Source organism: Oncorhynchus kisutch, linkage group LG4 (assembly GCF_002021735.2).
Source record: "Oncorhynchus kisutch isolate 150728-3 linkage group LG4, Okis_V2, whole genome shotgun sequence".
Classification (NCBI taxonomy): Eukaryota; Metazoa; Chordata; class Actinopteri; order Salmoniformes; family Salmonidae; genus Oncorhynchus; species Oncorhynchus kisutch.
Genome location: NC_034177.2, coordinates 41,414,282 through 41,558,460, shown reverse-complemented (window position 1 = coordinate 41,558,460; position 144,179 = coordinate 41,414,282). Strand labels below are relative to the sequence as shown.

At 42.5% G+C, this 144,179-nt stretch overlaps 5 protein-coding genes across 7 annotated transcripts in view; 2 read left to right on the top strand and 3 right to left on the bottom strand.

Annotated features, from left to right (window-relative positions):
* The window catches only part of LOC109889539 (SLIT-ROBO Rho GTPase-activating protein 1), a 158,798-nt gene extending 127,321 nt beyond the window's left edge, over positions 1-31,477 (bottom strand). For both annotated transcript variants that reach the window (XM_020481031.2, XM_031822956.1), the window contains exon 1: positions 30,960-31,477. In XM_020481031.2, the coding sequence (XP_020336620.2) occupies positions 30,960-31,023 (64 nt within the window). In that variant the 5' untranslated portion in view covers positions 31,024-31,477. The remainder of the gene's footprint in view (positions 1-30,959) is intronic.
* Positions 31,478-39,863: 8,386 nt separating this feature from the next.
* On the bottom strand, positions 39,864-44,225 carry rxylt1 (ribitol xylosyltransferase 1). The gene is made up of 6 exons (XM_031822955.1): positions 43,516-44,225; positions 43,129-43,308; positions 42,868-42,970; positions 42,428-42,742; positions 41,423-41,593; positions 39,864-41,064 (listed from the first exon to the last, which is right to left on the bottom strand). The coding sequence occupies exons 1-6, from the start codon at positions 43,661-43,663 to the stop codon at positions 40,662-40,664; spliced, it is 1,320 nt and encodes a 439-aa protein (XP_031678815.1). The 5' UTR covers positions 43,664-44,225; the 3' UTR covers positions 39,864-40,661.
* A 20,170-nt stretch (positions 44,226-64,395) lies between these two features.
* zgc:112052 (protein C19orf12 homolog) lies at positions 64,396-72,995 on the bottom strand. The gene is made up of 3 exons (XM_020481030.2): positions 72,849-72,995; positions 71,915-72,075; positions 64,396-64,958 (listed from the first exon to the last, which is right to left on the bottom strand). Exons 2-3 carry the CDS (start codon positions 72,072-72,074, stop codon positions 64,693-64,695), a joined length of 426 nt encoding a protein of 141 aa, XP_020336619.1. The 5' UTR covers position 72,075; positions 72,849-72,995; the 3' UTR covers positions 64,396-64,692.
* A 1,592-nt stretch (positions 72,996-74,587) lies between these two features.
* uri1 (URI1 prefoldin like chaperone) lies at positions 74,588-89,690 on the top strand. Of its 2 annotated transcripts, none has more exons than XM_020481027.2 (10): positions 74,588-74,971; positions 76,094-76,128; positions 76,366-76,444; positions 76,846-76,981; positions 78,162-78,253; positions 87,143-87,393; positions 87,533-87,788; positions 87,916-88,067; positions 88,283-88,523; positions 88,795-89,690. In XM_020481027.2, exons 1-10 carry the CDS (start codon positions 74,900-74,902, stop codon positions 88,975-88,977), a joined length of 1,497 nt encoding a protein of 498 aa, XP_020336616.1. In that variant the 5' UTR covers positions 74,588-74,899; the 3' UTR covers positions 88,978-89,690. The 2 variants fall into 2 exon arrangements, with proteins under 2 accessions (XP_020336616.1, XP_031678814.1); XM_031822954.1 differs by having other exon boundaries at positions 75,249-76,128.
* A 7,552-nt stretch (positions 89,691-97,242) lies between these two features.
* Positions 97,243-138,420, top strand: LOC109888893 (zinc finger protein 536-like). Its single transcript, XM_031821525.1, is given in 8 exon segments — positions 97,243-97,309; positions 115,701-115,755; positions 115,844-115,859; positions 115,862-115,898; positions 115,901-117,544; positions 121,616-121,684; positions 123,565-124,797; positions 137,928-138,420. Coding segments are annotated over 8 exon segments (3,396 nt in total). The 3' UTR covers positions 138,203-138,420.
* The last annotated feature ends 5,759 nt before the right edge of the window (positions 138,421-144,179 follow it).

Genomic DNA, 144,179 nt, shown 5'->3' with positions numbered 1-144,179 from the left:
CATATATAATTTTGATCATTATCGTCGCTAGCATAGCCAACGTTCACTAGATACTGTAGCTACCAACTAACTGGCTGGCTGGCTAGCTATCATTAGAATACCTCAATGCAATGTGGATTTGGCTTGGAAAGACAACATTTCAAATGAAAGTAAATAATTCGTAGGAAAACCTTTTGTCCTGATTGTGATGTCGCCAGATTGACTTTAGATGCAGTATAACTTTAGCCATCTAACTAAGATTGAGGGGACCACACTGCTTGCTATTTTTGACAAACTTTGCTAGTAACAGCTAATGCCATCTCTCTAAATAAATTTGACAACAACCTAATATGGCAAAGTTGTTTACTACTAATTATTTTGGTTGTGAAGTGCAATTTACCACTTGGCTGTCTATTATATCACCCTGTCACAGGCCCTACCAGTCAACACCAGCTCATAAGATTGCCTGCTACAGTTGCTCGAGATGCTGCATGTTCGGCTTCAAACTGGGCATAGAGATGGCCAGCAAGAGGGCCCTCATCATCATTATGCAGACATGCCCTTGCTGTGAGCATTCCTATGAATGGAACATATTGAAAAGTATCTGGCCAGCAACCCACACCTGTCAACGGCAACAGCTTTAACAGGCTCATCATTTGTACAAATACAGATGGTAACCCACTTCATTGCTTCTTCGTTCCACGTCATTGCTCTGCCTGTGTGCACACCAGTATCTTTGATGAGAGGCCAGGAGCTGATCTATACTGCTATGCTCATCAAGCGGACTCTGGCAAAGACCTCCCCACCAGCCTCACCTCTTGCCTACTCACCAATGGTCGTCGATGAGAACAGAATTAGGTAGGTTTAGTCTGACTTGTTCAAACTTCAACATAGGTGGATTCTGACACACAAACATATACTATCCCGAACTGCTATTGGCAATAGAACCGTGACTGTGTGTATGTGTTCACAGATACATGAGACGCAGAGATACCTGGCACTCAACACATCCACCATGAAGTGATTAATAATAATAAGGTACAGCATAAATATCCAATAATAACAACACCCTTTTCATTCCATGTGTTGCTGATGAACTCTGCCTCAACTCTGCCTATTTCTACTGATGGACTGGAGATGCTATTTCCAGACGGCAGCCTCCGTGGTTTGATGGGGAGACCATAATTGGGTAGGTTTTTACCTGACCTGTTCAAACTTCAACAAAAAAAATAATCTTGGTCGACCGAGAGTCCTCCTGTTCTTTAGACCAATGGACAGGTCGAAATGTTTAAACTTATTTTCCATACAGATACACCCCATGTGTTTGAATAAAATCAACAACATATGCACCGAGCTTGTCTGATGCTTTAAGCCCACTGTTTGATTAAATAATTAAGACACACACACACACGACTCAAGAAAGAGCCCGATGGTCACACTGTTAAAAAAAGACAGCGAGTGCCTGTGTGACTGGCACACATTGTCTCGCTCTCCTCCCTACTGCAAAGAAAAGGCACCACAGCACAGCAAATGTTTATTGCGCTGTCCATGCTGATGCTGCAACATAATTTCAGCCATTTAGTTTCTTGTTTCTGACTGGAAATAATTATATATACACACACTACCGTTCAAAAGTTTGGGGTCACTTAGGAATGTCCTTGTTTTTGGAAGCAAAGCAACAACAAAAAATCCATTAAAATAACATCAAATTGATCAGAAATACAGTGTAGACATTGTTAACGTTGTAAATGACTAGTGTAGCTGGGAACAGCAGATTGTTTATGGGATATCTACATAGGCGTACAGAGGCCCATTATCAGCAACCATCAGGCCTGTGTTCCAATGGCACGTTGTGTTAGCTAATCCAAGTGTATCATTTTAAAAAGGCTAATTGATCATTAGAAAACCCTTTTACAATTATGTTAGCACAGCTGAATACTGTTGTTCTGATTAAAGAAGCAATAAAACTATAAAATCTTTCTTTAGACTAGTTGAGTATCTGGAGCATCAGCATTTGTGGGTTCGATTAAAAGCTCAAAATGGCCAGAAACAAAGACTTTCTTCTGAAACTCAGTCTATTCTTGTTCTGAGAAATGAATGCTATTCCATGCGAGAAATTGCTAAGAAACTGAAGATCTCGTACAACGCTGTGTACTACTCCTTTCACAGAACTGCGCACACTGGCTCTAACCAGAATAGAAAGAGTGGGAGGTCCCGGTGCACAACTGAGCAAGAGGACAAGTACACTAGTGTCTAGTTTGAGATACAGAGGCCTTAAAATTAGCAATGTCTAGACTGTATTTCGGATCAATTTGATGCTACTTTAAAATTGACAAAGCTCATTTTGTTATTTTAGTTTAAAACTTAAATGCTGGATTGCATTTCAAAAGCATGAATGTCTACTGCGCTGTGTGATGTCATGAACAAATGAATGATTGATTGATTCAGTAGCCTATATATTGAAATATTGGCATAAGTAAGTTACGGTATTAAGACTAAACAGGACACGCTCTTAGGCCTTCAGCTCGATGGTGGTGAGCACTTGAGTATGAAAGAAATGACCCTGATAACCACATTGTTTAAAAAGTTTAAATCACTGGAGTGCACTATAAATGTAATAACTCCATATCATAGGCTGTAACATAAAACTGTTTAGGAATGCTCACTGCTCATCTCAGAACAACAGCATGAGCATCTAGACAGACTTACTAACAGTCTGCAGTCTCTCTAACTAGACAGGCAGCAGATAAACACATTTACTATCCTGAGAGCCGAGGCAGAAAGAGATCCTCATGCTCCCAAAGTGCTCATCACCCTGCTCAGTTCATCTATCCCCAACCATCCCAAGGAAAAACACCAGCCACAGGCAAGTGGACAAAAACATCAACTTCAACAGCGTAGAGCATCTTCACTGCAGCCAGACAGCCCTCCGACGTGTGTACTGCTTGAAGACGGTTCTCTTGACAGTCTTAACAGCCAGTGAGCTCTTCTGAGGAAGAGCAGCCATCTTTTCCCGCCTCGTGCCTGGAGTTGTGACAGCTGAGATAACTTGTATGTCAGTAGATGGAAGCTTTAGCCCCGTGTATACATCTTGACTGCAAAGAACGTGAAGCAGCAGCATCTCTATTCAGAGGCTTGGAGGAGTGTGTCGGCAGCCAGGACCTGTTTCACCACAGAAACACCTTAGGATGCCACCCTTATACAATGAGTTTCAGACCAATCTTATATCTGGTTTCCTGAGTTATTCCTTTGTGCTATATGTAATAGCCTTGTTCATTATTGTGCTATATCCATGCAAGCCAATGTGTGCCTGCGCCAGACAAGTCAGAAAATCGAGAGACCAACGGTTCCATTCCTTCCTGGAATTCCCACAGGGAGAATTGACAAGTTAACCCATAATCACGGTACTTCTGGGAACTCGTCACAAAGCACTCGACAGACCAGACCGTGTTTGGCAAGCAAATGGGAGAAGTGAAAAATGTGTCCTTAGGTTGTTAAAGGCAAACCTAGATTTGAGCCAATGCCTTAAGTAGCTGAACCTGCCATTACTACAACCTTGTGAAAGTGACATTTTCATTTGTCAAAAACATCCAATATATCGAAGGAGAGCCTTTCATTTAACGGCCTGCACATGCGCAGTTCAGCGCGACACAACTGTTTGACCCAATGACGTGTTTCTGCTCACGAGTATGCCAGCCAACATGACCATGCCATCACCTAAAAGTGTGATCAGGGATTTTTATTGGAGAAGCAGTTTCTTCACATCGTACTGCCATTAGTACAGTAGTACATTCTTATTTCATGCTGCTAGCATGCATTGGCTTGCACGGATGTAGTGCAGAAATCGGTAAATAGCTATTGTCACCATCAAACAAACTCCCTTCTAAGCACAGCCAATGACCACAACTCCCTACAATAGAGGACAAAGTGGAGGCAGCAGAGCAAGTTATATCTGGACAGCTGGTCAGTCACAAGGAGAATGTGAGAATGGGTCTGAGCCAAGGCCCCGAGACACAGTGGGTCAGCAGAATGAAGACAGGCTCTGGCTGGGGCTTACGGGCCAGCGATATCTCAATACATAGCAAGTAGGGTCGTGTACGGTTATTACACAAGTATTCGAATACTAACGTCCATTCGGATATTTGAATATTCTGAGTATTCACTTTTGCGAGAGAAAAACAATTAGTCCCATTTTAACACAAAAGGCTTTTCCTACATTAAAATAACCATGTGACATTGTTACATACAAGATTTACCATGACATTTCAAATGAAGTTAATAAAACAAACGTTTAAAAAGGCCGGTAGACAAGCGGTAGCCTTCACGCTTGTTGTTTATGATGGCCAATCAAAGCGGCAGAGGCTCAATGTGTAGCAAGTGGAGTGAGAGTCCACCAATGCAATGCAATGCAACGCAACATGGAATATAATTATGAAATAAAAGTTAGCGAAATGAGGAGTAGGCTACAACATGCAACCAACAGGTAGGCTGTTATTTTATCTGAATGTGGTTGGGGAGAAAGCATAGCATGTAGCCTCAAATGAGCTATATCTGGCTAGATTAGGCTACTCCAGTCAAGACCGGCACTGTTACTTGGAATGATAAATAACATTATGGATGCTACAAGTTAGCGAGACTTGGCTGTAGTCGGGTTGCGTTGCCTTCTTGCCCTCTCACTCAGTCTGCACAATTCTCGCTCATACAAACCGTTCCCTCCGCAGCTTCAGCAGTAGAACGCCAGCCTCTCTCCCTCGCACAGCAATGCTCAGGTTAAAATAATAAAACACGTATTTAGAATATCCGGATATCTGACAAACATTCATGCTACTATTCGAATAGTGAAATGATTTCAAACCCCCATCCTTAATAGCAACATGCTCTCACAGGAACCTAGAGAGAAGGATATATCCTACAAAGGATGACTCTCCACAACGGGGTTGAACTGTTACCTCACTGACTCGAGATCAGTTTGTGGATGGTGATCGTAAAAGGTAAATGAAAATATGCTATGAAACTGGAGAATGAGGCAACGTAGGATGTCCGAACGCATCAGGCAATGCCCAATTCAATTGCATCACTTCCTTCTTGCCGAAAACCATTGTAGGCGCACAACACTTCCACAATTCCCCTTATTATCGTCAACACTTCAGACACTTGTGGAGCATGTGTTCATGACGTTTTGCCAAGAGCCCGTCTTCAAAGCGACAGCCTAATCCCAACTGAAAAGAGACATAATTATGCAGATAGGCACACACTTTAGAGTTTCTGACCAGAGATGCACATGTCTTTTTAATGGCTGTTTTTCAGGCCTATCTGCTAATGACTCAGGCTGTTGGGATTCGTCAGCATTCTGACACTGCAGAGAGAGAGAGAGGGAGAGAGTGATGTACACACCCTCCCATCATTACGCATGCAGGCTGCAGCAGCCTCAGCGGCCCCCACCCAGACTGGTGCAACACGAGTCTATACTGACAATATACTAAGTACGAGAACTCCACCTCACCAAACTAAACTGACACCTCAAAAAGAAAAAAAGAAAAAGAGTGCAGCACTATTAAATCAGGAGGACTTCACATTCCCAGGGCTCAAAAACATTGTGTCAACAATATACTGGCGATGACATGCTATCGCTATTTGGGCGCGAAGATATCCCCTGTTTGAAGAACGCTGATGGTGATTGGTTGCATTTGTGGTTTTACCCTGCGGCATCATGGATAAACATTTCCTCACACATCCCTCATACCCAAATCTATTGAGTGATGGCAGAATGACATTGGGCTTGGAGACGAGGCGGGAGTGTGGGAGGATCCTGTACCTGACAATGGAGGGGTTGGGCGGTTTAGGGAAGAGGTAGGTTAATTACATGTTTACTGGGTGCTGAGGAGAGTGACAACGCTGTAGAGGGTCACTGCCTTTAGCAAAACCTCCACTGTAGTCACTCTTGCCATGAGGTAAATCGATCTATCAATGCTTTGCTTGTTCAAATTAGGTAACAAGAATCTGGGCCCTAACTCCTGTTAAAAAAATAAATACAATTTAAAAAAATAATCTGTGTAGTTTACATTTTTGCTCCTGAAAGTCAAACTGTGACTCAAGTCTTTATAGGTTTGGTCCACATGATATTGCTTTCCCCTTCACTCAGGTTTCAACCATTTTAGGAGGGCCCCAACCCCACCTTGCAGCCTGCGGCTAGCTCAGTCTCACTCCCCCCCCTCAGTCTCCCAGCATGTATTGATTTTTCAGCGGGCATCTGTAGTGAAAGCTAAGCTGTAGAGAATGAGAAAGTGTACAAATACGAAATACCCTGTTCCCACAGGGCACCAGAGGCCATGGGAGGCTAATGAGATCACCCCCCCCACCCCAATCGCAGAGCATTAATCTGGGGCCAGATCTGAGGAGGACTCCTCAAAGCCCACGTTCCCAGGTAATTACAGCGGAAAACAATATGGAGGTAGTGACAGAGGGTCACATCCTGTTGTCCCCTCCTGTGACTGGCCCTTAGGGGCTGTTCAGCACACCGGTCCTACCCTCTTTTTCAAAGCAAATGTCTCAATTCAATGGGCTTTATTGGCATGAGAAATATATGTTTACTTTGCTAAAGCAAGTGAAATAAACAGTAAACATAACGCATAACACTCACTGTTGCCCTTTTCTTGTGGCAACGTGTCTTGCTGCTGTGATTGCACACCGTGGTATTTCAACCAATAGACATGAGAGTTCATCAAAATTGGATTTGTTTTCGAATTCTTTGTGATCTGAAGGAAATATGTCTCTAATATGGTCATACATTTGGCAGGAGGTTAGGAAGTGCAGCTCAGTTCCCACCTTGTGTGGGCAGTGTGTACATAGCCTGTCTTCTCGAGAGCCAGGCGGCTTTCTCAATAGCAAGGCTATGCTCACGGAGTCTGTACATAGTCAAAGGTATTCAGGTAGGTATTCTGCCACTGTGTACTCTCTGTTTAGGGCCAAAAAGCATTCTAGTTTGCTCAGTTTCTTTGTTAAATACTTGACACATTGGGAAGAATTATCTTTTTATTTTCTCATATTTGTTTGGGTCTAATTGTGTTGCTGTCCTGGGGCTCTGTGGGGTCTGTTGGTGAACAGAGCTCCAGGACGAGCTTGCTTAGGGGACTCTTCTCCAGGTTCATCTCGCTGTAGGTGACGGCTTTGTTATGAAAGTTTGGGAATCGCTTCCTTTTAGGTGGTTGTAGAATTTAACGGCTCTTTTTTGGATTTTGATAATTAGCGGGTATTTGCCTAATTCGGCTCTGCATGAATTATTTGGTGTTATACGTTGTATACGGAGGATATTTTAGCTGAATTCTGCATGCAGTCTCAATTTGACCCCAGACCTCACAACCATAAAGTGCAATGGGTTCTATAACTAATTTAAGTATTTTTAGCCAGATCCTAAATTGTAAATTGAATTTTAATGTTCCTTTTGATGGCGTAGAAGGCCCTTCTTGCCTTGTCTCTAAGATCTTCCACAAGGCTGTGAATTTTACCTGTGGCGCTGATGTTTAGGCAGAGGTACATATAGTGCAGAAGATCTATGTGCTCTGTAGGACCTCCTTGGTTGGGGACAGAAGCACCAGATCGTCAGCAATCAGACATTTGACTTCAGATTCTAGTAAGGTGAGGCTGGGTGCTGCAGACTGTTCTAGTGCCTTCGTCAATTCGTTGATATATACGTTGAAGAGGGTGGGACTTAAGCTGCATCCCTGTCTCACCCCACGGCCCAGTGGAAAGAAGTGTTTGACTATTTTAACCACACACCTGTTGTTTGTATACATGGATTTTCTAATGTTATACGTCTCCCCCATCCCCACTTTCCATCAATTTGTATAGAAGACCCTCTTGACAAATTGAGTCAAAAGATTATTTGAAATCAATAAAGCATAAGACTTTGCCTTCTCTCTCTGGGTCTTCAATCCTGTGTCTCAATACTCAAACTGTTAAGTTTCTCGTCTTTTTTCCTTTGATTACTCAGTAGGCCTGTAGGTGAAACCGAATGCTAGTTTTGGCTATTCACATTATTGCGTTGACATATCCAGGCATTTGAGTAGAATCAACAGTTGCCCCAAAGCGCTTAACAGTAAGCCGGATCACAAGTCATGCAGGATATGATAAAGAGAAGAAGCCATTTATGAATATTTGGGCCACAGCAGTAGAGAACCACAAGGCATCTGCCCACATCGTGTATGAGTGAGAGAGAGGAGGAAGGGAGGATATCAGATTTCAGATCCAGCCCTTTGTTTCTCCCCACTATAGAGAGCAGGTCTGTCTAGGCCTTTCTCTGTGGGTCAGCTCTCTCCTATGCACTGAGGGTGTCTACATGTATGTGTCTGAAGCCTCAGACCTCTCCACTCCCCTCATGCCTACGCCACACGTCCAGGTGACCATACATCACCTCTCCTGTGACACGTCGTTAAACAGAACAAATCACAGCACCCCAGGGAAGACCGCAGCTTCCTCCACGCACACAAGTAAGATATACAAGTGAGGCGTCTATCTCAGGACTCACACACGCAACTTCCCAGTATTTATTCAGTTTGTCCATACAGCCAGGAAACAATTTTCACCAAAACATGGATACAAATGTCTTTGGTGTTGGTGAGAATAAAGTGTTATGCTTTCAGACTTCCTCCACATCCTGATATATTGCATTTATTTGATGTAAATCCAAGCCATCATTTTGATTACACAACTGATTGTGTTTTTAGAATCATGCTTAAAATGTAGCATTATAATGAGCATTATTATAGCCTATGATTCAAAGACTTTGAAAACACAATAGCCCTTTTCCATTCTTCATGGGTGTCCACTTTGGCTAAAAGTGTATTTGCTCTACTTGGGACAGTGACTCATGACTAAAAGAACTGAACAAAACAGTGTCAGGCAGTCTATTTCTAGACCAACCTGAGCTCAATAGACGAACTTTGGATTGCTGCAGACTCCAGACTCAACCATTATAAAAATGAGTTGCCTAGGCCTACAGAGACTTGCACTATGCTCCATTTCATTCTAACCCAAAAAACTAAAACAACGCCCCCTCAAAAATGTGGATGACAAAAACAAAACAAAATCATAACCGCATTGCAGCCATATCTGTCAGGGCCGGAGGCTCCACACTACACCCACCAGTAAGGAAGCCATATGGGACAGGAGGAGCAGGGGCCGAGGATCAGGGGGGAGTCAGTGTGCTCTGGACAGAGGGGGGACAGCAGGGGGTCAGGAAGTGGACAAAGGAGATTAAATGGGGGGGGGGGGGCCTTCACTTGACCCGTCAGGCCTCTACGCTTTCAAGATGCACGACTCTAGCACAGACTGTGTGGGTATGCGCGTGTGTGTATTCTCAAGTGTGTGTGCGTGAGAGAAATGAACTGTATTTCATTATCACATTGCACTGTATTTCCTGAAATGCTGTACCCCTATACTGCTTTGGCAATATCTACACATTGTATTTCATGCCAATAAAGCAATCAATCTGAGCGAGAGAAAAATGTGTGGGTGCCTGTCTAACTCAGCATTTCCTGCAGCAGAGGTGGTGACTCAGTGGGGATCTTTCACAGATATTTTTTGTTCTTGTTTGTATGCCCCAGCCTACCGGGTGATACAGTAGAAACCAAGCTTTCAGGTTGGGCATCCCTTAAGAGATATGGTGCATCCATTCTGGAAACAGTCTGAATAGTGCAGCCACTAACAAACATAACACATGTATGGAGAGCCAGAGGGGTCATTACATTGACATCTAAGCACATTTATGCCCAATGACCTTAGACATTTGAGGAAAGCCAAAGGGGTAATAATGCTAACTTCTTCTGTGGTTATCATAGGGACATCATTTCAGACAGAGGACAAATCCTCTCCAAGAAACCCTAAAATAGACTGCAGGCAGAGCCAAGGACAGAGAGGTTTTTCTTTAAACTCAGTGAAGACCAAAGGAGGACCGTGTCTTTCTAACCACTTCTCCATGTGTGGACCGCTGGCGGCAGGCACACAATGAGGAACATGGCGCACAGATCTCGATCTCCTGAATGGGCCTTTCTTTCTCAAAAAGAACATCCGTGTCTGGAACCGAACCCATATCTCCAGTTTCCTCCTCCAGGGAGGGTCCAGTGGAGTTCAGGCCTGCCCGCTGCTCACAAGACCAGCCTGGAGCTCCCGGATCAGACAGCCAAGCCCTCCTCCAGACAGGCCTCGGCCCTCTCCTCAGTCTCATGCTTCCTACAAAAGTCCCTTTATTGTGTGGGTGATAAGCCATGGAAGATCAAGGGAAACTACTCGTCCCTCTTTCCGCCACTACTTCTCCCAGATTGGGTACAGAGTTCATGAAAAAGGTGGCAGTGGCCACATAAACCAGTGGAGACATTAAGGGTTTCCACAATGGTGAAACGGCATTGATTTTTTACATAAGGACAGAGGGTAGCTTATTTTGCCTCCCAGCTCTAATTCAAATCAGACTTAGAGGATACAATGGAGACAAGGTCTTTGGCTGACATTTTATTGAGCATGGTGTTTTAAAAAGAGGCAGCTTCCCCCTCGTCTCCCCCTCATTGTGGTCCTGGACATCTGTTTGAGGCTGCCTGGCCGAAGGGGTGGCCTTTGGCTATTTATTTGGCAGGTCAAGAGGTCAAGGTAGAAGAAAGGGGGATGTGGGTCAAAAGATCAGCAGATTAATCTTCTCTCCATCAGGACAAAGAGCAAATGCAACCTGTGTGTTGTCCATTGTCTTTCACTCCAGGTGACAAAAACTTTTCTAACCGCTGTGAAAATAAATCAAATGGAGCATCTTGGTATAACCACACAGACACACACAGGAGAACTGGTGACAGTACCCCCCTATCCAGAAACACTAGTAAATGGCAGCAACAATTAACTAGCATCACTAGAATATTAAGATGGGTGATTGTTTCAACTACTTCAGACATGAAGAGGAGCATTTATATGCTAATCCCAAAGAACATTAGCACTACAACCACTAACTAAGTTCACCATGAGGTGGAAAAATCACATACTGTAAAACTAAAAATAAACTGTTTAACTAAACACATCTATTGTTACCCAGCGGTCTTTGTCAATTCCAGGAAATATGACTGACCGCCTATTTTATGAAGGAGGGAGACATGGCTTGTCAGCACAATAAAGACTGTCTCATCGCTGTCTCTGCCAAACATTGGATTGTTTCAAATTCCATTAAATTAGCTGTTGAACCACGTAGCGAGACGGTTTGAGCAATGGGAAGTAAGAATAGCAGAGATGGGCTGCGTCCAAGATAGCACCATATTCATTACGTAGTGCAGTGCTTTTGGCCGGGGCACTATATAGGGAATATGGTGCCACTGGGCTCGAGTGGCGCAGCGCTCTAAGGCACTGCATCTCAGTGCAAGAGACGTCACCACAGTCCCTAGTTCGAATCCAAGCTGTGTCACATCCGGCTGTAATTGGGAGTCCCATAGGGCGGCGCATAATTGGCCCAGCATCGTCCGGGTTTGGCCAAGGTAGGCTGTCATTGTAAATAGGAATTTGTTCTTTAACTGACTTCCCTAGTTAAATAAAGGTTAAATAAAATAAATTAATAAATACAAATTGGGATTCAGCCAGGGAGGCCATGCTGCTTGGGAACACCCAAAACCAGAGCTTAGCTTTGGGATGTATCTATGCAGTGGAAGAGAGAACAGACCTAAAGCCACACAAAATGAGTCTCACATAATGCCATGGATAACACTGTACAGTAACAAATGACAGTAAGGACAAAGTTTGGCCAAACAACGATGATATCCACAAGAAAATATTGAGAGAAATAATCATCATAAAAGATCGGCCACCAGGTTTGGTCAGACATTGAAGTGGAGAGAAAGACATTCGTTTCTCCAATTTGGGACTGAGCCAACCCCATATGCCAACAAGAAGGCCTAATCATATCATCGCTGTGACACATCCACTTAAGAGAGTCTCTTCTCTGAACGCATCAATAATGGATGAGATGACTTCCTGACTCAATAGTTTACATGTCTTGGTAATGAAGTGGTTTCAGTACAGGGTCATCACGTTACCTTATGCACTTAGAGTACCAGCAATGCATCTCGTGATCTTCTGCATCTAGGGGCAGTTTCCCAGACAAAGACTAAGACTAATCCAGGACGAAGAGATATTCAATAGAGATTCTACATTGAAATAGCTTCTTAGCCCAGGACTAGGATAAATCATTGTCCAGGAAGTAAGTCCAAGGCCTGAAAATGTTGTGGCTTTTTAAAAAGGGAAGAAGTGGAGGCTTTAGCCTGACTTCTTCCCAGGGGGTTGTTACAGGACAAACCATGTACCTGAGCCTAGCAGCAACAGCTTGTGGACAAATGGCTTTAAAAATAGAAAGGAGGAAGTGAAGTGGCAGATGTCACATTGTTTAAGAAAATCGTGGAAATAGGGGGAGGGGGGGGGCGCGACTGACTCAGCCTGCCTTCTAGGATGTTTACACTCGTCTTAAGAGATCCCTTCACTGCAAAATGCATCAACAGCTTACCTCCACACACCAGAGGAGTTGGCTAAACATGCACACACATTAAAATGACTTGTCAACCGTGAAACTGAGAGGTGATGACCTGAACCCTGTCTGATTCCTAGTCTGAACACATATAGACACACACACTGAGTGTACAAAATAGGCCTAGGATTGAGCCTTGGGGTACTCCCTTGGTGACAGGCAGTGGCTGAGACAGCAGATGTTCTGACTTTATACACTGCACTCGAGGTAGTTAGCAAACTATACCAAAGACACCAATACTCTTTATTGTTGGCCCACAATAATGAAAAGGTCTACTGTATCAAAAGCTTTGGCCAAGTCTACAAAAGTAGCAGCACAACAATGCTTAGAATCAAGGGCAATGATGACGTCATTGAGGACCTTTAAGGTTGCAACTTGACACAACTGTGGGAAGCATTGGAGTCAACATGGGCCAGCATCCCTGTGGAATGCAGTTCTTGAGACAAACCGGCGCACCTGGCACCTACGAACATACTTAGTTCAACAGCACTTCTTTCCCCCGTCTTGCCCATTCACCCTCTGAATGGCACACGTACACAATCCTGTCTCCTCCCCTTCATCTACACTGATTGAAGTGGATTTAACAAGTGACATCAACAAAGGATCATAGCTTTCACCTGGTTCTTAATGTTCTGTATACTCAGTGTAGATGTATTGTCACATACACCACCCCCCTAAGGGAAGCATGTATTTTTGATCGGTGGTGTGGTTCTCAAAAGGTCAAGAATCTTGAGGACATAAAGACACTCAGAGTGGATGGGGTCGAAGGAATTGTCCGTAGAGCTCTGAGACAGGATTCTGTCGCACAGATCTGGGGAAGGGTAACAAAACATTTCTGCATTATTTAAGATCCCCAAGAACACAGTGGCCTCCATCATTCTTAAATGGAGGAAGTTTGGAACCACCAAGACTCTTCCTAGAGCTGGCCACCTAGCCAAAAATGTTGTTTTGCTTTGCCATTATGGGGGTATTGTGTGTAGATTGATGAGAAAAAAAACAATTTAATCCATTTTAAAATAAGGCTGTAACGTAATAAAATGTGGAAAAAGTGAAAAGGTCCGAATACTTATGTCCATTTGCTGATCCTTCCCAAAGATTGATACCCAACTCAGCCCTACTCAGTGGCAGGCGGCAGCCTCGCACAATGGACAGTCTAGGGGTCTGTCTGTCCGTCTGTCCATCCGTTGGTCCTCTCAGGAGGTTCAAAGGAATGGATTGGCTGCCAGGCAGGGTGGGTGAAATCCCAGCAGCCTCGATCCAGTGTGGTCCAATTTCATTAACACCGCATATCAGCACTGATGCAGTGCAGCTCTACGCAGCTATATCCTGATTCCCCATCCAGCTCATTACCGGCTCTTCAGTCAGGTCCTGTCCCACCCAGAGATCCCACTCTGTGACTAACACCACAAGCAGACAGAGACGGGGGGTGGGGTGGATGAGGGAAGTGTAGTGCATATATAATGTGGCTTGCATTTTGCAGGGTTAAGAGAATGGAATTCAATTAACCAGTATCAGTTACAGCATGTGACAAAAGCCTGGTCTCTTTTTCGTTAAATCGGTTCCCCCTGCAACAGTGCAACTTGAAGGCTCGTACACATTGCACTGAATGGATCTAGCGTTTGTATGCTGATCGTTCAACTCGCTGTGTTTTAGGGACCACCCGCTGTAGACATCTGACAGCAGGCATTTTTCACATGATTCTACATGTAAAGTAGGTGCGCACTCAGTTCGCAAATTATGTTCAGAGGTGCTAAGTACTCTCAGTCAGTAAACGCTATTGGTGTGTCTGAGCCCTTAGTGTCTGGCATGGGCTGGGGCCTGACATGGGATGGGGATTGGCATGGGATGGGGCCGCACTGTTGTCCCAATGGCTTGTGTGGCCTGAGTGAAAAGCACAGCAGGGGTGGCCCCTGTGTTTGTGCTCAGTTGAGTTTATTAAATAGCAACAAGGGTGATTGCACACAGATGGTGCTGTCAATCACCTACCTCCCACACCAACACCCATCGCCATACCACCAGGGGTGAAGACAGAAAGGCGTATCCGCAAGGCGGCAAACCTCGGCACAAAGCGGAGGGGGTTGTGGAAAACAGATGGTAGGTGTGTGTGAATGGATGTGTGTGGTGCTTTTAAAGACAACGTTCTGTAGAAAGTGTCTGAATCCCATTAGCTTCTCTGAAGCCCGATCTTTATTAAACACCCCTGTGCCCTGGGGCATTAGTGAGCTTAACAGGAGCAGGGGCTGAGCTCTGTTAACAGATTCCCTGTTACTCTGTTAGAATCTCAGCTGACACAGAGGACTTGACTCGTTGGAGTCAAAAATATGTCGCGATTTGGATCCGATTTAAGATTCATGCATTGGCCTGCATGGCAAGTTAACGAGGCGACGTCTGTATAGTACGAATCAATTCCAAGAGAATATATAACAACGGAGTTCATCAATCATTTCACATTTTGAGAAGAGGAACTTGCATTTTATTACTGTATTTCCGGCTCCGAAGTGGCGCAGAGGTCTAAGGCACTGCATCTCAGTGCAAGAGGTGCCACTACAGTCCCTGGTTTGAATCCAGGCTGTATCACATCCGGCCGTGATTGGAAGTCCCATAGGGCGGCGCACAATTGGCCCAGCATCGTCCGGGTTTGGCGGGGGTAGGGCGTCATTGTAAAAAAAGAATTTGTTCTTAACTGACTTGCCTAGTTAAATAAAAGGTTAAATAAAATGATGTCGCCATTCACCCCTGCATAGCATGGGGGAACTGTGTTCATTAACACATCTCCAGTATAATTAGCTACGCCCAGGAGTCAGCAGCATGGATCCATGCGACCCGAGATGTTAACGAGATGATGAGATGCCACCCCAAATAAGGCGGTGACGCTGACAGCCGGCTTCAGATTAACTCACACTTCACACACCTTTTATGGATGTTTACCAAGAGAGGATGAACGGTGACAAGGCACAGCCATTGTGAGACAGACTTCTTTCATAGCGTCAACAGAGCATGACCATGCACAAAACGTTTAATCTCGCACCATTGTATGCCACCTCAAACCGAATGCAAATCACACAGACCACAGAGTTTGAATGTGGCTCATAACCTGGCACATGACACATTTTAGTCTGTTCCAGAATGAAGATGCTGAGGAAAAACGGCTGCCTGCCCATAAACTGCTCACTGGTGTCAGCCAGCATCCTCCTGGGAACAGTTTGACTATATTGCTAATCAAAGTCCTGGTATTACATGCTCCGAGGCACCGCCATAAAAATCGGCTGTGTGATCATAGGAAAGCCGACACGTGATGCGGATTGGGATCTCTACGCTACGGTCACAAGACGCAGGCCTCCTAATTGTCCCTAGAATTTCTAAGCAAACAGCTGGAGGCAGGGCTTTCTCCTATAGAGCTCCATTTTTATGGAACGGTCTGCCTACCCATGTCAGAGACGCAAACTCGGTCTCAACCTTTAAGTCTTTACTGAAGACTCATCTCTTCAGTGGGTCATATGATTGAGTGTAGTCTGGCCCAGGAGTGGGAAGGTGAACGGAAAGGCTCTGGAGCAACGAACCGCCCTTGCTGTCTCTGCCTGGCCGGTTCCCCTCTTTCCACTGGGATTCTCTGCCTCTAACACTATTACAGGGGCTGAGTCACTGGCTTGCTGGGGCTCTCTCATGCCGTCCCTGGAGGGGGTGCGTCACCTGAGTGGGTTGATTCACTGTTGTGGTCATCCTGTCTGGGTTGGCGCCCCCCCCCTTGGGTTGTGCCGTGGCGGAGATCTTTGTGGGCTATACTCAGCCTTGTCTCAGGATGGTAAGTTGGTGGTTGAAGATATCGCTCTAGTGGTGTGGGGGCTGTGCTTTGGCAAAGTGGGTGGGGTTATATCCTTCCTGTTTGGCCCTGTCCTGGGGTGTCCTCGGATGGGGCCAGTGTCTCCTGACCCCTCCTGTCTCAGCCTCCAGTATTTATGCTGCAGTAGTTTGTGTCGGGGGGCTGGGGTCAGTTTGTTATATCTGGAGTACTTCTCCTGTCCTATTCGGTGTCCTGTGTGAATCTAAGTGTGCGTTCTCTAATTCTCTCCTCTCTTTCTTTCTCTCTCTCAGAGGACCTGAGCCCTAGGACCATGCCCCAGGACTACCTGACATGATGACTCCTTGCTGTCCCCAGTCCACCTGGCCATGCTGCTGCTCCAGTTTCAACTTCCACCTGACTGTGCTGCTGCTCCAGTTTCAACTGTTCTGCCTTATTATTATTCGACCATGCTGGTCATTTATGAACATTTGAACATCTTGGCCATGTTCTGTTATAATCTCCACCCGGCACAGCCAGAAGAGGACTGGCCACCCCACATAGCCTGGTTCCTCTCTAGGTTTCTTCCTAGGTATTGGCCTTTCTAGGGAGTTTTTCCTAGCCACCGTGATTCTACACCTGCATTGCTTGCTGTTTGGGGTTTTAGGCTGGGTTTCTGTACAGCACTTTGAGATATCAGCTGATGTACGAAGGGCTATATAAATAAATTTGATTTGATTTGATCTTAGTGTCATCAACATCTCTGTAGAGGACATTGAGTCCATTGCATACTGTAGGAAACAGCTGGTAACTAGGAAGTCCATCCAGATTGGCCATTTGAAAAAAGTCCTGACAGTGTATTTTTTTGTTATTTGATATGGACAGTAAACAAAAGTCATGAAAAACAGGATATCCTTGACAAGAGTCAAGACTTTAGGAAACTAGTATGCCGAGCAGCGAGACAGACAGCAGAAAACGCCCCACATGGTCAACATTCTGAGCAGACTTTCTAAGAGCTGCTCTTGTTCGTGCGTCTTCCCTCTATAGGACTATTTGGTAATGACCTATAAAGAGAAGGTCTGAATGTTTTAGCAATCCAAAATGGTGGTGTCAGCACAGCTGCATGATGAGCCACAGGTACAGCTGGGAATCATGTCTAAATAAAGAGCAGGCAGCTTTAGTGTACACGGCTCTCTGGAGTACCACCACACATTTGGATTCACAGACTACCGTCTCTGTGCCTCACCCACCAGCCAATCACAGTACTGGCAGCGCTGGGCTTGTTTTGATTACTCATAGAACTAGAAGTCCACTTATGTTTAGTTATGAGCTATTAAATCATGTACACCATCTATTTTGTTCCAGTATACTCACACGACAGTTTTTGCTCAAGTAAACAAAATATGAATCTACTGTATGTAGTCAAGCTAAACAACATGAACATCCTTTACCCCAATACAAATCCATTCTATTAAAACATAACTAGAACAACATGGGCTATGATGTGTGCCCCCACCCATTGCCTTGCAAATATATGAATACTCCCAGCCATTCTTATCGGCAATGTAGAGGGGCGAGCATCTCATTTCGAAAGCTGTGGGGCAGACCACATGGGGCACCCTTTATGATGGTTCAGGACAGGATCCCTGTCAGCAGCTCGTGGGGACTGGCCGACAGAGTCACGACCCGGGGCCACAGACGGCAATGCCGTCACCAGACATGAAACCAACAAGAGGGTCCTCTGGGGTTAAGAAAAAACAGACAGGGGAAGGTTGTCGTCCTCGGTTCAGAACGACAGATGTAGTCCCATTTCACACAAACCCCTCACCTGGCTTAAATAATGAGCTATCCAATGTACCATGATAAAACATGATGTATAAGCCTAAATCAGTGAATAGAACACATGGACGTCTTGATGAAGTTTAAAACCTGGATGTTCATTTCCGAGTCGCAGACTTTCCAAGATGGCGTAGCAGTAAGTCGTCCTGTCATGTCGTGTCCCTGTATATTTGGTTTATATTTGGTTTTTTACATATTTTTCGTTTTTTACATAGCTATCCCTTTAAAAACATTTTGCTAAACCTAAGCTTCCAAATAAGCTGGATCTTCACAACTAGCTATCTAGCTAAACCGCAACCCCGGATCATTACCCCTGGCTAGCGTTTCCACCCACTTAGCTTGAAGCTAGCCCGGCCTGCGCTACCACCGTAGCATACTCCTGAGCTACAATACCCGGGCCCACGACCGGTCTATCGATGTCACCGCATGAAGAGGAATAAACAGACTCACCCCATCGCGACGTCCCCCAAAGGCTAACTCTCCAGCCCTCGCTATCTCCCTGCTTGCTAATTCGGCCTGCTAACTGCTAGCTTGTCCAGCTCCGGTCCGCTAACTGCTACCTTGTCTAGCCCGGGCCTACAAACTGTTAGCTTGTTAGCACAGGCCTGCTAACCGCCTGAATCGCCGCGTCCCAAACGCCCACCGGACCCATATTTACTTTCTATCTCTTTTGACTTTTAATTTGTTTATACCTTCCGGAAACCTGCCTCACCCAATGTGATACGGAATCGCTATTATTTTTTATTTATTTTTAGAACACACTCAAGAACCTCCAGAAGCTAACCAGCTAACTAGCTACAAGCTATTTAGTCATTGTTCGTTTTTTTAAACCTGGATAACACTCGCCAGTCCAGCTTCCCTTCCCCATCCACCGCTGCCCCCTGGACACTGATCTCTTGGCTACATAGCTGATGCACGCTGGACTGTCCATAAAACAAACAAGCAGAATGGAGTACCGTGATTTATCTGTTGGCCCCGTTGCCTAGTCTACGCCATTTTACCTGCTGTTGTGCTAGCTGATTAGCTGTTGTCTCACCTACTGTTTTAGCTAGCTTTCCCAATTCAACACCTGTGATTAGTGTATGCCTCGCTGTATGTCTCTCTCAAATGTCAATATGCCTTGTATACTGTTGTTCAGGTTAGTTATCATTGTTTTAGTTCACAATGGAGCCCCTAGTTCCACTCTTCATACCCCTGATAACTCCTTTGTCCCACCTCCCACACATGCGGTGACCTCACCCATTACTACCAGCATGTCCAGAGATACAACCTCTCTCATCATCACCCAGTGCCTGGGCTTACCTCCGCTGTACCCGCACCCCACCATACCCCTGTCTGCGCATTATGCCCTGAATATATTCTACCATGCCCAGAAACCTGCTCCTCTTATTCTCTGTCCCCAACGCTCTAGGCGACCAGTTTTGATAGCCTTTAGCCGCACCCTCATACTACTCCTTCTCTGTTCCGCGGGTGATGTGGAGGTAAACCCAGGCCCTGCATGTCCCCAGGCACCCTCATTTGTTGACTTCTGTGTTCGAAAAAGCCTTGGTTTCATGCATGTCAACATCAGAAGCCTCCTCCCTAAGTTTGTCTTACTCACTGCTTTAGCACACTCTGCTAACCCTGATGTCCTTGCTGTGTCTGAATCCTGGCTCAGGAAGGCCACCAAAAATTCAGAGATTTCCATACCCAACTATAACATCTTCCGTCAAGATAGAACTGCCAAAGGGGGAGGAGTTGCAGTTTACTGCAGAGATAGCCTGCAAAGTAATGTCATACTTTCCAGGTCCATACCCAAACAGTTCGAACTACTAATTTTGAAAATTACTCTCTCCAGAAACAAGTCTCTCACGGTTGCCGCCTGCTACCGACCCCCCTCAGCTCCCAGCTGTGCCCTGGACACCATTTGTGAATTGATCGCCCCCCATCTAGCTTCAGAGTTTGTTCTGTTAGGTGACCTAAACTGGGATATGCTTAACACCCCGCCAGTCCTACAATCTAAGCTAGATGCCCTCAATCTCACACAAATCATCAAGGAACCCACCAGGTACAACCCTAACTCTGTAAACAAGGGCACCCTCATAGACGTCATCCTGACCAACTGGCCCTCCAAATACACCTCCGCTGTCTTCAACCAGGATCTCAGCGATCACTGCCTCATTGCCTGTATCCGCTACGGAGCCGCAGTCAAACGACCACCCCTCATCACTGTCAAACGCTCCCTAAAACACTTCTGTGAGCAGGCCTTTCTAATCGACCTGGCCCGGGTATTCTGGAAGGACATTGACCTCATCCCGTCAGTTGAGGATGCCTGGTCATTCTTTAAAAGTAACTTCCTCACCATTTTAGATAAGCATGCTCCGTTCAAAAAATGCAGAACTAAGAACAGATACAGCCCTTGGTTCACCCCAGACCTGACTGCCCTCGACCAGCACAAAAACATCCTGTGGCGGACTGCAATAGCATCGAATAGTCCCCGTGATATGCAACTGTTCAGGGAAGTCCGGAACCAATACACGCAGTCAGTCAGGAAAGCTAAGGCCAGCTTCTTCAGGCAGAAGTTTGCATCCTGTAGCTCCAACTCCAAAAAGTTCTGGGACACTGAAGTCCATGGAGAACAAGAGCACCTCCTCCCAGCTGCCCACTGCACTGAGGCTAGGTAACACGGTCACCACTGATAAATCCATGATTATCGAAAACTTCAATAAGCATTTCTCAACGGCTGGCCATGCCTTCCGCCTGGCTACTTCAACCTCGGCCAACAGCTCCGCCCCCCCCGCAGCTCCTCGCCCAAGCCTCTCCAGGTTCTCCTTTACCCAAATCCAGATAGCAGATGTTCTGAAAGAGCTGCAAAACCTGGACCCGTACAAATCAGCTGGGCTTGACAATCTGGACCCTCTATTTCTGAAACTATCTGCCACCATTGTCGCAACCCCTATTACCAGCCTGTTCAACCTCTCTTTCATCTCGTCTGAGATCCCCAAGGATTGGAAAGCTGCCGCAGTCATCCCCCTCTTCAAAGGGGGAGACACCCTGGACCCAAACTGCTACAGACCTATATCCATCCTGCCCTGCCTATCTAAGGTCTTCGAAAGCCAAGTCAACAAACAGGTCACTGACCATCTCGAATCCCACCGTACCTTCTCCGCTGTGCAATCTGGTTTCCGAGCCGGTCATGGGTGCACCTCAGCCACACTCAAGGTACTAAACGACATCATAACCGCCATCGATAAAAGACAGTACTGTGCAGCCGTCTTCATCGACCTTGCCAAGGCTTTCGACTCTGTCAATCACCATATTCTTATCGGCAGACTCAGTAGCCTCGGTTTTTCGGATGACTGCCTTGCCTGGTTCACCAATTACTTTGCAGACAGAGTTCAGTGTGTCAAATCGGAGGGCATGCTGTCCGGTCCTCTGGCAGTCTCTATGGGGGTGCCACAGGGTTCAATTCTCGGGCCGACTCTTTTCTCTGTGTATATCAATGATGTTGCTCTTGCTGCGGGCGATTCCCTGATCCACCTCTACGCAGACGACACCATTCTATATACTTTCGGCCCGTCTTTGGACACTGTGCTATCTAACCTCCAAACAAGCTTCAATGCCATACAACGCTCCTTCCGTGGCCTCCAACTGCTCTTAAACGCTAGTAAAACCAAATGCATGCTTTTCAACCGGTCGCTGCCTGCACCTGCATGCCCGACTAGCATCACCACCCTGGATGGTTCCGACCTAGAATATGTGGACGTCTATAAGTACCTAGGTGTCTGGCTAGACTGCAAACTCTCCTTCCAGACTCATATCAAACATCTCCAATCGAAAATCAAATCAAGAGTCGGCTTTCTATTCCGCAACAAAGCCTCCTTCACTCAAGCCGCCAAGCTTACCCTAGTAAAACTGACTATCCTACCGATCCTCGACTTCGGCGATGTCATCTACAAAATGGCTTCCAACACTCTACTCAGCAAACTGGATGCAGTCTATCACAGTGCCATCCGTTTTGTCACTAAAGCACCTTATACCACCCACCACTGCGACTTGTATGCTCTAGTCGGCTGGCCCTCGCTACATATTCGTCGCCAGACCCACTGGCTCCAGGTCATCTACAAGTCTATGCTAGGTAAAGCTCCGCCTTATCTCAGCTCACTGGTCACGATGGCAACACCCATCCGTAGCACGCGCTCCAGCAGGTGTATCTCACTGATCATCCCTAAAGCCAACACCTCATTTGGCCGCCTTTCGTTCCAGTACTCTGCTGCCTGTGACTGGAACGAATTGCAAAAATCGCTGAAGTTGGAGACTTTTATCTCCCTCACCAACTTCAAACATCAGCTATCTGAGCAGCTAACCGATCGCTGCAGCTGTACATAGTCTATTGGTAAATAGCCCACCCTTTTCACCTACCTCATCCCCATACTGTTTTTATTTATTTACTTTTCTGCTCTTCTGCACACCAATATCTCTACCTGTACATGACCATCTGATCTTTTATCACTCCAGTGTTAATCTGCAAAATTGTAATTATTTGCCTACCTCCTCATGCCTTTTGCACACATTGTATATAGACCCCCCCCTTTGTTTTCTACTGTGTTATTGACTTGTTAATTGTTTACTCCATGTGTAACTCTTTGTTGTATGCTCACACTGCTATGCTTTATCTTGGCCAGGTCGCAGTTGCAAATGAGAACTTGTTCTCAACTAGCCCACCTGGTTAAATAAAGGTGAAATAAAAAAAATAAAAAATAAAATATAACCAATTAATCATTTCCTTTAATGTATTATTTGGTGGGGAAGCTTTTTTTTTTTTTAACTGTCCCTGGAAGATGCTTAAGAAATGAATGTCAGTTGAATGACAGATTAGGCCTTGATTGAAAACACTGCCAGCCTGTCAAGAGAGACTGCCAAAGCCAGACAGCAAAGAACTCCAGAGGATTAAATAAGAGGATAAACTATTGACTTAATAATAATCACTCTTAGCTTTTCTCCATGAAGCTCTCAGAAGTTGTCAGTAGAGAGTGCCAAATGCTTTAGATTTCTTTGCAAAGTAGAATCACTGGGGTTGATGTCGGCATATCTGTCAGGCGGACAATGTTTGACTACTAGTCGGATAAAAGACCAATACTCATGTAAAAACAAAAAATAATAATACATTAGGCTGGAAAGTAGCACATCAAACAGACTCTCCTTTTCTTTGTGGTTGCTTGTTGTTCTGCTCCTTGAGGAATCATTGTCTGTATAAAAGTCGCCTCCGGCGTCAGAAATAGGCTTTGGCTAAAAGGTCATTTGCATGTAAAAGGACCCATGAGCACCAACATGTGAAGTTCATAGAAGCATGTCAAATTGGTTGTCCAATGAAAGCGAAGAGTCTATACAGTTTCAAACTTAAGACATACTGTGTATACAGATTTCAACAATTTTCCATCCTAAACATTAGGAATAAGCAAAGGATATGATATATTGTCAAACAGATTGAAAGGGGTCTTTGAAAACATCTACCAGAAAACGTCTTAAGGGTATTAGAAATACATCAAAACACCATTTTGAAGTCAATACCCCTGCAAACTAATATCAACACATATTTCATTTCAGAAAAAAATGTCTGCCTTCTCTAAGTTTCAGAAACATTGCCTTGTAACTCAGTTACCAAAATCCCACATATCTTAAAGATATATTCTAATTTCTCTCCCTCACGAGGGAGAATAATGAAAGCTAACAGAAGTAACAAGGTAGGCCTATCAATTAGTTACGGTGTTTTTACTGATCATAATTCATAAAACGCTAAATCCTGTTACCTAATTGGTAACAGAATTTCTGAAAAATCAGTAATGGAATTGGTTGCAATCGGAAATCAAAGTAGTCACAAAACACAGTTGGGTCACCTACTACGGTCCTCCTTTCCACTGGCATACTGTTATGTTCAGCTCAATACTATTTTCTTTCTCTTTCTGTCTGGTGGTCAAAGCAAGATGTGAAAACAGTCTGTACTCTTCCCCTCTCCAATTAACTTCTCTAGGGTAGGGGGCAGCATTTGGAATTTTGGATGAAAAGCGTGCCCAAATTAAACTGCCTTATACTCAGGCCCAGAAGATCGGATATGCATATAATTGGTAGATTTGGATAGAAAACACTAAAATTTCCAAAATTGTTAAAATAGTGTCTGTGAGTATAACAGAACTGATTTGGTAGGTGAAAACCTGAGAAAAAACCATTCAGGAAGCAGAATTTTTTTTGTGTGTAGTTTTCTATTCAATGCCATTACAGTATCCATTGACTTAAGACTCAAATTGCAGTTCCTATGCCTTCCACTAGATGTCAACTGTCTTTAGAAATTGTTTCAGGCTTATATTCTGAAAAATTAGGGAGTAAGAGGAGTCTGAATGAGTGGACACTGCCACTTTTTCATGCGCGCAACCGAGAGAGTGCCTTTCTTGTTTAACTTTTATATTGACAACGTTATTGTCCGGATGAAATTTTATCGATTATTTGGGCTAAAACCAACCTGAGGATTGATTATGAACATCGTTTGAAATGTTTCTACGAACTTTACGGATACTATTCAGATGTTTTGTCTGCCTGTTGTGACTGCGTTTGAGCCTGTGGACTACTGAAGAAAACGCGCAAACAAAACAGAGGTTTTTGGATGTAAAGAGACTATCGAACAAAAGGAACATTTATTGAATAAATGAATGTCTTCTGAGTGCAAACATATGAAGACCATCAAAGGTAAGGGATTAATTTTCTCTATTTCTGACTTGTGTAACTCTTCTACTTGGCTGGTTACTGTTGTAATGGTTTGTCTGCTGGGCTATGTTCTCAAATAATCGTAAGATATGCTTTCACCGTAAAGCATTTTTGAAATCTGACAGTGGTTGGATTCACAAGAAGTTAATCTTTAAACCTATGTAAAATAGTTGTATCTTTTCTGAATTATTATAATGAGTATTTCTGTATTTGAATTTGGCACTCTGCAATCTCACTGGATGTTGGTCAGGTGGGCCACATATCCTAGAGAGGTTAATGTCACCTCTCCTAGCTCTTACTGACACCTACCCATGAGCCACCTCTTTATATTTACTGTAAGCAACATCCAAGAACGTTGAAGGTAGTTGAAATTTGGTCAGTTGGCCCTGGCCTTGATTTAAATGTCCACATATGTCATTCTTTGGTCCAGTCCGGACCAGCCTTGCTTTCAATGTTCACAGATGTCCGGACCGGCCTTAATTTTGCCCAAACAGACATCCGTCATTGGACCAAATCTGAACCATCCTCGATATCTATTTTTCACATGTTTGGACAGCACAGTACAGTAGAACACAGTAGAGTACAGTAGAGTTCAGTATACTAATGTACTGTGCTATACTGTTCTGTACTCTACCTTGCTGTACTATGATGTCCAAATGTGTGATTGGTTCAGATTTGGTCTAGACCGGACCAACCAAATGTGGTCTTGATTGGTGGCGGAGCTCATTAAAATATTAGCCAGTATGTAGAAAACCCAAATATTCAAAAAAGGAGGATATTGCATATTTCAACCTTTGTGTACCTATTTAGGATAAGTCACCATGAAAAGAACATTCATATCCAATATTATGCATGTATGTAGTACAGATCAGGGACCCACGATGTTACCGGGTGTAAATCCACTTCACCTACTGTAGTTCAATAACCTAAATAGATTTTTTTCAAACTCAAGGTGTCATGGTCATAGCTGACAACCCATTCTTTCTGCAGACATGTTGAATTTTAATGTGGAGCAGATATTTAACAGAGTTCTTGGAAAATGTGGTCAAACTGAGGGAGATTTAACTGAAATTCTGTTACCAAACTCTGCATCTGTACAGTACTTCCAGTAAAATGTGTTTGTAAAATGTTTAACGTAAACCGGTAAAAACAGTCCTTGTGCATAGAGTTGTATGGTTTGACATACATTTTTAAGTGACAAATCGATGATGTCGCCGTTAACATTAGGGCAATCCCAAGCTAACTTACATATCTAAACTCTTAGAGACTCCCTATCAAAGCTGCTACAAAACTGGGATGCCATAAGGATTTCACAACCTACTGTTTACAGTGAATGGAGAACGTTGTTTTTAGTAAGTAGCCTATTTTACAAGTATAACTCATGTCCTTGATTTCAGTAACACCAAATGTCTTCATTTTGAGCCAGTTGGAGCATAGCAGGACTGGGACGATACCAGTAGTGATATTTTCTCTTTTTGGTCCTTCAAAAACCTGCTATATGTAAAATGTTGTGTACTATAGCTTGGGAAATAAATAAATGTTACTCTGAATGACAACATAATTGTTTCCTAAAGGAGTTAAATCCGCTTTACTTGCCGTGATACTAACGAGTACTGGTATCGTCCCAGCCCTTGAATCTAGTAAATTCCTGTAAAAAAATATGTACCCAATTTTTTTTTAAACAAAATGATAGTGACAGCTTTAGCTGAGTATGAACATTTGAAACACCTTTCCTGGAAAGGGTCAGGATTATGGTGAATAAAAGAGCCAAGGAATTTGTATACAAATCAAGATGCTGGAAGTAGAGACTGGTGGCAATCTACCTTAGAAAAAGGATTCCATCTTAATATGTTAAGTATAGCCACTCATTCAAACTTATCACACAGACTGGTCTATAGCCAATGTGTAAGGGAGATATCACTCCATTGTTTACAAATGTCGCTGAAATCATATTAGTCCATGCACCCTACCAGTACTGATGAAAAACTGGATGGCTATATAGGATGAATGTAGAACACATTTAAGGTAAATCATCTTGAACAGACACTTCTCACACTGAGTAAACAGAAGTTAGAGATTTACAATGCAAAGCAGACAGCAAAGTATGCAAATAATAGGACAATGCAATCTTGGAACACTCCCCTTAACCGAATCATGGGGTAAACTCAATCTTTCTCAAAATGTAATATGTGGCAAACTACATTGAGTAGTTTCCACATATTATGTAAAACCAACAGCCAGATCAAGGCTGATTGGCCATAGAGTAACACGTTGTCTGTCTGTGTGCTCTACTCAGACCTCCGTTCTCCATGAGGAATGCTAGTTTTTCTCAGTTGAATCAGCCGTGTATCATTACCCCTTTGCATTACAAACGGAAGGTCCCGCACCCAGTGTCCCTTATGACTGTGCATCACCCTTCTATTACAGGCTGAATGGCCTTAGTCATCACAGGCGAAGGTGCTGCACACATTCCTCGCAAATGATAGCTTCTCACACGCATACACAATCTGGTAATTCCTCAAGTGACATGGCTCCCCCCACCCACCATCACCAGCCCTCTCTCTGGGTTGAAGGTTTGCTATGGAGATGTGAATAGGTGGCATTTCAGAGCTCCTAACAGCTCTGGAGAACAGCAGATCCTTGGCTGGGGGCCAAGTCCTCATGGTTACCACAGAGCAGGTGCAACTGCCTCTTTCCTGTGCACTTGTGTCTGGAAAAAAAGCCTTCTGTCTGTTTGCAGGGGGCTTGGAGGCGACTGAAGAAGTTGGAAAATACATAAATGTCAGCAAGCTAAGTATCAAGAGAAGCACCTGTATAAACACCAGGTTTTATTTCTAGTGTTGTTATTTTTAGATCCAGGCTAGGTTGAGGAGACAAGAACACTCCAAGCCAAAGTGGAGCTATTTAAATCAGTACCTTCGGTTGAGAAGGATTAGGACACGCCTGAAATAAGATTTGGGCTAGACTACTTTTACTGACCTGTGTTGCAGACAGTGACCGATGATGGAAGGCAAAACAAGTGAACCCAAAATAGGGGATAGAGCATTTGAGAACAGTGAGGATAAAAGGGAACACAGACTGACAAATGCTAATCTTTCAATCTACCTAAATAGGTTTCAATCTCTCGCTCAATATTCAGCCAGACTTGTATATAATATTGGATACTAAACCAGAATAGAACCGTTTGTTCAATTATTTTTACGTGGGCCAAACATCTTTTTGATCTCTCATCAGTGACTGAAGCTTGACAAAAGCTTTAGTGAGTTAACTAAGCTATACGAGTAATTCCACCTTAAAGAGTACAAGAGGGTTGACACTCAACATCTCAGATTGTTCTGAAATAGTTTCTGCAGTTAGAAACAGATCAGATTAGCATTCCTGAAACATTATTTTGTTGAAATATAATTTAATCACTGAGAAATTAAGCTAATTTATTGAACCCAAATTGGCCATTTTATTTTATAGGCAGATAGCCTAGTGGTTAGAGTGTTGGACTAGTAACCGAAAGGTTGCAAGATCGAATCCGCGAGCTGACAAGGTAAAAACAAATCTGTCGTTCTGCCCCTGAACAAGGCAGTTAACCCACTGTTCCTAGGCCATCATTGAAAATAAGATTGTTCTTAACCGACTTGCCTAGTTAAGGTAAAATATATATATTTTTAAATATAATCTTCAGAAAATATAGAATATAGAACCCAACATCCAATTTGCACCATAATCTTTCATAACAATGAGTAAGACATGAGGAATCCATGAATCCCACACACACACACCACACCAATCCAACAACAAATATACAGTATCAGTTCTCTATGTCTAACAAGTAGTATGGAGCTGCTGCTTGGAGTATTGCTTCTTCATCTTTTTTTTACGTATTTTGTAAAAGAAAAAATACCTTTATTTAACTAGGCAAGTCATGTTAAGAACAAATTATTTTCAATGACGGCTTAGTGGGTGACTGAGAAAATTAAAGTGGGTTAACTGCCTGTTCAGGGGCAGAACGACAGATTTGTACCTTGTCAACTCGGGGATTTGAACTTGCAACCTTCCGGTTACTAGTCCAACGCTCTAACCACTAGGCTACCCTGCCGCCCCGTGAATGTGAATGTGGTGATGTTTTTCCCTGTTCAGATAAAATGGCCATTGAAGTCACTTGCATTATTTACCATAAATTAGTGATTAAGAACAAAGTTTTACCCAATAGATGCCGCTGTTCCTGCTACTGCCACCACACCCTTAAATAAATTTAGCTGGATTCTTGTGTTTATTAAATGGATCACATCTTCTTTGCAGCTTTGGGTAGAAAGCCAATAACTTTTGCTCATGATGAAAATAAATGGTGTGGTCATCCTCACAATTCAAACCAGTCCTCTTGGAAAGCAATTCAGTTAGTCTTTTTTCGTAAGATGACATTTTTTAAACAATACAAAAACATATATACAAAGGACAGCATACAGATGCACACAAACATCAATGACATAACACCTGCCCAGACACACCAGCTCACACCCATCTCCAGCGCTCGCATCACTCTTCCCCACATGGCCTCAAACTACACCATTTTAATTATCTCAGTCACCCACGCACATTCAACATTAAGATAAAGCATTTGACCTTTCCATTAGGTTAAGGATGGAGGATTTGTTGATTTCCAGTTATGTATAGTTTTTTTTCCCAAGATGATTGACAAGAAAAATATCGTCCAACCCACCGGGTATCTCACTGCACCCTCATATGCCATGTCTTGAAATATACAGACAGACTGATTAAAAGTTTGTTTACATTGTAATACTTCTGAATGACAACTTTCTAGCTCCACCCATAACTTTTGGACTTCATGGCATTGTTTGTCCTGCTCTTAGGCTTAATTTGTGTCCAGAAAACAGCGCCCCTGTGTTTGGTTTATTGCCTTCAAAAAAGGTCTGGATTAGTTAGAACATTCCTGTTGAACAAGTGAACCATTAGGCAACAGCAATTCTAATGGTTTCAACGTTATGGTCTCTAATGGTCTTCGATGGTAAAAGTCCCAAACAAACACTGTATAGTGTTTTGTAATGGGTTGAATGGTAAATGTCACTGTTCACACTACATATAGAGATGTCTTTTTAAATATTTTTTTTGAAAACCATTTGAGTGCTATGCAATGGTTTAGAATTGTATTATTTTATTAGGGTTGTCACATTTTAGTCACTAGCTAATTTCTCATTCAAAAGTTTGGGACTTGTAGGAAAGGTCTTCATATGGGAACTGCACCATACCAATAGCCATCTCAGAGAGCTGCCATTTGTTGGACTATTCAAGGAGAGTTTGGTTGAGAAGGACAAACGAAATTGCTTTCGTGGAGGACTGGCTTGACCACATAATTCATTTTCATAATAAGCCAGAGCTATTGGATTTCTACCCAAAGTTGCAAAGAAAATGTTGTGATCCATTTAATGAACACAAGAGACAATTAAAATGGATTAAAGGGTGTGGTGGCAGTAGCAGGAACAGCGTCATGAACAGCAGCAGCCCCCCCACCCCCAAGATAGCGTGTTAATCAGTGGAGGCTGGTGGGAGGAGCTATAGGAGGACGGGCTCATTGTAATGGCTGGAATAGAATAGAGCCAAACATGTGTTTTTCATATGTTTGATACCGTTCCATTTCAACCATTTCAATGAGCCCGTCCTCCTATCGCTCATCCCACCAGCCTCCACTGATATGAACATAAACCATGGCAACACACAAAATGTGTATAATAGCAGGAAATTCACTTTTTTTTAAAATAATTTCTCAGCCTCATTGCAAAAATGTGTAGAATAGCTATACAACTCTGTTCCATGGCAATTGGAGGAAATTAACTAAAATATAAACATTTTATCGTAACCTCATGGCAAAATCTGTACAATAGTATGAGATTAGTTATGGAACTGCAATTCTTGCTCAGACCTTGAAACTGCAGTATGCCACTGACCCATACATCTTATGGTCTGAGTTGACATTGGACACACGGATTTGGTTTGTCATTGAATAGAAGTTAGCCTCCTGGGGATAAAATAAAATGAACATAAATTATGTTCATACAACATTATAAACAAACGTACCTTTAACTTGACTCTCGTAATCAGCAATGATTTCTTTATCCTTTTTGAACTTTGTATTAGACATTTTCAGGTCGATTCAGAGTAGTTCGGAAGTTAAACTATTAGTCAACACAAAAAAAGTTCCTTTTCAAGAAAACGTTCAGTCCATTGTCCTACGCGAGTAGACTATTGCTGGAAAAGACAAGGCCAACACGAAATCCTGATATCAATCAATGAAATCACTGATAACCGCTGGCTATGCCGCGTCAGGCAGAGCGAAGATGTCGAGTCGGTGCAACAGCATAACCTTTGATAATCAGATCAAACAAGCAGTAAAGTACAACATTACAATTTTCAACGCAGGTAGAGAAGGCGCGAGGTTTTACTGCACGCTGAGTAAAACCAATATATAGTATGTAGACTTTAATCGTATACTTCCTTTGGTGCTCTAGTTTCCCCGGTCCCACACTTCACATTTGCCTCGTTGTTTTTCACAGACAAGACTGACTGCAGCTCAGCTGCGGGAGAGTCACTGTGGAAATGGGAGGGATCGAAGAGGCATAACGGAAACAAGACATGGATTGACATGTTTTTTGTCTAACCAGTAGGGCCGATTACAGGGGCGGACTTGGCCAAGAATTCGGGCCTGGCATTTTATCCACACCAGCCCACATCACTGCGATCCGCCAACAACCCTATACCAGCCCATGATTTGGTCGGACCCCCCCCCCCCCCACCTCCCCAAAAAAGGAACCTTGTCTGGTCTCAACTTAAAATTGAGTTAAAATTGAGTTAAAATTGTAGAAAAACTGCCATTTCTAAATTTGGTTGAGCATCAGCAGTTTTTCTCTTATGTCAGTCACTGACAGTCACTCAATTATCCATGTCAGCTAACAATGTTCAGATTGGTAGTTAGTCTAACCAGCTATCTAAACTTAGCTTTAAAATTGCACATTTCTCTCAGCCTCATTGCAAAATGTGTAGAATAGCATGAGATTAGTTAAGTATACAACTTCTACATTTTCTATTAGCCTAATGAAAAAATGTAGAATAGCAGGACATTTGCTTTAAAAACACTCGATTATCTCAAGCTCTTTGCAAAATGTGTAGAATAGCATGAGATTAGCTTTAGAACTTGGTTGTGCATCAGCAGTTCTTCTCTTTTTATGTCAGTCACTGACAGTCACTCAATTAGCCATGTCAGCTACAATGTTTAGATTGCTGGTTCGTCTAGCCAGCTATCTAAACTTGTCTTAATCATGGCCGAATACCAACCGGGCACGTGCCCAGGGGCCCTGACCTCCAGGGGGACCCTCGATGACTTTGTTAGTCTTTCCCACTCAGATATCATATTAACATGACATAGCATAAGTCCTTACAAAATGTGTAGAATTGCACAAAATTAGCTTTAAAACTGAATTTTAAAAATGCTATCTTCACCCCGCAATATGGGTAGAATTGCAGGAAATAAGCTATAAAACTGCAATGTTTTCTCTCCGCCCCATGGCAAAATGTTTAGAATTGCAGGAAATGTTTTTTTAATTTTTATTCTCTCCACTGTTAAGAGGGAGGACAATAAAATGTTTTGCTACGAGAAGGGGTGCCCCCCCAACTAAACCTTGCTTCGGGCCCCCAAAAGTCTAGAGCCGGCCCTGCAAGGCTCCCAGTACCAGAGGCAGCAAAGCAACCCCACAACATTATCAAACCTCCCCATAATTGATTGTAGTGAGGATGTTATTTCCTTTGAATGCTTCCTTTGGTTTTTGGTAAACATAGGAAGCAGGGGCGGATCCAGGAGAAGTCCCCCCCCCCCACACACAATTACGGTGGCACCGTAATTGTGGAGGACAGGTTTGTGGTAATGGCTGGAGCAGAATGGGTGGAATGGTATCAAACACATGGTTTCCACCTATTTGATGCCATTCCATTTGCGGCGTTAATGACATTATTATGAGCCGTCCTCCCTTCAGCAGCCTCCACTAGTGTCTTTCCCGCAATTGCATTTTCAAACGTTATATGACCAGGACACATTTCTCTCTCAAGTGCATGGGGGAGAGGAGAGAGGCTCACTCATTACAGCAGCAGGCCCCAGCAAAACAGACACGGGGGGCACAGCACACACTTTCATTACAGGACTCATGAGGATAATGCACTACTGTTTGACCGAGTCATGGCTTTAGCCACCTGAAAATAGAACGTTTAGAGTGAGAGGACAATGTAGAATGTGCTCTTTCTATGTTTACAGGCACCCTTTCCATGTTTAACCATCCATGATCTTGGCTCTCTAACTGATGACAGAGTCGGAACAGGTCTATGCCGATGCTGCGTTTTCACTTTGAATGTGAGTTCGCGTGACCTCAGCTCAGCCTATCATTAAACCGGGCCTGACAATCTTGGTAGGGGTACCGGTCATTGCTCAATGACCAGCCAAAGGCTCATCATAGATTAGTATAACAGAGAAATTGTGAGTAAAAAAATATATATTTTAAATATCACCTTAACAGGCCAATGGGCCACCGGCCTTGTCACCTACCATTTATTTATTTTTGTATATATATACAAATATTTTTGTGTGTCAGTTTTGTGTGTACAGCCCATCTGGAATTTGCCAGAATTGCTAGATGGCCGATTATGTATTCTGATAATATCGGGGAAATCCCTGCTAGAAGTTCCCCAGGTATGTACAGGGTGTGATCCACATATACATACTCCCCAAGGCAGTGTTGACATTATAAACACGGCTGTTCATTGCATCAAAGTGGCACCAGGGAATTATTATACAAATTAGGCCTCACCTGCTACCAGTGTAACAATATTTCCATTGGTGAAATAGCTTTGGCGGTTTCTACACTTCAAAATGGTTTTGTAAAAATAAAATATATTCCATACAATATTACAAGTCACCCATCCATCCACTAATCTGTGGTGTGTGACATAAACCTCAAATTAGGTGCGTCTACTGTATGAGACTAGAACCAACAGATCAGTGAAAATATATGTATGAAATGATCTTATGTAAAAAGTGACATCAACTTACATCAGTTGTTTTCTTTAACAGGATCAACATCCCTGATAAGGCCCCTATGAGAATATAGAGCATATTTGGTGTTCAACATGCTTTTTGAAAAGAGACCTTTTAATATTTTCAACTATTCCCATTGTAACTGAGTAACAATTGTGTACATTATGGGGTTTTCTCGTTTGGGCAAAAGACCGTTTTCCGTCCTCCGTGACCTGGAAAACGATAAGTGGTAGAGGAGTGCCAATTCGTTAGTAGACAAATGGAAGTGTCCTCCCTTCCTTGATTGCCAACTTTCATTGAGGATACTCATGTGTATCCTACCACGGAAGAGTTTTGAAATCTGCCACACCACTTTTGAATCACCTTTTGTTGTGTCAGAAGATAAAAACATGTTTAAAAACAACATGTTACTTTATTGCAATATGTCCGTTTACACAGTTCTTTTGGAATCCACCCCTGTAAACATAATTTGCCTAATGACGCGAGCGGAGAAGGACCGTCTCATTTCAAGCAAACCACTTTCCATCCATCACCAACTCTCCTCGATTAACTTGGACCCTTTTCAAAAGGAGGCGAGAGAGGACGGAGGAGAGGACGCAAGAGGTGAGAGAAGACGGAGGAGAGAGGACGCAGCAGATGAGCAAATCTAATTGAGAAAAGGTCCATCTATACCTACATTGAACAAAAATATAAACGCAACATGTAAAGTGTTGGTCCCATGTTTCATGAGCTGAAATAAAAGATCCCCGAAATTTGCCATATGCATAAAAAGCGTATTTGTCTCAAATTTGGTGAGCATTTCTCCTTTTCCAAGGTAATCCAAACACCTGACAGAAGTGGCATAGCAAGAAGCTGATTAAACAGCATGATCATTACACAGGTGCACCTTGTGCTGGGGACAATAAAAGGGCACTCTAAACCAACCGGACAGCTGATGAAACTGTGGGTTTGGACAACTGAAGAATTTCTGCACAAACTGTCAGAAACCATCTCAGGGAGGCTTATCTGCATGCTAACCATCCTCAACACGGTCGTAAACGACTTCAGTGGGCAAGTGCTCACCATCAATGGCCACTGGAGATGTGTGCTGGATGGATTCATCCCGGTTTCAACTGTTCCCGGGCAGCGGGAATTATATCCTGTGGGCGAGTGGTTTGCTTATGTCGACGTTGTGAACAGAATGCCCCATGGTGGTGGTGGGGTTATGGAATGGGTGGGCATAAGCTACAGACAACAAACACAATTACATTTTATCTATGGCAATTTGAATGCACAGAGATACCGTGACGAGATCCTGAGGCCCATTGTCATGCTATTCATCTGCCGCCATCAACTCATGTTTCAGCATAATAATGCACGGCCCCATGTTGCAAGGATTTGTACACAATTCCAGGAAGCTGAAAATGTCCCAGTTATTCCATGGCCTGCATACTCACCAGACATGTCACCCGTTGAGAATTTTTGGGGTACTCTAGATTGACGTGTACGACAACATGTTCCAGTTCCCATCAATATCCAGCAACTTCGCACAGCCATTGAAGGGGAGTGGGACAACATTCCATAAGCCACAATCAACAGCTCAATCAACTCTATGTGAAGGAGATGTGTCACACTGTATGAGGCAAATGGTGACCAACAGATGCATATCTATATTCCCAGTCACAGACTAGGACCTAGTGAATTCATTTAAATTGACTGATTTCCTCATATGAACTATAACTCAGTCAAATCTTTGAAATTGTTTCATGTTGCGTTTATATTTGCTCAGTATATATATATATACTCCCCAAATATACAGTACCAGTCAAAAGTTTGGACACACCTACTTTACAAATTTTTTTTGTGAAGAAATCAAAACTATGAAATAACACATTTGGAATCATGTAGTAACCAAAAAACTTTATATTTGAGATTCTCCAAAGTAGCCACCGTTTGCCTTGATGACAGCTTTGCACACTCTTGGCATTCTCTCAAACAGCTTCATGAGGTAGTCACCTGGACGACATTTCAATTAACAGGTGTCCCATGTTAAAAGTTCCTATTGTGAAATGTCTTTCCCTCTTAATGCTTTTGAGCCAATCAGTTGTGTTGTGACAAGGTAGGGGTGGTATACAGAAGATAGCCCTATTTCCCCCTCAGGAAACTAAAAAGATTTGGCATGGGGTCCTGAGATCCTCAAAAGGCTCTACAGCTGCAACATCGAGAGCACTGGTTGCATCACTGCCTGGTACGGCAATTGCTCGGCCTCTGACCGCAAGGCACTACAGAAGGTATTTTGAATGGCCCAGTACATCACTGGGGCTAAGCAGTCTGCCATCCAGGACCTCTACACCAGGTGGTGTCAGAGGAAGGCCCTAAAAATTGTCAAAGACCCCAGCCACCCCAGTCATAGACTGTTCTCTCGACTACCCATGACTCCTGAACAGGTAATCAAATGGCTACCCGGACTATTTGCATTGTGTGCCCCCCCAACCCCTTTTTATGCTGCTGCTACTCTCTGTTTATCATATATGCATAGTCACTTTAACTATACATTCATGTACATACTACCTCAATTGGGCCGACCAACCAGTGCTCCCGCACATTGGCTAACCGGGCTATCTGCATTGTGTCCCGCCACCCACCAACCCCTCTTTTACGCTACTGCTACTCTCTGTTCATCATATATGCATAGTCACTTTAACCATATCTACATGTACATAATACATCAACCAGACTGACTAACCGGTTCCTGTATGTAGCCTCGCTACTTTTATAGCCTTGCTACTGAATATAGCCTGTCTTTTTACTGTTTTATTTCTTTACTTACCTATTGTTCACCTAATACCTTTTTTGCACTATTGGTTAGAACCTGTAAGTAAGCATTTCACTGTAAGAACTACACTTGTTGTATTTGGCGCACTTGACAAATAAACTTTGATTTGGTAGAAAACCAAGCTCAAATAAGCAAAGGGAAACAACAGTCCATCATTACTTTAAGACATGAAGGTCAGTCAATCCGGAAAGTTTCAAGAACTTTGAAAGTTTCTTCAAGTGCAAAACCATCAAGCGCTATGATGAAACTGCCTCTCATGAGGACCGCCTCAGGAAAGGAAGACCCAGAGTTACCTCTGCTGCAGAGGATAAGTTCATTAGAGCTACCGGCCTCAGAACTTGCAGCCCAAATAAATTCTTCAAGTAACAGACACATCGCAACATCAACTGTTCAGAGGAGACTGGATGAATTAGGCTTTCATGGTTGAATTGCTGCAAAGAAACCACTACTAAAAAACACCAATAAGAAGAGACTTTCAATGGTGGAAATCTGTCCTTTGGTCTGATCAGTCCAAATTTGCAATTTTTGGTTCCAACCGCCATGTCTTTGTGAGACGCAGAGTAGGTAAACGGATGATCTCCGCATGTGTGGTTCCCACCGTGAAGCATGTAGGAGATGTGATGGTGTGGGGATGCTTTGCTGGTGACAGTGTCTATGACTTATTAGAATTCAAGGCACACTTAACCAGCATGGCTACCACAGCATTCTGCATCGATACACCATCCCATCTGGTTAGCGCTTAGTGGGACTATCAATTGTTTTCAACAGGACAATGACCCAACATACCTCCAGGCTGGTAGGTTTGAACAAGGAGAGTGATGGTGCTGCATCAGATGACCTGCCCTCCACAATCACCTGACCTCAACCTAATTGAAATGGTTTGGGATGAGTTGGACCGCAGAGTGAAGGAAAAGCAGCCAACAAGTGCTCAGCATATGTGTGAACTCCTTCGACACTGTTGGAAAAGCATTACAGGTGAAGCTGGTTGAGAGAATGTAAAGAGTGTGCAAAGCTGTCATCAAGGCAAAGGGTGGCTACTTTGAATAATCTTAAATATAAAATATAGATTTTGATTTGTTTAACACTTTGTTTATTACATGATTCCATAGTGTTGATGTCTTCACTATTCTTCTATGTAAACTTTTCACTGGTACTATATATTCAGCATACAATGTGTACTGAAATTAATGTGGTTCTTTTGCTCCATCTGCTGGTGATCATGTTATGGTACAGATACATTTTCTCTCGTCTCATGAAATTAATAAAACATTTACAACTTGACTAATATTACACGTTTTAATAGCAAAACAAACAGTTTACAACATTTCACAGAAAACAAGATGCAACAGGAACAGTGTTAATCATTTTTCAAGCTCTAATACATGAACCTCTCTTTCGTGTCATCTGAGCGTCCCAAAGATTGGAAAGCAGCTGCGGTCATCCCCCTCTTCAAAGGGGGGACACTCTTGACCCAAACTGCTAGAGACCTAGATCTATCCTACCCTGCCTTTCTATGGTCTTCGAAAGCCAAGTCAACAAACAGATTACCGACCATTTTGAATCCCACCATACCTTCTCCATTATGCAATCTGGTTTCAGAGCTGCTCATGGGTGCACCTCAGCCACGCTCAAGGTCCTAAACGATATCTTAACCGCCATCAATAAAAAACATTACTGTGCAGCTGTATTAATTGACATGGCTAAGGCTTTCAATTCTGTCAATCACCACATCCTCATCGGCAGACCCGATGAGGATCTCAAATGATTGCCTCGTCTGGTTCACCAACTACTTCTCTGATAGAGTTCAGTGTGTCAAATCGGAGGGCCTATTGTCCGGGCCTCTGGCAGTCTCTATGGAGGTGCCACAGAGTTCAATTATTGGGCCGACTCTCTTCTCTGTATACATCAATGAGGTCGCTCTTGCTGCTGGTGAGTCTCTGATCCACCTCTACGCAGACGACACCATTCTGTATACTTCTGGCCCTTCTTTTGACAGTGTTAACAACCCTCCAGACGAGCTTCAATGCCATACAACTCTCCTTCCGTGGCCTCCAACTGCTCTTAAATACAAGTAAAACTAAATGCATGCTCTTCAACCGATTGCTGCCTGCACCTGCCCGCCCGTCCAACATCACTACTCTGGACGGTTCTGACTTAGAATATGTGGACAACTGCAAATACCTAGGTGTCTGGTTAGACTGTAAACTCTCCTTCTAGACCCACATTAAGCATCTCCAATCCAAAACTAAAACTAGAATTGGCTTCCTATTTCGCAACAAAGCATCCTTCACTCATGCTGCCAAACATACCCTTGTAAAATTGACCATCCTACCAATCCTCGACTTCGGCGATGTAATTTACAAAATAGCCTCCAATACCCTACTCACCACTGTGACCTATACGCTCTCGTTGGCTGGACCTCGCGTCATACTCGTCGCCAAACCCACTGGCTCCAGGTCATCTACAAGACCCTGCTAGGTAAAGTCCCCCTTATCTCAGCTCGCTGGTCACCATAGCAGCACCCACCTGTAGCACGCGCTCCAGCAGGTATATCTCTCTGGTCACCCCCAAAACCAATTCTTCCTTTGGCCGCCTCTCCTTCCAGTTCTCTGCTGCCAATGACTGGAACGAACTACAAACATCTCTGATACTGGAAACACTTATCTCCCTCACGAGCTTTAAGCACCAGCTGTCAGAGAAAGCTCACAGATTACTGCACCTGTACATAGCCCATCTATAATTTAGCCCAAACAACTACCTCTCCCCCTACTGTATGTATTCATTTTGCTCCTTTGCACCCCATTATTTCTACTCTACTCTCTACTTTGCACATTCTTCCACTGCAAATCTACCATTCCAGTGTTTTACTTGCTATATTGTATTTACTTCGCCAACATGGCCTTTTTTTTGCCTTTACCTCCCTTATCTCACCTCATTTGCTCACATCGTATATAGACTTGTTTATACTGTATTATTGACTGCATGTTTGTTTTACTCCATGTGTAACTCTGTGTTGTTGTATGTGTCGAACTGCTTTGCTTTATCTTGGCCAGGTCGCAATTGTAAATGAGTACTTATTCTCAACTTGCTTACCTGGTTAAAAAAATGTGAAATAAATCAATTTAAATAAAAAAACAGCATGAAAAGATGAGGTTATGGTTTACCACAGGATATGGTTTGCTGCAATTGCACTGGAGATAGACCTACTCCTGTCACAATAACAAGCCCTACACAGTTCAAGGACAGGTCAATGATAAACGTAAAGGAAAAGGAGATAGCCACCCGACAAATTTCTAGATGGAAAAAATATCAGAGGAGGCTGGTGGGAAGAGCTATAGGAGGAAGGGCTTATTGTAATGGAATAAATGGAATGTCAAACGTGGTTTCCATATGTTTACTGTGTTAGATACAGTTCCATTAATTTCATTCCATTCCAGCCATTACAATGAGCCTGTCCTCCTATAGTGCCACCCTCCTCGGGTAAAAATACAATAACTGGGCCTTACTGAAAGGTTGAATACAATGTTGCTTTGGAGTGTGCATTTAGCAAGTAGTTCAAGAGCAACTGAAATCCCTAATCTTTTAAGTTACAACATAAATACATGTAAATCTTGAACTATGTCAAATAAATTATGGAGAACAACAAGATTTACAGCCACCTCATTCTAATATAATTCACCCATAGCCTGAAATCAATGTTTTGTTTGAACATTATCTTGTGAGAGACAGTTGTCAGCTACTAGTGGAAACCTTACAAAATGGAGCCATAAGCCCACAAAATCCACAAAAATGTGGCTTTTCTCCCTTAAACACACTGCCAATGAGATCCACAGAGTACCTCGTAATTATGTGCCATTTTGTGTTTTACTCTGAGCTTTAAAAAGATTTAGCTGTTTTTGAAGAAGGTCTCCTCTAAGACCTCGGTGAACCTGTCCTTCATCTGCTGGCGGAAACTGCTATACCACTCCAGCAGTTTCCTCCTCCTCTCAGTCCTTTCCTCCTGGCTCATCATCTTCTCCTTTTCCAGGAGGCCTGGAAGCTCCTTCCAGTCTTTGAGAAAGATGAAGGGGGCTCCTGCAGCTTTGAGGAGACGCAGTGGGGAGCTGCGTGCAGCAGAGCACCCACCTGGGGTCACCATGTCTTCCACCACGGGTACGGAGCCGTAGGCACAGGCCTCGTAGATGCGGTAGCACTCCGTGTTGATTCCCACGGGGCAGAGGGTGAGCTCGCTTTGGGCCAGGGCTGTCTGGTACCGTCTCAGACTCTCCACTGTCTCCTGAGGAAGCCACCTGATGCAGAAGAGGAGGAATATTAACGTCTAGTGAGCAGGGAGTTTGTTTAATGTATTACGTATTTAAACAGTGCTTCTGTATATATATATATATATATAGTACTTGTAAATTCCCCTTTGCGCTTCATGAATTTTTAAATGCAAAGATCAAAAAAGGGTTGAACTTCTATTTGAGCGTGCTGACTCAATTGATATTTCACTGGTAAACAAAGCCTACCAACAAAAGTAATTCCACTGAAGTGAGCTACTAGAGGTCCAAACCTCATTGAGAAAGACAGGATGCAAAAATTGGACTTAAACCCATTATTGTGAATTGATACAGTGCTTGACAGTGACAGCATAGCATAGTGAAATACTTCTCTCTGCCAGTAGTGATGCACTCTTTGTCCAGTCCGGTTTGTTTCAAGATCCCCATGAGTGTTTCCCTCGAGGAGTTCTTGTAGACAGTTCCCAGGAAGTTACAGAGGAAGGGCCTTGTGGAGCTCACCATATGGGAGTTTGGCATGACCACAGGAAACTGCCTGTATCTGAACAGAGCGGGCATACAAGTCCACTTTTAAAATGTGCTCCTTTCTGGTGCAATGCTTTACCTAAAATGTTAAAATGTACTATTATGTAGCCTACAATGGAAACACGAGTGAAAGAAGGGAAAAGTGGCCTCCCGGGTGGCGCATTGGTCTAGGGCACTGCATCGCAGCGCTAGCTGTGCCACCAGAGACTCTGGGTTCGCGCCCAGGCTCTGTCGCAGCCGGCCGCGACCGGGAGGTCCATGGGGCGATGCACAATTGGCCTAGCGTCGTCCGGATTAGGGTGGGCTTGGCCGGTAGGAATATCCTTGTCTCATTGCGCACCAGCGACTCCTGTGGCGGGCCGGGCGCAGAGCACGCTAACCAAGGTCGCCTGGTGCATGGTGTTTCCTCCGACACGTTGGTGCGGCTGGCTTCTGGGTTGGATGCGCGCTGTGTTAAGAAGCAGTGTGGCTTGGTTGGGTTGTGTTTCGGAGGCTTTCGACCTTCGTCTCTCCCGAGCCCGACTGGGAGTTGTAGCGATGAGACAAGATAGTAATTACTAACAATTGGATACCACGAATGTGGGGAGAAAAAGAGGGTAAAAAAATATTTTAAAAGTACATGGTGAGGGAAGAAAGACAAACAAGAAATGCAGAATTCTGAAACATGAGAAACAATCTCAGAGAAACCTTCAAACTAAATCAGGGCCTGTATTAACAAACCATTTCAGAGTAGGAGTGCTGATCTAAGATCAGGTCCTCTTTCCATATAATTATGATCTCAAAGATAAAACTGCTCCTAGATCAGCACTCCTTCTCTGACACTTTATGAATAAGGGTTCAGATAACCTACGTGGCAACTCCGAGGGGCCACTGGAAGACATCCTTGTTGTTAACCCAGGGGCTGTCATAGACCAGGAAGAGCAGGTCCACAAAGCCCCCGTGCCTCCTCAGGTAGGGGCTGATCCAGTCATTGGTGCAGCGCTCGCTGCCCAGCAGAACCACAGCCACACGATTCACAGCGTGGAACTGCATCAAGGTCTGGACATGCTGCAGCCACCGGGTGGCGTAGGAGATCTTCTGCTGCTCCCGGCCATTCAGCACTAGAACAACACTGTCTGTGTCCAGAGGAACATGGCCTTGGATCACCGCTGGACCTGTGTAGAAACTATAGATAGACAGACAGACAGACAGAGAGAGAGATGGTGGGGTGGAGGGCTGTCAGATTAGCTGACATCCGCTAGATCATATGCATCTTATATTGTGATTGGAGTCTCATTTGTGATGCCTTACCTGAAATCTATCTTTCCCACTTGTATCTCCCCCTCTCTCCACTGTGCTTGTATGTCGGTGGGGTTGAGGGGACCTTCTAAAATATGTTCCCAAAGGTAAAGTCCTGATAGAAGAGAGAAGTTACTTCAGAGGGACAATATCCATAACAATGTTTTTTACTCCATAATGTAACCTAACATTGTAAGAGGAAGCATCAAACAACAAAAAGATACCAAGCAATATTGTACAACTTATCACAGAAGATCCGTAAAAAGGCATTACCTATGGCCGCTTTCCCCCAGATTTGAACTTTGTATCTCTTGGGCCTGTTCTTGTCAATGTGCTCCTGGTATTGTCTGAAAGCCTCCCTCTGTTTGTGCAGAGCAGAAAGCGCATTAGCCTGCTCATCCTCCCAAGGGTTCCACACATCATCCCCAATGTAAGGAGCCACAACACCACCACCTGTAATCACCAAACAGCAGTACAATAACACTTATTGGAGCTAGCTAGTTAGTGGTTTTCAAATAGCCAATTCACATGACCAGTCCATAACCATGTGAGAGTATTCACGTGTTGACTGTATATTATCATATACAACATTGGACATGACCCGCAAACTATGGACAGTGAGTTTATTTTGTCAGATAAGTAGCTAGCTAGGTAATTTACCTGAGGTTGCGACTGTAATTTTCTTCACCACTCTGTGGACACGGGTGATCACCTTCGTATTAAAAAATACATTGTATGCAGCATACAAGGAAAACACCACATAAACGAAAACTATCAGGATGAATATTTTTCTGTGATGTTTTTTCATGTTTTCCGTCTCACGTTACCATTCTGCACTCGAGTATCAGTTAAAGTGACCAATCTCTGTACAGCTCGTTGTCTCGGAAACACTGAGAAAGCAATCAAAGGCGACTGTTTACAGTTCAAGGACCCAGCTCAAAGGCTGGCATAAGATTTGCCGGAGAAAAATGATTCCCCTTTTGGAATTCATCTACGTGAAGCATGTTCTTCTTACCGTCAAACAGAACCGATTTTTATTTTGATAATAAAACGACTCGTTGGGCATAATTGAAATTAAATACAAAACAAATTGCTTACAAAGATGTTATAAGAATTGAGACTGCGCGCTGAAACATAATCCCGGATGTTACCCAGGACGTACCTAAGGCGGAGCGAGCTGCCAGTTAAGGCAAAGACAGAAACTGCTTCTCCTTTATAAATCCACTATCACGCTCGTAGGCGATGTCATGGCGACGTTGGCGAGCGAAACTCACGCACAGAAACACATAATCGGGTCTAACGGTCGACACACGCCAAACTGCGCATGTCATCAAATCAAAGGCAATCCAATATAAAATAGTGTTTGACGAAAATGAAAAGGTGCAGTTGGAATGTCGATGTATTTGATAACATTCCACATATTCAGCTCCAGCCATTAACCCGAGCCCACCCTCCCCAATTAAGGTGCCACCAACCTCCTGTGGTTTCCATCCCAATTTTTTATGTGAGTAAAGTCACACCATCCCCCGCAAAAAATCAAAACAGCTGTGATGGAAACAGGTATTTTCGGTACAATTTTATAAATGCCGACAGATAATTTGTTCATTCGACATGGTGGGGTCTTCTTGTGTTGGTCAAATTAATAATGCGAGAAATGGTGGTGGAACGCCTTTATGCGCAAATATTGATATAATAACCATCATATCAAAGTAAACGCGATGGTATGGTGTGTGTTCCTCCCGCTATGACTTGGGAAACCATGCAGTTCATTAGGCTACAGATTAAATAAAGGATAATGAACTTCACAGGGAGGTGAAAGTGCACAGGGGGTCTTGATGCTCCTTTCCAATAAATATTGAGGGTTTTATTTTGGTGACATGATGATTGATGCTTGACTGCCTTTTGACAAATAAAAATATGCATAATAATCTCATCATGTAGACCAGGGGTGTCAAATTTATACCACGGAGGGCCTAGTGTGTGCAGGTTTTAGTGTTTTCCCTTTCAATTAAACCCGAGGTGTGGGGTGGTCCTTACTAATTAGTGACCTTGATTAATCAATCAAGTACAAGGGAGCAGTGAAAACCCGCTTATGGACTTTTGAAGTGAAGAGTTTAGATTTTTGTAGCAAAGCACCGTTAAAAGGTGTCATCTCTGATGTTACGTTGGATGTGGAGGCCTCGTGGTTACGATGAGCATACCAGGAGTAATTGGAGCACACCGAATGAACCGTGTAGTGGATGGGGGAAAAGAAGAAAACCTGTCAGTATTATTTATGTTTGACGAAGGGTATCTCCCTTCACATGTGAAAGTGGGGATATGTTAAGATATGCGGCGAAAGCTTTTGTGTTCAAGCCGTTGTTTTGCCGAAATTGCTAAAGGTATGGACATGTATCAAGTGTGTGCCGAAGGAATGTTGTTGAAGAATCTGAGGGTGTACAATGTTGTAATTGTGATGGCAACCATGATCTCAATTCCCAGGAGTGCCCGGTTAGGATAAAAGAGTATGAAGTGGCAAGGGTCAGGGCTATACAGCAGGTCTCCTACACGGAGGGTCAGGGCTATACAGCAGGTCTCCTACACGGAGGGTCAGGGCTATACAGCAGGTCTACTACACGGAGGGTCAGGGCTATACAGCAGGTCTCCTACACGGAGGGTCAGGGCTATACAGCAGGTCTCCTACACGGAGGGTCAGGGCTATACAGCAGGTCTCCTACACGGAGGGTCAGGGCTATACAGCAGGTCTCCTACACGGAGGGTCAGGGCTATACAGCAGGTCTACTACACGGAGGGTCAGGGCTATACAGCAGGTCTCCTACACGGAGGGTCAGGGCTATACAGCAGGTCTCCTACACGGAGGGTCAGGGCTATACAGCAGGTCTACCACATGGAGGGTCAGGGCTATACAGCAGGTCTCCTACACGGAGGGTCAGGGCTATACAGCAGGTCTACTACACGGAGGGTCAGGGCTATACAGCAGGTCTACCACATGGAGGGTCAGGGCTATACAGCAGGTCTCCTACACGGAGGGTCAGGGCTATACAGCAGGTCTACTACACGGAGGGTCAGGGCTATACAGCAGGTCTACTACAAGGAGGGTCAGGGCTATACAGCAGGTCTCCTACACGGAGCGTCAGGGCTATACAGAAGGTCTCCTACACGGAGGGTCAGGGCTATACAGCAGGTCTACTACACAGAGGGTCAGGGCTATACAGCAGGTCTACTACACGGAGGGTCAGGGCTATACAGCAGGTCTACTACACAGAGGGTCAGGGCTATACAGCAGGTCTACTACACGGAGGGTCAGGGCTATACAGCAGGTCTACTACACAGAGGCACGGGAAATATTTGAAGGAGGTTAGGGAGCTGAAGATATGGCGGTGGATGTTCCACAGACTGTGAAGATTGAGGGCTGTTAAACAGTTGAGGGAAACTGATATGCTGATTGTGAAGCAGGTGGATTTTATGTTTATTGTGAATGTGATTAATTGTACTGCACAAACGAGAAATAAAGAAAGAAAGAAAGTGGACATAATAGAATCAACCAAATAATTGTGTTTATTATTTGGGTTGATATACAGCCAAAACAGTAGGTGGCGGCATGCACCAATAGTATTTGTTTGCGGCCTGCCATAATATCAAAGAATTCCCTGTACAGTAGGTGGCGGCAATACACCAATAGGTGTAGTCTGCCATAAACTTAAAAGAAGAAGAAGAAACCTACAAACGGCTGCGAGAGGCACAGGTCACAAAAGAAGGCGGTGAGGACAGCGAGTTCGGGCCTCGTCCCGAGGATGAAAAGGATGATTCTTGCCCAGTGGGGGAGAGAATGGATCCTTGCATTTTGGCTGATTCATATTTGGTGTCAGGTTGGGGGACTGTTTATTTGGTGAGAGTAACTCAGAGTGGATTAGTGATGACTTGTGTTTCTTCAGTCCGGAGGGAGCGGGCGCTCCGGATCACGCATTTAGAGACAGGAAATGTGACTTGCTTTGCTCTCTGGAGCAGGGTGTCGTGGAGAGGAGTGATAAAGGGGGATTAAGTGTTGAGGAGGATTAGTTGAAATTGAAGATTCCCAGTACCTGTCATTCCTGCTGTTTGGTGCGATGCAGATCCGGTGTCGAGTCTGGGGAAAAAGAGAAGACATTGTCTGTCCTGCTAAGTTTTGATGATGTCTTGACAAGGTCAAGTTAGGAAGTGTAAGTCATTTAAGGCAAATCATTTAAGAACACATTTATTTACAATGACAGTCTAGGAACAGTGGGTTCAGGGGCACAACAACAGATTTTTACCTTGTCAGCTCAGGGATTTGATCTAGCAACCTTTTGGTTCCTGCCCCAATGCTCTAACCACGAGGCTACCTGTTATCCTTGAGAGCTTTTGTTCTGAAAATACTAGTGTTTCAGGTGTCAAGTTTATGGGCATGTTACAGCAGTGTGTAGGAGGGAGATTCCTAGATGTGAGAAGTTTGCAGGAGGGCATGAGTCGAAGGAATGTGTAGTATCGGTGGAGAAAGTTGTGTGTGTGTGTGTGTGTTAGCTATGGGATTGCCCATGGGGATGTAGATTGGAGGTGTCTTTTGAGAGAGAGGCAGGTTTAGGTTGCCAGGGTTAGAGTAGTATGGAAAGTAGTGTCTGCCAAAGCAGTGAAGTGGGGGGGTAGAGGAAGATGGGTACAGGGTGAGGGATACTGAGAGGATTCCTGTGGATCGGCAGAGACCAAGAGAGCGTGATTAGAAGAATATGTGCTTCAGTAAGGTGGGCTTTTCAGCATTTATAGCCATGGTTGCCAATTGTACTGCAGAAATGGATCATAGGTCACAGAAAATAGAGGTTGTGGTGGCAGCGGCAGAGAAGTACTTGGGATTGCGAGGATTTATTGCAGAGCAGTTGTAGGGGGTGTTGATTAGTAGTGTTCTGTCCTCTCAGACCATTGGTCTGGAGTATAATTAGATCGGGTTAAATAGTGGACTAGTGTAGTGTTTTATTCACATTTTTTGGAGAGGGTAAATTGTTGGCGGGGAAATTTTCTGTATATTACTGTATCAAGAATTGAATGTACGTAGGCTGTGAATGGCCTCACACACCAGTACAGTAGGTGGCGGTGTACGCACCCAAAAGTTGGATGCGATCCGCCAACCAAATCCTAAAGAAGAAACCCATAGACACTCGGCCGAAGATTTTTATAACTAAACCAAGATAAACCACAGCACGTCATTTCAAATGCGAACAAATGAGTCATAGTGGGCAGAACAAGCAAGGAGGTCGGCAGAGCCAAGCACGAGCTAGCGAGGTCCTATTGGTGCGTTCTAATGTCGGCCACAATCCATCTCGTTCCGTCTTCTCCCACTGCCGGCCACTTCAAATCAAATGTATTTTGTCAAAAGCGCCAAATAAAACAGACCTTACTGTGAAATGCTTACTTACCTTAACCAACAATGCAGTTTTAAGAAAAATAAGAGTTAAGAAAATATTGACTAAATTAACTAAAGTTTTTTTATTTATTAAAAGAGTAACAATAAAATATCAATAACTAGGCTATATACAGGGGGTACTGGTATCGAGTCAATGTGCAGGGGTACAGGTTAGTCAGGGTAATTGAGGTAATTTGTACATGTAGTTAGGGGCAATGTGACTATGCATAGATAATAAACAGCGAGTAGCAGCAGCGTAAAAAGGAGGAGGTCAGTCCGGGTAGCCATTTGATGGCTTGGAGGTAGAACATGTTAGAACCCTTTTGGCACTAACCTTGACGGTCCGGTACCGCTTGTCGTGCGGTAGCTGAGAGAACAGGCTAGAACTAGGGTGACTGGAGTCTTTGGCAATTTTTAGGGCCTTCCTCTGACACCCATTGGTATAGAGGTTCTGGGTGGCAGGAAGCTTGGCCCAAACGATGTACTGTCCCGTACGCATTACCCTCTGTAGTGCCTTGCTGTCAGAGGCAGAGCAGTTGCCATTTCAGGCAGTGATGCATTCAGTCAGGATGCTCTCGAAGGTACAGCTGTAAAACTTTTTGAGGATCTGAGGACCCATGACAAATCTTTTCAGATTCCTGAGGGGGAAGAGGTGTTGTCATGCCCTATTCATTACTGTGTTGGTATGTTTAGACCATAGTAGGTCCTTAGTCATGTGAACACCAACGACCTTTAAGCTCTTGACCGTCTCCACTACACCCCCGTTGCCATGAATGGGGGTGTGCTCGGCCCTTTTCCTTTAGTCCACAATCAGCTCTTTTGTCTTGCTTACATTGAAGGAGAGATTGTTGTCCTGGCACCACACTGTCACGTCTCTGACCTCCTCCCTATAGGCTGTCTCATCGATGTTGGTGATCAGGCCTACCACCGTTGGGTTGTCAGCAAACTTAATGATGGTGTTGGAGTCGCGCTTGGCCACGCAGTCATGGGTGAACAGGGAGTACAGTGGGGGATTAAGCATGCACCTCTGAGGGGCCCCCGTGTTGAGGATCAGCGTGGCATATGTGTTGTTCCCTACTTTTACCACCTGGGGGTGGCCCGTCAGGAAGTCCAGGATCCAGTTGCAGAGGATCCTGGACTTGTTGCTTGCCTCAAAGTGCGCATAGAAGTAATTTAGCTCGTCTGGTAGGCTTGTGTCACTGGGCAGCTCGCGGCTGGGCTTCAATTTGTAGTCCATAATAGTTTGCAAGCCCTGCCACATCTGACGAGTGTCAGAGCCAGTATAGTAGAATTTAATCTTAGTCCTGTATTGAAGCTTTGCCTGTTTGATGGTTCGTCGGAGGGCATAACATAGTGGGATTTCTTATAAGCGTCTAAGTTAGAGTCCCACTCCTTGAAAGTGGCAGCTCTACCCTTGCTCAGTGTGGGTGTTGCCTGTAATCCAAGGCTTCTGGTTGGGGTATGTACGTATGGTTACTGTGGGGACGATGTCGATGCACTTATTGATGAAGCCGATGACTGATGTGGTGTACTCCTCAATACTATCGGATGAAACCTGGAACATATTCCAGTCTGTGCTAGCAAAATAGTCCTGTAGCTTAGCACCTGCATCATCTGACCACTTCATTATTGAGCGACTCACTGGTACTTCCTGTTTTAGTTTTATAGATGTGGTGAAAGATCTATCTGTGACTCGGCCCTGAGTTGGACATTTGATGTACACACTGTATCTGCAAGCTCTTGTCTAGAGCGCAATTGCCAAGACGAGTAGAAACATTTACTATTTAACGCAGTTGTGACAAAACTATGAGTGGAGTTGAAAATGCAATGGAAACACATTGATCTTGAGATTTGTATTCGATACATGAAAACTTAAGCGAAAAAGTACATTTTGTGTGCTCTACATCATCACCCACTGACTTTTATCTGCAACAAGACTGTTTGGTGGAAACACACCACTGGAGGAAAAAAATCAGATTTTATTTATGCAGATTTAGTGTATTACATTAAGATCTATCGCCAATTGGATGGAAACTAGCTACTAATATAATTTGTGATTGCTAGGCATACAAATACAATTATTGATTTAAATCTTTGAAACGAGGTCTAGTTGCGTCCGCAACCGGATTGCTTGACTGCTGCAAGGGAGATTTGCCCAATAGCAGAGCCCCGCCTGTTTTGAGCTCCACCTGTTTAGCTAAAGCAGCTCCAAAATGCAAGTATTTCAACCTAGCTCAGCGCTTTTTCTGGTGGTGGGGCAGCCAGTGGAAAATACGGAGCTTAGGGGTTGGCAATGTTCTCTAATTGTGCCGTGATTGGCTGTCACTCACGGGTACAGTATTTCACCACAAAATCTACGGGGAGAGCTCGAAAATTCAGGCCCCTTGGGTACTGCCATAGAATTACATTAAAAGTGCCTATCCATGAGCACGTGATGTCGCGGAGCTGAGCAGACGTTTCCAAACCGAGCTCTTCAAAGTTATTCCATTATTACATAAATAACAATGTTGAAACAATATTCTATCATCGGCTGATAAATTGTCAAGTACTTACCTTTCCAAAGAGCCATGGACCTCCGACCGAGAGGCAAGAAGGATGACCAAAACGTTGTTGATTCCCAAGATAACGATAGTGCTACAGCTAGCAAGATTGGCATTAGCCCTCATACCTCAGACAACAGTTCCAGACTGTTGCTCTCAGCAGGCTCGTAATGCTTGCTGCTCTCCTCCAGGAAATTCAGGATGGTAAAAGGTCTTTCTCTGAAAATTGACAAGAAATCGGCTGAACTCCATTCTTTCTTTGACGACCTGAAATCCTCCACGAATGATCTCCTTTTGACAACGACTGAGGCCTAGTTGCACATTAGCATAGTTGAAGATACCATCGCTCGACATGACCAGGTCTTGATACAACTGCACAAGGACAATGCCTTCCTCAATAACAAGGTAGACCAGATGGAGAACCTGAACAGACATAGCAATATCCGTGTGGTGGGATTGAAAGAGGACAGCGAGGGCCGTGACCTGGTCCGTTTCTTCACTCGATGGATCCCGGATGTCCTAGGCATAATCAACCAATTGAACGCGCCCACAGAACATCAGCGCCTAAACCCCACCCAGATGTGCCCCTCCGTTTCCAGGACAGAGAGAAGATACTGCAACTCGTAAGAGCCAAAGGGGACATCACCATCGATGGCAAGAGGGTCAGCCTTTTTCCCGGATATGAGCGCGGATCTTGCCAGACGTCGCAAGCAGTTCAGACCTGCCGCCAAAGCACTGAAGGAGAAGAACGTCACCGGCTACCTCATCCACCCTGCGCAGATGAAAGTTCAGTATATAGGCCGAAGCCATCTCGTCAACACAGCGGAAAAGTGTTCAATTTTCTCAAAGAACTGAACCACGTCTGAACCAGGTTGGTCTCTCTGGGGGATAAGATGCAGTTTGTTTGTTTTCTCTTATCCGTGCTGTCCTGGGACTGAACTGCTGACAACTTCTTGGAATTTGGATCTGTTTAACCCGCTATCCGGTTGCTATAATTGATTTGTACATTTTCAACTAACCATTTTTTCCCCGGGTGAGTTCTATTACATTTACAAGAGAGTATATTTTGGTTTAGTCAATATCCACTGGGTGAAGCAAATTAGTGGTCTTAGGCCCACTGATTTCCCCCCCATTTATGTTTCCCCTCTCCTGAAAAGAGACTCAAGCAGCCCTTACTGTGGGCAGTAAATATTCAGCCATAAATGTCTATTTACAACGTTTGTTTTCAACTTAAGAGAGCTCGCAGGTTTAAGTTTACACCAAGGTTTTGCTAGTAAGAGCAAGATGGAAAGCGAGTAACAATGTATTTCTACAAGTGTATTCATGTTTGATTGTTGGGATTGTGGTTTTAGTCTGACAATCGGGGTGGGTGGGGTTTCTGTTTTTTCTTCTTCTTTTGTTTCCTTCCTAAAAAGGCACATAGGTCACTTCAGTGTTCAAACTACAGTTGAAACATTTCCTGACTATTTACATATGCGAGATTTCCATTCTGTTATATATTTGAAACCCAACCTATGCTTAATCCACTAAAATATGTCACATTCAACATAAAAGGTCTTAACAGCACGATTAAGAGGAAAAGAGTTTATACATACCTTAAGAAATTAAAGGCTGACATTGTGTTTCTACAAGAAACACATCTTACAGCCAGTGAACACAAGAAATTGAAGAGTGAATGGGTAGGACAAGTTTTTGAGTCCTCTTTTAACTCCAAAGCAAGAGGAACTGCAATTTTGATAAGTAGACACATCCCCTTCTGCGTCAACAACACCATCTCTGATCCCTCTGGCAGGTTTGTTTTGGTGCAGGGGCATATGTTTTCAGAGTCTTGGATCCTATTGAATATTTATGCTCCTAACTTCGATGACCATATGTTTATTCAGAATGTCTTCCTTCAGGTTGCTTAAGCACCACCAGGCTGGCTACTGGTTGGAGGAGATTTTAGTTTTTGTTTAGATACAGTTCTTGATAGGTCCTCCGATAAACCCTCCCTTCTTACCAAAGCCGGCAAGCTCACCATGTCATTCATGAAAAATCTTAATTTGCTAGACATCTGGAGACAGTTGCACCCACAGGATAGGGCCTACTCTTTTTATTCACACCCACACACACACGCATAGATAACTTTTTACTATCGACCCAACTGTTTCATAGAGTGTTAGAGTATCTCCCCAGATTGCTTAGTGACCATTCTCCTCTGGTATTATCAATCTCCATTCCTACCAAGGAAAATGTAGCAGAAAGATGGAGACTAAATTCTACACTCCTTAAGCAACCTGAATTTTGTGCATTCATCAAAGTGCAGATCAATATTTTTACTTTGACAAACAAACCCTCCGCTCCTGACAGTTTCATTCTTTGGGACACATTGAAAGTCTATCTGAGGGGACAGATCATTTCCTATACTAAAGGGTTGAACATAAAATACGGTGCGGAACTGAATGTCCTTGAATCTGAAATCTCTGAGCTAGAGAAAACCTACCAAAGAGGCCCGACTAAAGATCTATACAGGCTTTTGGTAAATAAAAAACTGAAATATAATACCCTGAACACTTATCAAGCTGAGAGGGCCATCACTAAATCAAAACAGCCTTACTACGAGCTTGGAGAGAAAGCACACAAAGTATTGGCATGGCAACTGAAAGCAGAGGAAAGTAAGAGGACAATTAATGCTGTAGAAACTCTTACTAATGATATCTTTCGACTCTACTGAAATTAATGATACTTTTAAGAAATACTACGAAGACCTCTACACTTCCCAATCAAGCGATGATCTATGAGAGATTGATTCCTTTCTCTCCTCTCTCAACCTCCCATGCCTGTCAGAGGAAGACACAGAGCGCCTGAGTGAACAGTTCTCAGTTCCTGAATTGTTGGAGGCCATTAAATCCTTACCTTCTAATAAATCTCCTGGGGAAGATGGCTTCCCTCCAGAGGTCTATAACGAATTTAGGGAGCTGTTGGTCCCCTACCCATGGAGGTACTTAAAAAAGTATTTCCAGAGTCTTTCTCTCAAGCAGTGCTTACTATAATCCACAAGAAAGGGAAAACCCCGCTAAAGTGCGCCTCCTATAGACCAATCTCTCTCAACACAGATTGGAAACTGGTCACCAAGATGATATCTAAGAGACTGGTGTCATGTCTTCCCCTGTTGGTCAACCCAGATCAGACTGGCTTCATAATTAATAGATTGTCCTCCAATAATCTCTGAAGGTTCTTTGATATAATGCACCTCGCTAACAAAAAACAAATACCTAGTGTCGCAATCTCCCTCGACACTGAAAAGGCCTTTGATAGGGTTGAATGGCCATACATCTTTCGCGTCTTGGAATGGTTTGGTTTAGGTACCATGTATGTAAATTTGATAAAATCACTCTACAAATCTCCTAAAAATAGGATTGCTACCAATGGGATTACTTCCTCCTCTTTCCCTCTATAGGGGGAACAGACAAGGTTGCCCAATTAGCCCCAACCTCTTTGCCCTCGTCATTTTGGCTGAGGCTATTAGAACATGCCCTGACATACATGGCTTTGAGGTGGGCCCCCATACACATAAATTATCACTCTTTGCGGAGTTTATCTTATTTCTAACAAACCCAGAACACTCCCTCTCTCACTTGCAGATCCTACTACAGTGTTATAGTTCTTTCTCTGGATATAAGGTCAATTTTGATAAAAGCGAAATCTTACCGTTGTCTGTCTTTGACCACCATACCATCAAGCACAAGTCTGCACAGTCTATGTTTCTGGCTCAGAGGTTTGAAAATGGTCCCTCTCCCTCATGGTTGAACACTGAAAAGTTTGAGGTAAATGATGACACTGGGGCAGAATTGTTTTACAAATGGGACAGAAAATCTATAAAAACCATCACAGACAACACTTTAATCATACATTCTGTCCTGGCATGGTGAAAACTGCATGAGCTGTTCGGACGAGGGGGATTCCTTTCCCCTAAAACCCCTTTATGGAACAATAGATTGATTCCTATGTTTTTCCAGAATAGTAACTTTAGACCATGGTCTGATAAGGGGATCACTCTTCTGGAACATTGTTATGAGGAGGGAGTTCTTATGTCTTTTAATCAGCTGAAACAGAAATACCATTGCCTAACAAGGACTTCTTTAGCTACGAACAACTTTGAAACTTTAATAGGGTGACTCTGAAGGGACAATGGAACCTACCTAAGATGTCACCTATTGAACAACTCTGCCACGCAGACCAACCACTGTTCAAGACCATTTCCCGTGTTTACGATGCTCTTATGTCAGGACTAACACTGCCTGAGTTAGATAGACCCCGACTTAGATGGGAAAAAGATCTGTGTATTGATCTTGATGAGGGTCTATGGAGTGACCTATGCAGGGATGGTGTTACATCCACATTGAACTACAGAAACAGACTGATCCAGTATAATTTCCTCCATCAGCTCTATATCAGCCCATCTAGACTGCACAAGTTCAACCCTGATATCTCCTCCCTATGTTTTAGATGTGGCTCAGATGAAGGAACATTCCTCCATTCCACTTGGCAGTGTTCAAAACTACACGGTTTCTGGCAGGGGGTATGCGATACCATATCCTCAATTCACGGGGTTGCATTCCCTTTAGACCCAGAGGTCTGTCTACTGGGAAACTTTACTAACTCCAATCTTAGGCAAAGTCATACTATAAAGCTAACAGAAATATTGCTAGTGATTGCCAAGAAATGTATTGCCTTGAAATGGAAATCGGATTCCCCCCTGCCAGTTGCAATGTGGCTAACGGAAGTTAATAGTTGTGTCCCACTGGAGAAAATCACTTACTGATTGAGGAATAAGTTGAGACATTTTACAGAATTTGGCAACCTTTTGACTATATGGAGAATCTCCCCTCATATCACATTGATTGAATCTCTATATAATCCTCACAATGTTTCACACGTAATGTATAATATGTAGCCTACGGCAGGTGACCATATGATCCAATATCTTATTATAATTTTTTATTTGACTCTTTATTATGACTTATTTATTGTATGTTTGTATATGTAATTATTATTGTTTTTTGTTACGCTCGTCTGTTGCTGTCACATTGTTGTCTAATATCTTTTCACTTTTGTTTTGAATGTTCTTAATTGGAAAATGCAAAAAAGATATATATATATTTTTTAAAGTGCCCATCCATGAAGGCTTAAGGTCATTGACCACAGATAAAATGACGTCAAATCACATTATATCTACCATAGCTTTGACTGGACTGATCATGTCAATATCATACCTTCAAAATCTTAGCTAGCAAGCTAGACAAAGCAATCACTACCCTGCTATTCAGTGGAGTGGGTGTGTGGTCCAAGTCTGGGTTTAAGGATCTCTTTTTCCAAGCTTAAAGTTAAAAACATTCACATGCAACACCATGGGCCAGAAAATATTGAATACATTGGCCATGCTGTCAATCCAGCATGACTTCTGCTGCGTTCAAAACAACTGGAAACTCTGAACTGGGAAATCTCAGACTTCAGTGAGTTCAAGACAACTGGGAACTCTGACAAAAACGAGCTCCAACTGGGAAAATACGTTTTGAACGGTCATCCAACTTGGAATTCCAAGTCAGGAACTCAGGCCTCTTTCTAGAGCTCCAACCTGAAGATCACTGACGTCATGACTCAACCTTGTTTTTTTTCTGAGTTCCCAGTTGTCTTGAAAGCACCATGAATCCAGAAAATGCCAGACTTTGATGACAAAATTTGCCCACAAGAAGGACCACCTTCCTGTTCAAGTGAGAACAACAGGATGAGTCCAAAAGTGTCTTGTATGCTGCTGCATAAATTATGTAATATGCCAGGGAGATTTGTATACTCTAGCTAAGAAAGTAACACTAAGTGTATGTTTTGTAGTAGGCTGTTAAGTAGCCCATGTGCCTCACCCTAATAATTTGGTTCCTTTCCCCCTCATAACTTAGCCTACTGTTCTGACTTGGTGGTGCACATGTAGCCTATAGCCTGTTTTAGAGAAATGCAATCATTGAATATTGTAAGATCTTTCATTGTCTGCTTATATGCCCCCTTTATTTATCCTACGGTTCTGACTTTCCGCTCGTCGTCCCCTTTATGCCATTTATGCCATAGTTGTGCCTCAATTGTCAGTAGAAACCACATTTGTTTCAGCAAGTCAGCCATATCATCTGTTTTTTTAAAGGCAGTAAATGAGGCTGAATTAACTGTTTCGCTGCCAGACAAGGCTCCACTGATACCACTGCTACACCTGGCTAAGGATTCACTCCATTGTGCTGAAAAGAAGGCTCTGTTGCTAGGACAGCTTTATGTAGGCCCTAACAGTTTGTGGGCACCGTTTGTCACCATTATAGTGCAATTCATGTATTGCTTAGTATTTTGTTTGTGCAGTGGTTTTGCTGGCATGCGTCTAAAAACATACAGTATATATATTTTTTAACCTGAATTAGGGTCAAACTAGTTACCATAATCTTCTTATATTGCCATTGACAGTTTTTTCTATTGTCTCTTTTTGGTCCATTTAAAAAAAATGTAAATAATGTTATGGTTAAAAATGTTCATGTTTTACTGTGACTTGTTGTAGGCTCCTAGATGGACCATAATGTTAAAACCAAACCAAATTAAGAAAACTTAACTAAAAAAACTAAAATAAATAAATAAAATAGTATAATAACTCCGCCAGAGTGTGTCTTTTGGGTCAACTTTTGCCAGTCCCAAGCCCAGATAAAGGAGGAGGGTTGGAATTGTGACATTAATAAAAACAAGAATCAACAGAAGAAAGTTCATTTGTAGTTCTAAACATATTTAGGGTGGTTTTTTACTCACTTTTTGTCTCTCCCTCTACGTTATTCCTCTCTCCTATAGCGTCCATCACAATTACATGCACATGGCCAATTGTGCAAATTAGCTTACAACGTCATTTAGCGACTTCTAACGACTTTTAGGACAGCCAATAGCTACTTTTCTTACTGAGGAGTTGGCAACACTGTGTGAAGGGAGATTCACTGCTGAAATTCAGCTCAAAGACGGCGCCCGCTATTCCAGTTTGTCAGTGGTAAGGTCACAAAATTGCATTTAGCTAGCTAGTTGTTGATGTTGGGCTTACTTTACTTGAGCATTGTAGAGAGTCATTTTTTACCCGCCTCAATGTTTATTTATTCTTTATTTAACCAGGTAGGCAAGTTGAGAACAAGTTCTCATTTACAATTGCGACCTGGCCAAGATAAAGCAAAGCAGTTCGACACATACAACGACACAGAGTTACACATGGAGTAAAACAAACATACAGTCAATAGTACAGTATAAACAAGTCTATATACGATGTGAGCAAATGAGGTGAGATAAGGGAGGTAAAGGCAAAAAAAGGCCATGGTGGCAAAGTAAATACAATATAGCAAGTAAAACACTGGAATGGTAGATTTGCAGTGGAAGAATGTGCAAAGTAGAAATAAAAATAATTGGGTGCAAAGGAGCAAAATAAATAAATTAATTAAATACAGTAGGGAAAGAGGTAGTTGTTTGGGCTAAATTATAGGTGGGCTATGTACAGGTGCAGTAATCTGTGAGCTGCTCTGACAGTTAGTGCTTAAAGCTAGTGAGGGAGATTTTTGTAGTCGTTCCAGTCATTGGCAGCAGAGAACTGGAAGGAGAGGTGGCCAAAGAAAGAATTGGTTTTGGGGGTGACTAGAGAGATATACCTGCTGGAGCGTGTGCTACAGGTGGGAGATGCTATGGTGACCAGCGAGCTGAGATAAGGGGGGACTTTACCTAGCAGGGTCTTGTAGATGACCTGGAGCCAGTGGGTTTGGCGACGAGTATGAAGCGAGGGCCAGCCAACGAGAGCGTACAGGTCGCAATGGTGGGTAGTATATGGTGCTTTGGTGAAAAAATGGATTGCACTGTGATAGACTGCATCCAATTTGTTGAGTAGGGTATTGGAGGCTATTTTGTAAATGACATCGCCAAAGTCGAGGATTGTTAGGATGGTCAGTTTTACAAGGGTATGTTTGGTAGCATGAGTGAAGGATGCTTTGTTGCGAAATAGGAAGACAATTCTAGATTTAACTTTGGATTGGAGATGTTTGATATGGGTCTGGAAGTCCACGTATTCTAAGCCGTCCAGAGTAGTGATGTTGGACAGGCGGGCAGGTGCAGGTAGCGGTCGGTTGAAGAGCATGCATTTAGTTTTACTTGTATTTAAGAGCAATTGGAGGCCACGGAAGGAGAGTTGTATGGCATTGAAGCTTGCCTGGAGGGTTGTTAACACAGTGTCCAAAGAAGGGCCAGAAGTATACAGAATGGTGTCGTCTGCGTAGAGGTGGATCAGAGACTCACCAGCAGCAAGAGCGACCTCATTGATGTATACAGAGAAGAGAGTCGGTCCAATAATTGAACCCTGTGGCACCTCCATAGAGACTGCCAGAGGTCCGGACAGCAGACCCTCCGATTTGACACACTGAACTCTATCAGAGAAGTAGTTGGTGAACCAGGCGAGGCAATCATTTGAGAAATCAAGGCTGTTGAGTCTGCCGATGAGGTTGTGGTGATTGACAGAGTCGAAAGCCTTGGCCAGATCAATGAATACGGCTGCACAGTAATGTTTCTTATCGATGGCGGTTAAGATATCGTTTTGGACCTTGAGCGTGGCTGAGGTGCACCCATGACCAGCTCTGAAACCAGATTGCATAGCAGAGAAGGTATGGTGAGATTCGAAATGGTCGGTAATCTGTTTGTTGACTTGGCTTTCGAAGACCTTAGAAAGGCATGGTAGGATAGATATGTCTGTAGCAGTTTGGGTCAAGAGTTTCCCCCCCTTTGAAGAGGGGGATGACAGCAGCTGCTTTCCAATCTTTGGGAATCTCAGACGACACGAAAGAGAGGTTGAACAGGCTAGTAATAGGGGTGGCAACAATTTCGGCAGATAATTTTAGAAAGAAAGGGTCCAGATTGTCTAGCCTGGCTGATTTGTAGGGGTCCAGATTTTGCAGCTCTTTCAGAACATCAGCTGAACGGATTTGAGAGAAGGAGAAATGGGGAAGGCTTGGGCGAGTTGCTGTGGGGGCTGCAGTGCTGTTGACCGGGGTAGGAGTAGCCAGGTGGAAAGCATGGCCAGCCGTAGAAAAATGCTTATTGAAATTCTCAATTATGGTGGATTTATCAGTGGTGACAGTGTTTCCTATCTTCAGTGCAGTGGGCAGCTGGGAGGAGGTGTTCTTATTCTCCATGGACTTTACAGTGTCCCAGAACTTTTTTGAGTTAGTGTTGCAGGAAGCAAATTTCTGCTTGAAAAAGCTAGCCTTGGCTTTTCTAACTGCCTGTGTATAATGGTTTCTAGCTTCCCTGAACAGCTGCATATCACGGGGGCTATTCGATGCTAATGCAGAACGCCATAGGATGTTTTTGTGTTGGTTAAGGGCAGTCAGGGCTGGGGAGAACCAAGGGCTATATCTGTTCCTGGTTCTAAATTTCTTGAATGGGGCATGTTTATTTAAGATGGTTAGGAAGGCATTTAAAAAAAATATCCAGGCATCCTCTACTGACGGGATGAGATCAATATCCTTCCAGGATACCCCGGCCAGGTCGATTAGAAAGGCCTTCTCGCTGAAGTGTTTCAGGGAGCGTTTGACAGTGATGAGTGGAGGTCGTTTGACCGCTGACCCATTACGGATGCAGGCAATGAGGCAGTGATCGCTGAGATCTTGGTTGAAGACAGCAGAGGTGTATTTAGAGGGCAAGTTGGTTAGGATGATATCTATGAGGGTGCCTGTGTTTAAGGCTTTGGGGAGGTACCTGGTAGGTTCTTGGATAATTTGTGTGAGATTGAGGGCATCAAGCTTAGATTGTAGGATGGCTGGGGTGTTAAACATGTTCCAGTTTAGGTTGCCTAGCAGCACGAGCTCTGAAGATAGATGGGGGGCAATCAGTTCACATATGGTGTCCAGAGCGCAGCTGGGGGCAGAGGGTGGTCTGTAGCAGGCGGCAACGGTGAGAGACTTGTTTTTAGAGAGGTGGATTTTTAAAAGTAGAAGTTCAAATTGTTTGGGTACAGACCTGGATAGTAGGACAGAACTCTGCAGGCTATCTTTGCAGTAGATTGCAACACCGCCCCCTTTGGCAGTTCTATCTTGTCTGAAAATGTTGTCGTTTGGGATTAAAATTTCAGAATTTTTGGTGGTCTTCCTAAGCCAGTATTCAGACACAGCTAGAACATCCGGGTTGGCAGAGTGTGCTAAAGCAGTGAATAGAACAAACTTAGGGAGGAGGCTTCTAATGTTAACATGCATGAAACCAAGGTTATTACGGTTACAGAAGTCATCAAAAGAGAGCGCCTGGGGAATAGGAGTGGACCTATGCACTGCAGGGCCTGGATTCACCTCTACATCGCCAGAGGAATAGAGGAGGAGTAGGATAAGGGTACGGCTAAAAGCAATAAGAATTGGTCGTCTAGAACGTCTGGAACAGAGAGTAAAAGGAGGTTTCTGGGGGCGATAAAATAGCTTCAAGGTATAATGTACAGACAAAGGTGTGGTAGGATGTGAATACAGTGGAGGTAAACCTAGGTATTGAGTGATGAAGAGAGATATATTGTCTCTAGAAACCAGGAGATGTCATCACATGTGTGGGTGGTGGAACTAATAGGTGGAATGTCAGTGATATGATCTATCTATGACTCATTTTTGGTTTGGGATTTGGTTGATTTAAGTCTCAACCAGATTGTTTTGGTACTTGATCTGACAGACAAGGTCATTGCATCAATGCTACGTAATACATTTATTTGTATTTATTTATTTAACCTTTATTTAACTTGGGAAGTCAGTTAAGAACAAATTCATATTTACAAATGGCAGCCTACCAAAAGGCCTTCTGCGGAGACGGGGGCTGGGATTAAAAATATAGGAAAAAACACGCATCACGACAAGGGAGACAAAACAACACTACATAAAGAGAGACCTAAGACAACAACACAGCATGGCAGCAACACATGACAACATGGTAGATTCTGCAGTCAAACTTTTTTCATAATGTAATCCAACATTTTTACTGGATATGTGTGCAACAAAATTTAAACATTCACCTTTTGCTACTATTTCTGTAAATTCTACGGATACAATTTCCACTGAAAAGGTTACAAACACATTTACTTCAAGAACAGTACAGAATATGCAAACAGTCATTCTTGTTCTTCAAGTAAACGTTTTTGTAAAATTTTCAGTGGAAATTGTTATAAATCCAATTTATGCATCAAATTGTATAGTCATTGTGTATAGTTTCACTTTGCAATCATTGGTTTTTGTTTGGTGTACATTTTAAAGTGAAACATCTGAGTCTTTTACTGTGGAATTGCCCATAAAGAACCTGTCTAATAACTTGAACCATTTTCTTAAATTGTGAACATAATGTTGTTGCTATTTTACATTTTATGTCTCATATGCAGCCCCTGGTGGAATTCACATGGCCCACACCAGTGGAGGCTGGTGGGAGAAGCTATTGTAATGGCTGGAATGTAATAAATGGAACTGAGTCAAAGATGTGGTTTCCAAATCTTTGATGTTTTATACTGTTCCATTAATTCTATTCCAGCCTTTACAATGAACCTGTCCTCCTATAACTCCTCCCACCAGCATCCCCTGGCCCACACCGACCTCAAGGTCCCAGTCTTCTCAGATTACCGTCATCTTGAGTTACTGGACCCCAAGAAGTCCTCCCAGGAGAGCAGTGAGTCCAGGAAAACGTCCGGGAACTCATAACACACTACTACTGCTCCTGCCACAGCTCCCACTAGGATGCCTCGGGGAGGATTAGGAACGGACCCGCGCACCTCAAGCTGGAGGTGTCCTATAACGAGTTCCCGGGCGACGACACAGTTGTTGTGGGATATAAGTTGGAGCTCCATTCCCTCCCTCTCTAGTACACTATGTATACAGACGTATGTGGACACCTCTTCAAATTAGTGGATTTGGCTATTTCAGCCACCCCCGTTGCTGACAGGTGTATAAAATCTAGCACACCGCCATGCAATCTCCATAGACAAATGTTGGCAGAAGAATCGCCTTACTGAAGAGCTCAGTGACTTTCAACATGCCTCCTTTCCAACACGTCAGTAAAATTTCTGCCCTGCTAGAGCTGCCCCGGTCAACTGTAAGTTGGCTCAGATGCGAAGTGGTAGGCCGCACAGGCTCGCGGAACGGGACCGCCGAGTGCTGAAGCGTGTAAAAATGGTCTGTCCTCAGTTGCAACACTCACTACCCAGTTCCAAACGGCCTCTGGAAGCAACGTCAGCACAAGAACTGTTAGTCGGGAGCTTCATGAAATGGGTTTCCATGGCCGTGCAGCCACACACAATCCTAAGATGACCATGTGCAATGCCAGCTCCATGAAAATGTATAAGTGTCATACTTTCTATATAGTTTGATGTTTAAGAATGGCCTGGAGTGTTTCTTTCCCCCAAAATAATCCCCCCCCCCAAAAAAGAAAATGTATGTGTATATACTTTACACTGAACAACAATATAAATGCAACATGCAAAGTGCTGGTCCCATGTTTCATGGCTGAATAAAATATCCCAGAAAATTGTCATATGCTTTAAAACCTTATTTCTCAAATGTTGTGCAAAATTTGTTTACATCCCTGTTAGTGAGCACAATAAAAGACCACTCTAAAAAGTGTCTCAAGTTTTGAGGTAGCATGCAATTGCCATACTGACTGCAGGAATGTCCTCCAGTACGTCCAACTGGCCTCACAACCGCACACCACGTGTATGGCGTCATGTGGGCGAGCAGTTTACTGATGTCAACGTTGTAAACAGAGAACCCCACCGCCACTATGGGGCAATCGTATTGCCAGGCGTAAGCTACGGACAGCGAACACAATTGCATTTTATCAGTGGCAATTTGAATGCACCGTGACGAGATCCTAAGGACACTTGTGAGGCCCATTTATTTTTTGGTATCTGTGAGCAACAGATATCTGTATTCCCAGTCATGTGTCCTGTGTGACTCAGTTGGTAGAGCATGGTGCTTGCAACGCCAGGGTTGTGGGTTTGTTTCCCACGGGGGACCAGTACGAAAATGTATGCACTCACTACTGTAAGTCGTTCTGGAGAAGTGTCATTGAACATTTTTAAAATCCATAGATTAGGGCCTAATGAATTTATTTCAGTTGACCGATTTCCTCATATGAACTGTTGCGTTTGATATTTTTGTTCAGTATATATTATTTTTACTCAAACCTCCCCCGTGTCAGATTGAATAGCCTCGCGGGCCGGATCCGTATATTGCCCACCCCTGCTCTATAATCATTGATAATATTACAATCAGCAACACATTTCAGATGGGTGTGAATCCCGGTGTATCAGCATGTGAATGTGAGTTTGTCAACATTTTACTAATTTAAATTATCTTGATCTTTGTCACCAAATGCATAAAAAGACTGCGGTCTAAGTATGATTGACCAAACCGTCAAGAAGTGTTAGGCGATCTAACTTAGGCCCCTATATTCTCACTGGTTAAACTTGCAGAGCACACCAGTCTATGAGAAACAACTTACTTGATAAGTGCCAGCTTTCAGAGATGTATATAAGCGACATCCAGGAGTACAGAATTGAAAGAATTAAAAGGTTGTATTTCTTTTCACACAATTTTTAGCTCAGGTAGTCAATACATAGTCACACAAACCCTTGAAATAATTAGCCACAACTCATTTCATGCACTTTCAATCAGTGGCTCCTTCCCTTCTCACAGACCATGGAGGTTTTCATCCTTGAGTGTACAGCCCCACTTTTAATAAATAATTTCTTGTCCTTCATTTTTAAATTGTCCTTTGACATTGTGCAAAATGTCATCGTTTCCATTTTCCTTTGAAAACCTGAAAGAGATGTGCTCTCTGATAGAGGCCTTGTCAGTCGACATAGTGCACCTCTGCCTGGAGCTCTTTGGTCACATAGCCCAGGAGGGCAGCAGTCACCTGCTGCTGTAGGGTGGCATTGCCCATGACCAGGGCAGTCAGCTGGGCCATGTCGGTCCACTGGACCTCGCCCATGATGGCCATGATGTCATCGTAGAGCTTCTGCTGCTGCACCGGGGTCAGCTCCATGATGATCTGAGGCAGCGGCTTGAACTGTCCACTGGTCATCCAGCATCCCAGTAGGCCACCGACCGCACCCCCTGACAGAGATAATGAGGAAGAGGCAATGATGATGAGGTAAGGATGTATGTCTGAAATCAATCATCAATTTCCTTGGAAACATTGTTAACACCGTTTAAAATGTGTTACAGACTATGAGCCATTTGTATGCATTTTTCTGTGTATGGACCTCTTATGTGTGATCTCAACCCTGCACACAACATTATCAATTCAAATGTTTATTGGTCATATACACATGGTTAGCAGAAGTTAATGCGAGTGTAGCCAAATGCTTGTGCTTCTAGTTCTAGTTAGTGCAGTAAAATCTAACAAGTATTCAAACAATTTCCCAACAACTACCTAATACACAAATATAAAGGGTTGAATGAGAATATGTACATATAAAAACAGTTGAAGTCGGAAGTTTACATACTTTTGTTGCAGTCATTAAAACTCATTTTTCAACCACTCCACAAATTTCTTGTTAACAAACTATAGTTTTGGTAAGTCGGTTAGGACATCTACTTTGTGCATTAAGTAATTTTCCAACAATTGTTTACAGACAGATTATTTCACTGCCGTCGGTAGCAGCAAGAGGGGGCTACAACAGACTTCTTCCGTTGCGACATCCCTCTAAGGCCCTTCTGCTAGCTTGCTAGCCCCGGCCGCTAGCTGTCTGAATCGCCGTGTCTCCAGCCCACCAAGCTACTCACTGGACCCCTATGAACACTCGGCTACGCATGCCTCTCCCTAATGTCATATGTCTTGTCCATTGCTGTTTTGGTTAGTGATTATTTCCTTATTTCACTGTAGAGCCTTTAGCCCTGCTCAATACGCCTTAGCTAACCCTTTAGTTACACCTCCAACACATGCGGTGACCTCACCTGGTTTAAATTATGTTTCTAAAGACAATATCTCTCTCATCGTCACTCAATGCATAGGTTTACCTCCACTGTATTCACATCATACCATACCTTTGTCTGTACATTATGCCTTGAATCTATTCTACCGTGCCCAGAAACCTGCTCCTTTTATTCTCTGTTCCGAACGTACAAGACGACCAGTTCTTATAGCCTTTAGACGTACTTTTCCTATTCCTCCTCTGTTCCTCTGGTGATAATAATGGGATTTGACATAGAACAAACATTCATTTTTGTACATGGGTGAAATACCTGATAACTTACACAATAGAGAAAAGTACCTCTTGAAGGTCCTACTGGAAGCCAGTAAAAAGGCTATCACTAGGAAATGGCTACAAAAAGACCCTCCCACAGTGACACAATGGATAGACATTGTAGAAGAAATACACCACGTATGACCTTTGCTTTAAGAACTCGACAGGAGAGAGGTCAAGAATACTGGGAAAAATGGGTTTCGTACTTGGAAAAGGTCTAATTCAAAGATGTCAACATAACTAATATGATGAGGAAGGTATGAAGTGCACTGTAACTGCCAGATCTTTTTTTGTTGTTCTTTTATTTGAATTTATTTGTAATTTCTTTGTGTTCCTACAATAAAAACGAAGTATATTTTTTTAAGTGCTTTCCTCACCATTTTATATAAGCATGCCCCATTCAAAAAATTCAGAACCAGGAACAGATATAGCCCTTGGTTCACTCCAGACCTGACTGCCCTTGACCAGCACAAAAACATCCTGTGGTGTACTGCATTAGCATCGAATAGCCCCCGCGATATGCAACTTTTCAGGGAAGTTAGGAACCAATATACACAGGCAGTTAGGAAAGCAGAGGCTAGTTTTTTCAAACAGAAATTTGCATCCTGTAGCACAAACTTCAAAAAGTTCTGGGACACTGTAAAGTCCATGGAGAATAAGAGCACCTCCTCCCAGCTGTCAATTGCACTGAGGCTAGGAAACACTGTCACCACCTATAAATCCACGATAATTGAGAATTTCAACACACATTTTTCTACGGCTGGCCATGCTTTCCACCTGGCTACCCCAATCCCCGGTCAACAGCCCTGCACCCCCCACAGCATCATGCCCAGGCGTCCCCCATTTCTCCTCCGCCCAAATCCAGATAGCTGATGTTCTGAAAGAGCTACAAAATCTGGACCCCTACAAATCAGCCGGGCTAGACAATCTGGACCCTCTCTTTCTAAAATTATTAGCCAAAATTGTTGCAACCCTTTTTACTAGTCTCTCTTTTTTTTTAACAACTTCTTATTTTCAATGACGGCCTAGGAACAGTGAGTTTAACTGTCTTGTTCAGGGGCAGAACGACAGATTTGTCTGAGATCCCCAAAGATTGGAAAGCTGCCGCGGTCATCCCCCTCTTCAAAGGCGGAGACACTCTAGACCCAAACTGCTACAGACCTATATCTATCCTACCCTGCCTTTCTAAGGTCTTCAAAAGCCAAGTCAACAAACAGATCACTGACCATTTCGAATCCCACTGTACCTTCTCCGCTATGCAATCTGGTTTTCGAGCTGGTCATGGGTGCACCTCAGCCACACTCAAAGTCCTAAACGATATCATAACCGCCATCGAAAAGAGACAATACTGTGCAGCTGTATTCATCGACCTGGCCAAGGCTTTCGACTCAGTCAATCACAACATTCTTATTGGCAGACTCGACAGCCTTGGTTTCTCAAATGACTGCCTCACCTGGTTCACCAACTACTTCTCAGACAGAGTTCAGTGTGTCAAATCGGAGGGCCTGTTGTCCGGACCTCTGGCGGTCTCTATGGGGGTGTCACAGGGTTCAATTCTCGGGCCGACTCTTTTCTCTGTATACATTAATGTCGCTCTTGCTGATGGTGATTCTCTGATCCACCTCTATGCAGACGACACCATTGTGTATACTTCTGGCCCTTCTTGGACACTGTGTTAACTAACCTCAAGACGAGTTTCAATGCCATACAACTCTCCTTCCATGGCCTCCAACTGCTCTTAAATGCAAGTAAAACTAAATACATGCTTTTCATCTGATCGCTGCCCAGACCTGCCCGCCCGTCCAGTATCACTACTCTGGATGGTTCTGACTTAGAATATGTGGACAACTGCAAATACCTAGGTGTCTGGATACTGTAAACTCTTCTTCCAGACTCACATTAAGCATCTCCAATCCAAAATTAAATCTAAAATTGGCTTCCTATTTCACAACAAATCATCCTTCACTCATGCTGCCAAATATACCCTGGTAAAACTGACTATCCTGCCGATCCTTGACTTCGGCGATGTCATTTACAAAATAGCCTCCAACACTCAACTCAGCAAATTGGATGCAGTCTATCACAGTGCCATCTGTTTTGTCACCAAAGCCCCATATACTACCCACCACTGCAACCTGAATGCTCTCGTTGGCTGGCCCTCGCTTCATATTCGTCACCAAACCCACTGGCTCCAGGTCATCTATAAATCTCTGCTAGGTAAAGTCCCGCCTTATTTCAGCTCTCTGGTCACCATAGCAGCACCCACCCGTAGCACGCTCTCCAGCAGGTATATTTTCACTGATCACCCTCAAAGCCAATTCCCCCTTTGGCCACCTTTCCTTCCAGTTCTACGCTGCCAATGACTGGAACAAACTGCAAAAATCACTGAAGCTGAAGACCTGTATCTCCCTCACTAACTTTAAGCACCAGCTGTCAGAACAGCTCACAGATCACTGCACCTGTACATAGCCCATCTGTAAATAGCCCATCGAACTACCTCATCTCCATACTGTTATTTAATTTTGCTCCTTTGCACCCCAGTATCTCTACTTGCACACTCATCTTCTGCACATCTATCACTCCAGTGTTTAATTGCTATATTGTAATTATTTTGCCACTATGGCCTATGTATTGCCTTACCTCCCTTATCTTACCTCATTTGCACATACTGTATATAGACTTTCTATTGTATTATTGACTGTATGTTTGTTTATTCCATGTGTAACTCTGTTGTTTGTGTCACACCGCTTTGCTTTATCTTGGCCAGGTCGCAGTTGTAAATGAGAACTTGTTCTCAACTAGCCTACCTGGTTAAATAACGGTGAAATAAATAAAAAAATTTAAAACCTGTGGATGTATTTCAATGCATACCTTGAAACTCAGTGCCTCTTTGCTTGACATCATGGGAAAATCTAAAGAAATCAGCCAAGACCTCAGAAAAAAAATTGTAGACCTCCACAAGTCCGGTTCATCCTTGGGAGCAATTTCCAAACGCCTGAAGGTACCACGTTCATCTGTACAAACAATTGTACGCAAGTATAAAGTACGCAAGTATAAACGCAAGTATACGCAAGTATAAACACCACATTCAGACACATTCTGTCTCCTAGAGATGAATGTACTTTGGTGCGAAAAGTGCAAATCAATCCCAGAACAACAGCAAAGGACCTTGTGAAGATGCTGGAGGAAACAGGTACAAAAGTATCTATATCCACAGTAAAATGAGTCCTATATCGACATAGCCTGAAAGGCCACTCAGCAAGGAAGAAGCCACTGCTCCAAAACCACCATAAAAAAAGCCAGACTACGGTTTGCAACTGCACATGGGGACAAAGACCGTACTTTTTGGAGAAATGTCCTCTGGTCTGATTAAACAAAAATAGAACTGTTTGGCCATAATGACCATCGTTGTGTTTGGAGGATAATGGGGAGGCTTGCAAGCCGAAGAACACCATCCCAACCGTGAAGCACGGGGTTGGCAGCATCATGTTGTGGGGGTGCTTTTCTGCAGGAGGGACTTGTACACTTCACAAAATAGATGGCATCATGAGGCTGGAAAATTATGTGGATATATTGAAGCAATATCTCAAGACATCAGTCAGGAAGTTAAAGCTTGGTTGCAAATGGGTCTTCCAAATGAACAATTACCCCAAGCATACTGCCAAAGTTGTGGAAAAATGGCTTAAGGACAAAAAAGTCAAGGTATTGGAGTGGCCATCACAAAGCTCTGACCTCAATCCTATAGAAATTTTGCAGGCAGAACTGAAAAAGCATGTGTGAGCAAGGAGGCCTACAAACCTGACCCAGTTACACCAGCTCTGTCAGGAGGAATGGGCCAAAATTATTGTGGGAGTTAAGGTGTATGTAAACTTCCGACTTCAACAGTATGTGGATGACCAATGGACGAGCGGCATTGGCAAGGTGCGATAGGGGGTACAAAATACAGTATATACATATGATATGAGTAATGTGAGATATGTAAACATTATTAAAGTGGCATTGTTTAAAATGACTAGTGATCCATTATTAAAGTGGCCAGTGATTGGGTCTCATTGTAGGCAGCAGCCACTCTGAGTTAGTGATTGCAGTTTAGCAGTCTGATGGCCTTGAGATAGAAGCTGTTTTTCAGTATCTCGGTCCCAGCTTTAATGTACCTGTACTGACCTCGTCTTCTGGATGGTAGCGGGGTGAACAGGCAGTGGCTCAGGTGGTTGTTGTCCTAGATAATTTTTGTTGGCCTTCCTGTGACATCAGGTGCTGTAGGTGTCATGGAGGCCAGGTAGTTTGCGCCCGGTGATGCGTTGTGCAGACCGCACCAACCTCTGGAGAGCCTTGCGGTTGAGGGAAGTGCAGTTGCCGTACCAGGCTGTGATACAGCCCGACAGGGTACTCTCGATTTGTGCATCTGTAAAAGTTTCTTCAGCCTCCTGAGGTTGAAGAGGCGCTGTTGCGCCTTCTTCACCACACTGTGTGGGTGTACCATTTTCAGTTTGCCTGTGATGTGTATGCCGAGGAACTTAACTTTCCACCTTCTCCACTGCTGTCCCTTCGATGTGGATAGGGAGGTGCTCCCTCTGCTGTTTCCTGAAGTCCACGATCATCTCCTTTGTTTTGTTGATGATGAGTGAGAGGTTGTTTTCCTGACACCACACTCCAAGTGCCCTCACCTCCTCCCTGTAGGCTGTCTCATCATTGTTTGTAATCAAGCCCCCTACTGTTGTGTCGTCTGCAAACTTGATGATTAAGTTGGAGGCATGCATGGCTGTGCAGTCGTGGGTGAAAAGGGAGTACAGGAGGGGGCTGAGCACGCACCCTTGTGGGGCCCTAGTGTTGAGGGTCAGCGAAGTGGAGATGTTGTTTCCTACCTTCACCAGCTGGGGGCGGCCCGTCAGAAAGCCCAGGACCCCATTGCACAGGGCAGGGTTGAGACCTAGGGCCTCCAGCTTGATGATGAGCTTGGAGGGTACTATGGTGTTGAATGCTGAGCTGTAGTCAATGAACAGCATTCTTACAGGGGTATTCCTCTTGTCCAGATGGGATAGGGCAGTGTGATGGCGATTGCATCGTCTGTGGACCTGTTGGGGCAGTATGCAAACTGAAGTGGGTCTAGGGTGGCCAATAAGGTGGAGGTGATATGATTCCTTGACTAGTCTCTCAAAGCACTTCATGATGACAGAAGTGAGTGCTACGGGGCGGTAGTCATTTAGTTCAGTTATCTTTGCCTTCTTGGGTACAGGAACAATGGTGGCCATCTTGAAGCATGTGGGGAGAGAAGATTGGGATAGGGAGTGATTGAATATATCCGTAAACACACCAGCCAGCTGGTCTGCGTATGCTCTGAGGACACGGCTAGGGATGCCGTCTGGGCCAGCAGCCTTGCGAGGGTTAACACGTTTAAATGTTTTACTCACGTCGGCCACGGAGAGGGGGGGGAACAGTCCTTGTTAGCGGGCCGAGACGGTGGCACTGTATTATCCTCAAAGCGGGCAAAGAAGGTGCTTGGTTTGTCTGGAAGCATGACGTTGGTGTCCGTGACGTGGCTGGTTTTCTTTTTGTAGTCCGTGATTTCCTGTAGACCCTGCCACATATGTCTTGTGCTTGAGCCATTGAATTGCGACTCCACTTTGTACCTGTACCGGCATTTCGCTTGTTTAATTGCCTTGCGGAGAGAATAACTACACTGTTTATATTCAGCCATATTCCCAGACCTTTTTCCATGGTTAAATGTGGTGGCTCGCACTACTATATGAGAGGACAAGTTGTGTAAATATTCTCATTTAGATGGAAGACAAACAACTCATGATTAATATAAAACTCACTCACCCACAGCGATGCCAAGGGGGCCTCCAACCAGTCCTCCTGCAAAGGCTAGTCCTCCTGCTGCCACCGCCCCTTTGGAAGATCCCTTCACTGTGGTCTTTATCTGTTGGTTTGCAGATAACTCGCAACACAGCCGCACAACATCGTTAATTCGTTGCGACATTCTGGGGAACAAAGGTTAAGGGTTTAGACCCACGTTTACAATAATTCAACAATGACAGCTACATAGTGAATGGGCTGAGGGGAAAAACATAATAGGCTATTTCTATTTAAAGCCACAATCTGCCAGTTCAACAGTCTAACCCACCAACTTTTGGGGTAAATTGAGGGATGGGGCTGGGGAAATGTAAACGCTCTAAAATTCATAGACAGCACTATGGGTGCAAGGATTGACAGTCTGAGATTGTCATGATAGTTTAAAACATAAGTTATTAATTGTTTACAAACACTCAAATGACAACAAACATTGACTAATACAGCCATAGATCTTGGGCTATGACAAGACAGCTGTACTAAGGTCATAAAACATTTGAATTGCATTTTATAAGAATCAAATGGGTATATGATTACCTTAAACAACCTATGCATGACCTTTGAACAGCAGGAAATATGTGGCTAAAATAAATAGATATGTATTGTCATCAATGTCATGTTATTTCAGTATATAGTCTATAATCGAAATGTAAGTATTGTTCTTGTTTTGGTGAAGACATTTTTTATTTATTAACCGACAATACATTTAATGCTTATTCTATTTGCTAGAATGCATTTGCTACAATTCAAGGTACAATGTATCACTTCGGGACGTTAAAGATGATCACGTGACGATGATAAGTCAATTTACTCTCGGACATTGCATGTGTTTTACATTGTTTCGCTAAACGAAGTTGCAGCGATAAGATACAAATATTGTAATATAAACTAATAGTCAACATACCTTGATGATGAACTAAATTCCTTGTATATTGTCTGCTTGCTATATTTATATGAAGGTTCAATGCCAGTCAAAACTAGAGGTTTTTTCAAGCGTCATTCTTGATTTCCCGAGCATTGAGGGAGTTCCATTAGAATGAACCGGGGAAAACCGGTCTATGGCCCGTCACATCACCAGGGAAAAGCATCTTCTGGCGATAATGTCAACAAAACATGATGAATCGTTCAGAAACACAAAGCATGTATTTTTTTTATATAAAATATATTACAATTTCTTTACAAATAGTTTTCCTTGGGAAGTGTGGGTAAAGTGATATATGCGTTTAAATAAAGATCTAACACTTTTGCATGTGAAAACACTGAATCCTAACTCATTAATCCACGTGCTTAATATACTACACTTTTGTTTTCAGAGGACTTCACCGTGTGATTTGACCGTTTCACCCGGCTCACCACCAGGAGACAGCCCAGTTTCAAAACTAATGCGATCAGCACTAACCCGGCGTACCCGGGGCATTAATCGAATTCCTTCCTTGTCACAGGAAATGCATCAACTGGTTCATTTCCTGGAAAGCCACAACGTCAGAGAGCGATGAGCCAATAAGAAGAGGTCTGAAAATGACCTTATCGTGTTGGCTTGATAGTATTTCATATGATGTGTTTTTTTCAATAATAGGCTATTCAAACATTCCCATTTTGGGAGTCAAACTACATCAAATTAGCATACATCTCTAATCAATTAGATTGATAAACATTGCTGGGAGAAGTTGTCTTTGAAACACAGATCTAGGATCAGCCTACTTGTCCCAAATTACAAAGGCATGGCCACAGTACTGTCTTTGATATGACTGGGAGTGGAGACGATGCAAAAAATGTACCTCAGACTGATCAGGTGTTGTCACTAAAATTGTCTATGTATTAGAAATTCATGAATATATATATATATTTTTGTCTTAATTTAAGGTTGGATATAAGGTTAGCAGTGTGGTTAAGGTTAGGTTTAAAATCAAATTTTAAGAAGAGAAATTGTAGAAATAGTCGGGGTTTAGCCATAATTTTATTTTGTGGCTGTGGTAACTAGTGACGACCAAGATCAGTTCAACTTCGTTCGACTTCCCGAGCAGCTACAGAGCGCAGTGGACCACGTGGTCAACAGGCAGCGTGTTTACACATGTGACTTCTTTGACACATCTCGCGTGTTCAGAGTTCTGAGCCTATGTGCCGCCCTCTTGCTAATATTGTGCCATTTGAATTTACTGTATATAATTCTGCAAAAGAGGACAGACTATTAATCTTCCCAACTACACTGCTGTCCTCTATCATGAGAGCATCCGGTCAATTAATTATACCATGTGCATCTTGGAGCAACATTATAAATAGATTATTAGATTTTGCATTATGCCAAAGAATGTAAAAGACCATCATCACAGTAGTTTTACAACCTCAGTCATCATACTAATTGGATTGATGGGATAATATTATTGAGTGAGAATTGTTTCTTTATTCTGTAAATATGTCTCAGCTCTGTAACTAGTGAATTTACAACTGTAACTAGAGATATAATTTGCAATATAAGGTAAACACTCAATGTTTAAAATTAAGTTATTAAAGCATTTGATGGGGAATAAAGATAAATATGTTTAATTTAATACCATTGCAAGAGAGGGAAATCCTGTTTATATGTAGCCTATTGGATACAGTCTTACATAATGTGATCCTTTCCATGCATTGTTGTGAAAGTGAGCATTTTACCCAGAGTACACCGGGAAACAGACAGGGGAACATGGCGCAGGGTCGATGAGGAGGACGCTGAACATCGAGGATTATATTACGTGGATATTTTTGAGATCATGCTGAAATCCTAAAATGAGAGTGTGAAATGGTCTCACTTCCGAAGTCTTGGATTTCTATCACTGCCCCTTTGATGAATAAGAGGAAAACGCGTCTCAGGAATACCTGCAATTGTATTCATAAACATTTCTTTAGGACTTACAACCCCTGAGCATTGTTTTGGATTCACAAACGTCACATTTCATTTGATTATTACATGGGAAGATGGCTGAGAGAAATAAAAGGAACATAGAGGTCCTACAAGGAGTTGACAGACTTCGAGTGGGGCATAAGAAGGTAAAATAAACGAGCTAGATGGATTGTGCGTGCTCTGTCTGACAATGCACGCGGTCGATTTATAATTATCAAATTGTTTTACATGTTCATTAAATGAGACCGCCTAGCGTGCATTCTCTTTCAGAATGTTGCAAGCTAGCTATTTAGTTGCATATTCATTTATGCGCTTGTGGCATCTTCGACAGATAATTCATCGTGGAAACTTTCTAGCTAGTTCAACCTTTTTCTAGAAGCTTCCTTGAGCCAGCGGTCACATGTTGCTTCTTGTTTATTTCAGCTTGGATCCTGACCAAACCATGTTGTTTTAACTACAACCATCGAATATGCAAAGTCAAGTTTGTCAATTGCTCTGTTGAATTATATTCTTCAGCAAGCATAATGCATAAATAAACAAATGTACTTGCCCAATGCGTGAAGGATAGTTTAATGAACTTACCATACACTTATGCACACAAGCATTACCTTGTGTGGCCTAACGTTAGCTAATTTACTACTGGCCTTTCAACACTAGTATAATCGTATCTAAATGTTCAGAGAATATCAATACACAGTGTTGGGCATTGATTGGATGTTTATTAACATTCATTGATGGCAATGCAATGCAGGACAAAAGTAAAGCTAGTCAGTTGGCAAAGTAATGTTCGTGTTGTGTTACAGTAGAATTTGACTCATGAAGGAGGGTGCAACTTTAATGTAGGCCTACTTTCAAATAGGAACAGGCCTAATGTGTTGACCAGGCATGCTTAGCTAAATTTCTGTCGTATTGAGTAAAGAATTGTATCTGCCGCATCCATGGTACGTCATATTTCATACCCCTATCAAAAGTGTAGTATTATAGGCTACTTCCTAGTATGACATCCACTGTAAAGTGTACAGATGCCTCTTCCTGTCCCCAAGTAGGTGCTTCTGTGTAAGTATATCCTGTGAGTTCCAGAAAAGATTTTGTCAATTAATCTTTGACAGCTGTTAAATCAAAACACCCTAAACTTCCTGAGAATTTGCTTCCCCAACATTGAGTAAGTGTAAAGAACTGTAAAATGGAGGGGGTTATTCAGAGTTTTTTTTAATGGAGAATAAAAATGCTAAGTTTGACCTCTAGAATTGTCACTCTGTCAACAACAGGTGGTGAAAGGCTGTGAAGTTCAGATCCAGCACTGGTGAGTCTTGTGTAGCAATTCCGCGTAGTGACTGGCGTAGGAGTCAAACAGAATCTCATAAATGATGATGCTACTGTGCTCCTATATTACTAGTTACACCTAGTCCCTCACCACGTCCTTGATAGTACATAGATAGGCTAAACATTAGTTCTGGGATAGCCGATAGACCAGGAAGGGCATGTGGATCATTGTGTGTGTGCTGTTACTTTACTAAAATTAACATATTTGGACTTTCAGGGAGAAGGTAAAAGGTGACTATGAAGCCCTTGAGGATCAACTCAAAACTCTTCCAGATGAGGTGTCCTATGACATCATGGTATGTTCTCTCTTATTAAATGCACCGGGGAGAATTTCCATAGCAGGGGCTTATTTAAAGTTTATTATATGAGATGTGTCAGAGTGAATTCCTAGGCCATGCATCCTTATTATAAATTGTCTTGTCTTGATCTGGAAAGAAACACGCATCAATTAATACAGCTCTTATGATGTGTATATATATGTTGTGTGCAGGGAAGGCCTTATCTTTGACTACCAGTTTATGCTCTCCTTTTCTTTCAGCTATTTAATTTCACTTTCAGTTTGTGAAAAATATGCAGAACCATGTTTGAATTGCCGTAATGTAAAAATGATTTTAGTCGAGGTGAAACTTGAACTTGAAACTTAAATAATGCAGTATTTATTTTAAAAACCTTTTTCCTCCCCTCTCTGCTGTAACAGGTACCATTTGGCCCTTTGGCATTTATGCCTGGGAAGCTGGTCCATACCAATGAGATCACTGTGCTACTGGGAGACAACTGGTTCGCCAAGTGCTCTGCCAAGCAGGCCCAGAAGCTCTTGGAGCACAGGAAGAAACGTGAGTTTATTTTGGAAGCCATGTAGAATTTTCTCAGATACCATGATTCCTTGGAAAACTTTGACACTCACTTCTCTAGTATTTGTATAATATTAGTTAACTTGTCAATTGTGTATGTATGGTAGTGGTTATGCTTATTGTGAAAGATTGAGGTCATATTATTAATGTCTTAACACTCCAACCATTTGCCCAGCAGAGGGGGCTGTTATAGACTTGCTGTCAGAAACAAAGAGGCGATCACTCAGTGTTGTCAAGGAAAGTTGAATGGCTACTCATTTTGTGAATACTTGGATTATTATAATATTTGTTGTAGTCTTGCTGGTGGGCAATTAACTATTGAAAATGTAGAATTGTGACCAGAATGTTACACATTGATAAAGCCATTGTTTGGTTATTCAAGGCTATTTGACCATGTTCTGCTATCATTTTGTCACAACAGTCCAGCCTTAAAAATCCTCCTGTCTATTCCACTGCTGGCCGTTCTTTCTTTCTCTTACCCATGTAAGAGAAAGCAGATTCCCCTTGCTTTCTTTAGTATTCACCCTACGCCCCGAAAGCTATTTAATATTGTGTCAAATCGTCCTAAATAACAATGTGTGATAGTGATGGGAGCTTTATTAGACTGATGTCTACCGAAGCGTGAATGTGCCATAACCCTGCCCACCCCTCCCTGACCCTGCCCAGGCTGATTTTACACAGCTAAGTGCCATAATGCAAACATGGCTGGCTGAGATCTGTCAAACAGCCCCGCTGAGTTGTCAGGCTGTCCGTGTTTGACCTTTCCCCAACGCTTCGGAGACGTACGGCTTGAGGGCTCGGCGTCGCCATGACGACGGGGCCCTTTGCTGCCATTAGCAAACGGGGGTTTAATTGTTGTGAAGATTTAATGATCCGAAGTAGCACCGAGGGCATGAGATATTATGAACTGTTTGTGTCATCATTTTCCCTTTTTGTCAGTGTGTTCAGGATTTAACCCCTTACTGGTCCGAATACTGTGTTTTTTTGTTTCTCTTTTCTACTGACTACGACCAATCTGGTTCACAAGCTGCATGTCTTGACCCTTTACACACACATTTGTCCAATTCCACACTAATCACACAATTTTAGTTTTTCAAATTAAATCAAAATTTTGTTTTACAAATTATATCAAATCAAATTTTTGTCCTTTTTGCTTTTTTAGATGTAAGGAGTGCGCTGGATGACTTGCACAAGACGAAGAAGAACTTTGAAGCCAGAGTTGGGTTCACAGAGGATCTTGAAAAACTCTCAGGCGTAAGTGCCATCTAAAGCATATATTCAAATGTTCTAAATCAACATTGCAGAGCTCTCTCTGTCCTCTGCCGTGCCCTGATTGTGTTATTGCTGATTATATCTGGAAATGTGCATGTACACCCTGGCCCATCTACTGTTGCTAGCCCCAATTCTGATTTGTGATCCGATATCTGCTTCACTGACTTCTGCTCTTGTAAAAAGCCTGGGTTTTCTGCACATTAACACTAGAAGCTTATTACCTAAAAGTGTGTGTTCACAGCTCCAGACCAGACTTGTTGGTCATTACTTAGACATGGTTAAGTAACAGTGTTTTGAACACTGATGTTAACCTTTCTGGTTATAAACTTTTTCAGCAAGACAGATCTTCCAAAGGTGGTGGAGTGGCAGTCTTTACCAAGGAACACCTTCAGTGTTTGGTTGTCACCACCAATTCTGTCCCCAAACAATTTGATTTTCTGGTTTTACGCATTAAACTTTCAAATAACTCTTTGTTGACTGTTGCTGGGTGTTATCGGCCACCATCAGCACCGGCCTCTACCCTAAATGCCCAAGCTCTTACCTGGCCCCTTACACTAAGTCTGAATTGGTCCTGCTAGATGACCTAAACTGGGACATTCTTAAACCACCTGACCATGTCTTAAAGCAATGGGACTCTCTAAATCTTTCCCAGATTATTACCAATCCCAGAAGGTATGACTCCAAACACCCAGAAAAGGCTACTCTCCTTGATGTTATCCTTACAAATAATCCTGATACGTATCGGTCTGGTGTTTCCTGTAATGACCCCAGTGATCACTGTTTTACAGCCTGTGTTCGCAATGGATGCTCAGTGAAACGGGCCTGTCCTGATTTGTCATAGACGCTTGCTAAAAAACTTTAATGAACAAGCCTTCCTTTATGACTTGGCCTCTGTAAATTGGTATAGAATCAGCTTGATCACCTCTGTCAAAGACTCTTGGACCGTTCTTTGATATTTTCAGTGGTATTGTTAACCAGTTATGCATTAGGGGGCGCTACATTTTGGGATGGAAAAACGTTCCCGTTTTAAACAAGATATTTTTTCACGAAAAGATGTTCGACTATGCATATAATTGACAGCTTTGGAAAGAAAACACTCTGACGTTTCCAAAACTGCAAAGATATTGTCTGTGAGGCCACAGAACTGATGTTACAGGCGAAACCCAGATAAAAATCCAACCAGGAAGTGCTGCATTTTTAAAAACTGCCTCATGCCAATGACTCCTTATATGGCTGTGAATGAGCTACGAATGAGCTTAAGTTTTCCATGTATTCCCCAAGGTGTCTACAGCATTGTGACGCCTTTTAAGCATTTCCATTGAAGAATAGCCGTAAGGGACCATGTATAGCAAGTGGTCACATGGTGTCTCCCGCAGAAAATCTTGCGTAAAATACTGAGGTAGCCATTTTTCCAATCGCTTCTTATGAGAAACCAATTGCCTCGACGGATATATTATCAAATAGATATGTTAAAAACACCTTGAGGATGGATCCTAAACAACGTTTGCTGTGTTTGTCGATATTATGGAGTTAATTTTGAAAAAAGTTTGGCGTTGTAGTGGTAGCATTTTCCGGTCGATTTCTCAGCCAAGCATGATGAACAAACGGGAGCTATTTCACCTACAAAAATAATATTTTTGGAAAAAAGGAACATTTGCTATCTAACTGGGAGTCTCTTGAGTGAAAGCATCCGAAGTTCTTCAAAGGTAAATTATTTAATTTGGTTGCTTTACTTATTTTCGTGAAAATGTTGCCTGCTGCCAGCAGAGCTAGCATAGCATTATGCCATGATAAACTTACACAAATGCTTGTCTAGCATTGGCTGTAAAGCATATTTTGAAAATCTGAGATGACAGTGTTGTTAACAAAAGGCTAAGCTTGTGTTTGAATATATTTATTTCATTTCATTTGCGATTTTCATGAATAGGAAAAGTTACTAGGGGTATTTATGTCCGCTGCGTTATGCTAATTCGTTTGAGGCTATGATTACGATCCCGGATCCGGGATTGCTCGTCGCAAGATTAACAGATACATGAAGAAAATGATAATTAAAAACGGGTTCAGCCCCTGGTTCGACCTTGATCTGGCAGAGTTACTCCACCTCAATAATTCCATTTGGCAAATCGCTCGGCACACGCATACTCAGGCTGACTGGCTCTCGTTCAGGCAAATTAGAAATAGTGCACTGAGGCTATCCAGAAGGCCAAAGTTAGTTCTCTCTCTCTGTGGGTCTAACCCCAAGAAGTTCTGGAAAAAGGTTAAAGACCTGGAGAATAAATCCTCCTCCTCACAGCTGCCCATTTTTTTTTATTTCACCTTTAGTTAACTAGGTAGGCTAGTTGAGAATAAGTTCTCATTTGCAACTGCGACCTGGCCAAGATAAAGCATAGCAGTTCGACACAAACAACAACACAGAGTTACACATGGAATGATCAAAACATACAGTCAATAATACAGTAGGAAAAAAGAAAACAAAGTGTATATATACAGTGAGTGCAAATAAGGTCAAATAAGGGAGTTAAGGCAATAAATAGGCCATGGTGGCGAAGTAATTACAATATGGCAATTAAACACTGAAATGGTAGATGTGCAAAATATGGATGTGCAAGTAGAGATACTGTGGTACAAAAGGAGCAAAATAAATAAATACAGTATGGGAATGAGGTAGATAGATGGGCTGTATACAGATGGGCTATGAACAGGTGCAGTGATCTGTGAGCTGATCTGACAGCTGGTTCTTAAAGCTAGTGAGGGAGATGGGAATCTCCAGCTTCAGTAATTTTTGCAGTTCGTTCCAGTCAGTGGCAGCAGAGAACTGGAAGGAAAGGCGACCAAAGGAGGAATTGGCTTTGGGGGTGACCAGTGAGATATACCTGATATACCTGCATTAAGTCAGGATTCCTATTTGACTCAGTCATGCCTCCTTTCCCATCCAACATTTCCTCATCTCCCACCCCTTCTAATGCGACTATCCCCGATGCTCCTCCCTCTTTTTCTCTTGCCCCGCTACAAAGTTTCTCCCTGCAGGCGGTCACTGGCTGCAGTCCAAACACTTAAAAGACACACCCTCGTCCACTTACGACCTTGGGGGAATCCCTGTCGCCATCTTGGAGGGTGGTCCAAATGATTAGCCAAGCAAGGGAAGTTTGCAACGTAGTAAGGCCCTCAGCCCTCGTTTTTAGTCGGCTTTGTGAATGTGTAATTATGTTCCCCCCGGGGCCTGAAACTCCCCATAACATAGTTTGCGCTGATTGTACATCCGCTAAGAAAAGTCTGTGAAAACTTAAAAACAACATTAATGGAGAAGTCAACATACAAGTGTAAGTTAAAACGAATGCAAATAAGTTAAACATTTTGCTACTAATGCACATGATGGCACAAACGCATCTCGTAAATATGTTTTTGTTTGGTTATCTTTTGGAAATTGTAGAAATAAAAACGTTTTCTCCTTCATAAGTTACAGCTAGGCGGGCTAATGACAGTTAGCTAATTAATTTGTTATCATACAGTAGGCGAACACTACTGTTCAAAAGTTTGGGGTCACTTATCCTGTCTAGGCCAAGCGTTCCGCTAGCGAAACCCCACCTCAACATTCCGCTGAAAAGGCAGCGTGCGAAATTCAAAAATATTTTTTATAAATATGTAACTTTCACACAATTACAAGTTATTCACAGAATTACAGAGAGACTGATCCTCTATGCAACCACTGTGCCAGATTTCCAAAAGACTTTACGGAAAATCATAATCTGAGAACAGAGCTCAGTACCTGCTTATAAACAATTAGACAATTCCGCCATCTTGGAGTCAACATTAGTTAGAAAAAACACTATAAATATTCACTTACCTTTGATCTTCATCAGAAGGCACTCCCAGGAATCCCAGTTCAACAATAAATGACTGATTTGTTCCATAAAGCCCATCATTTAGCCACCTGTTGTTAGCGTGTTCAGCCCAGTAATCCATCTTCATGGAGGCGCGACCATTTCCTCCATGACAAAAACTAAAAAAGTTCCATTACAGGTCGTAGAAACAAGTCAGAACATGTCTGCACTCAATCTTGAGGATGTTTTTAACATATATCATCAATAAGGTTCCAACCGGAGAATTTAATTGTCTGAATAAAATCCCTGGAACGAGAGGATACTCTCTCGGGAGCGCGCTTCATGAGACTGAGGCGCTCTAACAGAACACTCACTAAAAGGGGTCTCATGAGCCCCTCCTTTATAGTATCATCTTAAAACTAGGATCTAAAGATGGTGACATTTAGTGGAAGCCCTGGGAAGTGCAGGCACATCCATAACTATCAGGGATTTAAATAGGCTCTGTTTTGAAATTCGACTTCACACTTCCTGTTTGGATTTCTTCTTATCTTCTCTTCCTTCGCTTGCCAAATGAGTTCTGTTATACTCGGACATCATTCAAACAGTTTTAGAATCTGGGACAGAGTAGGAGGCAGTTCAGTTTGGACACGCAATTCATCAAAAAGTGACATGCTGCCCCCTAACCTAACAGGTTAAAAATATCCTTGTTTTTTTAAAGAAAACCAAAAAATATATTTGTCCATTTTAAAATAACATCAAATTGATCAGAAATACAGTGTAGACATTGTTAATGTTGTAAATGACTATTGTAGCTGGAAATGGCAGATTAAAAAAATAATAATAATCAAATATCTACATAGACGTACAGAGGCCCATTATCTTGGCCAGGTTGCAATTGTAAATGAGAACTTGTGCTCAACTTGCCTACCTGGTTAAATAAAGGTGAAATAAAATGATCAGCAACCATCACTCCTGTGTGCCAATGGCACAGTGTGTTAGCCTTTTAAAATGATAAACTTGGATTAGCTAATTGATCATCATTAGAAAACCCTTTTGTAATTATGTTAGCACAGCTGGAAACTGTTTCTGATTAAAGAAGCAATACAACTGGCCTTCTTTAGACTAGTTGAGTATCTGGAGCATCATCATTTGTGGGTTCGATTACACGCTCAAAATGGCCAGAAACAAAGATTTGTCTTCTGAAACTCGTCAGTCTATTCTTGTTCTGAGAAATGAAGGCTATTCCATGCGAGAAATTGTTAAGAAACTGAAGATCTTGTAAAACGCTGTGTACTACTCCCTTCACAGAACAGGGCAAACGGGCTCTAACCAGAATAGAAAGAGGAGTGGGAGGCTCCGGTGCACAAGACAAGTACATTAGAGTTTCTAGTTTGAGAAACTGCCAGCTTCATTAAATAATACCCGCAAAACACCAGTCTCAACATCAACAGTGAAGAGGTGACCCTGGGATGCTGGCCTTATAGGCAGAGTTCCTCTGTCCAGTGTCTGTGTTCTTAATCTTTTTTTTATTGGCGAGTCTAAGATATGGCCTTTTCTTTGCAACTCTGCCTAGAAGGCCAGCATCCCGGAGTTGCCTCTTCACTTTTGAAAAAAAGGCTATTTTGTAAATGACATCGCCGAAGATCGGCAGGATAGTCCGTTTTACGAGGGTATGTTTGGCAGCATAAGTGAAGGAGGCTTTGTTGCGAAATAGGAAGCCGATTCTAGATAAAAAATTGAAGATGGATGGAGATGCTTAATATGAGTGGAAGGAGAGTTTACAGTCTAGCCAGACACACTGAACTCTGTCTGAGAAGTAGTTTGTGAACCAGGCGAGGCAGTCATTTGAGAAACCAAGGCTGTTGAGTCTGCCGATAAGAATGAGGTGTTTGAGTCGAAGCTGCACAGTACTATTTTTCATCAATGGTGGTTATGATATCGTTTAGGACCTTGAGCGTGGCTGAGGTGCACCTGTGACCAGCTCGGAAACCGGACTGCATAGCGGAGAAGGTACGCTGGGATTCGAGATGGTCGGTGATCTGTTTGTTCACTTGTCTTTCGAAGGCTTTAGAAAGGCATGGTAGGATAGATATAGGCTGTAGCAGTTTGGGTCTAGAGTGTCTCCGCCTTTGAAGAGGGGGATGACTGTGGCCGCTTTCCAATCTTTAGGAATCTCAGACGATAGGAAAGAGATCGGGGTTGCGACAATGGAGGCGGATAATTTTAGGCAGAGAGGGTCCAGATTGTCTAGCCCAGCTGATTTGTAGGGATCCAGATTTATGCAGCTCTTTCAGAGCATCAGCTGTCTGGATTTGGGTGAAGGGGGGGGGGGGTGCAGAGCTGTTGACTGGGGTTGGGGTAGCCGGGTGGAAAGCGTAGCCAGCTGTAGAGAAATACTGAAATTCTCGATTATCGTGGAATTATCGGTGGTGACAGTGTTTCCTAGCCTCAGTGCAGTGGGCAGCTGGGAGGAGGTACTCTTATTCTCCATGGACTATACATTGTCCCAAAACATTTTGGAATTAGTGCTGCAGGATGCAAATTTCTGTTTGAAAAAGCTAGCCTTTGCTTTCCTAACTGACTGTGTATATTGGTTCCTGACTTCCCTGAAAAGTTGCATATCGTTTGCACTATTCGAAGCTAGTGCAGTGTGCCACAGGATGTTTTTGTGCTGGTCAAGGGCAGTCAGGTCTGGAGTAATAAATAAAAAAATGAAAGGGGGGTGCTTATTTAAGATCGTGAGGAAGGCACTACTGAAGAACAACCAGGCATCCTCTACTGACGGGATGAGGTCAATATCCTTCCAGGATACCTGTGGTCAGGTCAATTAGAAAGGCCTGCTCGCAGAAGTGTGTTAGGGAGCGTTTGACAGTGATGAGGGGTGGTCGTTTGACCCATAACGGATGCAGTGACCCAAAACTTTTGAACAGTAGTGTATATTAATTATTTATTTAATATAAGTAGACATGCAATCATAATTGACTGTTGTGCATTTAAAGCACCCACAAATTACCGGTGGCTGAAAAGGCAATCATCGCGGGATGAACAAGTGACGAATTTCCGGCCAAGGGTGGTCTATTTAAAAAAAGTAATTAAATCTGCCTCCCTCAACCAGCAAGTGTATACTCGTCATACATCATCAGAAGTGTCCACTTAATTTGAGGGCTGAGGGGATAGGGTGTGTCTTCTAAGTGTTTGGACCGCAGCCACTGAGTCCGAGGTGCTAAAGGGGATCCTTAAACTTCAACCCCAAAAAACATCTGGGTCAGATGTTTAGATCCTTTTTTCTTTAAGGTTGCTGCCCTTATCATCGCCAAGCCTATCTGACATTTTTAACCTGTCTCTGCTCTCTGGGGAGGTTCCCATTGCTTGCTTTTTTTTTTATACCTTTCATTTAACTAGGCAAGTCAGTTAAGAACACATTCTTATTTTCAATGACTGCCTAGGAACTGTGGGATAACTACCTTGTTCAGGGGCAGAACGACAGATTTTCACCTTGTCAGCTCAGGGGTTCCAATCTTCCAACCGCACAGTTAATTAGTCCAACGCTCTAACCATTGCACTCCACGAGTAGCCTGCATGCTACGTGAATGTAGTAGAAGCCAAGGTAAATTGCTAGCTAGCATTAAACTTATCTTATAAAAAACAATCAATCATAATGACTAGTTCTAACTACTGATCCAGTTTAGCAGGCAATATTAACCAGGTGAAATTGTGTCATTTCTCTTGTGTTCATTGCATGCAGAGTCAGGGTACATGCAACAGTTTGGGCTTTGTGAACTAATTTGCCAGAATTTTACGTAATTATGACATACATTGAAGGTTGTGCAATGTAACAAGAATATTTAGACTTAGGGATGCCAGCCATTAGATAAAATACCGAACGGTTCCGTATTTCACTATTCAATCATATTAATGACCAAAGGCTCGTATTTCTGTGTTATGTAATCATTCATTCAAACAGCACTTTTGTGCGTTTTTGCCAGCAGCTTTTCGGAAGCACAGCGCTGTTTATGACTTCAAGCCTATCAGCCTAATGGCTGGTGTTACCAATGTGAAATGGCTAGCTAGTTAGCTGGGTGTGTGCTAATACTGTTTCAAACGTCACTCACTTTTAGATTTGGAGTAGTTATTCCCCTTGCGCTGCAAGGGCCGCGGCTTTTGTGGAGCGATGGGTAACGATGTTTCAAGTGTGGCTGTTGTCTATGTTATCCTGGTTCGAGCCCAGGTAGGGGCAAGGAGGGGGACGGAAGCTATACTGTTACACTGACAATACTATAGTGCCTATAAGAACATCCAATAGTCAAAGTTATATGAATGGTATAGAGAGAAATAGTCCTATAAATACTATATTAACTATAACCTAAAACCTCTTACCTTGGAATATTGAAGTCTCATGGTAAAAGGAACCACCAACTTTCATATGTTCTCATGTTCTGAGCAAGGAACTTAAACGTTAGCTTTTTTACATGGCACATATTACTTTCTTCTCCAACACTTTGTTTTTGCATTATTTAAACCAAATTGAACATGTTTTATTATTTATTTGAGGCTAAATTGATTTTATTGATGTTTTATATTAAGGTTAATTCAGTATTGTTGTAATTGTCATTATTACAAATAAAAAAATTGGCCGATTAATCGGTATCGGCTTTTTTTGGTCCTCCAATAATTGGTATCGGTATCGGCGTTGAAAAATCATAATCGGTCGACCTCTAGTTGCTACCATGCTGTGTTGTTGTCTTTGGTCTCTCTTTATGTAGTGTTGTGATGTCTCTCTTGTCGTGATGTGTGTGTTGTCCTATATTTTTATTTTTAATCCCAGCCCCTGGCCTTTTGCCTTCTGGTTGGCCATCATTGTCAATAGGAATTTGTTCTAAACTGACTTGCCCAGTTAAATATAAAAAAAAGTGTAATTACAGTGAAAACAAAGAGCTTTGAGGATCCTCTTCAGCCAGCTTATCTGATAGACAACTCCTCTGTGCAGATAAAGCAATTTGTATGAGCAGATATTGTTAACACGCTGGCTTTTACCCTTCTGTTTCCTCAGGCTAAAGGGGACTATGTGGACATCAGAGAAGAGGTTGAAAGTATTGAAGAATTTGTACGCAAAGGAAAGCAGCGTGTGGCCCTTAAGCCCCACACTAAGCCCAAAATGGAGGCTGTTGTGAAGATGGAGGAGGAGGAGGGCGGTGGAGAGGGAGATGGAGGGAGTAGGAGAGGAGTGCTGTCCGAGGAGGAACTGTGGGCCAGACTGGATGAGCTGGAAGCAAAGGAGAAGCTTGAGGAGGAGCATGACCGGTAGAGTTGCACACACACTCAAAACACATGGACTTTCACATTAAGTGATTCAGGGCACTCTTCCCACCTTCACACCTGTGTTTCATTGCAAAAGTGAAGATTAGATTTCTCATGATGCCTTGTTTTGATTTGTTTTCAGACACTTTGGAAGTGTAGACACCAACGGCAATGACGACACAACATCCTCCTCTGAGGAAGAGAAGGAGGGAGATGGTGGCGGCCATCATCGCGTCAACGGACATGACGAGAGGAGTGAAGGCAAGATGACTGTGCCTCACAACAGTGGCCAAGTTAACGGTACAACCAGGGAGGAGGAGGAGGAAGACAAGGGAGAGGAGGAGGAAGGCAACGGTTTGCCTACCATCTATTTCTCTCATACGGTGGAACCCAAGAAGGTGAGTGTTTTTATAAATCGTATTAAACTCAATGCAGTCAACAGTCAACAATGTCGTCAATTATGTTATTTGAGTCATGTAAATCAATGTACTACATTTTTCTCTCTGTCTGTCGCTTCATCTCCAGGTGAGGATAAACACAGGGAAGAACACCATGTTGAAGTTCAGTGAGCTGAAAGAACAGAAGCAGCAAGCCAAGAGGAAAAAGAAGATCGGCACCAGCAATGGTCACTCTCACCACGGGCTCCACAACATCACCACGCCCACAGACATCTACAGGTAAACCCACACTACACATCACTTATCTAGTTCTTGGTTGGCATACCTATTAGCAAAATTTTGGGTCCAATGTATTGGCATATATTAAATGTTATTTACTCTGAATGTTTCCAGGTACTTTGTTCTGATTCGGTATGGTGTCTGTCTATTAACAAGTTCTGCGATCTGATTTGGTATAATGGCTGACTAGGCCTATGTTTGTGGACTTTTGTCAGGTTGTTTGTGGATGTGAAGAATGGCGAGCCCATCCCCAGGAAGTCCATCCTGAAGTCCCGGAGCAGAGAGAACAGCGGATGTAGCGACACCAGCGAGAGCAGCGCTGCCGACTTCGAAGAGCGCAGGACGTTCGGACGCACCCTGAGCCACGACGAGAACACGTGCAGCGACACCAGCGATGGCATCACCGAGGAGGACAGCCCCACCGGGAACCCTCTACACCCCACCAGACGCTTCGAGGTAAAACTCAGCTGGGTCATGTTCATTAGACAGTAAACGGAAGACAACTGACAGAGGGACTACCTGAACATCTTGTGCAATAAAAAACATTCATTTTCCGTTGCAGGCCCTAATGAATACGACCGTGGTCCTCTGCTGATTTTGTTTTTTTAATCATGATCTTTGAATGTTGAATAGGGATACACCTTGAACAAGTTGTTTTGTCTGTGCACTGTCCAGCTCTACAGCCTCTCATTAACCACCACCTGTTAATTTTTTGTTGATCATCCAGGCCTTTTCATGCACAGTGGTGGAGAAGGAGCCCATTCCCTTGTCGATCCCCCACCTAACCATCGTCCCTCCAGCTCTGCCCACAATCCCAGAGCGGAAGCTGGAGGAGGTGGCCCCCGATGCCCCCCGTGAGGCCCCTAAGCGGGTGTCCAAGTTCAAAGCTGCCCGGCTGCAGCAGAAGTGACCCTGCAAAGCCAGTCTCCAGGATTCACACGACTGGCCCCTTTTTAACATAGATGTTCTACGCCAGCACTTTGTTGAGCTGGACAGACTGTGAACCCTCCCTAATATCTGCCATGTCTCTTCTTCTTTTGTCATCACTCTTTAAGCCTTTATTCTTCTCTTTCATAATGCTTTTCCTGTTAGTACACAGGGTATCTATTACAGTAGGACTGTTCTATAAGAGGCAGTACTCTGTAAGAGTAGCATAGCATTGTTTAGAACGCTTGCGCTTAACCATTTACCTGCCTTGTAAGGAACATCAAGCTTTTGTTGCTAAGTAAGCACTTCATTGCAATATGTATTTAAGTCAAGAGGTTGTTTATTTAGAGCCCTCATCCTCCAACATTATGGCACTACACTAGTCCACACTGCCTAGGTGCTCATTTTATGGTGGTTGCTCTCGTGTCAGTGTCTTGACAAGGCCAGTGGTTTACCACTCTATTTGTTTGATCCATCATTTTGCCTGCTATGCTAAAAACCACATGCTCTGTGTCATTTATTTTTTTCCTTTTTTTATTTTCTACGATTATTCTACACAGGGTCATATGCTGACTGCCCTTTATTGTCCCCAATCCCCTTGTACCTGCCTAATGCCCACCTCTGTGACCAGCTTTATGTCAGAATAAACATTGTTGTAAACTGGAAGGAAAATAAAACATTTTGTGGAAAAAGTCACGTGTTATTCCCCTTTTGGGTAGATTTTTCTCAAACCTTTTCTCCTTTTTTCACTAAAGGACGAGCCAGACCAACACAAACTTTGACTGTGCGCAGTAGATCACCTGCTGAGTGTCAAAGAGGGTGGTGATTCTACATGTAGAATTGTGGGGAAATTAACAAGATGACGGCTGATGTTCTTTGGTCAGAGGTGATAGGATAGCTGCCCACTGCTGATGTTCTTTGGTCAGAGGTGATAGTATAGCTGCCCACTGCTGATGTTCTTTGGTCAGAGGTGATAGGATAGCTGCCCACTGCTGATGTTCTTTGGTCAGAGGTGATAGGATAGCTGCCCACTGCTGATGTTCTTTGGTCAGAGGTGATAGGATGGCTGCCCACTGCTGATGTTCTTTGGTCAGAGGTGATAGGATGGCTGCCCACTGTTGATGTTCGTGTTGGTCTTTATTGTCCATAACAGGTATGCCACATATACAGTACATTACCAAAAGTATGTGGGCACCGGCTCGTCAAACATCTCATTCCAAAATCATGGGCATTAATAAGGAGTTGGTACCCCCTTTGCTGCTATAACAGCCTCCAGTCTTCTGGGATTTTTCTGCAGTGACTTGCTGGGCAATGATGTTGGGCGGTTAGGCCTTGTAGTTGGTGATCCAAAAGATGTCCGATGGGGCTGAGGTCAGGGCTCTGCAGGCCAATCAAGTTCTTCCACACCGATCTCGACAAACCATTTCTGTGTGGAACTTGTTTTGTGCACAGGGGCATTGTCATGCTGAAACAGTAAAGGGCCTTCCCCAAACTGTTGCCACAAAGTTGGAAGCACAGAATCATACCGTTAAGATTTCCATTCACTGGAAATAAGGGGTCTAGCCCGAACCATGAAAAACCAGACCATTATTCCTCCTCCACCAAACTTTACAGTTGGCACTATGCATTCGAGCAGGTAGCGTTCTCCTTGCATTCACCAAACCTAGATTCATCACGACAGAGAATGTTTCCAGTGTCCAATGGCGGCAAGCTTTACACCACTCCAGCCGATGCTTGGCATTGCGCATGGGGATGGAAACCCTTGACATTTCCACTTCACAAACAGCATTTACAGTTGACTGGGGCAGCTCTAGCAGGGCAGAAATTTTACGTGTTGGAAAGGTGGCATCCTATGACGGTGCCACGTTGAAAGTCACTGAGCTCTTCAGTAAGGCCAATGTTTGCGTGGCTGTGTGCTAGATTTTTACACACTTGTCGGAAACTGGTGTGGCTGAAATAGCCAAATCCACTCATTTGAAGGCTGATCCACATACTTTTGTATATTTAGTGTATCTTGAAAATGTAAAAACACAAGGATCAACAGTAGATCATCTCTCCTTGGTTCATTTCTTTTATGGCCATTTGTAAAAAAGAGACAAAATTGTGCAGTCTGGTATGCTTAATATAAGGAATGTGAAATCATTTATATTTTAGCAATGACATTTAGTTTTGATACTTGGGTATATTTAAATCCAAATACTTGTTTTACATTTTCTAATAAGGTACTGTATTTGTACTTTTACTCAAGTATGACAATTGGGTACTTTTTCCACCACTGAACAAGTCAGCGACATTTGAGTTTTCGAGCATGAACTGCTCGTTTCAGGTCCTGTCATAACATCTCAATCGGGCTTAAGTCTGGACTTTGACTAGGCCATTCCAAAACTTGTTGCTTTTCAGCCATTCTGATGTCTTGATTGTGTGTTTTGGATCATTGTCTTGCTGCATGACCCAGTTGGCCTGAAATGTTCCATTAGAATTATCTGATACAGAGCAGAATTCATGGTTCCTTCAATGATAACAAGTCGTTTAGGTCCTGAGGCAGCAAAGCATCCCCCAACCATCACACTACCACCACCATACTTCACTGTTGTTTTGAGGTTCTTACTGTGGAATGCAGTGTTTGGTTTTCGCAGACATAACGGGGCCCATGTTGTCCAAAAAGTTAGTTTTGACTCATCTGTCCATAGAACATTCTTCCAGGAATCTTGGCGATCATCCAGGTGCTTTTTGGCAAACTCTATAGTCGACTATTTGGACGACATGGGTCCGGTTATGTCTGTCGCAAACACTGCATTCCACAGTAAGAACGTCATACCGGCGGTCAAGAATGTTGGTGGTAGTGTGATGGTGAAATTACTTTTTCACACAGGCAATTGGTGTTGCATAATTTTTTTTAAATTCAATAAGTATCAACATTTCATGTTATTTGTTCACTCCGGTTTCCTTTATCTAATATTAGGTTTTGGTTGAAGATCTGATAACATTCAGTGTACATTTTTTTCCTGCAGAAATAGATAAAATCAGAAGGTATATACTTTTCACAGCAGTGTATCACTTGCTGCTTGCTAAGTGGTGAGAGTGCAGGGTTTGATAAGCAGCTTTTAAACTGAACTGGTCCTGAGGTGATCCTCTCACCACCAGGATTAGGGCTGCAATATGAAAACCCAATCCAGGTAGCATGAGACAAATTAGTTAGACACAGATCATTGAACATAAAAAGCTCATCTTTGAAGGTAGATGTTGGACCATGTACTTAACAGTTCAAATAGATCTAAGGAACATGTTCATCTAAAACACAACAGTGAGATCTACATTGCAGGGTTTAAACAGGATTTAAGAGTTAGGTTATTTAGGATCTCCTTGCAGAGACAAGCAGGTATTGTTGACCAGACAGTTGCTCAGAAAAGAGGCTCATGCTCCCAGCTACAAATGGGGCATTAAACTGTTCCTTGCTGTACACCTGGACCGGTTTCATGGGCCCAGATAAAGCCTACTCCTGTATTTCAAACCATGTTCCATAGAGAATCACTGCTTGGTCTATGAAACATCCCCCGAAGTGTTACATTAATCTGTGTCTATATAATGTAAGTACATGTTCTTGCATCTATTTAATATTTCAGCAATCTGGGCTCATATAGATAATTTGAATGAAAGTCAGACCTCTGTAAATGGTGTCAAAGTGCACCAGCGGCTAACATCAGCACAGTACTTTGAGGCTATACATTTCATCTAAGTAGAATGCATGAGGATGTGTGCACAATAGGGGCTTTTTGTGTGTGTGGTTATTGTATAGATAAATTCCATCTCTCTCTTAGAAAATAATCCACTGGGAAGGTCATTGGGATGGCAGGAGTGTGATGGATGTTAGAAGCACCCAATTAAGCTTTCTGAAAAGAAGCCTATGAGCGCTCTAAGCACTAACTGTAAAAACAGCTGAATCACAAGTCAGAGGTATCCTGCATTATTCATTATGTTTTACAAAGGGTCAGAGTGGCTAAAATCCTCATTATAAATATTTTGAGAAGACGATCGGAGGTCACAGGGCTACTTTTTCGATGTTGACACAGTCCATGGGTTTAAGGAGCAAGGCTCAATCAAACATTTTACACACACACACACACACACACACACACACACACACACACACACACACACACACACACACACACACACACACACACACACACACACACACACAGAGATAGAGAGAGGAGAGAGAGAGATCTGGAAAGATTAAGATGATAAGGAGGTGGGCCATGGCAAAGTCATACCAAAACCGATCCTGTGTCTGTCACAAACAAGTGGATGCCGAAAATTAACTCTGCCAGGTCTACTAAATGTGACGTTTTTACGGTGCCAAAATTCACAACAATTAATGTGCATGGTGACTAGGCCTAATTTAAAATAACCCACTAAAATGTGACGTTTTTACAGAGCAAAAAATTACTGAATGTCATGTGCATCCTACTAATTTAAGTGAAACGGGTAGTTGATAATCTTGGAGTGTAAATCACCTATGCATAATTTACGCAGTGCTTGTCAACTACCAGATGGGGGAGTCCACGCCATCTCGAAGTGGTCATATCCCCTCCTTCTCACGGACATTAAACTATAAGCTCATATGCTTCCATACTTCATTTCGAAAGCATGCATGTTTAATAGTTGAAGGATGTTGACGGAGGTCTGATTTTATTATTACCCTTTAGCGCAGGATCACGGAAAAGTCAGATACACAGGCCATCACTTGTCACTGACTGAACTCAAGCTGTCACTTCGAGTCCAATACGCGCTGGAGTCTTTTACATGCGCTGATCTAAATGCTCAGGTAAGGATTTTTTTGAAACAATATTCAATCAAACGTATTTATCATCTCCAGCAACTCTAACTTTCAGCTTATTCGAATGCCGTTCTCTCAGAATTACATGGTTTCTCAGAATAGATTTGTGTGCGTGAATGCATGAGCGCCTTATGGTGAGGTTGGCTGCCCCTGGTAATGACAAAGTCAGTAGGCTATTAAGTGAAGGGAACTTGGGAAATATAGTAAAAAAGTAAGTATAGGTGGGGTAGTCATATAGTGTAGGATAGTGTATGTATTTCAATGCTTGAATTGACCCCAAATTCATTCATAAGTCATGTCGAATGGACAAAACAAGGTTGTGTATGATGGCGGAATAGCAGGTCTTGTGTACGGTGCCTTCAGAAATTATTCACACCCCTGTTTCTTGCACATTTTGTTGAGTTACAGCCTGAATTTAAAATGTATTAAATTTAGATTTTGTGTCACTGATCTACACACAACACCCCATAATATCAATTTGGATTTTGTTTGTAGATTTGTTTTTTATTAATAAAAAATTAAAAGATGAAATGTTTTGAGTGATTAAGTATTCAACCCCTTTTTTATGGCAAGACTCAGGAGTAAAAATGTGCTTAACAAATTAGATAAGTTGCATGAACTCATTCTGTGTTCAATAATAGTGTATAACATGGTTTTTGAATTACTACCCTATCTCTGTACCCCACACATACAATTATCTGTAAGGTCCCTCAATTGAGTAGTGAATTTCAAGCACAGATTCTCCAATGCCTTGCAAAGAAGGGAAACGATCATGCATGGTGAAGTTATTAATTAGGCTTTGGATGGTTTATCAATACACCCAGTTACTGCAAAGATACAGGTGTCCTTCCTAACTCAAGTGCCGTAGAGGAAGGAAACTGCTCAATGATTTCCCAATGAGACTAATGGGGATTTTAAAACGGTTACAGAGTTTAATGGTTGTGATATGAGAAAACTGAGAATGGATCAACAACATTGTAGTTACTCTGCAATTATAACCTAAATGACAAAGTGAAAAGAAGGAAGCCTGTACAGAATACAAATATTCCAAAACATGCAACCTGTTTTCAACAAGTCACTTAAGTAATATGGCAAAAAAAGGGGCAAAAAAAAAAAACTTTTTGTCCTGAATACAACGCGTTATGCTTGGGGAAAATCCAACACATCACTGGGTACCACTTTTCATATTTTCAAGTATGGTGGTGGCTGCATCATATTATGGGTATGCTAGTCATCGGCAAGGACGAGGGAGGTTTTTTTAGGATAAAAATAAATGGAATACAGCTAAGCACAGGTAAAATCTTCTTTCCAACAGACACTGAGAGACAAATTCACCCTTCAGCAAGACAATAACCTGAAACACAAGGCCAAATATACACGGGAATTGCTTACCAAGATGACATTGAATGTTCCTGAGTGGCCTAGTTACAGTTTTGACCGAAATCGTCTGGAAAATCTATGGCAAGACTTGAAAATGGCTTTTAGCAATGATCAACAACCAACTTGACAGAACTCAAGTAATTTTTAAAAGAATACTGGGTAAATATTGTACAATCGAGGTTTGCAAAGTTCTTAGAGACTTACGCCAAAAGACTCATAGCTGTAATTGCCTCCTTAGGTGATTCTAACATGTATTGACTCATGGGGGTGAATACTTATCTAATTAATATATATTAGTGTTGTATTTTTCATACATGTAAAAAAAAAAGTTTGACATTACAGAGTATATTGTGTGGATAGTTGAAAAGAAATGACAATGAAATACATTTTAATACTACTTTGTCAAGATGTGTGAACAATGTTCCCTCTAAACTCCTCCCCCGGGACTGTTGCACAGAAGAAATACTAGCCTGCGCAGAGAAGCACGAGAATGAACTTCACTAAACTTTCTAGTTTCCCTCTACTGTTGGAATTGCCAATATTAGCCACTTTCAATGAAACATACCTAAACAAAGTGAACTATGCAAGACTTAGTATACAAAACTAACTATGCAAGAGATTTTTTTGTAGGCAAATTGCATCGGAGTACGATTCTATTGCATTGACAGGCATGACAGGCAGGCAGACAGACAGGCAGGCAGCCTGTGCTCTACAGACCGGTGCAGCATAACCAATCAGAGCTGCAGTATCCCTATATGCAAAAATACCATTGCCATATATGGATCTGTGCCGTTCACTTTGAACTAGACTGTATATACAGCATGAGTGGTCGTGAGTAGATGTGCTTGTTTTGAGATCAAAGAGAGTACTGCATGTAAACACCTGTGCACATTTGTTCATATCCTTTGCTAGTTAGTGAGTTATTAACCCAGTTATAGCTAATTTCTAGTCTGCAATGGGGGTGTGGTTGCTTCCCACAAGAGCATGTACATTTCTAGACATCTTTGAAAACCAAGTCAGGTAAATAACTTTTTTTCTGTCTTAAAGGGGCAGTGTTGTATTTTGAGATGGTCTTGATTAAGCGAAGTAGCCAATAGGCAGAGGGTATCACAATTTGTCTGATTCTCTGTAGTAATGGTATGGGAATAATAATAATTTTATTTTGTAGTAGTTTCTTGCATCAAACAACACATTTTCAGTCTCCTTGTCTGATGGACAAGTGGATAAACAGGTTAATGTCAAGCCCTGGATATTTTTTCCAAAAGTCTCACGGAATGTAGGCCTACATTGAACACCACACTGTAGCTGCTACTTAGGCTGAATGACAAAACAGCTATTTTCATGTTAAAATATTTTGGGATGCATTTTCTGCATTGTTTTTGATGGTAGGCACTCTGACAGGCCTACATCATTATCCAATAGCCACAGCAGCCTACTTGACCACTGTTATAACTAACTTAGAAGTTGCACAGAATTTTCGCAAGGTTCAAGTTTGCGCTCAGCAGACCTGACATTTGCTCAGTGCCTTTTAAAGGACTGTATGTCAAAATATACTGTGTGTGGCTGATCGTTGATTCCTAATTAGACTCTCGGTTAATTCTTCTTTTCTTTCTCTCTTTTCAATGAAAAGGACAATGTGTTGTGGTGTAATGACAGTCCACTGTGATCTTCTCATCATAGATCATCTGTTGCAGTCAACACTCGTTTTAATGCAACACATATCAAGTCATCCACCGTGGTAATTGGGTTGAGGTCTGTTGGACGTACAGATGTTTTATTATTGTCAGACTTCTCCTTATGTATAATGATGTGTGTCATGTGAATGGTGATGCACAGAGGTTGTGAGTGGGTGCAGTGAATGCTTTGATAATAGAGAATCTCTAGTCTAATATCTATCACTGTCACCTAGATAGAGAGGTGCTGTTGAAATACCCCTTAGCCCTTACCTACACTCCCCCCTCTCATCTGCAAATGCTTGCCTTTGAAGCCATGATGCCCCATCTGTCATATGTGAGCTAAGAGTCCATAATGCTCTGTTCCTCTCCAATGCAGAGTTCTCCTCTCACAGGCTCCAAGGGGACAGGAGGAGGAGCAGGTGGGTTGCAGCCAGTACGATCAATCAGCATTAAATATTCAGCCTTGGAATTTACACATAATTTAACCGCAACCCTCTTTATTAGAAAAGCAAAAATGGAAGCTAGTTGATAAATGTGTTTGTTGTTGATGAGAGAAAAAGCAAGCTGTGAAATGCAAGGCATGTCTTGATTTGAAAATGTCTCAGAATATTACCTGTTTATTATGATGAAATTGTAGCCTGGGTACCAGAGTTTGGCATGGCAATTCCATGAGAAGTTGGCAAGAAAGCAGAACAGACTGACACCATGGCTAATGGAGTTGTGCTTATGTTAGAATAGCCTTTCTATCATAATGCAAAATACATATTGAATTTTTTTTATTTTACAAAATATGAGTAAATATGAGTAAAGCAAGAAGGAAAAAATCAGAGTGAGGTTGACTGAAGTTGAAATCAACGTCAGGTGCTAGTATCTTATCCTCTTTACTATATTACAAGTGATGTTAGAGTGCAGTACATGGCAAAGATATGCTTAGCAACTTTCTCCCTTGATGGAATCACTTGTTTAAACACCAAGCACATGATTTGAATATCTGTAATCCAAGCTCAGATGAACAGGCCAAATGAATCTCTTGCCACCACGTCAGATTTTCTCACAAAAGGTCAAAGCTGTTTGCAGTTCGGCTTAAAACACTTTGATAAAAGTGTGAAGCCAAAGTTTTTTGAGGTGTTCGTCTGGATGCTCTGGTCCTCGGCAGTACACTGGTCAATCTGGTATCCAGTCAGAGAAGGATAAACAAGTTCAAAAACCTTCTCAACCCTCCAAACTGTTACTTTTATCTTAGTGAAGTTTCATTTTAATACCTGGCTTATGATTAACAACACTCCTTCAGCATATTGCCTGAAGAAATTGCCAAAGCTCCATGGCCTTAAGTCTGTGAACTATGAGGCAATGGAATGAAAAGCACAGCTCCCTCATACAAGAACACTAAACAGTGAATAATTAATAACCTTGCTCCCAATTCCAGGAAAACAATAGTGTTGTATAGGAAAAGGTGCACTCATTTAACAGAAAAAAATGTATCCTGCCAGCTTGAACAAATTGTGGAATGTACAAGATTCCTTTGTTGTTGCATTTGTTCTTCTCCTTTTCCTTTACGAGCAGCCATAGCTTTACATTTCAGAAATGAAAGTGTTGATGTGTGTGTGTGCGTGCGTGCGTGTGCATACATGTGTGCGTGCCTGCGTGCACGTGTGTGTGTGCACTTCTTAGATTAATTAGAAATCCATTGAATAACCCACTTTTACCTGATGGCTGCAAGGAGGGACGTTGAGTGGAGAAGTGGTGCAAATATGCAGAAAGCTATTTGGACAGGCGTCCTCTTGGCTGTCAGCTTCGATTAAGAGGCGAGGTGTCATCTCTGTAACACAGCTGAGTGCAGATGGCAGTGAGGAAAAGATGGCTCACTGATTTAAACAATGATTAATGAACAGAGATGGAAAACAAATTGCATTGGACTATTGGAAGCAGGGAATTGTTTTTATGGAAATGTTAATTGTGTCTGCCAGGCCGTTACTGGGCGAGGGGGAGGAGTGGCTGGGTGAGGGCAACAACAGATCCACGGGGATCTGATATGAAGTCTACTACCCTCCCTGCACTGATTATCAGTGTTCCTCACTCAGTATGCACTGTCAATACCACAAAACTGGCTACAATACTTCCAACTAGATATTGTGAAAACCAAACAAGGTAGTATATGATGAATCCCATGAAGAATAAGTTAGGGTCAATAATAATGGCAGTATAAATGACATCACTGTGACAAAACATCATCTTGACGTTGTTAATATAAGTTTTCCTTATGTACTGCTTATGAATGGTTTATTTATGGGTTATGAATGTGTTATGAAGTCTTTATGTAGCTAGGTATTCAACTGATGTGCTACTGAGTACTGTCTTTACAGTACTGCTCCACTCAGCATTAGCTCTAATAATAAGTGGTTATAAAGGATGACAGAAAGCGCTCTGTTCTATTTGTAATTATTGCAGGCGGTGCAGCTGCAGTACTTAGGGAGATGATGATAATTATTTTGCCAATTTTTTGTGTGGGTGATTATTTAAGAGCATCATCCACTCATCAGAGTAATCAGGGTAGAGTGATTAGTGAAAATCCAACAGCTGCCTCATTAAACTATTGGCTTTATTGGCGACACATAGTGACAGATCTAGCTGCCTCATAGGACCGGGAGAGAAAAACTTCACCTTATGAACTCAAAGGTGACAGGTAGTTTAGACTGGAGATTATGTGTGACCAAAGATTCACCCAAAAAAATCCTCTGCATAAAATTAGCCTCACTATTTTTCAATGTACTAAAGTTGACCGAAGACTAAGGGTCATGGTCACAGTGAACTGAAGGCATAGAAAATGTTAAGGAAATCTGGAAATGTGCTCGTTACATCTACTCTACTTAACCACAGTGCAATGTGTTTATACTCCACAGTGAATGTGGAGCTTCATAGCTAAATGTGCCGACCACAATCCCTAAAACAACACCAAATGATGTCCTTGGGAAATCAGTGATCGCAGATATTTACCTGCCCGTGTATTCAGATGTTATTGTGATCTTTCTAACGCCGAAATGATCACAATAAAGTGAAATGGAAACTTGTAGTATTGCGTACATGTAGTAATGTAATGCAGCAGGAGGGTACATGTAGTAATGTTTGCTACAATAAAGGCTAATTCTCTGAGCCCAGATGTTCCCTGAGCACAAGCAGCACAACACAAGAGATCCTACTGGGTTGATGAGCTCAATCAGTGAAATGATGAAAAGATGATTTGGTCCCTGTAATTACAGTATGTAAACTACTTAGCCAGGATTGCAAAGGAAGTCATTTTTCTAATTAAGACTGCTACCCATTGTCTAATGGTTGATGTTTTTTTTCTTCTAGGAAAGAGAGAGAGAGAGCAAGGCAGAGAGAGACCATATGAGTCCTTATGATGGGTCTGTGTGCTGTACTGTTTGGAAAGAAAGAGCATCATCCAACAAACAGAGCAAGATGGCTGCCAAATGAAGGTTCTATTGAATTACCAGCACACTTAATGTGCCGTGGATTAGCTCCTTTGTTTGTCAGTTTTCTGTCGATGCCATAGCCTTAATGAGATAAGTGGCATTACCGTAGGCCTGCTGTGATTTTGTGATGACTCGGTTAATTACTTTTGCTCTAGTGCTTCTGAGTGTCGCTGCGTAAACTGGAAATGAAGAGTTTCATTCCAAAACGCTACATATCCATTTTTCAGAAATGTTGGTAAATGAGCTTTTATTGTTTAAAGAAATTAGGAAAGAGATTGGTGAGTTTTTTCACTATCTAAGCATGGCATGTGGTTCAATGACAGACGTGTATTTGTTTAAAATATATCACTTGATGGTTTCATTTCAGAAAAACAAATAATCATGTTTATTTTTGCAAAATGCTATATATCTGTCTCACTCTCAGAGAAATACACCACATTACCCAAAGTATGTGGACTCGTCGAACAACTCATTCTGCCTCCACTCTTCTGGGAAGGCTTTCCACTTGATGTTGGAACTTTGCTGCGGGGACTTGCTTCCATTCCGCCATAAGAGCATTAGTGAGGTTGGGCACTGATGTTGGGCGATTAGGCCTGGCTTGCAGTCAGCGTTCCAATTCATCCCAAAGGTGTTCAATGAGGCTGAGGTCAGGGCTCTGTACAGGCCAGTCAAGTTCTTCCACACAGATCTCGACAAACCATTGTCATGTTGAAACAGGAAAGGGCCTTCTCCAAACTGTTGCCTCAAAGTTGGAAGCACAGAATCATCTAGAATGTCATTGTATGCTGTAGCGTTAAGATGTCCCCCCACTAGAACGAAGGGAATTAGCCCGAACCATGAAAAACAGCCACAGACCATTATTCCTCCTCCACCAAACTTTCCCCAAGAAGGAAACGTATATTTGAAGATTATATTTCCTAAATACTATATCCACCAATTTTTTTTCACATTTGTGCCTTTTCATCAGAAATGATTGCTTATATGTGTGTAAAATATAATTGTTCTCCGATTTTTAATTAATAGATTTTAGATGTGTATGAAAATAGTTTTTTTGCAAAACACTATGTATATTCTTATCCTATATATGTGACTGTGATATGTGGTTGTCTCACCTAGCTATCTAAAGATGAAAGCACTTACTGTAAGTCACTCTGGATATTGTGGTTTATGAACCACATTCCATGCTTCAACCAAACAGTTGCCACAGTGCATTCGGGCAGGTAGCGTTCTCCTTGCATCCGCCAAACCCAGATTCGTCTGTCGGACTACCAGATAGTGAAGTGTGATTCCTCATTCCAGAGAACGCATTTCCACTGCTCCAGAGTCCAATGGCAGCGAGCTTTACACTACTACAGGCGACGCTTGGCATTGGGCATGGTGATCTTAGGTTTGGGTGCGGCTGCTTGGCCATGGAAACCCATTTCATGAAGCTCCCGATTAACAATTATTGTGCTGACGTTGCTTCCAGAGGCAGTTTGGCACTCGGTAGTGAGTGTTTCAACCAAGGACAGACAATTTTTACGCACTCTGCGCTTCAGCACTCAGCGGTCCTGTTCTGTGAACCTGTGTGGCATACCACTTCATGGCTGAGCCATTGTTGCTCAGGAGGTTTCCACTTCACAATACTAGCACTTACATTTGGCAGCTCTAGCAGGGCAGAAATTTTACAAACTGACTTGTTGGAATGGTGGCATCTTATGATGGTGCCATGTTGAAAGTCACTGAGCTCTTCAGTTGCCATTATACTGCCAGTGTTTGTCTATGGAGATTGCATGGCGGTGTGCTCGATTTTATACACCTGTCAGCAACATGTGTGGCCGAATTTTTTTTTACCACTAATTTTAATATATGGTGTTTATATAGTGTGGGTAGTCCTGTTAGGTTTTACACCTACAAAAGTTGCATAATAACAAATGTCTTCATAAATAACTGTGCAAATGATACATTTATCAATATTTAACGTTTGGAAAAAAATATTCAATACAGTAATATGAGATCTGTACGTAAAACATTTACATTTGAAATGTTAGTCATTGATCAGATGCTCTTATCCAGAGTGACTTACAGTAAGTGCTTTCATCTTTAGATAGCTAGGTGAGACAACCACATATCACAGTCACATATATAGGATAAGAACATACATAGTGTTTTGCAAAAAAACTATTTTCATACACATCTAAAATCTATTAATTAAAAATCGGAGAACAATTATATTTTACACACATATAAGCAATCATTTCTGATGAAGAGGCACAAATGTGAAAAAAAATTGGTGGATATAGTATTTAGGAAATATAATCTTCAAATATACGTTTCCTTCTTGGGGAAAGGGGATATGCATTCAACTGAAATGTGTCTTCCACATTTAACCCAACCCCTCTGAATCAGAGAGGTGGGGGGGGGGGGGGGGGGGGGGGGGGGGCTGCCATAATCGACATCCATGTCTTCAGTGGGTTAACTGCCTTACTCAGGGGCAGAACAACAGATTTTTACATTGTCAGCTCGGGGATTCAATCCAGCAACCTTTTGGTTACTGGCCCAACGCTCTAACCACTAGGCTACCTGCCGCCCAGGTCTTATGGTGCTCTGTAGTATGTATCACAACAGATGACAAATCACTGCCAAGACATAATTATAGTAAATCAGAACGTTTAAAGTATAACATAAGGTACTGACTCAGGGCTGTGCACGGATCTTTCAGGGAGCAGGAACTAAGAAGGAAAAAAGGGCACCCAGCGTCATGTTGGTGAACATGAAGGATTTGGCCGTGTTCTGGAGCTATGCTATTCTGAGCTGTGTTAGAGATGGTTGGAGAGGGCTGTTCCCCTGCAGAGTCTAACCATCTGAAGAGTCTAACCATTTTGAAGAGGACGACCCCATGCAGATACACACTGATCCACTGCTCAGGTGAAAGACATCCCCTCCCTGTCTGTCTCAGTGTTAACACTTCCTGTAATTTGAGCCAGAGCTTTGTTTTTGTCCAGAATGAACAGTTGGTCTGTGCAAACAAGGGCAACTGTTTACATGTTAGTGATTTGATATCACTGTGTGTTTGTCACTGTATGTGTGTGTTTCCTGATGGTGCTGTTTACACATGCCTTATGTGTGCACACATTGAGTAAAAGCCATGTTAAACAGGCCTTTGTGAACGTACTGTATGTGTACCTCAAATTACACAGTGTGAAGACAGATCACCATGATCCTTGTCTCATTGTCTTGCATTGTTGTGAATGAAGGCATTTCCCTTTGCCTCCTTTGTTTGACATATCATTTACTAGAATAGGCTGTCTAATTTGGATATTTCCCAAAAGACTGGTGAAGATACTGCATGCACAACAAGCGTATACCCAGTCTTCTCTATTACTCACGTGCTCTTTCTGTGCGCTGTAGTGGTGCAGTAATGAATGGGACTGGTTAGGCCATTTTGTCTCAGTCAGGGTTTTTAGGGGCCTACAGTGAAGCTCCTATAGGGTTTCATTAATTCCCCTGTCAGAAGAGCTGTGAGTATCTTCTGTCTCTGGTGGTCAGCTGTAGGCCTATCCTCTGCTTTAGTAAAGGGTCTTTATCCACAGTTTGACAATCCACAGGCTGGGTGGGGTGGATAGGCACAATGGATAAGCAGGGTGCCTACACGTACTTAGATTTTTCAAATGTCGATTTTTATACATGAGCTACATTTTTTGTATCTCCATAGAAGTTTTAAATCAGACGTTTATGTGAAAAGTTTGACAACATTTCTTCTTTCATGATCATGATGACACAAGGCTAAGCCAAAGAGTCTGGGTTATTCAGTCCAAGTGGGCCAACTATTGTGACTGCTATTTATGTTCCTCTTTGTTCATGTAAAAAAAGTGTAGGTCACAACATTACTTTGGTACTATGTTGTTATAGGACTTGGCTTAGGTTTCTGTTTGTTGTCAATTGAAAGCAATTGCAGGCTAGGCCAACATGGTATTCTTTTTCCACAGTTGAAAAGGTGCAACATTGCATCATAAACCATACCCTTCCTTGAAATTAGAACATACAATTGGTTTTACATTTGTCCAATGAGAATCTGTCCAATGCTTTAGAACAGTGGTCCCCAAACTTTTTATAGTCCCGTACACCTTCAAACATTCAACCTCCAGCTGCGTACCCCCTCTAGCAACAGGGTCAGCGCACTCTCAAATTGTGTTTTTTGCCATCATTGTGCCACACACACACACTATTGTGCCACACACACACACTATACGATACATTTATTAAAAATAAGAATGAGTGTGAGTTTTTGTCACAACCAGGCCCGTGGGAAGTGACAAAGAGCTCTTATAGGACCAGGGCACAAATAATAATATAATAATAATCAGTAATTTTGCTCTTTATTTAACCATCTTACATATAAAACCTTATTTGTTAATCAAAAATTGTGAATAACTCACCACATGTTAATGAGAAGGGTGTGCTTGAAAGGATGTACATAACTCTGCAATTTTGGGTAGCATTAGAGAGAGTCTCAGTCTTAAATCATTTTCCACACACAGTCTGTGTCTGTATTTAGGTTTCATGCTAGTGAGGGCCGAGAATCCACTCTCACATAGATACGTGGTTGCAAAGGGCATCAGTGTCTTAACAGTGTGATTTGCCAAGGCAGGATACTCTGAGCGCAGCCCAATCCAGAAATCTGGCAGTGGCTTCTGATTAAATTCAATTTTCACAGAACTGCTTGTTGCAATTTCGATGAGTCTCTCTTGTTCAGATATCAGTACGATGACTGGAGGCAGGGCATGAAAGGGATAACGAATCCATTTGTTTGTGTCATCCGGTTTGGGAAAGTACCCATGTAATTGCGCACCCAACTCACTCAGGTGCTTCGCTATATCACATTTGACAATTGTCCGTCAGATTGAGTTAATTTGCACACAAAAAAAATCATACAATGATGGAAAGACCTGTGTGTTATCCTTTGTTAGTGCAGACAGAGAAGAGCTCCAACATCTTAATCAATTTTGTTCCGCACATTGAATATAGTCGCGGAGAGTCCCTGTAATCCTAGATTCAGATCATTCAGGCGAGAACAAACATCACCCAGATAGGCCAGTCGAGTGAGAAACTCGTCATCATGCAAGCGGTCAGACAACTGAAAATTATGGTCAGTAAAGAAAACTTTAAGTCCGTCTTTCAATAAATAAAACATGTCAATACTTTTCCCCTTGATAACCAGCGCACTTCTGTATGTTGTAAAATCGTTACATGGTCGCTGCCCATGTCATTGCATAGTGCAGAAAATACACGTGAGTTCAGGGGCCTTGCTTTAACAAAGTTAACCATTTTCACTGTAGTGACCAAAATGTCTTTCAAGCTGTCAGGCATTCCTTTGGCAGCAAGAGCCTCTCGGTGGATGCTGCAGTGTACCCAAGTGGCGTCGGGAGCAACTGCTTGCACGCGCGTTACAACTCCACTATGTCTCCCTCTCATGGCTTTTGCACCATCAGTACAGATACCAACATGAGTAGCAGCTATGTTTGGCTACATACGGACGCTAGTGGAGAGTAACGGTTAATGTGATTGAATGTTAACTACTTCACTAGGTTACCTGTATTTGACATTGTGTTGTTATTTCGCTGAACAGTAGATGGTTTAATTTGATTTTTGGCAGTAAAACGAGGCTACTCAGGCAGGAAAAAAAACCTCACCCAAATGTATAGCCCCGTTGGAAAATATAAATGGACTGTTTGAAAATGTGAAAAACTTTTTTTTAAATATTTTTTTTAATGTGAATCACATTTTTATTAGGGGTACCCCCGACAGAATTGCGCATACCCTGTGTGTACCCTGTACCCCAGTTTAGGAATACCTGCTCTAGAAGTGTCATTGGTCTATATTAGCAGTTAGTCAATGAGCATACCTAACAATGGATATAAAAAATGCATAACATTAGCATATATAATGAACAAAAATATCAATGAGACATGCAACAATTTAAAAGATTTGACTGAGTTACAGTTAGGACCTAATCTATGGATTTCACATGACTGGGAATACAGATATGCATCTGTTGGTCACAGATACCTTAAAAAAACAAAGTAGAGGCGTGGATCAGAAAACCAGTCAGTATCTGGTGTGACCACCATTTGCATCATGCAGCACGTCACATCTCCTTCGCATAGAGCTGATCAGGCTGTTGATTGTTGGCTGTGGAATGCTGTGCCACTCCTCTTCAATGGCTGTGTGAAATTGCTGGATATTGACAGGAACTGGAACACGCCATCCCAAACACACTCAATGGGTGACATGTCTGGTGAGTATGCAGGCCATGGAAGAACTGGGACATTTTCAGCTTCCAGGAATTGTGTACAGATCTTTGTGACATGGGCCCGTACATAATCATGCCTAAACATGAGGTGATGGCAGTGGACTAGTGGCACGACAATGGGCCTCAGGATCTCGTCACAGTATCTCTGGGCATTCAAATTGCCATAGATAAAATGTAATTGTGTTCATTGACCGTAGCTTATGCCTGCCCATACCTTAACCCCACTGCCACCATGGGGCATTCTGTTCACAACGTTGACTTCAGAAAACCGCTCGCCCACACAACGCCATACACGTGGTCTGCGGTTGTGAGGCCGGTGGGACGTACAGTACTGTCAAATTCTCTAAAACGACATTATGGTAGATAAATTAACATTCAATTCTCTGACAACAGCTCTGGTGGACATTCCTGCAGTCAGCATGCCAATTGCACGCAACCTCAAAACTTCAGACATCTGTGGCATTATGTTGTGTGACAAAACTGCACATTTTAGAGTGGCCTTTTATTGTCCACAGCACAAGGTGTACCTGTGTAATGATCATGTTGTTTAATCAGCTTCTTGATATGCCACACCTGTCAGGTGAATGGTTTATGTTGGCAAAGGATAAATGCTCACTAACAGGGATTTAAAAAAATGTGTGCACAAAATTTGAGAGAAATACACTTTTTTTTGTGCGTATGAAACCTTTCTGGGATCTTATATTTCAGCTCGTGAAAAATGGGACCAAAACTTTACTTGTTGCGTTTATATTTTTGTTCAGTGTATATGCACAGCCACATCTTGGGAGCCCAATCACATCACACAATGCTTAATACCAATCACTCTCTCTCTCTCAATCTCCCCCTGAAAGAGTGTAATTCACTCTGACAGATAGCACCTGACAGGTCTGCCTATTCACTTCACCAGCAACCCTGTCTCCCTCCACCACCACATTATTCAGCCTGTCATATTAACTAGTACCTGATCATGGTTCTAAGCCTTGTGATTACACACCTAGATGATCAGGACAGCGCTTCTTCAAACATGAGGTGGATGTCTTTCAATGTTTCTCTCACACCTGTCAAATGTGCTTAGCTTCAGGATGATTAGGTTGTATTTTAGGGCCTGTATCAAGTATCAGTTCCTCCCTGTCCATATAATATTTTTCATCATTATCTCAAAAGCAAAACTGATACTATACTTTGTATTGTAGATTACTGATATATAGATTAGACATGGGACCAAAGTACTGTTTGCACTTTAGCTAGTAGGCTAGCTCATTATCTGTGTGTAACAATATAATGTAAATCAGGGATAGTCAGCTAGATTCAGCCACAGGCTGATTTTAGGTTGTAGCAGATGGTCAGTGGGCCGGAACATAATTATAATATTTTGTACACTGAACTTTGACCACAACTAAACCCAATAAGAGATTATATTTGAAAATAACAATAATTTCGTACCTTGATTACATTGATCACATATGTCTATTTTTTTATTCTTGGGAATGCTTAGGAACAGATTCCCGAGATATTATATATATTTTTTGCTGAATTTCTGTTGATCACCAGCAGAGGGCGACCATTTTGAATCCATTTTCACATTCACTCTGTTGGTAATGCTGACAAATTGGATCATACCTCTAAAAGTAGCAGAGATCCCACTCTGGAACTTTGATACATTATTTTCAAGAATATATACTGTATAAAAAAATGCCAAATCAAAAATTGTATATTTTCTATATTCATGTTTATATTTTAAAATGTTATTGAAATCATAATTACTACTCATATTACAGAGAAAGCAGTAAAGCTTCATATGACACCATTGTTTTCTTTGTAGAACCAACAGTGCATTCGGAATGTATTCAGACTTTTTCCACATTTTGTTATGTTACTGCCTTATTCTAAAAAGGATTACATTGTTTTTTCCCCTCATCAATCTACACACAATACCCCATAATGACAAAGCAAAAACCATTTTTTTGACATTTTTGCAAATGTATTACAAATATAAAAATGAAATATCACATTTACATAAGTATTCAGACCCTTCACTCAGTACTTTGTTGAGACACCTTTGGCAGCGATTACAGTCTCGAGTCTTCTTGGGTTTGCCAGTAGCATATCACCCTGCATACCACTGCTGGCTTTCTTCTGAAGCTAAGCAGGGTTGGTCCTGGTCAGTTCCTGGATGGGAGACCAGATGCTGCTGGAAGTGGTGTTAGAGGGCCAGTTGGAGGCACTCTTCCCTCTGGTCTAAAAAAATATCCCAATGCCCCAGGGCAGTGATTGGGGACACTTCCCTGTGTAGGGTGCCGTCTTTCAGATGGGACGTTAAACGGGATCCCATGGCACTTATCGTAGGGGTGTTAAACCCGTGGTCCTGGCTAAATTTCCAATCTGGCCCTCAAACCGTCACCTAATAATTGGCTCCTTCCTCTCCCCTCTAACTATTCCCCAGGTTGTTGCTGCAAATGAGAATGTGTTCTCAGTCAACTTACCTGGTCAAATAATGGATAAATAAATAATGACACTATAAGCTTGGCACACCTGTATTTGGGAAGTCTCTCCCATTCTCATCTGCAGATCCTCTCAAGCTCTGTCAGGTGGGTGGGGAGCGTTGCTGTACAGCTATTTTCAGGTCTCTCCAGAGATGTTCAATCTGGTTCAAGTCTGGGCTCTGGCTCAGTCACTCAAGGACATTCAGAGACTTGTCCCGAAGCCACTTCTGTGTTGTCTGGGATGTGTGCATAGGGTCGTTGAACAATTCGGAAGGTGAGGGCTCTGGAGCAGGTTTTCATCAAGGATCTCTTTGCTCCGTTCATCTTTCCCTCAATCCTGACTATTCTCCCAGTCCCTGCCGCTGAAAAACATCCCCACAGCATGATGCTACCACCACCATGCTTCACCGTAGGGATGGTGCCAGGTTTCCTCCAGACATGACGCTTGGCATTCAGGCCAAAGAGTTCATTCTTGGTTTCATCAGACTAGAGAAACTTTATCTCATGGTCCAAGAGTCCTTTAGGTGCCTTTTGGCAAGCTCCATGCAGGGTTGGAGTGGCTTCCGTCTTGCAACTACCATAAAAGTCTGATTGGTGGAGTGCTGCAGAGATGTTTGTCCTTCTGGAAGGTTCTCCCATCTCCACAGAGGAACTCTGGAGCTCTGTCAGATTGACCCTCGGTTTCTCAGTTACCTCCCTGACCAAGGCCCTTCTCTCCCGATTGCTTAGTTTAGCCTGGTGGCCAGCTCTAGGAAGAGTCTTAGTGGTTCCAAACGTCTTCCTTTTAAGAATGATGGAGGCCACTGTGTTGTTGGGGACCTTCAATGATGCAGAAATGTTTTGGTACCCTTCCCCAGATCTGTGCCTCGACATAATCCTGTTTCAGAGCTCTATGGACATTTCCTTCGACCTCATGGCTTATTTTTCTCTCTGACATGCACTGTCAACTGTGAGACCTTATATATACAGGTGTGTGCCTTTCCAAATCATGTCCAATCAATTGAATTTACCACAGGTGGACTCCAATAAAGTTGTAGAAAGATCTCAAGGATGATCAATGGAAACAGGATGCACCTGAGCTCAATTTCGAGTCTCATTGCAAAGGGCCTGAATACTTATGTAAATAAGGTATTTCTGTTTTTTAAATATTTTTAATACATTTGCAAAAATTCCAAAAAACCTGTTTCACTTTGTGGGTTATTATGAGTAGGTTGATGAGCAAAACAGTTATTTGATCAATTTTAGAATAAGGCTGTAACGTAACAAAATGTGGAAAAGGTCAAAGGGTCTGAATACTTTCCGGATGGACTGTACATTTGAAACACTATTGAGTCTTAAAGGAAGCCTGGGTAATGCCAAAATCTCATATGCCATTTATTTCTCAATGATTATTTTAGATACAAATCTCAAATATACTGTATGCCACGTGACTGTGGCCAAGACTCATCTATGGCCTTGTGTCAATTGAGAACGGTTTACTAAATCAGTGGTTCTCAATTCTCTCCTTGGGGATCCCCAGCTGTTCAGAGCTAGCACAACTGATTCAACTTGTCAATTAGCACAACAATAACTCCTAAGGAATTTTAACAGTAAAATATGGCTTACCAGAATAACCCTGTATTGTTCTTCAAAAGGATCGAAAAATAACTTTTGAGATTGATAAAAAGTTATTTAGATAACCATACTCCATAAAGGTTCTATAAATAACCAATAAAAAGGGTTCTATATAGCACCTAAAACAGTTGTATAGCATAGCAGAACAAGGTTTTGCAGCTACACTACCGGTCCAAAGTTTTAGAACACCTTATCATTCAAGGGCTTAAAAAAATATTTTTTACTATTTTCTACATTATAGAATTATAGTGAAGACATCAAAACTGTGAAATAACACATATGAAATCATGTAGTAACCAAAAAAGTGTTAAACAAATCAAAATATATTTCATATTTGAGATTCTTCAAATAGCCACCCTTTGCCTTGATGACAGCTTTGCACACTCTTGGCATTCTCTCAACCAGCTTCACCTGGAATGCTTTTCCAACAGTCTTGAAGGAGTTCCGACATATGCTGAGCAGTTGTTGGCTGCTTTTCCTTCACTCCACGGTCAGACTCATCCCAAAACATCTCAATTTGGTTGAGGTCTGGGGATTGTGGAGGCCAGGTCATCTGATGCAGCACTCTCCTTCTTGATCAAATAGCCCTTACACAGCCTGGAGGTGTTTTGGGTCATTGTCCTGTTGAAAAACAAGTGATAGTCCCACTAAGGCCAGACCAGATGGGATGACGTATCGCTGCAGAATGCTGTGGTAGCCATGCTGGTTAAGTGTGCCTTGAATTCTAAATAAATCACAGACAGTGTCACCAGCAAAGTATCCCCACACCATAACACCTCCTCCTCCATGCTTCATGGTGGGAAATACACATGTGGAGATCATCCGTTCACCCACACCGCACCTCACAGAGACACAGCTGTTGGAACCAAAAATCTCCAGTTTGGACTGCAGACAAAAGGACAGATTTCCACCGGTCTAATGTCCATTGCTCATGTTTCTTGGCCCAAGCAAGTCTCTTCTTATTATTTGTGTCCTTCAGTAGTGGTTTCTTTGCAGCAATTTGACCATGAAGGCCTGATTCACGCAGTCTCCTCTAAACAGTTGATGTTGAGATGTGTCTGTTACTTGAACTCTGTGAAGCATTTATTTGGGCTGCAATTTCTGAGGCTGGTAACTCAAATGAACTTATCCTCTGCAGCAGAGGTAACTCTGGGTTTTTCATTCCTGTGGCGGTCCTCATGAGAGCCAGTATCAGAAAAGGGTTCTTAATAGCACCAGACAGGTTTTATTCAGAACCTTTTGAGCATCAAATCAAATCAAATTTTTATTGGTCGCGTATAAATGGTTAGCAGATGTTATTGCGAGTGTAGTGAAATGCTTGTGCTTCTAGTTCCGACAGTGCAGCAATATCTAACAAGTAATCTAACAATTCCACAACAACTACCTAATACACACAAATCTAAGTAAAGGAATGGAATAAGAATATATACATATAAATATGTTGGTAAATTAATGCACTTAAAATGTATGCACTCACTACTGTAAGTCTCTCTGGATAAGAGCTTCTGCTAAATGACTCAAATGTCAAATGTAATGGTTCTTTATAAAACCTTAAGAAAAAGTTTTTTTATAAACAATACAAAACATACACATACAACAGCATACAAACACAAACATGAACAACATAACCCTGCCCAGCCCCAGAACCACCTGCTCATACCCCCATCTCCAGCATCACTCTCTGCCACATGGCCTCAAACTGCACCATTTTGTTTCTCTCCATAGCCCACACACTGTCAACATTTAGATAATAAAGCATTTGACCTTTCCATTGTGTTAACGACGGAGGATTGGTTGATTTCCAGTTTTTAAGTATACGTTTTTTTCAAGATGATTGACAAAAAAGTATTGTCCAACCCATCGGGTATCTCACTGCACCCTCATATGCCATGTCTTGAAATATGCTCATAGGCGGGTTAAAAGTACATTTACATTGTAATACTTCTGACAGCCAACATTCTAACTCCGCCCATAATGTTTGGACTTTACAGCATTCCCAGAAGGTATGGATTATTGAGTCATTGTTCATTTTACACTTAAGACATGACTCAGCCATTTTGCTGTAGGTTTTATATTTAAAAAATCTATACATTAGTTCATAGTGGATTATACGTACATTCTATGCCTTTAGATTTTCATGTGGACCAACGTATCTGTGAATTCTAAAAAGCTATCCAAGGATTGTTCCATAGCGTTGGTATGTAAGGAGTGATATTGATTCTTCCATGTTGTTCTAATGTTCTTAATTATGAAGTTGTTAATGTTCTTTGCTCCATCCTTTGAAAACAGACAGGTGAAAAGATTGCACCTCTTCATTATATAGCATGCACCTCTACATTATATAGCATGCACCTCTACATTATGTACCCATTGTTCCTCTTTACTGCATTTAACTATACATCGCAAGTAAAAGCCTTGGGTGGCGAGTTGATACAATTTCAAGTCTGGAAGGTTAAAACCACCCTCAGACTTAGGAAGATGTAAAACGCTCCTTTTTATTCTATGAGTTTTATTAGCAGTATAAAGTTTGTTATGACCGAGTATACTTTTTTAAAGAATATGTTCGGTGGGGTAATTGGTATTACTGAGAATAACTATAAAAACTTTGGGAGCCATGCCATTCTGAAAAGGTTTATTCTACCTTTAAGATTTATGGGAAGATTGTTCCATTTAATTAGAACTGCTTTCATATTGTTAAGGAACGGGATAAAGTTATCTTTATATATTTGTTTGTCACTTATTAAGCATCCTATGTATTTAAAAAAATGTGTGGTCCACTTAAAGGATTGCTGTATAATTATTCTTTATATTTTTCCTATTGCCATTATTTCCTTTTTTCCCACATTAATTTTAGATTCTGAGATTTTATTGTATTCAGAAAATATTTGTTTTCAAGGGGGGCATTGAGCTTTCAATATTGGTCAGGTATATCAGGAGATCATCTGCAAATACGTTTAGTTTATATTCATGTTTACCAATACTAATACCTGTCTAATTCTTTCTGCAAGCAGTTCAATTGACAGTGCAAACAGGAGGGGGAAAGAGGACATCCCTGTCTTGTGCCTCTTTCTAAATCAATTTCATCAGATAATGTATTATTTGTGTATATCTTTGCTTTAGGACATTTATATAATATTTTTATTACATGTATTATTTCAGCTGGAAAGTTGAAAACTTCCAAAGTTGTGAATAGAAAATGCCATTTAAGATGGTAGAAAGTCTGATCAACCTATATCTTGTTTTTTTGCGTATTGTATTCAACTAAAACATGTTCTTGTATTTGTTTGTGTCTATTTTTAATAAACCCTGTTTGATTGATATGTATCAAGAGTGATAAGACTTTTGCCATTCTATTTGCTTATGAGCTTTGTCATTATTTTATTGTCACAATGTATTACACTTATGGGTCTGTAATCAGCAGGGGACTCTTCAGATTTTCCTGATTTTAATATAACTGAAATAACTGTTTGATACATGGAACTAGGAAGCACTGAATTGAGTGAGGTGTTTTGTCATTTGTGTAAGTAGGGGAGCTACTTTGTCCCAAAATGTTCAATATTATTCTATGGGAAAGCCATTCATTCCTGGTGCTTCTCTCCGTATGAATGTTTTAACAGTGTCTAATATTTATTTTGGGGTCATCTCTGTTTTTATTGAATATTTTGTCTGCTGATAATTGATTCAAGGTTGTTGAGTCTAAGAAGACTGTAGGATCAGTCTGTCTGTTGTTTAATTCAGATTTATATTGATTGTAATTATATATTATTATTAAATTATATAATATCAAAAAGGTGTCTGCTATGGTTACAAGCCAAAGAACTCTTATATAGAACTTTTTGTTTTTAGTATTTATTTAACCTTTGCCATCGTAGCATGTTTTGAACTTGCCTCTTTGTTTGTTAGTACATAGGGATGGAGAGGAAATGGGTCGGTGGAGGAGAGGAGAAGAGGTTATGTTTCATTGTTTTTTTGGCTTTTGGTTGTACAACAATTTGAAATATTTGTGAAATATCTGGTAGAATTTGTAGGACGTGATTTGATACGTTGTTTGGTGCTGTGTTGTTTATGCTTGCTAAGTATTGTAGTTACCTACGGTCAGTTTAAAATGAGACCAAGAGAAAGATTTCCATCTCACATCATAGTATTGGTATACTGTAAATGGAGAGGAAGACTTTGTTGTTAGGCGTAATCAGCTTTTTAGCATCCTACAACAATAAGGTGAGACCACAAATATACTAAAGACAGGAATAAGAAACACACAGTATTTTTATCTATTTCAGGTGCGTCATCTCCTAGCTGAAATGATCAAAGCATGTTAACAACATACATAATTAATTTGTCAGATATGTTTAAGGACCGATGCAGCCATTTTTGTATCAATATTACAACTTTTCATGGTAACAATGAAGTACCTTACTGTAATAGTTTTCCCAAAAACTAAAATAGTTTTAAGTTTTTTTTTTTTCTCAAGCAATAATTTTTCTAGGACTGTCTGGGAGTGGTCTGACTGGGGAGGGGAACACTGAAAACTAGCTGTTATTGACAGAGTTTTTGAACTCTCTTTGTTATTGGTCTATTATCCAATTTATCGACTGGTGATGTCAACAGGCAAGCCAAAACTCCCGCCCATGCAAACCTTCTGATTACAAAGAACTGTGTAGATTGTACTTTCAACCAGCAAGTATGAGGAAATAACACTGACCAACTTTTTTCACACTTTTTGAGTGTTAGTTTTCAGATGTTTTACAATATGAAACAAAACACTGAAAAATGTGTTTTTTAATGCACTGGGCCTTTAACTAGAACATTTCCCCAAAATCTTCACTGGAATACTTTATAATTTTCACTTTGAGTTTTCTGTAAATGTAGTATGTAATATGAGGGCTCTATTGTACTTATTGCTCACGTTCATGCCTTATGTGTCTTTTCTATTATTTTCTCTTTTTAGGTGGAAGTTTCTATTATGTGCCTAGGTGTGTCCAACTCCCATCTCTGAGGAAAAGGTATCAAAGGTCGCTATACCATCAACCACAAGCAGAAGCTTCTGAAGGACTCTGGGACATCCAATCTCTGACCTCCATACTGTAACAGTCCACAGATCCCTGAGTAGATAAAGCCGCCACGCCATTGGACGAGGACAGTCACACTAAAGGAGCCAGATGGCACTGCTAGCCAATCAGCTGATGGATTCAGCCAGGGTTGTGAGTGGCATAAATGGAAGGGTGGACATCTTCCCACAGTTCCTGAGGGTACAGAACCAGGGTCACATGACCCAGGTCAATAGCACCCAGGAAGACACGCGCAAGAACAGGAAGTACCCGTGCCAACTGTGTGGTAAGCGCTTCCGCTTTAACAGCATTCTGTCGCTGCACATGCGCACGCACACAGGCGAGAAGCCCTTTAAATGCCCTTACTGTGACCATCGGGCAGCACAGAAGGGCAACCTCAAGATCCACCTGCGCACTCACAAGCAGGGCAACCTTGGGAAAGGCCGTGGCCGGATCAGAGAAGAGAACAGACTGCTCCATGAGCTGGAGGAGAGGGCCATCCTGAGGGACAGACACATTAGGGATGGTCTAGGTGGTCTGCCCCAGCCACCACGACCCCACATAGCCCAGCCCCAGCAACCCAAGCCTGCCTCTACCACCACCCAGCTCCCCTTGACCTTCACAAGTTCTGGCCCTGTAGAGACTCTATCACTGCGATCCACTTCCCCCAAGATGACCACCACAGGCCAGGAGGATCACACCCAGGCCCAGCCTTCTGCAGGCTTCCGTTGCTCCTTCTGCAAGGGAAAGTTCAGGAAGCAGCAGGAGCTAGAGCGCCACATCCGGATCCTCCACAAGCCCTACAAGTGCACCCTGTGTGAGTTCGCCACCTCCCATGAGGAGGAGCTCATCAGCCATGTGGAGACGACCCACATCGCCTCCGAGTCGGCCCAGACTCAGAGGCCCGCGCTGGGCAGCGGTCGGGGCGTGAAGCACCCTGGTGGGGAGTTCCCCTGCGAGGTGTGTGGTCAGACCTTCAGTCAGGCCTGGTTCCTCAAGGGACACATGCGTAAGCACAAGGACTCGTTCGAGCACTGCTGCCAGATCTGCAGCCGGCGATTCAAAGAACCCTGGTTCCTCAAGAACCACATGAAGGTCCACCTCAACAAGCTGGCTGCTAAGAACAAGCAGCTCCCTGCTGACCAGGGGGTATCTGTCAGCATGACTAGTGTAGCCCAGGATGCCCACTACATCCACCTCTACTCCCAGTATATCTCAAGCCTCAACAGCAGGTTCCTCTCCGCTGAGAGAGCGGGCCATTCAGAGTTCCAGCAGATCTTCGCCACAACTGGCATTGGGATGAAGGTGAAAGAGATGCTGGGTAGGATGCTGGCACCAGGACATGATTCAATGACTGAGGGGGAGAATAATCGCTCTTTGTTGGGCTTAAATAATCTGGTGCCTCCTCTGACTGCCAGCAGCAGGGAGTATCAACTACAGGCTTCTGCCAACAAGGGAGACAACCTCAATAGCTACCCAGGCTGGCAGGTCATGGCACCAGGACCGGCTGTAGATGAGGGAGACCTATACACAGCTAAAGAACAGCAGCGGGCCTTCCTGGCTAAGCGAAGGGTGTCATTAGATGAGCGACAAGCATCTGTGAGCGAACCAGAGAACCAGGCTATTAGTAGGCCTAGCAGCCCAGGACTGAGCCATGTCTTGCAGGGGAGCCTCATAGGACCATGCTTCTCTCAGACTGGCAGTACCCAGGATGACAGCAGCCTCCCCTCCTCCCCAGTCTCAGGTACAAAACCGTCTTTCCTTACTTAGTGGTTGCAGATGGTTTAAGACATTGTTGTTTCTGTTTTTCTAAATGATTTGTTATAGGTCTATTTATGCATTCTGTATTATATGGTCAATATTTTACAGTAACTGACATATCCTCAGTTCCAGGGTCAAGGTCAAATAGATGACCAGCATATGGTGACTTCAATGGGCACACTTATATGGAAAGGATGTTTGAGAACTTCCATAAATCGTCCATATGTTCCAAATGTATACCATTTGCTATCCCTCCCATCATGCATAGACTAGAATGGAACACAACTGCACTGTTCCATTAGGAGATAAAACTATGCCTTTGGCTAAACTTCACTAATCTATTCAGGTGAACTTGTCTTGAAGCACAGGGTCAGTACAGCAGCATATCCATACAAAAAAATATAATTAGTAATAATAAGGACTTTCTTTGCTTATTAACTTTAATGTTGTCATGTTGAATGCTAGAGATAATTAGCCTCTGCTATTTTATATCAGTCCAATTCCAACCCCTTGCCTTTCCTACGGGGCACAATATGTTAATGCATGCCATCTGGTGTTTTTAATGATTTGATATATACCACCTGGTGATTTTTATGATTTGATATACCACATGGTATTTTTATTGATAGTCTTCTGTTCCACCTGGTGATTTTGATGATTTGACTCCCTGGGTGCATGCTTTTCTTGTCATGGCATTCTGTTAACACATTGTCTGCATTCTAGCTGCAGCTCTAGTATTTTCACATAAAAATATAAGCTTCCTCATCTCCTCCTTAGCTTAGAATTCTGGATCTTTTACAGACCTGGGTTCAAATGCTATTTGAAATTCTTTCAAATACTTTAGCTGTTTTCGATTGAGCTCGCGTGTTGCAATGGAACCAATAGAAACGTCCCCAAAGTGCAAACGACCACCAGGCACCTGAGCACTCCAGGTAGACTAAAGCAAACACACAAACTATTGGAAATGTTTCAAATAGTCTTTGAACCCAGGTTTGATCTTCTAGCAGGGTTGTTGAGAGTCAGTGTCTCTGACACGGTTTTGGGGGATTTGATTCACTGTTTCCCCAAATGAAGGCCGCGAAACAGAGATAAATGGATCAGGTCTAATCTTGTTAAATGTTTTGTTGACATATTGTCTACTTATACTTGTATGCACATGTAAATACCAGCATTTTAAGGGTAATCCTGCCACAGCCCTTTACAAAACAGCTACAATCTATGGTATTTTCAGCTTCTCCTGCTTCCCCAGTCCCCAGCCAATACTACAGTCCTATGTTTGTAAAAGCTAGCTGAGAATGAATCGGAGGAAGTCTGGGCTGCCACATTCGGTATCAGAGTGTAATTTGAGTCGATATTAAGCATGGAAACTAATTCATTTTAAAGGTCAGGCGTCAGTGCTTCTTTAAATGATGGATCCCGGCTCGCCTCTCCTCATCTTGTTCCCCTAGTTCCTGTGTAATGGAGGACTCACTCAGGGGCTTAAGGACTGCATTGTTTTGCTCTGACAATATATCCCCGAGACCTCTGCAGCTGCTCCCCATGCTCACAATGACAGACTAATTAACACAATCACACACTGCTGGCCCCGGCTCAACACGCAGGTCTGCTGCGGGACAGATAGGTAAATCCTACACATATGGAGAACATACAGGCACTAAGTGCAAGTCTTGATGAGGGGCTTTAGGAATGGGATAAGTTTGCTGCGCCTGCTAACTGATCGAGTGTGTCTCGATGGGCTGGAGTATTACAGTGGCTGGGAGGAGTTCTAATTCAGGAGATGTTGAGGAATTATCATTGTTGCCAGATGTTTCAGCTTGAGACACATTGATTAGGCCTGAATAAGTGGCTGTTTTATTCCTAACCAAAATGGCTGTAGTCATGAAGTTATACTGATGTTTCCAATATGGATAGCGGATACAGTTGTCAGAGTTAACGACTGCTTTACTAGATACAGTAGATGCAGATAAAGTTGTCCAAATACACTAGTGATACAAGTGTCAACATGTTAGATTATGTTCTGTTTACTCATATGGATACTAGCTAGTGTTGAGAATGGTGTTCTTAAAATCTAATCAAGACAGATGAAATAGTCTAATTCTAATCTTAGATTGTGAATAATGACTCGTTTAAAAAAAGATAAACTAATGGGAGTGCTTTAGAGGCCCCTGACCTACATCAGAGCGTCTGGATTTGAATTGGGAACATAAACATGCCTGAAATCCTCTGACAGTTATTCATTAGTCCTATTCAAACTCTTAACCCCAAGGTCAATGTGCATGTAATGATTTCGTCCTCACTTAGTCTTTGTTCCTTTCCCCGGCCTTCACGCTACTTCTACTGTATACATGTTAACACGTTACGAGTGGTTACAGAGAGACAAGGAAGGATCATGTTTAGGGGGATAGAAATCAATGCAACTGTATTTAATCGTTCTAACTTCTAGTTCTATCTGATGATGCTTAAAGGGATAGTTCAGAAAAAAACATCTACATTTGTAATTTCGCTGAACAATCCCTTTAAATGTGTACCATAGCTGGGGTTTTTTAAATGCACAAACTGGGCCTATACAAGTAGATTTGAACACTACTGATTTCTGATTTGTAAACCGGATTACCTTTTGGCTTGACTTCCCATTCTCACTTCTGCCCCTTAATCCTCTTTTTAATTATTATTGCAGATAAGAGGTATGAGGCTCAAATGAAGCTCAAAATGCTTGTTTTCCTAGACGCTGATAAAAAGATTTACCGTGGGAGTTGTGAACACCTGCCTTGAAATATTGTTCCACGTCTCCTGAATGCCATTTGGCTTAATTGACTTGGAAACGTCCCAAATGCGTCATTGACAATGTGGTCTAATTAATATTAATAATATATGCTATTATAAACATCAAAGAACATCTGGTGCACTTATTTTCTCCCCAGCAGTCTTGTGTCTCTTCCTCTCAGATGGTTTCATCTTAAAGCAAACCACCAAGGTTTATTCATTTAGGTGTTTTAGTTTATACTGCATGTATACTTTTATAATAGAACAATAATGCGTGTGCACACACTCATGTGTGTGTGTGTGTGTGTGTGTGTGTGTGTGTGTGTGTGTGTGTGCGTGTGTGCGTGTGTGTGTGTGTGTGTGTGTGTGTGTGTGTGTGTGTGTGTGTGTGTGTGTGTGTGTGTGTGTGTGTGTGTGTGTGCGTGCGTGCGTGCGTGTGCACACACTCATGTGTGTGTGTGTGTGTGTGTGTGTGTGTGTGTGTGTGTGTGTGTGTGTGTGTGTGTGTGTGTGTGTGTGTGTGTGTGTGCGTGTGTGCGTGTGTGTCCGTATACATGGGGGTTGAATACATTGAATAAAGAATGCATTTCCATATGAAATGAATCACTTTCCCCACCAGCTGGATGCTTTGCCACAGCACATTATTTGAGTTCTTATTTTGCATTTCTAATCGCAGGCTGTATAACTCATATGCACCACTTCATTGTATGATCCTCTGTGTTAGGTGAGAGAGGCAGGGCCCTGTAATGATACAGTAATTGGAGTTTGGTTGATCAATCGAAGCGCTAAAATTACTCTCGCACATAATGTGGGCCTCAGCAGTGTAAGTAAATCTAAAACTGATTAAGTTAGCATGAACAACACAATTACAAAGATGGCACCCGTCCAAAGACAAGAGAAAAGGGGAGAGTCGGGTGTTGAGTCTTTGTTTGGTTTTGCTGCTCTGGGGGGTATTAGCGAGCAAATGTGTTTATGAAAGAGACAGTGGCCAAAGATAAGGTCACATATGTCTGTGTTCTGCGTTTTAGGCCTGCTGGTAATTTCATGGTAATGTTTTTTATTTATTTTTATCCTCAACAAGCCAGTTTGGTGAAAATACACTACTGGTGTGAAAATGTGCATATTTTCATCATGCAAATGTTTTAATATTTGCATGAAAATCTGTCACCAATTGGATAGAAACCTAGCTAGTGTGTCTGTCTGTCTGATAGACTGCCGTTAAGCAGTAGGAGTTTACTGGACTCACTGGGCAAAAACTGGTTGAATCAACGTTATTTCCACTTTATTTCAGCCAAAATTTTCAATGTGAGGACAGTGAATCAACTTAGAAAACGGATTGGATTTGCAAAAAGCCATCAAGGTAAGGGAATTTTTTCCTAAATCGAATAACGTGGTAAATTTTTTTGTTATTCACATTAGTTGACAACTCAATCTAATGTAAATCAAAACTAGACGTTGAACTGACGTCTGTGCCCAGTGGGGAGACAATGGGTGTGGTGTTTCTGAGGAGGCTCCTTGCCTGCTCACTGTCCTGGCTGGACACACACACACACACACACACACACACACACACACACACACACACACACACACACACACACACACACACACACACACACACACACACACACACACACACAGTGTGTAGTTGACTGTGTGTAGTTCAAGGTCATTTATATGTGATTAGCAGTGCTTTCTACCTCATTATTAGTGTGGGGCTTTATGATCTGGTCCATTCAATTCATTTATATTCCTCTCTCCTCTAGCTATATTATGTCATTTAAAATTCTAATATTTAAAGAAAGGCTCTTTAAAAATAAAATAATGTATCATTAAATGATGGATGGTGTTAGTATTAAAGTTGGAGACAGCATAACAAACAACTCTAGATCATTAGAGATTGACCTCAGGGAGAAATTCCTCAGGGTCAGGTCTGATCTGGGGTTGTTATAAAATGTATATTTCAGCCAAGGGGAAGGAATCATTGTTGTAAGTCAGATATTAGTCCATTAAATAAGAACAATAAGGCATCAATATGCATAGAATTAAATGAACAGTGCTGGGCTTTATCTCGCCATCCCAGACGCCACATCCCTAAAAGACACAGTATAATATATGACCTGACCTTCAAATGCCAGGAGAGTGTTAGACAATAAACTGCCAATATTTGTGGTTTAATGGCGGCGGATGACTTTTACAGTAATTGGAATGGCACCGAAACAGCTGGGCTGCTTAAAGACAGAGGAATTGAAGCCGTGTGTCTCAAATGGCATACTACGCTCTATATACAGCACGACTTTTGACCAGAGCCCTGGCCAAAAGTAGTGCACTATATAGGGGATGTGGTGCCATTTGGGACACATTTGGATATCTCAGACAAGCACTAACTCAAAATTGTGGAAGTTTATGTAACCCTATAGGATAGGCTGTTATTACACAGCTCAACCTAACATGACACATGGTGGGAAATGTTCATGTATACAGAGTCCATATTAGGACAGGTACCCAAATGACTTTAACACAAGCTTCATGGACATGTGACTTTGTCCTAATATGAACATCGTACAGGTGAGACGTCAATCCAAGTTGCTCACCAAGTTCATGGGGAAAAGCCAATTATAGAATTTTCCTCACTCTGCAAAAATGAACTCAACCAAACAATGTTCACAGAAAGAAACAAAAATGAACTCAACTGAATTTATCTCTCGTTGCAGAGAAAGAATGTTCTTTTTGACTTGGAATCCCAGTTGGTTGCTTTCGATAGAATGGGGCCCTCTGTCTGCAACATGTGCGCCTCTTTCATTTAGAAGATAGCTACTACAGTATGTCATTATAAAGAATCTTATTTGCTGCTAACATCTTTGAGTATATTCAATGCATATGGTGCTCTGCACTCCATACTGTGCGATGATGCATCGCTTGGGCTGAAAGCTGATTACAAGCCTGATTTACTGCAGAGCACAACTTAAATCATTCAACTCAGTATTGTGTGGCGCTGCACACATGGTTCATGTTCAGAAATGGCGACTATATTTACACACACATTTCCCAAGTTCAAAGAGATGATCCAATCGCTCAGGTTCTTTAGGTTGTTTTTCACTCTGCCAATGATTTAGTTGTACAAGTCAGACAATTGTCTCTAATATAGCACATACTGACAACTATCCAGAGAAACATGACTGTGAAAGTTTGGTAATCGAGACTGTCTGATTCAGGCTGTGCCGTTGTTCTGTCTTGTAGCTCTAACAGGTGAGGAGAAGCCCTACAGCTGTCCCCCCAGTGACTACACCAGCCCACAGTCAGTTTCTCTCAGTTACCGTCTGGAAGGCTACCACCTCCACCACCACCCCCAGTGGAACCACGACTCCAGGGACAACATAGACCCCTCGTCCCCACAGAGCCCCAGCCCCAAGGACCTGAGCCCTACTTCTGGCCTCTACAGTGGGCTGGAGGATCCTGATGAGAACAGGAGAAACCCAGCAACTCTGCACATGGACAGGCTAGCACCCAATCTGCCAACCCCTTCAAACCTGCACAAGGCCTATGGAGGACCTCCAGCTATGGAGGACAGCAGTGTGAAGCCACAGGGTCTTCATCAATCCATACAGACCTTCATCAATGGCCTGACATCTAGTGTTCTGAGAGGAGACAGAAAGAGGAGGGCAGGGGGAGGTATGGTCAGCACTCGGGGGGGAGGACAGGGGAGCTCTGAGGGGGAGGACCGTGTTGGAGTCAAGGGGAGTGACCGGGACAGTGAGGGGGAGACAGGTACTGGTGGCTCTGCAGTCACACCCAGGACCAGGAAGTCCCAGTATGAGCCCCTGGATCTGTCTCTCAGGCCAGACTGGGTGCTTTCGCCTCAGGCTGGCTCAGCCCACATGGACAGATCTCAAGGGGGATTGACTGGGTTATTCCAGCAGCACAGCAGTGTGTGTAATGGTCCCCTCTCCTCCAATAGCAATAGGCTCCAGGCACACAATGGGCAACACACGGCTGAACAGTCAGAGATTGGATCTGGCACTGGTGACCTGGAGATGCCCACAAGGCAGGACGACCAACACAACTATGACTTCTCAGCTCACAATGAGGATTGTGCACTCAAGAGCCATGTCTTTAACAAAGTTGAGGAAGAAGAGGAATTCAACAAGCTAAGGATAATGAAGAGTAGCAGCAGCGAAGCACGGCTGAGTGAGAAGATGACAGAGATGATGGTTGGCCGTCCCCATGGGTCCAGTGAGGCCCCTCAGTGTCCCCAGGAGAAGCAGGGCCAGTGGGGCAGGTCGGTCATCCAGCCTCTCCTCTCTCCTCTGGAGCTGCTGAAGCCAGTGCCGACTCCTCACCACCACCACCTCCACAGAAACCTCCTGTCAGTCCTCCAGTCTTCCAGTGACCAGAACCACATGCTCCTCAACGGCCATGCAGCCAGATTGAATGGTGGCGGTGGAGGGCCCATGGAGAGAGCAGAGACTTCAGGTGAGTGCCTCTCTCTCTACCCCATGAATGATGTCATCTGTACCTCTTCCTCCTAATCTTACTCTTTCCCCGTAGTAACTTCATATTACATGAGCGTTCAATGCCATCTAGTGGTCAAGTAGTGATCCTGCCTCCTTATAACATCATATGCCTTTCCTATACGATCCTTTCCTATATGTTGGGATCTTTAGAACACTGTTTCATTAGGTAGATAGGCTTACCTCAGCAGACAATGTGTCAGAGGAAACAATTGCACTGTAGTTAGTTTAAACACTTTGATTGTGATTCTCAGACGGACTAAAACAAGGGTATTGGAGTCATAGGTGTGTGGCACTGATTACATCCCCACTTAGAGGAAGATTCAATTTCACCATCTGATCAGTAACAAATCACCCAGGCAACGGGACCCATTTGATGGAGTGGCTTAAATCTTGTGTGATACGCCTGCAGAGAGCAAGATTTAATCACCTGGCTCTCTAGAGAGATCTTTCAGACAGCTGGGATCCTTTGATATTAGATGCATGTAATATGCGTGCAACTCGAAACTCTGTCATTCTGATCCATCTGATGCAGAAACACAATATGAAACACAATATGCTCTTATAAAAGACATCAAAGTGCCTGTCAACTCTGTTTTGGGCACAACATCTGTTCTGTTCTTGTGTGACGTACTGCTTTCAAAAATGTACAGTATCCCAGCTAACAATTCTAGGGTAGAGAGAATGTTTTTGTAATGTTACCCGTAATGTTCCTCTAATGTTTGAACTTCCAGTATTCTGTTAGTCAGGAGAACATTCTATCTATGTTAGCATGTTTTGGTGTCATAGTTAGGAGAACATTCCCTTAATTAAGTTATAATGCCAGAGAAGCCGGTGTTTGGAGGATATATTGGCACGGGTGTTGTTAAGTTGAGGGCTGGAAAACCATGCCGATATATCCTCCAAACAGCGGCTTCTCGGGCATTATCACTTTATACAACGGGTCACCAACATATTCATATAATGATTGACATATTTTCATTAAAAATATTATTTTGATGAATTTATTCATACTATTTCATCCTTCCACAAGATATAGTCCCGAAACAAATCTAAAGTTGCTACCCAAGCCAAGCTGGCTGGTTGTTTGTTCTATCGGTTCGGTTGCCAGAGACGCCACCCAGTCATTCAGTCTTTTTGTTCTGTATCTATGGACGCGATCCAGTCGTTCGTTCTAAATGTTCAATTTATAGTGGAGATCAAGTTTATAACTTCCCTGCCTGGGCTGATGAGACAGTGGATGGAACAGATGGAACAAGTAAATAGGCATTTTAACATCATAGACTTAGCCGGTGGTAACTTGTGGAATAGACACCGTCTGGAATGCAATTTTAACCAATCAGCATTCAGAATTAGACCCACCCATTGTAGAATGTCAAACAGAACATACCCAGCTTGTGGTTACCATGTTCTCAGAATATACAATACAAATGTTCTAGATACGTTTCATGGGATGTTGCAAAAACATGCGTGTCCAGTTTTCGGAGGGTTAGGAGAATATCCCAATAACGACCCACCAAACATACACAGTACATGGTTGCCATGTTCTCGGAACACAAGATATTGTTATAGACACGTTTCATGGGAACGTTGCAAGAACATTTCTGTGTATCAGTTGTCATGACGTAGCCTGATGGAACCAAAGAAACGTTCTCCCCACCAAAAAATTGTATCACTGCACATCACGCCTTGCTACCGTTGCCGGGGCCAATCGAGGCCCTGCTTGGTGAACCACTGATCCATTCGTAGCTCTTTGTCTGATGCAAGGTTAGAGATACGGACAAATACAGTGTTTTCAACTGACACACTTTGACATACATGATAAAATTGTGCATGTTAATTTCTAAAGTAATTATTATTCAACAGTCTTCACCTCGGATTAAAACTAACAACCTCTTGGTTCACGGTACACCGGTCTTCCTGTTATGCCACCATGTCCATGTCATGAATGGGTTAATCTGACTAGTCTCATAATTTATTTCATTGACTTATTTCAGCAATTTAAGAGCTTTCAGTATAGTTATAGCATATTAACCTGTTTTAATGATACTTCTGAATCACTATGATCAATAAAAGTTTTTCTTTAGTGTACTTTTAACAGAGCTGAACACAGGCCACCAGCACCAATGACACATGCGTCAGGAGCTAGGTGTCCATCTAATTGGCAACAGATTTTCATACGAATATTCTAAAATCTGCATAAAACAATATGCGTATTTTCTAACTAGAGATGTGTTTCCATCAACCTGTCTTATTGTTGGATAAACGGCTGTGCGTGATGACGTAGGGCACATACAAATCACTTTTGCGGTAAAATTCCAACGTACAGAATAAAAAATACAAGTTAAATGGGTTTCCATTGCACGTTCAATTCTATTTGATTTGTCACAAAAACTGTTGCATTACATTGCAAATGTGCCCAATCTTGTCTTGGCACATGAGCTCTTACCAACAGCTCGCAGATACAGTGCGGGTAGGCTACCTACATGATGAGATTATTATGGATATTATTATTATTACATTATTTGTATTTGTCAAACGGCAGCCAAGCATTGATCATCATGTCACCAGAATAAGACTCTTGATATTTATTGATAAGAAGCATCAAACTCAACACCGTGCACTTTCACCACCCTGTGAAGTTCATCACAATTGATTTCATATGTAGACGAACACACAACATATCATCGTGAGACTCCCAAGTTTACTTTCGATATGATGGTTATTATATCTATATTTGCGCATAAAGGCATTTCCACCGCCATTTCTTGAACAATTAATTATACTGACACAAAAAGATCCCACCATGTCGAAACTGCGCTTAACCTATCTGTAACGCTTCTCGTTGGTGGAAGGGAGAAGAGGACCAAAATGCAGCGTGGTAAGTGTTCGTAATATTTTAATTGAAAAAACTGAACACAACACAAAATAATAACGACGCGAAAACGATACAGTTCTGCCAGGTGAACAGACACTAAACAGAAATTAAACACCCACAATCAAAATGGGGAAAACAGGCTACCTAAGTATGATTCTCAATCAGAGACAACGAACGACACCTGCCTCTGATTGAGGACCATACTAGGCCAAACACATAGAAATATAACAACCTAGAAAAATGAACATAGACTACCCACCCCAACTCACGCCCTGACCAACCTAACATAAAGACATAAAAAAATGAACTAACGGTCAGAACGTGACACTATCATGCAAACGAAAATCCTCGCTCAAGCCATGCGCTCTGTAGAATTTCATGCACCCATATACTGCACATATGTTTGACAGGGAGAGATGTATGGAGCTAGATACCTGCCACAATGTACACATCGTTAGGATCGTTAGAAAAGCAATGGCAATTCGTGAAACATAAAACGTGAAATTTCATTTGTGAACATACAAACACCATGCTACGATTACAGACAAACATTTTAGTCTTGAACAAATCTTGTGTTGCAATTCTGAAGTACAATAATACCTTTCAGAGTTTTGGCAGTTAAAAAAGTACACCAAACAGCCTGTGAGGAGTGCTATGCAAACAAGCATAACACAGTATAAAAAACGGAAGTCAGGGAAACCTGAAAGAGGTAACCTGCATGTTTTCAAGTTAAATTCTCGATTACTCCTCAACTGAGTTTACTTCACATTTAGGTAGCTAATGTAATGGATTTGTTTGCCAGCACAAGTCTAGATAGCACTAGCTGTATTATGCATACAACAGTGCAGTTTCAGTCCGCTAGGTGTATCTGTACAGCATGGATATATCTCTGGGTGACGTGGACATCCCCATGCATACACCTTATCAAAATATGACTAATTCAATATCGCACCATCCTATTCTCTGGGCTCTGTCTGCAATCATAACCAGTAGTATCTACCAGGAATAATGAAACAGAATAACAACAGATGTTGGGTGAATCTATGAATTATGCATGACCACTGGAGTCTTTGCCACACAAAATATTTTTGTATATAATATTTTTATATTTATTTCATCACTCAAAATCTTGCCAAAGCATATTCTGTAGGAGGGGTTAATCGGATTTATTTTATTTTATAATTTGACATGATTTATATGAATCGGGTCAGGAACATATGGACATTGAAATGAACAAGAGATAGGTTAAACAGAGGCTAAGTCTGGCGTAAACGTATTCCCACACTTCACAATAACTCTGTTGCAGGGGTCTTAGTCTCCGTATAGGCTCTTCCCACCACCGCGACACTGCTGGCCAGTTGAAGAGCTTGTGATCTCTATGCAGCACTAAAGCACAATGCGTCTTCATAAAAGCACCCCTCAGCCTCAAAGGATGCCCTTCTGGAGGCCTGCAGCCATAGTCATTATACCCTAATGTAGGCCTATTTGCCTACTAGCCAAGTAAAGTGCAGAGCATGCATGATGTGTGCAACTCATCATTCCAACATATTTGAACATTTAATTAATCTTTTATTCAGTTCAGTCAGTCAGTATGTCATCAATTCAGTCATTTGTCTGAGTTGCAATAGGAACTAAATCAAAGAGAATAGAACAGTCTTATCCATTTGTTTGTTATCACTTCAAGTAAATGTTTAATTTAGGCATATCCAAATACAAAATAGGCCATCAACTTGGAGGCATTGCCATTCAGGCTATTATTTTGGGTACTGGTGTCTTGCAGAATCATTTTAGAACTCTATTTGTGTTTTATAACTGTTTTTATTACAGGGCTCCGCTTTACAAGAGACCTTAGCTCACAGGCCTCTAATTATAGCCTCCTAATAGATTTTTAACTAAATACTTGAAGAAGCACATGCAGTGGTTGATCGGGACAACAGATCTGGCAATAAGAATAGGCCATGGATAGTTTTGACCATTTGGGGCCCCTTGGTTATTTCGCTCAGGACAGGTTATAGCCAACACTTAATCAATATTTTGTTTTGTCTCATTTATTGATATGGTTATAGCCTCTGTGTGATGGGGTTGTGCAATGCAAATGGCTATAACAAGCCTACACACAGAGTGGAATTCACAATACAACAGTCAAAATGCCTAATATAAGGCCTACAGTCCGTGCTCCCAAATACTAGAAAAAGTGTGATTCATTAGGTTACATGATCACCACAGTAGCCACACACGGCTATAAAAATAAATGATGCAATTATTTGGCTATTAAACAACACACAACAGCATGGCATATTTAGATAACGGAATAGGCCTAGCCTAAAACATAAATACTTTCTATTTTGCAGCTCAGTCGGTTATTCTAGACAAGGCACATCTGTGCCTTTTTCATTCTCAGACAAATCATTTGCTGAAGGCCTAAGCCTATACTACGCCATCTACTGGTATTTTATTTGTATTTTTTATTTCACCTTTATTTAACCAGGTAGGCCAGTTGAGAACAAGTTCTCATTTACAACTGCGACCTGCAAAGCAGTGCGACACAAACAACACAGAATTACAACACATGGGTTAAACAAACCTACAGTCAATAACACAATAGAAAAAGCTATATACAGTGTGTGCAAATGTAGTAAGATTAGGGAGTTAAAGCAATAAATAGGCCATAGTGGTGAGATAATTACAGTTTAGCAGTTAAACACTGGAGTGATATATGTGCAGAATATGAATGTGCAAGTCGAGATACTGGGGTGCAAAGGAGCAAAAAAACAAAACAATATGGGGATGAGGTTGGGTGGGCTATTTATGGATGGGCTGCGTACAGGTGCAATGGTCAGTAAGCTGCTCTGACAGCTGATGCTTAAAGTTAGTGAGGGAGATAGAAGACTCCAGCTTCAGTGATTTTTGCAATTCGTTCCAGTCATTGGCGGAGAACTGGAAGGAAAGGCGGCCAAAGGAGGAGTTGGCTTGGGGATGACCAGTGAAATATATGTACTTATTGGAGCACGTTCTACGGGTTGCTGCTATGGTGACCAGTGAGCTGAGATAAGGCAGGGCTTTACCTAGCAAAGCCTTATTGATGACCTGGAGCCAGTGGGTTTGGCATCCAATATGAAGCGAGGGCCAGCCAACAAGAGCATACAGGTCTCAGTGGTGGGTAGTATATGGGGCTTTGGTGACAAAACGGATGGCACTGTGATAGACTACATCCAATTTGCTGAGTAGAGTGTTGGAGGCTATTCTGTAAATTAATTCACTAAAGTCAAGGATTGGTAGGATAGTCAGATTTACGAGGGTATGTTTGGCAGAATGAGTGAAGGAGGCTTTGGAAGTTTACATCCACCATAGCCAAATACATTTAAACTCAGTTTTTCACAATTCCTGACATTTAATCCTAGTAAAAATTCCCTATTTTAGGTCAGTTAGGATCACCACATTATTTTAAGAATGTGAAATGTCAGAATAATAGTAGAGAGAATGATTTATTTCATCACATTCCCAGTGGGTCAGAAGTTTACATACACTCAATTAGTATTTGGTAGCGTTGCCTTTAAATTGTTTAACTTGGGTCAAACGGTTCGGGTAGCCTTCCACAAGCTTCCCACAATAAGTTGGGGGAATTTTGGCCCATTCTTCCTGACAGAGCTGGTGTAACTGAGTCAGGTTTGTAGGCCTCCTTGCTCGCACATGCTTTTTCAGTTCTGCCAACAAATTTTCTATGGGATTGAGGTCAGGGCTTTGTGATGCCCACTCCAATACCTTGACTTTGTTGTCCTTAAGCCATTTTGCCACAACTTTGGAAGTATGCTTGGGGTCATTGTCCATTTGGAAGACCCATTTGCGACCAAGCTTTAACTTTAACTGATGTCTTGAGATGTTGTTTCAATATATCCACATCATTTTCCATCCTCCTGATGCCTTCTATTTTGTGAAAAACAAAGCACCCACACAACATTATGCTGCCACACCTGTGCTTCATGGTTGGGATGGTGTTCTTCAACTTGCAAGCCTCCCCCTTTTTCCTCTAAACATAACTATGGTCATTTTGGCCAAACAGTTCTATTTTTGTTTCATCAGACCAGAGGACATTTCTCCAAAAAGTACGCTTTTTGTCCCCATGTGCAGTTGCAAACCATAGTCTGGCTTTTTTTATGGCAGTTTTGGAGGAGTGGCTTCTTTCTTGCTGAGCGGCCTTTCAGGTTATGTCGATATAGGACTTGTTTTACTGTGGATATAGATAGTTTTGTACCTGTTTCCTCCAGCATCTTCACAAGGTCCTTTGCTGTTGTTCTGGGATTGATTTGCACTTTACCCACCAAAGTACGTTCATCTCTAGGAGACAGAACGTGTCTCCTTCCTAAGCGGTATGACGGCTGCGTGGTCCCATGGTGTTTATACTTGCGTACTATTGTTTGTACAGATGAATGTGATACCTTCAGGCGTTTAGAAATTGGTCCCAAGGATGAACCAGACTTGTGGGGGTCTACAATTTTTGGCTGATTTCTTTAGATTTTCCCATGATGTCATGCAAAGAGGCACAGAGTCTGTAGGTAGACCTTGAAATACATCCACAGGTACACCTCCAATAGACTCAAATGATGTCAATTAGCCTATCAGAAGCTTCAAAAGCCATTAAATCCTTTTCTAGAATTTGACTAACAAAATGTCCCAAGTTGATCAAATTATTTATTTGTTTTAAAAATAGCAATATTTTGGAGATTATTTAATTTCAAATAAACTAAAGTGAGCGGTTGTAATCTGAATAAAGGGAAAAAGGCCATTCTTGAACATGGGGTGAGACATTCTTACTATTCTGCTAAAGAACCAGTTCTGATTTAAGTATAACTTTTGTATGACGAAGCCTTTAGTGAGAGGTCTAATGCTTTAATATTTAATCATTTCTGCCCTCCAAATTAATTTTATAAATAGGCTGGGATATGACTAAAGAGTTAATCAGGGGGACTTTTCCACAAATAGACCATGGTAGCAAAATTGTATCTATTTTGCTAACTTTCTATAAAAAAATGTATTGTGGTGGCCTCCCGAGTGGTGCAGCGGTCTAAGGCACTGCATCACAGAGTTGTGGCGTCAACTACAGCCTAGGGTTCGATCCAAGGCTGTCTCATTACTGTCTGTGACCGGAAGTCCCATAGGGCGGGGCACAATTGGCCCAGCGTTGCCTGGGTTAGGGGAGGGTTAGGCTGGAGGGGCTTTACTTGGCTCATCGCGCTCTAGCAACTCCTTGTGGTGGGCCGGGAGACTGCATGCTGACTTCAGTCGTCAGTTGACCGGTGTTTCCTCCGACACATTGGTGCAGCTGGCTTCCGGGTAAAGAGAGTGGGTGTTTAGAAGTCTGGTTTGGTGGGTCATGTTTTGGAGGACGCATGACTCCACCTTCGCCTCTCCTGAGCCCAATGGGGAGTTGCAACGATGAGCACAAGATCGTAAAAAAAAGGATTGTTGTGAGATCATTTCTTTCTTTCGGGATAGGTATAGCGAGTGTGTCCACATCACCGCCAGACCATTTTTTGGGTAAACTACGCGTTAATGTTAAAGTTTTATATTTTAGTGGTCCAGTACCAATCCTCTCCTCCAGAGAGGTTACAAAAAGTATCTAGATACTCCATATAGCCCTTGATTTATAGCCCCTTGATATTATTGTTGGACCTGATTTAAATAGCTAACATTTCAATTGCCATAATAAGTAGACAACCTTGTTTTACTCGTCTTGACAGTTGAATACTTTCTGAGAAGTAGCCATTATTGACTATTTTACACCTAGGATTACTATACATAAGTTTAATCCATTTTAGAAGAGATTCTCCAAAATTGAAATATTCCAGGCGTTTATATATAAATTCCAGTCGTACTTTATTGAAATGATTATTTATTTCAAAAACAACCTTCTATGGCGGGATACAAACATACAACCTTTGGCACCAGAGGCAGATGCTTACGAAACCTACGGAACCTACTTGAAGGTAACAGTGCTTACTGTTGCCCCTAGTGGCTGGTTTCCACATTATCTCCTGACGTCCTCAGACATGGATAGACATCGAATACTGACTTGTATCACAGGCGACCTGGCTGCTCTAACTACAAACAACAAGCAGGTGGTCAGTCAGACATTGTTCTCATCACGCCAAATGCTTGCCTGCCCTGTTTGCAGTATTAACTATGTGGCATTGTCAAGTAACTGGCTCCTATCCCTATGTCCCCATACTGTGGTCTAGGTCTATTCACTCTGTGACATATTGCAGGGCACCGTGGACATGGAGTGATTTGCGATGTGTGTGCGATGACAGTTCAGGTCGGACACAGTGTGCCAACAGTGGTAATTGGCCAGATGGTGACCCCTGGATGAATCTGTCTGCATGCTCATTAGTTTCATATAGAGTCCTCCCTCATGGCTAATGCCCTGTCACTACATCTCCCAACCATGGCCACTAGATGGCGATATAATCATATAGCTGTGGATGCATGTTGACTTGGCTCAAGGCATCATGCCATGTTAGGAAATATTTACACGTTAGTTCACTGTCCGTTGCTATTTAATGTGTCATTAGATAATGCAGTATATACGGAATGTTATTGACAAAGGAGTTTCATCCTATATGAGAGAATAGATGAGAGGACAGCGACTATTGCATAACACATCCTCCACATATGGGAGACATCAGATTGGGCCTCCCAACACGTGAGGCTTGGTGAATATGAGTAGATTGATACAGAGTGGATTATCTAAGAATGAGAGAAAGAAAAAGAAAGAAAGAAAAGAGCTGATTTGAAAGGGGACAGAGTCATTACCTCATTGTCTGCTGGGTATGAACCCTCTACTGAAAGGATGACAGAGAGACAGAGAAACACAGAGTGAGCAAGAGAGCGAGAGAGGGAGCATAGATGGAGATAGATGGCGAGACAGAGAGGTGAAAGAAGAAGGCTAGTGTGGCTGTCTCTGTGAGCAGATGTCGTTTGAGGGCAGAGAGAGGGCAGGCAGAGCGGGCTGCCTTTGTGACTGGGTCTCCCCATAGAGATAATGAAGGGTGGAGCGCTGGGAATGATGTGCAGTCATCACTCACTGTCTGTGTTCCATCAGAGCTCCGCGCTGTGTCATCCGTCACCATTCAGCTTCTCTGGCCCCCACAGCCCCACCACTGTCATCATGGTCATTATCTCTGCCTGCAACACACACACACGCTCACACATAGACTTTTCCCTCTCCCTCCCCTTCTCCCATCCTTTCTTGTTTCCTGGTAAATGCGTGTGTGAGCTGGTCTGGTCTCAGGCTAGTGTGTAGCCTATGAATGGATGATCATGTGCTGGGGAGATGGATGGCCCTGGGCTCAGTCCTGTCTCCTCTAATTGTAAAATATTAGTTACATTAGACTGTGGCCTGTGATTAATGGAACTTATTTGGAGGTTGCCCTGTCCTGGACCTCCCCTCTCCTCCAGTGGGAGGGAAATACCAGGAAGAAAGAATGTACGAGACAGGAAGAGGAGAGAGAAAGAGGGGAGAGATAGGGAAAGCACTATACGTGTACGGATAAGACTGGCTTTATATCGTATTATTTGCTGATGTTGCTTAATGTGGAAAAAAATGACTTGCATTTTGTAATGGTTCTAAGAAAAAAATACATTTGGTAGTAATTTGATTTCCTTGAAACATGTGGTTAACCAAATGTACTGCCCTGACCTGTTCCAAACACATTTAATTCTGCATTAAACTATGTATTACATCCCTAAACTGCCAAGTCAGTCTTGCAAAGTCAGGTTTTTATTTCTTTTTTTCTTCTTTACAACACAATGGCAAAGCTTTTAAATGAGTAAAGTAATTATATCTTAGCTCCTAGTGTCAATTAGACAGGTCAGTGATATTCAGTCAGGCATGTCAGTGATATTCAGACAGGCAGGTCAGTGATATTCAGTCAGGCAGGTCAGTGATATTCAGTCAGGCAGGTCAGTGATATTCAGTCAGGCAGGTCAGTGATATTCAGTCAGGCAGGTCAGTGATATTCAGTCAGGCAGGTCAGTGATATTCAGTCAGGCAGGTCAGTGATATTCAGTCAGGCAGGTCAGTGATATTCAGTCAGGCAGGTCAGTGATATTCAGTCAGGCAGGTCAGTGATATTCAGTCAGGCAGGTCAGTGATATTCAGTCAGGCAGGTCAGTGATATTCAGTCAGGCAGGTCAGTGATATTCAGTCAGGCAGGTCAGTGATATTCAGTCAGGCAGGTCAGTGATATTCAGACAGACGGGTCAGTGATATTCAGACAGACAGGTCAGTGATATTCAGTCAGGCAGGTCAGTGATATTCAGACAGATAGGTCAGTGATATTCAGACAGACAGGTCAGTGATATTCAGTCAGGCAGGTCAGTGATATTCAGACAGATAGGTCAGTGATATTCAGACAGACAGGTCAGTGATATTCAGTCAGGCAGGTCAGTGATATTCAGACAGATAGGTCAGTGATATTCAGACAGACAGGTCATTGATATTCAGACAGACAGGTCAGTGATATTCAGACAGACAGGTCAGTGAACAGGTCAGTGATATGCAGACAGACAGGTCAGTGATATTTAGATAGACAGGTCAGTGATATTCAGATAGACAGGTCAGTGATATTTAGATAGACAGGTCAGTGATATTCAGATAGACAGGTCAGTGATATTTAGATAGACAGGTCAGTGATATTTAGATAGACAGGTCAGTGATATTCAGATAGACAGGTCAGTGATATTCAGATAGACAGGTCAGTGATATGCAGACAGACAGGTCAGTGATATTTAGATAGACATGTCAGTGATATTCAGACAGGCAGGTCAGTGATATGCAGATTAGTCTTTCATGGACAGAGTACGTAACATCTAGTGCATTTCTGCAAGATTTTAGTTCTGGGATTCCAAGATTATATTCAGACATGTTGTATATCAGACAGACAGGTCAGTGATATTCGGACATATGTTGCTTATCAGACAGACAGGTTAGTGATATTCAGGGGGTGTTCAGATGTGTCACTCAGTCTCATTTCCTGTACTGCTGACTAAATGTGTGTCCTTTATAACCAGCAGGTTATTATACACCAACAGATGGATGGAGCATTAACTTTTATTGCCCAACACCTTCTGTGGGCTTTTTACATTTTTCCCCAAAATGACTTTTTATGTAGATGTGAAAGAGAGCTTTCAGTTTCATAGCCTACAGGAGAAGGGAGAGGAGGAGAGAGGTTAAAAGGTTGTGGCAGCTTGTGTTTTGGGAAGTGATGTCATATGACATCATCCCATAACGGTTTACTGTAATCATGAATGATAGAAGAAGTCCCAGAGTTTTTAGAAGGAAAGAAAGCATGGCGCTGTAGTGGTGAAGTAACAGAGCCTGAAATAGACATTGTGTTGGTGTCAAAGTAAAAACAGAGTATAATCCAGTGGAAATGAGATTCAATGCTTTGGTCTTCAAATTGGGTGTAAAGTGCTTGTTTAAATAAGACAGTACTGGAAGCAAGTAATAGAGGACATTGGTGTGTTATGGTCATTTGTGTCTAGGCTAGACTATCTGAGAGAGAGGGAGAGAGAGGAGAGAGGAGAGAGAGGGGAACAGACAGGAAGCTTTAGCAGGCCTTAGTGAAGCCAGCTGCAGACGTCTGTCATTCATCAGCCCAACACTCATCACCACCATGAGCCCAGGAAGTGTGTGTGTGTGTGTGTGTTTCTGTTGCCAATGAAAGTAGTATGTACAGATGTCTTAATTTGATCACCCTGTTGTTGCAGGAAATGCAAACTTGTAGTGTTTAAAGTGGTAGAAGTTTAAAAAGGCTTCTAAAGTTTGTAATTTTACTTGATTTGCCTAAAATGAATCAAACCCTACACAAATGGCCATTAATTATAATCCACACAATATTTAACATTTCCTGTTGCTGCAGGATTGTTTTCCTGCTGTGATAAACTGGTCCAATGAAGAAGCCACACCTGTGGTATGTAGTACTAGTCAGAGGTGGAATTACTGTGTATGTGGAACACATGGGGATGGAGTTCCCAAAGTGAAAACAGAATCATTGTCCCCCTTATTCCACTGCTGGTGTTATTATGATTTAGTCTACAATATTTTATGACTACCAGTAAAGAGTTGGCACAACAGAGTTGGCAGCAGTAAACACAATGAAGGAGGGAGGGCTGGGAGGTTGATTTGTCTAAAGCAATGCTTTCCTTTCTGCCAGGTGGGAAGCCTTTCCAGTGCAGGTACTGCCCTTACAGCGCCACCCAGAAGGGTAACCTGAAAACCCATGTCCTGTGTGTCCACCGCAGGCCCTTCGACAGCAGCCTGTACCCAGACAGACGCCTCCGACGGACCCATACCAACGCCCATGTGACCTCCCAGGAAGGCTCCGCTGGTTCCTCCTACCTGCCCCAAAGCATCATGGGCTTGGGAGACGCCCCTAGGCCTACACCCACTGTGAGAGATATCACCGTGACATCACTGTGTGGGACTTGACGTTGTTACGGCAACTACATATAGACATTTATAAAATCACTGATACGTGGTTCGGTTTCACGTGTGAAGGGTGAGAGACGGAGGATAGGGTTGTTGTTGGAGATGGAGTTGGAAGAGATTCAAAACAAGAAGTTGATGTACATTCCAGTGTGGACTTCAAAATATATTTATCTGTAAGAAACAAACGGCCCATAATAAAGTGTTTTGTGGTATGTGCAGCGCGGAGAGATTGAGTGCTTTTTACTTCATTTATACCCAGTGTCATAATGATTTATATTTACCCACATTAATCTATCAGCTCAACACTGACTGATTGTCGGATCGTGAGCAGGCACCAAACTAACTCCCCCAAGCTAAGCTCTTTCACGCAGCAGAAATGCCTGTGTTTTTGTTAATATCTCCTGATATGAGTTCTTCAGGACAGTTATCAGTCAGAATCCTACACCAGATGTTCAGGGGGTAATCATGGCAGATGTAATGGAGTAGAATGCTTCCATTTGTTCTCTATTCCACTCGGGGGGGGGGGGGGGGGGGGGCTCGCACACGTATCATTATCTCCCATTAACTCCAATGCTTCATGCCTTCTTCTGTGGAACAATGCAACAATGCTCAATTAAAGGGAACTAAGGAAATGGAAAACTGTGTAGATTCATTGATGTCATGGATGCGCTGAAATGCATTACAAATCAAAGATGATAAACCATCCATATATGTATACACTGAGTATACAAAACATTAAGAACACCTGCTCTTTCCATAGCCTGCCGACCAGGTGAATCTAGGTGAAAGCAGTATGATCCCTTATCGATGTCACTTTTCAAATCCACTTCAATCAGTGTAGATGAAGGGCGGCAGACATGTCACAGAAGGATTTTTAAGCCTTGAGACAATTGAGACATGGATTGTGTATGTTTACCGTTCAGAGCCTGAATGGGCAAGAAAATATTTAAGAGCCTTTGAACAGGGTATGGTAGTAGCTGCCATGCGCACCGGTTTGTGTCAAGAACTGCAACACTGCTGGGGTTTTCACGCTCAACAAGAATGGTCCACCTCCCACAGCATATGCAGCAAACTTGACACAACTGTGGGAAGCATCGGAGTCAACATAGGCCAGCATCCTTGTGGAATGCTTTCAACACCTTGTAGAGTCCATGCCCCGATATATTGAGGTTGTTCTGAGGGCAAAAAGGTTCATGTTGTGTACACTCAGTGGATAAGCCTACTTACTATATATTGGCCCATTTTAATTAAGTAAGCCCCCACAGACAAATACACAAACACACACACACACACACAGTAGTGGCTATCTACAGTAATGTTAGTGTGATTCAGGCAGGCGGCAGCTCCACCGGTGTGCCAACATTCAGACTGTAGAACAAGAGCTCACCTTGGGCAGCTGTGTGTCTGCAGCTGGCCGCAGTAACCACGGCGATGTGTTTGATTGACAGGTGGTCTGACAACTCCATTCAGCCAGCCACCTGTTAGCTGTCAATCAGGGCGGCCATCCCGGGGCTATTGACGGAGCTGTCAGCCTGGGCGAGACATGTCTGTCAAAGCTCTCCTCTCCTGCTCTCCCTCGCTGCCTGGCAGCCCACACTCTCCCCCTCCCTCACATTCACTTCTTTCTTTCTTTCTTTCTTTCTGGCTGTCTTTCTTTCTTTCTTTCTTTCTTTCTTTCTTTCTTTCTTTCTTTCTTTCTTTCTTTCTTTCTTTCTTTCTTTCTTTCTTTCTTTCTTTCTTTCTGGCTGTCTTTCTTTCTTTCTGGCTGTCTTTCTTTCTTTCTGGCTGTCTTTCTTTCTTTCTTTCTGGCTGTCTTTCTTTCTTTCTGGCTGTCTTTCTTTCTTTCTTTCTGGCTGTCTTTCTTTCTTTCTGGCTGTCTTTCTTTCTGGCTGTCTTTCTTTCTTTCTGGCTGTCTTTCTTTCTTTCTGGCTGTCTGTCTGTCTTTCTTTCTGGCTGTCTTTCTTTCTGGCTGTCTGTCTTTCTTTCTGGCTGTCTTTCTTTCTTTCTGGCTGTCTTTCTTTCTGGCTGTCTTTCTTTCTTTCTGGCTGTCTTTCTTTCTTTCTGGCTGTCTGTCTTTCTTTCTGACTGTCTTTCTTTCTTTCTTTCTTTCTTTCTGGCTGTCTTTTCCTTCCATTTCCCTTCTGAGACATGGGTGCCGTTTAATCCCCACAATTCCTTGGGTTTCAACTGTCTGTCAGTCAGTCAGTCTGTCTGTCTGTCTGTCTGTCTGTCTGTCTGTCTGTCTGTCTGTCTGTCTGTCTGTCTGTCTGTCTGTCTGTCTGTCTGTCTGTCTGTCTGTCTGTCTGTCTGTCTGTCTGTCTGTCTGTCTGTCTGTCTGTCTGTCTGTCTGTCTGTGAAATTATCTATGCTGTTATTGAAGGAGATCACAACAACTTTGCAGGGGACTCTTGCATATGTTAAGTCCCTGTGAGGTTTGCTTGTGTACCGTATGAGGCAATTATTTGCGTATATGTATTTAATGTTTGTGATGTCTGTTGTCATTGGTGATTCCTCGAATTCTCTCAAATTCACTCCTCCTTCTCTTCATCTCTTTCTGTCTTGTCCCCCTCCTTCTCTCCTTCCTCCCTCCCTCCTCCTCCCTCTCTCTGCTCACTCATCCCTCCATCTCTGTACCTGACAGGTGACAAGGCCCAGCTGACTGGGTAATCAGAGACCTGTCATATCTGTTAATACCTTGCCCAGGCCATGCCAAACCTGGCTATGCTGTACCCTACCCTATCCTACCTGCCTGGGGTGGGGTGATGTGTGACAGAGGACACAGAGTTTAGAGGGACTATTAAAACCTGTGTCTTTGAACAAACTCTGTGAACAAACTTACATACACACACACCTGACTCAGTATACATCACCCCAAACCTTGTCATGTCAAACTCTTAATTACGTACAATTTCCCTTAAAGCATACCCCATTAATCAGCTTTTTTAATTACTCCTAATCGTGATTAATGTTTCAGTTGTCATCTTGCACCAAAGCCAATGTCATACTGAGAGGGGTTCACTACTCAGTTCAACAGAAGCAGAGGAGACCACGAACATGGGTTGTATTTTGGTTCCCACCTGTATGTATGATGCTTACCTTATTAATACATTTTGCGTAACATCCAGAAATAGCCTTGTCTCCATCAGACCCTGGAGGAAATGTCATTTCTCACTCCCAAACAATTAACCTTTGACTACATCTGATAGGGAAAATAGGCATAACATGTTCAGCACTGATGTGCGCACGTCACAACAAAGTAAAGATGTGAAGGAGGCTCGAAGACATTCAAAGTTTGCCAAGTTAAAGTTGATGCAACTTATTAATGGGATACCGCTGACATAACTGTGTTTTTAAGTGTAATACAACTTAACAGTAATGTCACCTACTCATCCCACCTTTCATTCACTTACAGTAGTATTCACATTCTGAGAATTTCTTTCAAAATGTGCCTCCACAGAACTTCACTAAGGTTAAAGTTGAAGTTTGCCAAGTTAAAATATGGGTTGGCGCTGTCATAATTGTGTTTTCAAGTGTAATACACTCAACCTTTCATTCACATTATGATCTCTTTCCAGTTGGCCAGCCCATGCAGTACTGTAACTCTTAGTTCTAAGAGACAGGTCATGTTGAGCTAATCAGCCTGTAGGAAGTAAAGGAAACAGTGTGACAGGAGAGGTAATGAGAACTAATGGAACACTAATCACAGGATGCATCCCAAATGGTTTCCTATTCATAATTAGTGCACTACTTTTGACCCGAGCCCTATGGGAATAGGGTGCCATTTGGGACACAGACACTGTGTTCCTCACACTGAACACCGCCCATGAAAAATTCATGCTAATTAGCTCGCACAGTTGTGAAAACACTTTTTAAGACCGTTGGCATCATAGTGCCACAGTTTTAACAGATTTCCCCCCTGACAGTTTACAACCTCAGACGTCTCAACTCTTGGATTGAATTCCAAATCATTCTAGATGAAAAAAACACACCCTCAGTGTACTTGCAGTGACATCTGCTGAATCCTGAAATAGTTGTCAGGTAGGATAAAGTGTGTGATGAAACCAAGCCCACTGTAGAATATACTCACATTCTCCATGTCAGATCTCAAGACTAGGGACATCTTGTCGAGGTAAACATGGTCTATACATTAGAACAATTCAGGGACATAATGGTTCGCCATATCAACATGACTCTCCATCTTTTACACATTTGACTGACAGACATGCCGGCCAGGCAGTGTGGGTGGGGCTGAGTAAAGAATGCTTTTGACATACCACACGTTTGACAAGACCGTGTGAGACTTAAAGTACAGAATCCAGTCAAGGCCTGTCTGTCAAAAAACGAGACACACTCCCTCCCACATAACTGAGACGTGCGAGTTTAGTCACAGTTACAAAGAAACTAATGCCCGTTAACAGCAACTAGGCACACATTTTGTCCCCACATGTCCCGAGGCTGGGATTGAGTGCCAAAGAACACAAGCTCAAGATAAATAAAAAAAAGACGAATAAAACACAAGGATTATGCCAGTGTGAGAAATGGAGGCTGGATAATTCTCTGTGTGTACGTTCCTCTCCTGTTACAGTAGCTGCAGGCCTGCAGACTGGAGCCCCCGAGTCCTGCACCTAAACCTCCAGGGGGATTTAGAGACAGGCTGGAAAGAGGGAAGACGCTTTGATGTGAGAGAGAAGAGAGGGGGTGGAGGTAGGAGAAAGAGAGAGAGAGAGCGAGAGAGAGAGAGAGCGAGAGAGAGAGAGATAGAGAGAGAGGAAGAGAGGGAGAGAGGAAGAGAGAGAGAGAGAGGGCCCTGAGAAACTTTGCTTGCTTGGATTCCAAAACCCACGTACATAATAGGGAGATGAACCTAATCTACATAAATAAATGCACATTGTCATACACAGGAATGACCAGTGGTGTAGTGGAGGGTAAATGCACGTAAAAACTGTTTCCGCACCTTTTTTATTCTGTGCGAGTGTTTACCCTCCTTTTGCAGAAAATGCATTAAAAGTATAGGCTGACGACAGACATTGAATTGGTTAGGTTCAATTTGTACATGGAGTATCAGTCAAATGCTCAGCCAATCGTGTCTGTTTACCCCTGAAGTTAATTTGGGTTTGAGGCCTCCTCTCTGCTACATGCAGATAAGACCTGTCTTGCGTTATAAACGTCTGCAGCGCTGCAAACTCCATTATAAATAAGCACTTCACGGGGGATGTGATACAGCTGTGAGTTATGACCTCTAATTGAAATCTATTTTACCAGACGATACACTACTAACTGACAGTACAGATGCACGGATATTCACTAACCACGTCTTACACTAGTAATGTTGTGCATCTTTATATATTGAGGGACAGACCGGTGTGCGTTTTTAAAATAAAATCATGTCAGACCCAACCTTCAGAAGTGGAACGTTTCCTCTAGTGGATGGTTCTGTGTCTTGATTTGAAGAGACAGCCACGTCCTTGACAAATATACACCTGTCATTGGGTCGTCACATTGCATTGTCAGTGTCACACAAGCGTGGCTCTGAAAGTGTGTGTGGTTGTTTGTGTGTCTCTTCGGGATACATTTCTGTAAACGTCAATGTTTTACTTTGCCAAGCAACACATTGAGAAATAGATGCTACCCCTTAGCTGGGAGAACTTGTTCTTTTGAGATGGATACAATTATTACTTTAAATGAAATGAACTCAAATGTATGACACAGTGTCCTAAGAACATCCTAAAAACGTCCTTGGGGAAAACGCTGTGACCTAGACAAAAACCACGGCACAACGTCCTGACTACTTCAGATGATCACTTCAGGGTGTTCTGGGGACGTCCTAGAGACTCATTTGTGTTTGCATGGCGTCTGTGTGTCAGGCTAGGGTAGAGTGGGTGAGGACTGGTCAAGTCCTGTCTGGTTCTGAAGAATTGGTCTCTCTCTCTCTCTCTCTCTCTCTCTCTCTCTCTCTCTCTCTCTCTCTCTCTCTCCA

Excerpts from the sequence above, each read along its gene's own strand:
- uri1 (XM_020481027.2), top strand. The coding sequence starts at position 74,900 with ATGGCTGAGAGAAATAAAAGGAACATAGAGGTCCTACAAGGAGTTGAC. Across the intron at positions 74,972-76,093 it reads TTCGAGTGGGGCATAAGAAG|GTGGTGAAAGGCTGTGAAGT; the intron begins GTAAAATAAACG and ends TGTCAACAACAG. Across the intron at positions 78,254-87,142 it reads ATCTTGAAAAACTCTCAGGC|GCTAAAGGGGACTATGTGGA; the intron begins GTAAGTGCCATC and ends CTGTTTCCTCAG.
- zgc:112052 (XM_020481030.2), bottom strand. The coding sequence starts at position 72,074 with ATGTCGCAACGAATTAACGATGTTGTGCGGCTGTGTTGCGAGTTATCT. Across the intron at positions 64,959-71,914 it reads CCCCCTTGGCATCGCTGTGG|GGGGTGCGGTCGGTGGCCTA; the intron begins GTGAGTGAGTTT and ends TATCTCTGTCAG.
- rxylt1 (XM_031822955.1), bottom strand. The coding sequence starts at position 43,663 with ATGAAAAAACATCACAGAAAAATATTCATCCTGATAGTTTTCGTTTAT. Across the intron at positions 42,743-42,867 it reads GTGGGAAAGATAGATTTCAG|TTTCTACACAGGTCCAGCGG; the intron begins GTAAGGCATCAC and ends GTCTATCTATAG. Across the intron at positions 41,065-41,422 it reads ATCACTACTGGCAGAGAGAA|GTGGCTTCCTCAGGAGACAG; the intron begins GTATTTCACTAT and ends CTTCTGCATCAG.